Source organism: Pristis pectinata, chromosome 2 (genome assembly GCF_009764475.1).
Source record: "Pristis pectinata isolate sPriPec2 chromosome 2, sPriPec2.1.pri, whole genome shotgun sequence".
NCBI classification, from domain to species: Eukaryota; Metazoa; Chordata; class Chondrichthyes; order Rhinopristiformes; family Pristidae; genus Pristis; species Pristis pectinata.
The window spans coordinates 136345102-136466997 of NC_067406.1; the positions used below are offsets into that span (position 1 = coordinate 136345102).

General features: G+C 43.2%; 1 protein-coding gene across 1 annotated transcript; it reads right to left on the reverse strand.

Annotated features, from left to right (window-relative positions):
• Positions 1-52678: 52678 nt before the first annotated feature.
• LOC127583618 (alpha-synuclein-like) lies at positions 52679-119246 on the reverse strand. Its single transcript, XM_052039781.1, has 5 exons — positions 118856-119246; positions 117792-117833; positions 104171-104316; positions 57343-57435; positions 52679-53518 (listed from the first exon to the last, which is right to left on the reverse strand). The coding sequence occupies exons 1-5, from the start codon at positions 118974-118976 to the stop codon at positions 53486-53488; spliced, it is 435 nt and encodes a 144-aa protein (XP_051895741.1). The 5' UTR covers positions 118977-119246; the 3' UTR covers positions 52679-53485.
• Between the last annotated feature and the right edge of the window lie 2650 nt (positions 119247-121896).

Sequence of the window (121896 nt, forward strand, 5' to 3'; positions counted from 1 at the left end):
ACTATGCTCAAAATTTCTATGTAACTATCTTTCACTCACTGGACTTTTTCTGGAAAAATTACCCTGCTTTTGCTGGGAGAGTTTGCCCTGATTTGTTTCCTTACCTCCTTAAATTGTCTTTTATTGCTGAGTAAATTGACATTGTTTGCTGTACAGTTGGCTGTTTGCTCTCCAACAGCCAGTTCATTGGATGACACAACGTTGGCAATTAATAACCCATGCCCTTTAATATTCCCAATAACCTACAAGAAATTGGAAACCATTCAGAGCACCAATGCATCACCAATTATTACACCACTTGGACACCGTGACTTCAATTTCTGATGTATGATGATTTCCTCCCGTCCTTGGACTCTGTCCTTACCTCTCGCTGCCTTGGTGAAGCAGCCAGCATAATCAAAGACCCCACCCACCTCTTCCATCAGGTAGAAGATACAGGAGCCTGAGGGCACGTACCACCAGACTTAAGGACAGCTTCTATCCCACTGTGATAAGACTATTGAAAGGTTCCCTTATACAGTGAGATGGACTCTGACCTCATGATCTATCTTGTTGTGACCTTGCACCTTATTGCACTGCACTTTCTCTGTAGCTGTGACACTTTACTCTGTACTGTTATTGTTTTTACCTGTACTACATCAATGCACTCTGTACTAACCCAATGTAACTGCACTGTGTAGTGAATTGATCTGTATGATCAGTATGCAAGACAAGTTTTTCGCTGTACCTCGGTACAAGTGACAATAATAAACCAATACCAATACCAATACCAATTTTCATGGATTAAGACTTAAACATCCTTGGTGTTTACCAGTCAGTTTACACCTTGATAGAAGGGCATAGGGAATTTTCACCTAATTCATTGTTGTTAATTTCGAAACAAAATAGGATGCCAATTAGAGCACTAAATTCACCACTGAGAAAGATGAGGGAAGATCTGACTGAAACCTACCAGATACTGAAAGGCCTGGACAGAGTGGATGTGGAGAGGATGTTTCCATCAGTGGGAGAGTCCAGGATTCGAGGGCACAGCCTCAGAATAAAGGGATGTCCCTTCAGGACTGAGCTGAGGAGGAATTTCTTAAGCCAGAGGGTGGTGAATCTGTGGAATTTGTTGCCACAGAGGACTGTGGAGGCCAAGTCATTGGACGTATTTAACGCAGAGATTGACAGGTTCTTCACTGGTAAGGAGGTTAAGGGTTATGGGGAGAAGCGGGAGAATGGGGTTAAAAAAATCAGCCATGATTGAATGGTGGAGCAGACATGATGGGCCGAATGGCCTAATTCTGCTCCTATTTCTAGTGGTCCTGAGGTCTTATATGCAAGTTAAAACCGCTGAATCATTTGGCACTGAAACAGGCCTTTTGCCCACAATGTCAATGTTGACTATCACGTTCCTATTCATGCTGATCCCACTTCCCAGCGTTTGACCATTCGGCTCTGCCTCTACCTGCTCTTCCATCCCTGCCCCACACTCCCTGTTGTGTGGTACTCTCCCATGCAACCACAGGGGGTGCCACACTTGTCTTTTCACCATCCAGGGACTCAAACAGTCCTTCCAAGTGAAGCAGCGATTCATTTCCAATTGAGTTAACTGCATTCTGTGCTCACAATGTGGTCTCCTCGACAATGGAGGTACCAACCACAGATTGGGTGATCACTTTGCAGAGTACCTATGCTCAATCCACTGGAGTGACTCTGAGCTTCCAGTTGGGTGCCACTTTAATTCACCATCCCATTCCCACGTGGATCTCTATGTCTGTGGCCTCCTGTGCTGTTATAATGAGGAAGAACATCTTAAATCTTCTGCCTGGGTGTGTGCTGCCTGCAAGACTCAGTATCAAAATCTCCAACCTCAGATTACTCACTCTTCCCCTTTGTATGAGGACTGGCCATTTTTTGCCTGTCATTATTTTGGTTCAGGTTTCCCTCCATTGGACCAGCGACCCAGGTTCAATTCTGGCTACTGTCTGTAAGGAGTTTGTACGTTCTCCCCGTGTCTGCGTGGGTTTCCTCCAAGTGCTCTGGTTTCCTCCCACATTCCAAAGACGTATGGGTTAGGAAGTTGTGGGCGCGCTATGTTGGCGCCGGAAGCGTGGCGACACTTGCAGGCTGCCCCTAGAACACTCTATGTTAAAGATGTATTTCACTGTGTGTTTCGACGTACATGTGATTAATAAAAAATATCTTATCTTATCTTTTCTTTTTAGCTTTTTCCTCATTTTGTATACTGATCTTCTGGGCAGGTTTGCACAGCCTAAGCATTAAGAACACATTACACACACAAGGAAGCTTCACCTGACCTTAACTGCCCACTAACTTCCACATTCAGTCACCCAGTATCAACCTGTCAGAGAAATTCCCTTTGTTCCTCCCATCCCTCTCCCCAACATTTTCTGCTCCCTATTCAAACTCTTGCTTTCTCTCTTTTCCAGTTCTGAAGAAGTCCTGGACCTGAAATGTTGGCAGTTTCTCCATCCACAGATGCTGCCTGATCTGCTGAGTGTTTCCAACATTTTCTGTTTTCATTTCAGATTTCTGTGTGTTTTTTTTTTAATTTTCACCCTGTCCAATGAGATTGTGGCTGATCTACTCATCCTTCACTTTCTCACCCGATCCTTTTGCTTACTTTAGTGCACTAAAAAACTACTTAGTCAGCATCAAATGCGCCATGAACCAGTGCTTTACGGGAGGGTTATCAACCAAGTTCTGTTAGCAAAAAATTAAATTGGTAAATTGGTTTATTATTGTCACATGTACCAAGATACAGTGTAAAATTTTGTTTTGCATGCCATCCATACAGATCATTTAAGATGTCTTTATCTTGATTAGTCACATGTACATCGAAACACACAGCGAAATGCATCTTGGCGTAGAGTGTTCTGGGGGCAGCCCGCAAGTGTCGCCATGCTTCTGGTGCCAACATAGCATGCCCACAACTTCCTAACCCGTACGTCTTTGGAATGTGGGAGGAAACTGGAGCACCCGGAGGAAACCCACGCAGACATGGGGAGAACGTACAAACTCCTTACAGACAGCGGTCGGAATTGAACCCAGGTCACTGGCATTGTAATAGTGTCACGCCAACCGCTACACTACCGTGCCTGCCCATTGAAACAGTACATCACATCATTTCATCACATCAGTACATCGAGGTAGTACAAGGGAAAACAATAACAGAATGCAGAGACAGCTCTTTAGCAAGCGACCCAAATCCTGATCGAAGAGGTGGGTTTCAAGGATCTCTTTGAAGAAGGAACGAGTTGGAGGCTTAGGGGTGGGGTAATGGAGTTCAGGCCCTGGGCAGCTGAAGCCATGGTCACCAATGAAGGTAGTGATAAAGGGCAGGAATGTGTACGGGGCAGAATTGGAGCACAGATCTCAGAAAAGTACTGCAGACTTGGAGGAGATCACAGAGAAGGTAAGAGATGAGGCCTTGAAGGGATCTGAAGAGGAAGATGAAATATTAATACATGAAAACTATGTCTGAAGGCTGACTCACTCAAGGGTGGTGTCCCAGGGTGACTAACACTCATCAAGACTGAAGAACTTATATCCCAGCCTTAGCCACAATCCAAAATATTAAAATTTCATTAGTGAACTTGATAATGACAATCATTCCACTGCAGACTTGATCAGATCCACTATTGCTTGTGAAATCCATAGTATTCATTAGATATTCATTAATAATTAAAATGGGTTGTTTAAAAAAAAGACCCTTCAGTCACTTTATCTTCCTTGAGCACATGATAATTGGAAATTTCTTGAGGCTTCAAACTGAAGGCATTAATGTTTCCACACTAACAAAGAGCTGTCTGCTGCGTATTCCTTGCAGCTTGGATCACTGCACAAAAAAATCAGCATGTTTAAGAAGTATGAAGTTTCAGAACTGGAGGAACTGCACCTTATTGATTGAAATTGTGTCATGTTGATAAATGTTGTTTACATTAGCAGTGCATCATTTTAAATTAAACACCTTAAGCATGTTGTATTGTAGATGGACTTCTGCCTCCATAGCAACCATTGAATTCTCTTTCAATCTGTTTAAGACGCAATTGTAAAAATTGGGCAGGAAAGCAAACATAATAGTAACTGAAAGCAGAGCCTGCTGCAACTGCTCAGTAGGTCAGGCGGAATCTGCTCAGAGAGAAACAAGTTAACACTTCAGGCTGACATCGGAAATGGGAAACGGAGATAAAATGGGTTTAAGCACAGACGGAAAGGAGAGAGGGGAGGAGAGCGGGGAGGCGAGAGGGGAGGCAAGAAGAGAAAGAGAAGGTGGCAGGCAGGAGAGATGAAAGGGGCCGAAATGGGACAAGTAAACATTCAAAAGGTGTGGTTTTAGAGGAGATATAAATGGAACAGCGAAGTGTGCTCTCAAGTTGCTGAACTCACTGGCGATTGCAAGGTTTTGAGGGAGTCATTACATGGGGCTTCAATGAAAGCTGCAGGAATCTCAGGAATGGGAGGTCAGAGTGGGAGTGGGATGGAGAGAGATATAATAAAATATTTAGCAATGCTGTTTCTTTGTATGCACACCGTTCAATGTATTCGAACAGGAAGTAAAAACAACACCACCATTCAACAGCTCAACATGCAGAACTGTGCAAGAAGCCATTTTTTATTTTACTCACTCATCCACTAGACGGTGTTTATAACAATGGGATCGTGGCACCAGGTATCCCCACTGGTCACGATATGTACCCTCAGAGTATCACATCCCTTCCCCACCAACCTGGACCAAAAATAACATAAAATAATACAAATATAAAGATAACATTTTCAATATTGACCACAAAACTAACTAACATTTCCCCATTTACCAAATTCAATCTATCTATGTTACCGGGACTGGAGGGTTTGAGCAATAATGAGAGACTGGACAGGCTGGGACCTCTCTCCCTGGAGTGTAGGAGGCTGAGGGGTGACCTTACAGAGATTTATAAAATAATGAGGGGCATCGATAAGGTGAATAACCAGTCTTTTCCCCAGGGCAGGGGAGTCCAAAGTAAAGGGCATCGGCTTAAAGTGAGAGGGGAAAGATCTAAAAGGGAACTGACTGGGGAACAGTCGATGTTTCAAGTCGAGACCCTTTGGACCTCAGTCCAGATGAAGGGTCTCAACTCGAGACATCGACAGTCCATTTCCCTCCATAAGTGCTGCCTGACTTGCTGAGTTGCTCCGATGCTTCTTGTGCTGCTCTTCAGTTTTAGGCACCCCTACAATGGGAAACAGACTCTGACTATCTACACGATCTAGGCACCTCATAATTTTATATACCTCTAACATGTCTCCTCTCAGTCTCCTTTCCTCCAGAGAAAACAGCCCCAGCCTATCCAATCTCTCCTTATAGCTCAAGCCCTCCAATCCTGGCAACAACCTTGTGAATCTTTTCTGTACTCTCTCTAGCTTAATCAATGTATACTGACTTATGAAAAGGCTCAGTAGCCTTTGCAATTAGCAAGCACAGTCTACATTTAGATCAGCACCTTCACTTAGTTCATGTGTATGATGCCCAAGTGATGAACTGCCCCGGGCTTCACACTGGCTTCACACTGCTTTGTGGCTTGACTTTACTGTGGTCTTGCTTTGCTTTCAAGCAGAATGTTGACAGATGCTTCCTCATACCAAAATTATGGCAAGCAAACTCTTTGACCTAGAACATGGATCCACTTGCACTCATTTTTCATTCAGAAAATTACAAATAAAGCTGATAGGTTGCATTAGCAATCATTTCTGAGTAACATCACACCCATCAGGGAATTGGTCTGGACATTCTGATACATGATTTACCTTGGCTTGTTTGATGTTTTCCCTGTATCAATCACAAAATACTGATGTTGTACATCATGCAGTGAACAGTTCCTTCACTCTAGCATAAATTGGAACTTTTTGGTGCAACCTATGACCTCTGTTGATCGCTCACAAAATAACAGGAAGCATATTGCACAGAAACTGAGAAGATATCGAGTAAATGGTCTGCACTGTGACGTTGACACACAAGAGATGACCGATGCTGGAATGTGGAGCAAAAAACAAAGTGCTGGAGGAACTCAGCGGGTCAGGCAGCATCGATGGACGGTCAACGTTTCAAGCCGAGATCCTTCATCTGGAGCGCTCTTGACCTGAAATGTCGACTGTCCATTTCCCTCTGCAGATGCTGCCTGACCTGCTGAGTTCCTCCAGTATTTTGTTTTTCACTTGCCGTCTTCCACACAAAGTCTGATAGTTTCAATATTCAATGCTCAGGATATTGGGAACAGTACCTCTGGATATCCATTGTTTGCTGACCTTTTATACAAATCCGATCTGAATCCTTGATCAGCCCACTGCTCAGCAGTGTGGGGCCATTCACTGGATCAGGGAAAGCCAATGTTTGGGTGATGCAGAGATACACAAGGAGACTCCCCACCCCACCCCACCCCACCCCCCCAACATCCCACCCACAGGGTTTCCCTCATCTCCACGACAGCCATTGTACTGCAGTTTTGTGACTGCCGTAGGGAGAGAATGTTAAGGTCTGACAGTTGTGTGCAGTTCCAGCCGCCTCATTACAGGAAGGATGTGGAGGCTTTGGAAAGGGTGCAGAAGAGGTTTGCCAGAATGCTGCCTGGATTTGAGGGTATGAGCTATAAGAAGAGGTTGGACAAACTTGGGTTGTTTTCTCTGGAACGTCGGAGGCTGAGGGGAGACCTGATAGAGGTTTATAAGATGGTGAGAGGCAGACAGTCAGAATCTTTATCCCAGGGTGGAAATGTCAAATACCAGAGGACATGCATTTAAGGTGAGGTGGGGAGGGAGGTTTGGAGGAAATGTGCGGGGCAAGTCTTTTGCACAGAGAGTGGGAGTTTTCTGGAACGGGCTGCCAGGGGTACTGGTGGAGGCAGATATGCTAGCAGAGTTTAAGAGGCTGTTTGACACATAGATATGCAGGGAATGGAGGGATATGAATCAGGTGTAGGCAAAAGAGATATGGTTTAATTTGGCATTGTGTTTGGCACTGACATCAAGGGCTGAAGGACTGTACTGTTCCATGTTCTATAACAGTTCTGCCAGTGACAATGACATTGCAGCTATGGGCTTCTCCCAATGTATGGTGCTCTTCCTGTTTACAATCCTGCATGCAAACTAGCATGGTCCACCTCTTAAGATTTTCAGTTCATTTTCACAAACTTGATCTAATTGTATGTCCAGTGTCTCTGTCCTCTATTCTTCTCATAATGCCATGCACAGTATGTTGTCCTGGTGAGCTGTCAATCAAAATTAACACCTTGCATTAAATGCCGGTTCTCTCACACATCATATGCAAGGCTGCTTCTCTGTTCAGTTAATCGCCTTCCGAAGGGAATTGAATGAAACTAAGCAACAAATGCTAAGTGGAGCAAAATCTAATTTCTAGCCACTTGTGTTGAGGCATATTAGCTTGCTGTCACATGCTGCCTCAACAGTGGTGTCGCCCCTATTCTTGAAGATATCATGGAGGGTGGCCTAACCTATTCACACTCTGGGCCTTTGCTAGGTCATTTTGCAAATCCTGGGGCTTGCCTGAGCAGTCTCCATCATAAGACCATAAAACCATAAGACACAGGAACAGAATTAGGCCATTCAGCCCATTGAGTATGCTCTGCCATTCGATCATGGCTGATTTATTTTTCCCTCTCAACCCCATTCTCCTGCCTTCTCCCCGTAACCTTTGATGACCTTACTAATCAAGAACCTATCAACCTCCACTTTAAATATACCCAATGACTTGGCCTCCACAGCCGTCTATGGCAATGAATTCCTCCTCATCTCTGTTCTAAGGGACGTCCTATTCTGAGGCTGTGCCCTCTGGTCCAAGACTCTCCCACTACTGGAAACATCCTCTCCAGATCCACTCTATCCTGGCCTTTCAATATTCAGTAGGTTTCATTGAGATCCCCCCTCATCCTTCTAAACTCCAGCGAGTACAGGCCCAGAACCATCAAACACTCCTCACATTAACCCTTTCATTCCTGGGATCATTCTTGTAAACCTCCTCTGGACCATCTCCAATGCCAGCACATCCTTTCTTAGACATGGGGCCTAAAACTGCTCACAATACTCCAACTGTGGTCTGATCAACGTCTTATAAAGCCTCAGCATTACATCCTTGCTTTTATATTCCAGTTCTCTTGAAATGAATGCTAACATTGCATTTGCCTTCCTTACTACTGACTCAACCTGCAAGTTAACCTTTAGGGAATCCTGCACCAGGGCTCCCAAGTCCCTTTGCATCTCTGATTTCTGAATTTGCTCTCCATTTAGAAAATAATCTATGCCTTTATTCCTTCCACCAAAGTGCATGACCGTACACTTCCCTGCGCTGTATTCCATCTGCCACTTCTTTGCCCATTCTCCCAACCTGTCCAAGTCCTTCTTCAGACTCCCTGCTTCCTCAACACTACCTGCCCCTCCATCTATCTTTGTATCATCTGCAAACTTGGCCACAAAGCCATAAATTCTGTCATCCAGATCATTAACATATAATGTGAAAAGTAGCGGCCCCAACACCGACCCTTGCGGAACACCACTAGTCACCAGCAGCCAACCAGAAAAGGCTCCCTTTATTCCCACTCTTTGCCTTCTGCTAGTCAGCCAATCTTCTATCCATGCTTGTACCTTTCCTGTAATACCATAGGCTTCTATCTTGTTTAGCAGCTTCATGTGTGGCACCTTGTCAAAGGCCTTCTGAAAATCCAAGTAAGCAACATCCACTAACTCTCCTTTGTCTATTCTGCCTGTTACTTCCTCAAAGAATTCCAACAGATTTGTCGGGCAAGGTCTCCCCTTAAGGAAACCATGCTGACTTCGGCCTAGCTTATCATGTGCTTCCAAGTACCCCGAAACCTCATCCTTTATAATTGTCTCTAACATCTTACCAACCACTGAAGTCAGGATAACTGGCCTATTAGTTCCTGTCTTTAGCCTCCCTCCCTTCTTAAAGAGTGGAGTGACATCTGTGATTTTCCAGAACCATTCCTTAGCCTAGTGATTCTTGAAAGATCACTACTAATGCCTCCACAATCTCTTCAGCTACCTCTTTCAGAACCGTGGGGTGTAGTCCATCTGGTCCAGGTGACTTGTCTACCTTCAGACCTTTCAGCTTCCGAAGCACCTTCTCCTTAGTAATAGGGACTACACTCAATTCTGCCCCCGACTCTCTCAAATTTCTGGCATGTTGCTGGTGTCTTCCACAGTGAAGACTGACACAAAATACTTATCCAGTTCATCCGCCATTTCTTTGTTCCCCATTACTACTTCTCCAGCGTCACTTTCCAGTGGTCGATGTCCACTCTTGCCTCTCTTTTACTCTTTATATATCTGAAAAAAACTTTTGGTATCCTCTTTTATATTATTGGCTAGCTTACCTTCATATTTCATCTTTTCTCCCCTTATTGCTTTTTTATTTGCCTTCTGTTGGTTTTTAAAAGCTTCCCAATCCTCTAGAGTCCCTCTAATTTTTGCAATTTTGTGTGCCCTCCCTTTTGCTTTTATGCTCTCCTTGACTTCCCTTGTCAGCCACAGTTGCCTCACTTTCCCTTTATAATGCTTCTTCTTCTTGGGGATGAAATGATCCTGAGTCTTCCGAATTACTCCCAGAAACTCCTGCCATTGTTGCTTTACCATCATCCCTGCTAGGGTCCCCTTCCCATCATATTTGGCCAGCTCCTCTCTCATGACTCTGTAGGTACCTTAACTCAACTGTAAAACCAATACATCCAATTTTAGCTTCTCCCTGTCAAACTGCAGGGTGAATTCTATCATATTATGATCACTTCCTCCTAAGGATTCCTTTACCTCAAGCTCCCAAATCAAATCTGGTTCATTGCACAACACCAAATCCAGAATTGCCTTTTCCCTATTGGGCTCAACCACAAGCTGCTCTAAAAAGCTATCTCAAAGGCATTCTACAAATCCCTTCCCTTGGGACCCAGTGCAAACCTGATTTTCCCAATCCACTTGCATATTGAAATCCCCCTTGACCACTGTAATATTGCCCTTTTTACATGCCTTTTCTATCTCCTGTTGTAATTTGTACCCCACATCCTGGCTACAATTCAGAGGCCTGCATATAATTCCTATCAGGGTTTTTTTACCCTTGCAGTTTCTTAACTCTATCCACAAGGATTCCACATCTTCTGATCCTATGTCACTTCTTGCTGAGGATTTGATTTCACTTTTTACCAACAGAATGATCCGACCCCCTCTGCCCACCTGCCTGTCTTTTCGATACGATGTGTATCCTTGGATGTTTAGCTCCCAGCTGTGATCTTCTTTCAACTATGACTGTGATGCCCACAACGTCATACTTTCCAATTTCTGACTGCGCTATAAGCTCATCTACCCTATTCCGTACATTGCGTGCATTCAAATATAACACCTTCAGTCCTGTATTCACCACCCTTCTTCTAAAATTTGTCTCCATGTTACCCGAAGCTAAATTCTTATCCTTTTCTAAACTTTCTGTCTTATTCTTTATTCTGGAGACTTCATTAACCTCTCCTGCACTCTCCTTCCCTTTTATTTTATCCATACTTTTCCAATCTGTTGAACCCACCCCCTTACTATTTAGTTTAAAGCCCTATCCACAGTGCTAGTTATGTGATTCACCAGGACCCTGGTCCTAGCATGGTTCAGGTAGAGCCCGTCCCATTGGAACAGCTCCCTCCTTCCCCAATACTAGTGTCAATGTCCCATGAATTCAAACCCACTTCTTCAACACCAATCTTTGAGCCATGCATTTAACTCTCCGATCTCATTGACCCTGTGCCAATTTGCACATGCTCAGGTAGCCTTGGCAACATCACCTTGGCAACATCAATGCCTGCTGAAATCCTCTTTTGGGAGGAAGCACCTTGGATCCCACAAGTAAGAGTTTTGTTAGATACAATTGTGAACAATGTTCATTGCTGTGAAAGAATAACTTTCATTCAAATCTACGGCTTTAAAAGAACATTGTCGAGTTTAAAGATATTTAAAGGTAGTTGATTCTCACTGTGATGCTGTGTGTCACTCATATCTACAGTGGGAAGTGAAACAGTTTATTGAATTCCAGTTGCTTCTCACCTCTCGAATGTTCTTCAGAGAGAGAAGGATACACATTGTGACATGTGCAAATCACAGTTACCAGCAGACACAAGATTTCTATCTTACAACCATCGCCACATAATTTCATTAAATGTTGTGTAGTAAAGATGTGCTCCAGAGCATAGGGGATGTAAGTTCTGCTTAATGAAACAATTGATGATTCAGAACCTGAGAAGATGCCCACTTTTGTTCCCAACAATATCTCCCTGATTTCTTCTCTTTTGATCCACGTCCTTGGCATTTAGTTTATTGCCAAGTACTTTGAGTTAAGAAGTCTATTTCAAATTATCTTTAATAAAGTCCAAAGATCGAATGACAAAAGCCAAACAGAACGCTTCCTGAATGAGAGCAGGTTAAATGAATGTGGCTGCTTTGCCCATTTATTTTCAAGAGCTAACCGCCCGCACTTATTGCACGTAATTAGTGAGCTAAATGTGAAAGGTCTTCACTCTTCCCTTGACTATGAAAGATTGATGGTAATAAACTTCAGGATCAGATAAACACAGAAAATTCATTTCCTTTGGTGGAAAAATCAAGGTCAGATTGGCCACCATGTCAAAACCAAGTCTCAATCAATTAGCTGCAAAATCATTTGGATTTTGAAGAAGGAAGATTTAATTTTTTTTCATATAGAGTTCTTCACATCCCTTTCAGAATGTTCCAAAGTGCTTTAAGGCCAATCAACTACATTTGAAGTTGAGGAATATAATACAGGCTGAGTGCCAACCATTTGCGCACAGCAAGCTCCCACAAATAGCAATGTGATAATGACTAAATAATCTGCTTCCATGATGTTGGTTAGGGAATACATATTGGGAATGGGAATAACTCTGCAGTACCTCTTCAAATGTGGCGCAGGATCTTTCACGTTCACCTGAAAGAAAGAGGAGCCTTTTCATTTGAAAGACAGAACTGATAGAACTGTTTATCTGAGAATGAGACTGGAGTGTTGGTCTTTGAGTTCCATCCACAAACCTCAGAATTCTCTCTTGTCACACAAAGAGCTGTGAAATTGGGAATCCCCTCTCCCAAAATTTTGTGAATGGAAGGGTGATTGGATCTTTAAAGAGTGAGATTGGTTAATCTTTTGTTGGAAAAGTGAATCAAGGGATTCGATGGAAAGCTAGAAAAATAGCACAGATCATCCATTAACAAACAGAAGAGCAAGGCAGGCTTGAGAGAGGTTAGCTGGTCCACACCTGTTTCTAATGTTACAGTGTGACTTTGAAGCATGGCTGATAGGCTTGTATCATAAACTAGTATTGTATTTCCCACAATCCCAGTCCTTATTCCCAATTTATCCCATGATCTACATCAATTACTATCAATTACACAGGCACATCACAGGCAGAGCTTTCAGTTCCCACTTCCATTATAACCAACAATGTTAACAAAGCAACAAACAATCTGCTGGAGGAACTCAGCAGGTCGAGCAGCATCTGTGGGGGGGGAAAGGAATTGTCGACGTTTCAGGTTGAAACCCTGCATCAGGACTGAGGGTGGACGGGGGTGATGGCTGGTATGAAGAGGAGAGGGGGTGTGGTGTTATGGAAGTCCAAGGTGATTGGTTGACTGAGAAGGGGTGTAAGGTGACAGGCAGGTTGTCTCAGGTAGGGGAGGGGAGCGGGGGTGGAGTTGGGAGACAGGGGCAGGTGAGTGATAGATCGAGGCAGGCAAAGAGAAAGAGGAAAAAGGAAAAAATAAATAGAGCAAGGTGGGGATTCCATAGTAAGGGGGGCAGACAGGAGATTCTGTGGACGTGAAAGAGACTCCCAGATGGTATGTTGCCTCCCTGGTGCCAGGGTCAGGGACATCTCGGATTGGGTCCATGGCGTTCTGAAGCAGGAGGGTGAACAGCCAGAGGTCGTGGTACATATTGGTATCAATGACATAGGTAGGAAAAGAGATGAGCTCCTGAAAAAGGAATATAGGGAGTTAGGTAGGAAGCTGAAAAGCAGGGCCTCAGAGTAGTAATCTCTGGATTGCTGCCTGTGCCACACGCCTGTGAGAGTAAGAATAGGTTGATTTGGCAGATGAATGCGTGGCTGAGGAGTTGGTGCAGAGGGCAGGTTTCAGATTTGTTGATCATTGGGATCTCTTCTGGGGAAGGTATGACCTGTACAAAAGGGATGGGTTACACCTGAACTGGAGGGGGACCAATATTCTTACAGGCGGGTTTACTGGAGCTGTTGGGGAGCATTTAAACTTGTTTGGAAAGGGGATGGGATGGGAACCTAAGCAACAGGTCAGAGGTTGGTACATTTAGTGTACAAGTAGATGCAGCATGTAGAAAGACTGTGAGGAAGGATAGGCAGTTGAAAGGGCAAATTTGCAGTCAGTTGGATGGGCTGAAGTGTGTCTACTTTAATGCAAGAAGTATCAGGAACAAGGGTAATGAACATAGAGCATGGGTAAGTACATGGAACTGTGACGTGGTGGCCATGACAGAGACTTGGCTGTCATAAGGGCAGGAATGGCTGCTGGATATTCTGTGGTTTAGATGTTTCAAGAGGGACAGGGACGGAGGTAAAAGAGGTGGGGGAGTGGCTTTGCTGATCAGGGACAATATCACAGATTTAGAAAGGGAGGATGTCCTGGAGGGATTGTCTACTGAGTCAGTGTGGGTGGAAGTCAGAAACAGGAAGGGAGTGATCACTCTATTGGGGGTATTCTACAGACCACCCAATAGCAGCAGAGACACTGAGGAGCAGATCAGGAGGCAGATTTTGGAAAAGTGCAAAAATAACAGGGTTGTTGCCATGGGTGACTTCAACTTCCCCAATATTGATTGGCACCTCCATAGTGTAAAGGGGACAGATGGGACGGAGTTTGTGCGGTGTGTACAGGAAAGATTTCCGACACAGTATGCAGACAGGCCGACAAGAGGAGAGGCCGTACTGGACCTGGTACTAGGCAATGAGCCTGATCAGGTTTCAGATCTCTCAGCGGGAGAGCATTTTGGAGACAGTGACTATAACTCCTTGACCTTTACCATAGCCTTGGAGAGGGATAGGAGGAGATGATATGGGAAAATATTTAATTGGGGGAGGGGGAGTTTTGACGCTATTAGGCAGGAACTTGGGAGCATAAATTGGGAACAGATGCTCTTGGGGAAGTGCACAGCCGAAATGTGGAGGTTGTTTAGGAAATACTTACATGGTGTTCTGGATAGGTTTGTCCCAATGAGGCAGGGTAAGGATGGCAGAGTGAAGGAACCGTGGTTGACAAGAGACATAGAATATCTTGTCATGAGGAAGAAAGAAATTTACTTAAGGTAAAGAAAGCATGGCTCAGACTCTGTAGAGAGTTTCAAGGTAGCCGGGAGGGATCTTAAGAATGGACTTAGGAGAGCTTGAAGGGGGCATGAGAAAGCCTTGGCGAGTAGGATTAAGGAAAACCCCAAGGCATTCTAAATGTATGTGAAGAATAGGAGGATGACTAGAGTGAGGGTAGAAAAGAGGAAACATATGCCTGGAGTTGGAAGGGGTAAGGGAGGTCCTTAATGAATACTTTTCGTCAGTATTCCCCAGTGAGACAGAACTTGACGTATGTGAGGATGGAGTACGACAAGCTGATACGCCAGGGCATGTTGACGTGAGGAAGGAGGCTGTGCTGGAACTTTTGAGAAACATTAGGACAGATAAGTCTAGCCGGGGCCAGACTGGATACATCCAAGGTTATTATAGGAAGTGAGGGAAGTGATTGCTGTGCCTTTACCAATAACCTTTGCATCCTCACTGGCCACAGGAGTAGTGCCATATGATTGGAGGGTGGCAAATGTTGTTCCTTTGTTCAAGAAAGGGAGTAGGGATAACCCTGGGAATTACAGACCAACGAGTCTTACTTCAGTGGTGGGCAAATTACTGGAGAAGATTCTAAGAGACAGGATTTATGGGCATTTGGAGAAGTATAGGCTGATTAGGGGCAGTCAGCATGGCTTTGTGAGGGGCAGGTCATGCCTCACGAGCCTGATTGAATTCTTTGAGGATGTGACAAAACACATTGATGAAGGTAGAGCAGTGGATGTGGTGTACATGGATTTTAGTAAGGTGTTTGATAAGGTTCCTCATGGAAGGCTCATTCAGAAAGTCAGGAGGCATGGGATCCAGGGAAACCTGGCTGTGTGGATTCAGAATTGGCTTGCCCATAGAAGGCAGAGTGTGGTTGTAGGTGGAGCGTATTCTGCCTGGAGGTCAGTGACCAGTGGTGTTCTGCAGTTCTGGGACCCCTGCTCTTTGAGATTTTTATAAATGACTTGGATGAGGATGTGTAAGGGTGGGTTAGTAAGTTTGCAGATGACACGAAGATTGGTGGTGTTGTGGATAGAGTAGAAGGTTGCTGCAGGTTACAACAGGACATTGATAGGATGCAGAGCTGAGCTGAGAAGTGGCAGATGGAGTTCAACCCGGAAAAGTGTGAAGTGATACACTTTGGAAGATCGAATTTGAAGGCAGAATACAAGGCTAATGTCAGGACTCTTTGCAGTGTGGAACAGAGGGATCTTGGGGTCCACGCCCATAGATCCCTCAAGGTTGCTGCGCAGGTTGATAGGGTTGTTAAAAAGGCGTGTAGTGTGCTGTCCTTCACTAGTTGTGGTACTGAGTTCAAGATCCGCGAGGTAATGTTGCAGCTCTATAGAACTATGGTTAGACCACACTTGGAGTATTGTGTTCAGTTCTGGTCGCCTCATTATAGGAAGGACGTGGAAGCTTTAGAGAGGGTGCAGAGGAGATTTACCAGGATGCTGCCTGGATTGGAGAGCATGTCTTATGAGGATAGGTTGTGTGAGCCAGAGCTTCTCTCTTTGGAGAGGAGGACAAGAGGTGACTTGATCAAAGTGTACAAGATGATAAGAGGCATAGATCGATTGGACAGTCAGAGACTTTTTCCCAGGGTGACAATGGCTAACACGAGGGGGCATAATTTGATTGGAGGAAGGTATAAGGGGGATGTCAGGGGTAAGTTTTTTTACACAGAGAGTGGCGGGTGCATGGAACGCACTGCCGGCTGAGGTTGTGGGGGCAGATACATTAGGGACATTTAAGAGACTCTTAGATAGACACATGAATGACAGAAAGATAGGGGGCTATGTGGGAGGGCAGGGTTAGATAGATCTTAGAGCAGGATAAAATGGTTGGCACAACATCGTGGGCTGAAGGGCCTGTACTGTGCTATAATGAAAGAAAGAAAGAATCCCTTGATGACTATAAAAAGATTAAGAATACTCTTAAGAGGGTAATCAGGAGAGGAATGAGAGGCTATGAGATGGATCTGGCAGGTAAGGTTAAAGAAAATCTCAAGAGGTTCTATAGCTATATAAAGAGTGAAAGGATGGCTCGGGAGAGAGTAGGTCCCCTTAGAGATCAACAGGGCCACCTATGTCTCGAGCCGCAGGATATGGGGGGGGGGGATTTTTAATGAATATTTCTCCTCGGTGTTTACTGAGGAGAAAATTATTGTTGCTCAAGACATAAGAGAAATTATTGAGATGTCTTGGAGGAAATTCAGGGAGGAGGTATTTGCAGCCTTACAGCACATTAAGGTGGATAAATCCCCAGGGCCTGACCAACTGCATCCTTGGACTTAGTGGGAAGCTACAGAAGAAATTGTGGAGGCCCTTGCAGAGATATTTTCATCATTGTTAGCCACTGGTGAAGTTCCTGAAGACTGGAAGGTAGCTCATGTTGTTCTGTTGTTTAAGAAGGGTAGCAAGGACAAGCCAGGGAACAACAGGCCTGTCAGCCTGACATCAGTCGTGGGGAAGTTACTGGAAGGAATTCTGAGGGACAGGATCTCCCAACACTTGGATAGACAGATTCTGATTGGGAAGAGTTGGCATGGCTTTGTGTGTGGAAAGTCGTGCTTGATGAATCTTTTTTGAAGTATTTTGAAGAGGTGACCAAAAGGGAACATTAAGCTAGGGCAGTGGATGTTGTCTATATTGACTTTTGCAAAGCCTTAGACAAGGTCCCCCACAGTAAGCTGGTCTGGAGGGTTAGGTCCCATGGAATCCAGGGAGAGCTGATTAGGTGGATTCAAAATTGGCTTGGAGGTAGGAAGCAGAGGGTGGTGGTTGAAGGTTGTGTCCTGGAATAGAGGCCGGTGACTAGTGGTGTGCCACAGGGGTCAGTGTTGGGACCCTTGTTATTTGCTATTTATATAAATGATTTGGATGCAAATGCACAAGGCTTGATCAGTAAGTTTGTGGATGACACGAAATTAGGAGGTGTTGTTGGTAGTGAAGAAGGTCGTCGTAGATCACAGGGGGATCTTGATTCATTAGGGAAGTGGGCTGAGGAGTGGTAAATGGATTTCAATACAGACAAGTGTTAGATGATGCATTTTGGAAAGTCAAACCAGCGTGGGATTTAGACTGTGAATGGTAGGGCACTAGGGAGTGTAATGGAACAGAGGGACCTTGCAGTACAGGTGCATAGTTCGCTGAAAGTGATGTCACAGGTAGACTGGGTCATGAAAAAGGCGTTTAGCATGCTGGCCTTCATCAGTTAGATCATTGAGTACATTATGTTACAGTTGTATGAGTCATTGGTGAGGTCACACAGAGTACTGTGTACAGTTTTGGTCACCTTGTTATAGGAAAGACGGTTAAACTGGAAAGGGTGCAAAAAAGATTTTCGTGGATGTTGCCAGGACTATAGGTCCTGGGGCCTGAGTTACAGGGAGAAGTTGGCCAGGCTGGGTCTTTATTCCTTGGAACATAGGAGAATGTTGAAAATTATGAGAGGCATAGATAAGGTGGACGGTAACAGTCTTTTCCCCGGGGTAGAGGAGTCCAAAACTTGGGGGCATAGTTTTTGGGTGAGAGGGGAAAGATTCAAAAGGGACCTGAGGGGCAACTTTTTCATACAGAGAGTGGTGGAACGAGCTGCCAGAGGAAGTGGTTGAGGCAGGTACAACAGTATCATTTAAGAAGCACTTGGATAGGTACCTGAAGGGGCGGGCCTCAGAGGGATATTGGCCGAACACAGGAAATTGGGACTAGCTGGTGGGCAACGTTGTCGGCATGGACTGGTTGAGCCAAAAGGCCTGTATCCATGCTGTATTGCTCTATGAATCTATGACTCTATAACTGTGTGTGTGTGCAGTGAGAGGATGGAACTAGCAGGGGGAGGGGATGAAGATGGGTGAAGGGGGGGCTGGAGGGGTATGAGGGAAAATTGACAAAAATGGGCGGACTGGAGGAGGATTGGAAGAAGAGGTGGGAGAAGGGAGTAAATGGGGAGGAGGCAACCCACCCAAGGGGAGTGTTACCTAAAATCAAAATCAGGTTTATTATCACTAACATATGTCATGAAATTTGTTGTCTTGTGGCAGCAGTGCTGTGCAAGATATAAAAGTTACCATAAGTTACCAAAAGGAAATAAATAGTGCAAAAGATGAATAATGAGGCAGCGTTCATACTGTATGTTCATGGACCGTTTAGAAATCTGACTGCGGAGGGGAAGAAGCTGTTCCTGAAACACTGAGTGTGGGTCTTCAGGCTCCTGTACCTCCTCCCCAATGGGAGTAATAAGGAGAGAGCATGTCCTGGGTGGTGAGGGTCCTTAATGATGGATTCTGCCTCTTGAAGATGTCCTCGATAGCGGGGAAAGTTGTGTCCGTGATGGAGCTGGCTGAGTCTACAACCCTCTGCAGCCTCTTTTGATCCTGCACATTGGAACCTCCATAGCAGGCAGTGATGCAACCAGTCAGAATGCTCTCCACAGTACATCTGTGGAGATTTGCAAGAGTCTTTGGTGACATACCAATTCTCCTCAAACTCCTAATGAAGTAGAGCCGCTGGCATGCCTCCTTCGTAATTGCATCAATGTGTTGGGCCCAGGAGAGATCCTCTGAGATGTCAATGTTCAGGAACTTGAAGCTGCTCACCCTTTCCACCGCTGACCCCTCAGTGAGGACTGGTGTGTGTTCTCCCGACTTCCCCTTCCTGAAGTCCACAATCAATTTCTTGGTCTTGCTGACATTGAGTCAAAAACAAGGATGTTAACAAAGGACAGTTTCTCATGAGCTAGTGTTGCTTCCCTGGATCTCTGTTATTCTTGGAAGAAATTTAAGCTTACTGTGGATGCTTTGGTGGAAGCTTGGCTCACTGACTGAAGTTTGTTTCATTTTGCTTCTGAATATAACAATGGAGCTTTTGATTTAAAAAGCAGATAAAGGCAAACGAAGGCCAAGGGAAGGTGAGAGAAGGAGTGGATTGAATCAATAGTTGGTCCCAGGACAGAGGATGGCACTGAACAAAGCATTGCAATACAAACTCATCAGACAGCCACTGCTAAAAATAAAAGTGGAAGTAGAAAACTTATATAATTGTCACACAGCTAATTGAGACTGAGAGTTAACCCCAATCAAACAGCTTCACAAGGTCTGTGGTGAAAGATAATTGACCCCTCCAATTTATTTGACTGTATTGGAATATTTTTAATAATGCAACATCTTTGCACTAAAAAGCTTATTGGCCAAGGTGCCACTTACACCTTGTGTGTGATCGAAAGTCCTCTGAAGCTGGGAATTCAATAATATTTGTAGAAGATGATGGAAAGTTTCCTGAATACCAACCAAGAGCAACACACACAAAGTGCTGGAGGAACTCATCAGGTCAGGCAGCATCTCAGGAGGGAAATGAACAGTCGAGGTTTCATCAGGATGAGGGGTCTCGGCCTGAAACATCAACTTTTCATTTCCCTCCATAGATGCTGTCTGACCTGCTGAGTTCCTCCAGCATTTTGTGTGTGTTGTTCCAGATCTCCAGAATCTGCAGTCTCTCATGTCTCTGACTAGCAACCATCCATGACCTTGAAAACCTTTCCTTAAATTTGAAATGAATATGTTTCTTTATTTATCAGTCAGTGTACAGGAGTAAGACAGGACACCTGGTTGAGTGGTGCTGCAATAACAACCTCATGCTCAATGTCAACGAAACTAAGGAGATGATCATTGACTTCAGAAAGGGGAAGTCAGGAGATCACGAGTCAGTTCTTATTGATGGGTCAGAGGTGGAGAGAGGTAACAGCTTCAAACTCCCGGAATTTAACATCTTGGATGACCTGTCCTGGGCCCAGCACATTGATGCAATCACGAAGAAGGCACACAGCCCTCCCCACCATTGAAAGCATCTACAGGAGGCACTGCCTCAAGAAGATTCTAAATTAGAGGAGGGCCAATTTTGATGGCATCAGAAAGGATCTGGCAGGCGTGGATTGGGATAGGTTGTTTTCCAGCAAAGAGATGCTTGGTAAGTGGGAGGCTTTCAAGAGTGAAATATTGACAGAACAGAATCTGTATGTTCCTGTTAGAATAGAAGGCAAGGCTAACAGGTTTCGAGAACCTTGGCTATCAAGGGATATTGAGGCCCTGGTAAAGAAAAAGGTGTATATCAGGTATAAGCAGTTAGGATCAAATGAGACACTTGAGTGTAAGAAATGCAAGATAATATTTAAGAGAGGAATCAGGAGGGCAGAACGAGGACATGAGGTTGCTCTGGCAGACAGGGTGAAAGAGAATCCCAAGGGTTTCTGCAGCTGTATTAAGAGCAAAAGGATAGCAAGGGACAAAATTGGTCCTCTTGAAGATCAGCGTGGTCATCAATGCGTGGAGCCGAAAAAGATGGGGGAGATCTTAAATTAATTTTTTGCATCTGTATTTACTCTGGAGACAGACACAAAGACTATAGAACTGGGGAAAAAGAGTAGTGAGGTCATAGACTGTATCCAGATTACGGAAGAGGAGGTGCTGGCTGTCTTGAGGTGAATTAAGGTGGATAAATCCCCAGGCCTGACAAGGTGTCCCGTCAGACCTTGTGGGAGGCTAGTGCAGAAACTGCAGGGGCCCTGGCAGAAATATTTAAAATGTCCTTAGCCACGGGTAAGGTGCCAGAGGACTGGAGGATAGCTAATGTTGTTCCGTTGTTTAAGTAAGGCTCAAAGAATAAGCAGGGAAACTATAGACCGGTGAGCCTGACGTTAGTCATGGGTAAATTATTGGAAGGTATTCTAAGGGACAGGATATATAAGTATCTGGATGGACAGGGCCTGATTCGGGATAGTCAACATGGTTTTGTGCGTAGTAGGTCATATCTAACCAATCTTATAATTTTTTGAGGAGGTTTCCAAGAAGGTTGATGCAGTGGACGTTGTCTACATGGACTTTAGCAAGACTTTGACAAAGTCCTGCATGGAAGGCTGCTCTAGAAAGTTAAGTCGCTTGGCATTCAGGATGAAGTAGTCAATTGGATTGAACATTGGCTTAGCGGGAGAAGCCAGAGAGTGGTAGTAGGTGATTGTCTCTCTGACTGGAGGGCTGTAACTGGTGGTGTGCTGCAGGGCTTGGTGCTGGGTCCGTTGTTGTTTACCATCTATTTTAATGATTTCGATGATAATATGGTAAACTGGATCAGCAAATTTGCAGATGACACAAAGATTGACGGTGTAGTGGACGGCGAGGAAGGCTATCAAAGCTTGCAGTGTGATCTTGACCAGCTGGGAAAATGGGCTGAAAAATGGCAGATGGAATTTAATGCAGCCAAGTGTGAGGTGATGCACTTTGGGAGGACAAACCAGGGTAAGACTTACACAGTGAACGGTAGGGCACTGAGGTGTGCGGTAGAACAAAGGGACCTGAGAATACAGATCCATGATTCCTTGAAAGTGTCATCGCATGTGGATAGGGTCGCAGAGAGAGCTTTTTGGCACATTGGCCTTCATAAATCAGGGCATTGAGTACAGGAGTTGGGATGTTATGTTGATGTTGTATAAGATGTTGGTGAGGATGAAATTGGGGTATCGTGTCCAGTTCTGGTCACCTATCTACAGGAAAGATATCAATAAGCTTGAAAGAATGCAGAGAAAATTGACAAGAATGTTGGCAGGACTTGAGGACTTGAGTTACAGGGAAAAGTTGAAAAGGATGAGGAGAATTATGAAAGGGATCGATAAGATAGAGGCAGGAAAGTTGTTTCCACTGGTAAGTGAGACTAGAACTAGGGGACATGGCCTCAAGATTTGGGAGAGTAGATTTAGGATGGAGATGAGGAGGAACTGCTTTTTCCAGTGAGTAGTGAATCTGTGGAATTCTCTGCCCAGGGAAGCAGAAGAGGCTTCCTCATTAAATATATTTAAGACACAGTTAGATAGATTTTTGCATAGTAGGGGTCTTAAGGGTTATGGGGAAAAGGCAGGTAGTTGGAGCTGAGTCCACGGCCAGATCAGCCATGATCTTATTGAATGGCGGAGCAGGCTCGACAGGCCAGACGGCCTCCTCCTGCTCCTATTTTTTATGTTCTTGTGAGAGGTGGGGGCAAAGGTAGTACAATGGAGGTGGAAGTGGTCGGGTTTAGTGACAGTGCATGAAACTAGCATTTCAAAAGCTTTCTGCATACACTTTCACTGATGTACATTTGGGACACCTAAATTACCCATCCTCAAAATAGTTGGTAAAAGATTTGTCTTTCTGTAAAATCAATATTCAACATTCACCCTCAGTGAACAGCCAATGAAAAATGCTGAAGAGAAAAGGAAAGATTATATTGCAACTCCCATGACCTTGGCATGTCCCAAAATGCTTTATAATGAAAGAAATACTTCTTGAAGTGTAGTGCCTGTCCTAATGATTTAGCCTTTTACCCCATTTTCCCACAAACATACAGATGCATATGTGACATAATACAACTCCACATGTCAGAATGACCTTTGTTGACAGGTGTCAAGAAATAAATACTGCCTTGGTATGCTATTCTCATGTGTAGCAATTAGTTGCACTGAGCACTTTAATTTAAGCACTTTGTTGGCAATCACAGACAAACTGACTCATCGCACAAGTTGACATTTCATTGTTTAATTAACTACAGCATGTTGACAAGGTCACACACTTCCCAAGACACGGATGAGGCCAACGTGTGGAGAAAAATGTATCCCTCTGTGGCTAAAAGTGGATATTAACAAATGAAGAGACATTTTGTCAAATAACCGTGGCAGAATCTGGATTGGATATAAATATATTTGAAGGCAAAGGCAGGGTTTGAAGTTACAAGAAGCAATGGTGACACAACATGAACCTGAATATAAAAATTACGCTGTTTATTTCAGATTCCTTCTTTAATTTGAGCAATCTGGCACAATTGAGGCCAACTTTACAGAATGAGATGACAGTTGCAATGTTTAATTCTGCGACTAACACAAAACTGGTCCTGTCAGTAAATAACATCAATTTTATTTGATAGTCGTAAGGAGCATGATCAGAGAAAGGTTTGCCAGATCAAAATAGCATTTTTAGCCTTTTCTGTTCCTATATTGTGATAGTGACATCTCCTTGGGTTCAGTGGCGTTTAAAGCGGTGCAGAATGATCTTAGAATGGAACAGTGAAAATCCAGTGTAAATGCGACAAGATTTCATTGTCCTATTTTACGTGTCCATTTTCAATTACCCCTGAAGCCAGATCAAGTTGCCATGTTTGAATCCTAAGGTTGGGTAGGATTTACAGCAGAGAAACAGGACACTTGACACAACTGATCGATGTTAAGTTCCACAAGGGTCTCTTCTTACTTTTCTTAATCCAATCCAACCTTCCATTCCTCTCTGCCTCTATGTGCTTCTTCTTACATGCATCCATGCTAATTGGCTCAAGCACCCTATGTGGAAGTGAGTCCAAGTTCCTACCATTAGCTAAGTAATGAAGTCTCCTCTAAATTACTTCTTGATTTTTTGTTGACAATCTCATACTTACTGGATTTTCCTCCTGATGTGGCAACGGCTATAATTCAGTGACTCTTTGGCTGAAGTTAAGCCTTGGGTTCCAAGTCCCTTTTCAGTAATGAACACAAACTTGCATTGACATTCCAGTACAGCATTGAGGAGATGCTGACTATTGGAGGTGCCATCTTTTGATTGCGACCCTAACCAGAGACCATGTCTGCTCTCTCAATTAAACCTAAGAGGTCATCTGACATTATTCAAAGAGGAACAGAGGAGTCTGGTGACTTGGCCAATATTAGTCCCACAACTAATGTTCTAAAACAGATCATTTGGTTATTCTCTCATTGCTGTTAGTGGAAACACTGATTGCTACATTGCAAAGTGAACACATTCTGAATATTCCTGAATAAAATTTAGGTCTTTTTTTCTGTCTATTCATATCTAATCCTTTCTTAATTTTAAAGAACAACATAAAGTTTGCCTCAACCTTCATTTTTCTCTTCTTATGCATTTATTGCCCACTCCCAAATGCTCTTTAACTGAGAGACTTGCTGAGCAATTCCAGAATGCGTTTAAGAATGAATCAAATTGCTATGGGCTTGGACTCACATACAAAGGTCACAGATAAGGATGCTTGTTTTTCTTCCTTAAAGAATAGTGAAACAGTTAGGCTTTTGATGACATTATAATTATTACTGCCATTAACTTTGCATTGCAGATTTATCTAATCAACTAATTTTAAACTCCCTGGTTGATTCATTAATCCAGATCTTTGGATTACCAGTTCAGTTATGCACCCATTATCATACCCACTTTTCCAAGTTGTCTTCAGTTCCAAAGAACTTTCTGTAATTCAATCATTCAACTCTTCATTCAGGTAATGGTATATTATTAAAAAACAGGTCAATTTGAGATTATAGAAAGTGTAAAAACATGGCCTGATTAAACAGGCAAATCCACCATCAGTAAGATAAGTTAAAATAAGATTTCTTTATTAATCAAATGTACATCAAAACACACAGTGAAATGCATCTTTTTGCATAGAGTGTTCGGGGGGCAGCCGCAAGTGTCGCCACTGGAATCTAAGCGGAAACTAGAGCACCCACGCAGACACGGGGAGAATGTACAAGCTCCTTACTGACAGCAGCGGGAATTGAACCCGGGTCGCTGGCACTGTAATAGCGTTATGCTAACTGCTACATTACCGTCTCATTACAGTCATATACATTGCAATGTAAATTAACTAGGAGAATGCACTGTTATGCCATGCCTCTCTCACCTTACCATGGGATTAGTATTGTATTGAAACCAAATGTCTTCTTGTCCAATGTGAATTTGGACTTCTGGCAAGGAGGTTAAATGTTCACATGAGCAAGGTCCTCAGGAATATTTGGGGATGGGCAGTAAGTCATGGGCTGGGCAGTGTGTGGAGAACAAATAATTTAGAAATATCCAGTGCAATGCCACAATCCAAAATGAGGAAGTTAAGGAGTCACAAGATCACAAGACAAGGGAGCAGAAGTAGGCCATTCAGCCCATCAAGTCTGCTCCAAAGAAAAGGGGAAAAAGAAAAAAGAAATGAGAAATTGGGGGGGGGGGGGGAGTCTGCTCCATGAGCGAAAAAAACTATCCTAACCCCAATTTCCGGCCTTATCCCCATATCCTTTGATACCTTAACTAATTAGATATCTATCTATCTCCTCCTTAAACGCCTCCAACGATCTGGCCTCCACTGCTGTACGTGGCAAAGACTTCCATAAATTCACTACCCTCTGGCTAAAGAAATTTCTCCTCATCTCTGTTTTAAACCTGTGCCCTCTAATTCTAAGATTGTGCTCTCTGGTCCAAGGGAAACAGCTTGGCCACATCTACTCTGTCCAGTCCTTTCAACATTTTAAATGTTTCTATGAGGTCCCCTCTCATTCTTCTGTACTCCAGTGAGTACAGTCCAAGAGCCGACAAACGCTCATCATATATAAGCCCTTTCACTCCGGGAATCATCCTTGTAAATCTCCTCTGAACCCTCTCCAACATCAGCACATCCTTCCTAAGATATGGGGCCCAAAACTGTACACAGTATTCCAAATGAGGCCTCACAAGTGCCCCGTAGAGCATCATCAACACTTCCTTACTTCTATACACTATACCTCTTGAAATGAATGCCACATAGCATTCGCTTTCTTTACCACCGATCCGACCTGGTGGTTAACCCTTAGGTTATCCTGCACAAGTACCCCCAAGTCCCTTTGTACTTCTGTACTTTGAATTTTCTCCCCTTCTAGATAATAATCTGCCCATTTATTTCTGTTTCCAAAGTGTACAACTGCACATTTCTCAACATTGAATCTCATCTGCCATTTCCTTGCCCATTCTCCTAAACTATCTAGGTCTCTCTGCAACCTTCCTATCTCCTCAATACTCCCTACTCCTCCACCTATCTTGGTGTCATCCGCAAACTTAGCCACAAAACCACTTACTCCATCATCCAAATTGTTAATGTACAGGGTAAAAAGAAGCGGCCCCAACACCGACCCCTGTGGAACACCACTAGTAACAGGTAGCCAACCAGAACAGGATCCTTCTATTCCCACCCTTTGCTTTCTGCAAACCAGCCAATGCTCCACCCATTCTTTTATCCTACCTGTAATTCCATGACCTCTCATCTTATTAATCAGTCTCTTGTCGAAGGCCTTTTGAAAGTCTAAATACACAACATCTACCACCTCTCCCTTATCCATCCTGCCTGAGATTTCCTCAAAAAACTCCAATAGGTTGGTCAGGCAGGATCTTCCCTTCACGAAACCATGTTGGCTTGGACCTATCTTGCCTTGCATCTCTAGGTATTCCATAACCTCATCCTTGAGGATCGATTCTAATAACTTTCCCACCACCGATGTCAGACTAATAGGTCTGTAATTTCCTTTATGCTGCCTCCCACCTTTCTTATACAGCGGAACTACATTTGCGACCTTCCAGTTCTCCAGAACCATGCTGGAGTCTATCGATTCCTGGAAAATTATCACCAGTGCCTCCGCAATCTCTAAAGCCACCTCCTTCAGAAGCCGGTAATGCACCTCATCCGGTCCGGGAGACTTAAAAGTCTTTAGTCCATTTAGCTTTCCTAGCACCTTCTCTCTAGTAATCTTAACTGAACTCAGTTCCATTCCTTGAGACCCCTGACTATCTGGTATATTGCTGATGTCCTCCACAGTGAAGACTGATGCAAAATACTCATTTAGTTCCTCTGCCATCTCTTTATCATCCATTATAATCTCTCCCGCACAGTTATCGAATGGTCCTATATCATCCCGTGTCTCTCTTTTACTCTTTATATACTTTAAAAAAACTCTTAGTATCCTTTCGAATGTTATCTGCAAACTTTCTTTCATAATTTATCTTTTCTTTCCTAATGACCTTCTTAGTTTCTTTCTGCAGGTTTTTAAAAGTTTCCCAATCTTCTGTTTTCCCACTAATTTTTGCTTCCTTGTATGCCCTCCCTTTTGCTTTTATTTTAGCCTTCACCTCTCTCGTTATCCACATTTGTGCCATTCTTCCATTCAAAACCTTCTTTTTTCTTAGAATATACCTATCCTGCATTTTCCTTATTTCTTGTAGAAATTCCATCCATATCTGCTCTGCCGTCCCTCCAGCTAGCTTACTCTTCCAATCAATATGGGCCAGCTCCTCTCTCATGCCACTGTAATTTCCTTTGTTCCACTGATATATCAATACACCAGTTATCAGCTTCTCCTTCTCAAATTTGAAACTGAATTCAATCATATCGTGATCACTAGTTCCTAACGGTTCCTTTACCTTTAGTTCCCTAATCACCTCTGGTTCATTACACAGCACCCAATCCAAAACAGCCGATCCCCTGGTGGGCTCATCAACAAGTTGCTCCAAAAAGCCATCCCATAGACCTTCCACAAACTCACTCTCCTGAGATCTACCACCTTGCTGGATTTCCCAGTCCACCTTCATGTTAAAACCCCCCATAATTATCTTAACGTTGTTCTTCTGACACGCTTTTTCTATTTGTAACTGCAACGTATAGTCCACATGCTGACTGCTATCAGGGGGCCTATATATAACTGCTACTATTGTCTTTTTACACTTGCTATTTCTTAGCTCCACCCATAAGGATTCCACCTCCTCTGACTCAATGTCCTTCCTTTCTATTGATTTTGTATCATTACTAACCATCATGGCCACACCTCCCCCTCTGCCTACCCGCCTATCCTTCCTATACATTGTGTACCCCTGGACATTTAGTTCCCAATCACATCCGTCATAAAGCCATGACTCAGTGATTGCCACAATGTCGTATTTATTAATCTGTAGTTGTGCCACTAGGTCATCTACTTTATTCCTAATGCTACATTTAGTCCAGTATCTGCTACTGATTTTGTTGTACTTCTATTGTTCAGCAAATTATCCTGACTTTTCACCTGCCTGTCCTTCTTGCCATCCTCACCGCACACTGTCTTGGACTTGTTTCTATAAACCTCTCCCCTTACCCTAACATCTTGTATCCAAACATCCTGGTTCCCATCCCTCTGCTGGATTAGTTTAAACCCTCCCCAACAGCTAAATTAAACATTCTCGCCAGGATATTGGACCCTTTGGAGTTCAGGTGTAACCCATCCTTTGTGAATAGGTCATGCCTCCCCCAAAAAGGACCCAATGTTCCAGAAACCTGAAGCCCTGCCCCCTGCACCAGTCACTCAGCCACACATTCATCTGCCAGATCTTTCTATTCTTACTTCCGTTAGCACGTGGCACAGGTAGTAATCCTGAAATTACCACCTTAGAGGTCCTACTTCTCAACTTTCTTCCTAACTCCTTGTATTCCTCCTTCAGGACTTCTTCTCCAAGTCAAAGTCAAAACATAGTACTGGAGCCCTTGGATAAATAAAAACATTGGAGTTCTTGTAGAAATGCTTGAAATACACAATAGAGTGGGAGAGGTTGTTCACTGGGTTTCTGCTGAAGGGTTTGTACCCCAAACCACCCATCAAATAAATTACAAAGCATAATTGGAAACGTTTGTGGAAATGCTTCAGAATGGAGGCCATGGAGGTTGAAAGCATAACTTCCAGTAATTGAGTTAGGGGATCTGCTAGAGGCCAGATTCAGAGGGACACAGGATTCTTGGAGCTGAAGAAAGATGGTGAGGTATGGGCTGAGAGGCGTGGGGGGCAGAGCAGTGTTGGGTAAAACGATGAAAAGAAGAATAAGAATTTTATAATTGAAGTCTTACTTAACTGGGAGCCAATGTAGGTCAGCAAGTCTAGGGTGAGAGATGAAGGGACAGGATTAATAGACAAGTTTCATGGGTAGGAAACTCTGGAGAACTATTTCATATTGAACAAACAGATTGGGGTCTGGATTGGATAATTAAGATATCTTTATTAGTTACATGTACATCGAAACACACAGTGAAATGCATCTTTCGCATTGAGTGTTCTGGGGGCAGCCCTCAAGTGTCACCACGCTTCCGGTGCCAACATAGCATGACCACAACTTCCTAACGTGTATGTCTTTGGAATGTGAGAGGAAACCGGAGCACCCAAGGAAACCCATGCAGACACGGGGAGAACATACAAGATCCTTACAGACGGTGGCCAGAATTGAAGCCGGGTCACTGGCGCTGTAATAGCGTTATGCTAACCGTAGTGTAGCGGTTAGAAACATAGTAAAAGTTAACATAAAATCTAAGCCTCAGAACTTAAAAATAAATTGGTTCACCTTCTATTCAATGAACAGAAGAATAGAATTTTGCGTGGATGTTCGATTTCAGGGTCAGAATTTCCTTTCTCGCGGCACAATATTGTAATGGACTGTTGTGACTGCAAACTGTGATACGCTCACTTACAGTTCTTTTCTCTTTCTTGAAAATATACTTAATTTTAGAATTAAGTAAGAAGTCCCTGGTGTCCAGAATGCAAGGCCGCAAATATGCCATATTACAGTCACCACCCATGTCAGCGTATGAGCATAATAGGCTCTCCTTTGCCAAGGTGGTGGACATGCCAGAAAATAATTGGCCCACACTCATTCTCCAAAATTCGGTGAGTGTACTTATAACAGAGTTTGGAAAAGAACTTCAGCAGGCTAGTTATAGCCAGTTTAATGCTGGATGAGGAAGATTCTTAACTCTGCTTGTTTGCAGTTGTGCCAAAGAGCAACTAACTTACATTTATACAATGGCTTTCCTGACCACAGCTCTATAGCCTGTGAGGTAATTATGAATTGCAGTTGCAGCTGTAGTGCAAGGAAGGCCACAGCAAATTATTAATACTTCTGTATATTGCATTATTATTAATATGCATTAATACTCTCTCCAATGATGAGTGAGACATAAACAAACTTGCCACTTACGATTGAGAAGGAATGTAAGAAGACATCCATATTAAATTACCTGAATGTTAACAACACCCTGGGCTTGAGGGATCAAAGATAGTTGGGAGGAGGAGTTAAGGGATATGGGGGAGGGAAGTTGTAGAGGGAGAAACAACCAAACAAAGGTGTGCCAAGTGGATGCTTGATGGTCGGCACAGACTCGGTGGGCCGAAGGGCCTGTTTTTGTGCTGTGTGACTTGAAATGTTGCCAATGGGAATTGCTTTGAGTTACCCTCTGTGACATGGAGTTATAGGGAGATACAGCACAGGAACAGGCCCTTCTGCCCAACAAGAGTGCTGACCATCAAGCACCCATTGACACTAAACCCATATTTATTCTCTCCACATTCCCATCAACTCCCCCTTAATTCTACCACTCATCTACACACCAGGGACCATTTACAGTGGCCGATTAATCTACCCCGTCTTTGGAATGTGGGAGAAAACTGGAGCACCCCCGGGGGAAGCCCATGCAGTCACAGGGAGAATGTGCAAACTCCACAGGCAGCACCCAAGGTCAGGATTGAACCCGGGTCTCTGGTGCTGTGAGGCAGCAGCTCTACCCGCCGCCCCACTGCGCCACCCATCAAAACCCCTACTCAAATACTTCTCCAACACCAAAGCACATAGGCAGTTAACACAGGAATGTGTCCGACCAGAGATTGTGAAAAGGCAATCTCTCTGTTGCTAATAAGGGAAGAACACTTTTTTAATTAACATTCTCGACTCTGATAAACTTCTCCTCAGTCAGAATGGGTGAAGACAACGTTTGGTAAATTCAGATCTTTTTTGGCTTTCTTGGGAGTAACTCACACTGCTGATGAGCAGAAACACAATGTAACTGTGAGGAAGTAGAGGTGCGATAATTGAATGCAATTTGGTAGCAGTAACTGCTCTGCGCTGCTGAAGTCCCGGCCATCTGTGAACACGACACTCGGGTTAATCTTTGCTCAGGTGAAAGAATGCAGCTCACTTGCTCTTCCTCTTGTTAGCTGTTCTCTGAGGACAAAAAAACAACTGTAGCAATGATTCCTGGGGCTTTTCATGTCTCAGGTTGCTAAACCTCTGGGATTTTCTGGGTATCTCTAGGAATGGAACATTAAATGCCTTCAGAAGAAAAATGACAAACCATTCTCCTCAATTTCTTGTAATTTTTCAATTTTTCAGTGACTTGAAAGGAAGGTATCTAATAGGTTTTCTGATTGAACTATTGTTAGCTAAGGAGTACCTCTTATCTCAGGTATAAAAGGTGTTGGTTTCTGTTAATCTCTCTCTTATATCCTAACTTCAGGGTTGGAAAGATTAGCTCAAATATTTGGCATGAACCAGTTTACTGGTTGATATTTTAAAAGTAATATTCAATTTTCAGCATCTCAGTGTTGGTGACAATCTCAGCATTTATTGCCCATCCCTATAGCCCTTGTGAAGGTGGTGGTGAACCGTCATCTCGAACTGCTGCTGTCCTTGTCGTGAAGATATCCCTTCCCTGTGTTGCTGGGGAGGGATTTCCAGGATTTAGACCCAACAACGATGAAGGAAGGGCAATGTATTTTCAATTTATAATTGTATTTAGAGGGGAACTTGTTGGTTAGTGACTGAGGTTTGGGAGGTGTTGTAGAGTTTGAGGTGATCAGGGCATGAGCTGGAAGCCCATAAAAGGCATTTTCTCCAAACTGTATCCACAACCAATGTTAGTGTGGGGTGTGGGGATTACCTCTGGAGTTCAGGGAGATCCCACGCATTTCCAAATCTGTGGCAGTTTAGCTGATCAAAGGTAGGGCAGCACTGCACCAATACTTTCAGATTGGGGCAACTTGATATCCCATTTGTAAATAAGTAAACACTGCAGCAGTGTAGGACCGTCTGGAGATTGGGCTATTGGAACCTGCCTGTATGAATCATGCCACATGAACTTTTGGAACACTTAAAAAGTAACCTGGATCATCTTCTTCACCCCACACCCACTCAAAACACTCCATGCATTGACTTAAACAAATCACAGATCAACAGCTAATACACAGCAGACTTAAATGAGTCAGAGAATCCTAGAATTGTACAGCACAGAAACATCTCCTTCATCCCACTGTGTCCATGACACTCATTTTGCCCACCTGCACTAATCCCATTTGCTCACATTAGGCCCGTGTCCTTCTATACCTTGCCTATTTAAGTGTCTGTCTAAATGCTTCTTAAATGTAATAATTGTATCTGATTTCATAGAACATAGAACACTACAGCACAGTACAGGCCCTTGGCCCACAATGTTGCGCCGACATTTTATCCTGCTCTAAGATCTATCGAACCCTTCCCTCCCACATAGCCCCCCATTTCTCTATCATTCATGTGGCTATCTAAGAGTCTCTTAAATATCCCTAATGTATCTGCCCCCACAACCTCTGCTGGCAGTGCGTTCCACGCCCACCATTCTCTGTTTAAAGAACCTACCCCTGACATCCCCCTTATATCTTCCTCCAATCACCTTAAAATTATGTCCCCTTGTGTTAGCCATTGTCACCCTGGGAAAAAGTCTATGACTGTCCACTTGATCTATGCCTCTTATCATCTTGTACACCTCTATCAAGTCACCTCTCGACCTCCTTCTCTCCAAAGAGAAAAGCCCTAGTTCGCTCAACCTATCCTCATAAGGCAAAGAAGCATTTCAATGATAAATGCTTCATACTTAATCATTGGAGCTAATCTTACAGGGTAATTGAAGTTGCCTGTTGAGATAGCTTGACGGGGAAAGATGTGCATTGAGGATACCACAATGGTTGAAGAGAGTGTGACTGTGGGTGTGGTAGCTCACCAAGAAGTGCCTAATTTACTTAAGCTTTAAGGCTGTAGAATTAGAGAGAGTATTGAGGGAGGGAGTTGTGCCATGTTGACTTCCTGGGTGACGATGTTAGATTAGGAGATCTAAATATGTATATTTTTAATACAAAGATTTGCATTTTTACAGTATCTTTCCCATCCCTTTCAGAACATGGGAAACAAGGGTGCACTGAGGGAAAACTTACACAGCCACAGGGAGAACATGCAAACTCTTCACAGAGAACACCAGAGGTCAGCATTGAACCCAGGTTGCTTGGGCTGTGAGGTAGTGGCTCTACTACCTGTGCCACTGTGCAAATGTGTGTGTGTGGCAATGGTAGGATCACATTTATTCTTCCTCATCAGTTGCATTAAAACAATGGTGACATGTCATTTTCTTGAATAGTTGGAGTTTAATGTCTCTTGAAAAAGCAGTTTAGAGGCATCCTTGACTGAAACTGGAGTCACACATAGGTTAGACCAGGGTAGGTTAGCTGATTTTATTTCTCTAAAGAGTACTGGTCTAGTGACACAAGCAAAGACTGTGTGATCTATTTTGGCCTTAACTCAGTTGGAATGAAGAACAGGTAGACTGAGGATCACAGCTCCCATTGAAGGAACAAAAGGGGGAAGTATACTTTCTCTGTAGCTGTGACACTTTACTCTGCATTCTATATTGTTTTACCCTGTACTACCTCAATGAACTGTGTAATGAGTTGATCTGTATGAACGGTATGCAACAAGTTTTTCACTGTACCTCGGTACAAGTGACAATAATAAACCAATTCCAATCATTGACAATAATGGAGAAAAGCAAGAAATCCTGCGATTAACATTGCAAACAAGGTGAGCTTTTCTCCTATGATGTCCAACATATAGGAGGGATGTGCCAGAAAGGTCCCCCAACCACCAACAGCAAGTTGGAAGCAATTTAAGGAAGGAAGAATTGTTCAGCTCCAGTGTTTGTTTGCTGAATGGATAATCTCAACATCCTGGTTCAAGGCTCAGTTAAGAGTCATCCTTGACTGAAACTGGAGTCACAAATAGGTTAGACCAGGGTAGGTTAGCTGATTTTATTTCTCTAAAGAGCACTGGTCTAGTGACACAAGCAAGGACTGTGTGATCTATTTTGGCCTTAACTCAGTTAGAATAATGTCTAATTCTGAAAACTTCTTCAACTAATAATTGGGGATGTTTCTTAAATTTCTCATTCCACAAAAGAGGTCCTTTTGGTTGTTTAAAAATAATGTGGTTTCTGGTTCAATTTTCCTACAATTTCCCTATCTGATGCTTACAAACTGGTGGTGGCGTGTGGGTTGGGGAGTTCTTTTGTGACTGAAGTCATAGCAACTACACACTGATGTGTGTTTGTTGGAGGACAGATATCTCAGCCCCAGGAGGCCACAATGGGAGTTTTTCAATGCCATGTTATATGTACAGCCACCTTCTGCTGCTTTATCACTGACTTCCTCTCCATCACAATTGTTTTTTTTAATCTTTGGATGAATCATGAATCCACAATTATACTAGCAGTCCATCTGCAGTCGTTTTGAGTTGTTTGGTTTGTTGTTACCAACCAGTAACTGCCAGAGTTGCTGTCTGGCAGTTCCATCAGCTGGCTCTCCTGGGCCATCTTCCTGGTATGTTAGAGCTAGCAGGCAAGAATTGATCGATCCATTTTGCATCCACAATTACTTCCATTATCCCAGTGCACCACTGTAGGAATCTGTGTTTAATAAAGTTGCTTGCAATTCAGTGCCTTGATTGAAGTTATATTTGTTAACATGCAGTTTGCCAAGCTCACTGATTATTATTTGACCAGGATATTGCTTTTGAAGTCATTCCCAAGCAAGATGGATACATTTGGATTGAGATTTTATGTACAAGAAATAATAATAATTTTGCACAAAACACCAGCCCCAACACCGCAAATCCTCAAATTCACACATTTGAGGTATGGACCAGAGGGCGGAACAGTGGTGCAGCAGGTAATGCCATTGCTTCACTCACGAACTCACAGTGACTCACGTCCAGTCCCGTTTGTGTGGCGTCTACATGTTCTTTCTGTGACTGGGTGGGTTTCCTCCAGGTGCTCTGGTTTCCTCCCATGTCTCAAAGACATGCTGATTATGGGTTAATTGGCAACAGTTGTAAGACAACCATAGTGGAGCTGACGGACATGTGAGAGAGAAAATGGGCTACAAGTTCAAGTTCATTGTCATAGGCATACATATACAGGGTATAAATGCCATGACAATTAGCTTTTTGCGGCAGCAGCACAGTACGTTACAAACATGACAAACATAAATTACATAAATTTAAATTAACATAATTTATACATAACTTACATGTGCACAAAAATAAACATAACAACACTGGTGCAAGTGAGAGAGAGTCTAAGGTAGTGTTAGGGTTTTTCAGCTGGGTTCAAGAACCTGACAGCAGTGGGGAAGAAGCTGTTGTTGAACCTTGAGGTGTGGGTCTTCAGGCTCCTGTACCTCCTGCCTGATGGCAGCATCAAGAAGAGGGCAGGGGAATACATGGGGGACAGGGACTGATGGTATTGCTCTGAGACCCAGGATAGACTTAGTGGGCTGAATGGCCTCCTTATATGTCCAACGAGAAATGAACTTCTCTAGGATAGCACAAGGGATGAGAAATTCTGTGCATGTGGAGTCTTCAGATCCTGGAACTGTTTCCACGGAAGTAGAGAAAGAAACAAAAAGATTTAATCATTTATTTTAAGTTATGAAGGGATTCAATCGAATCAGTATGAAAAAAGTTACACTCTCTGTGTGGGAAAATGCTGTAATTAGGCTGTCAATTTAAAACAATTTAAGAAGGGAATGCTTTTACACAGTAGTTTTGGTATGGACTGTGTTGGTGTTACGGACTCAGTGAAAGTCCCTTTAAGATAGAGAGTGTGTGTGTATGTGTGTGTGGGGCGTGCTTACGTCAATAGAAGATAAAGGACGTAATGACGTTGTTGAAGAAGTCAGAAGAAGAAGGAGAGAGAGAGAGAAGGGAGAGAGACACCAGCCTGCTTGTTTTCTCTATCGATGGATGAGAAACAATAACTGTGTTTGCCATAGAAATCCATGTATGGAAGTTGGAAGTAATCCGGTGGAGTTCACTTTGTTGCTGACCTGTAGAAGGAAACAGGTATTTGTGTGTGGACGACCACGGTTCGGATGCTTTTCGGGGTGAGGAAGTCACTACCGAGTAAACACTGGAGTGTCGTTTGGGTTCCATCGTGGAACATTTGGATTTCGTATTTACTCTCTCTATGTTTTTCTACATCTACGTCTTATCTTCTGACAACGGTGGTTGTTGAAGAAGCCCTTGCTCATGTTTCACCTTATGGCTTGCGGAACTGAACTTTAAGAACCATTCCGGAACTTGGAGTTTGGGACTTTGTCACACACACACACAAAGAGTTTAGTTTTGGGGTTAACGTTCGAGGTTTAACATTTTTGAATTCTAACATACTAACATTTTCACTTTTATTTTACGTATTATCATAAGTAGTAATTAATAAAATAGTTTTTAACACTGAATCATGCTCAGTGTGTCTCTTTTGTTGCTGGTTCGTGACAGTTGGGGATAAAAAGGCAGCACTGATCTCTGTTGTAACTAAAAAGAAAATAGCTCAGGAATATTTCTTCACCTTGAATCCAAATCCAAGGTAATACATTCAAGGAATTTGCTTCCCTCGCTCTTGTTTCTTCTTGAACACAACAAACAATAATTCCCCAGCCGCATGCAGTTCAATGTAGAGAACTCATTAATTTCTGGATGTCTGTGGTTTCTTGCAGTGTATCCAGCTTCACTTCTAATGTGTGCCTGAACTCTGCCCAGTCTAAGTGGCTTCAAGCTGATCCTGTTGGAGTAAGTTGGAAAAAAACTCCTTCAGTCTTCAGCAATGCCATCCCTCACTTTGATGTACGTGGAGTTTAATTTCTCTCTCACCACAAAATCACAAGAACACAAGAAAGTAGGAACAGGAGTAGGCCACCAGATCCCTCAAGCCTGCCCTGCCGTTCAATATGATCAAGGCTGATCCACTTCAGGTCTCAGCTCCTTCTCTGTGCGAGATCACCATAACCCTCAATTCCCTGATCTTTCAAAAATTTATATGTCTCCACTTTAAATATTTCTAATAAGCTCGCCTCCACAACTCTCTGAGGCAGGGAATTCCAGAGAAGTAAAAGAAGTAATTTCTAAGTACCTCGGTTTTAAATGACCAGCCCAAAACTTGAAACAATGTCCTCTCATATGAGATTGAAAACATTTCAACATCTACCCTGTCAAGCTCCCTTAGGATCTTACATTTTTCAGTAAGATCACTTCTCATTCTTCTAAACTCTAAGAACACAGACAAAATCTGTTCAGCCTCTCTTGATGGGACAATTCTCTCATCCCAGTCATTAGTCTGGTGAATCTCCTTTGGACTGTCTCCAATGCAGCTGTATCCTTCCTCAGGTGAGGGGACCAAAACTGTGTGCACTACTCTAGGTGTGGCCTCACCTGGAATAGTACAACGGTAACAAAACATCTCTATTTCTCAGCTCCAAATTAAAGGCTGGTATGCCATTTGCTCTCTTAACTACTTGCTGCACTTGCCTGCTAACCTTTTGTGATTCATGCACAAGAACACTTCGATCCGTCTGTGCTTCACTAATTTGTGATCTCTTTCCATTTAGATAATAATCTGCCCTTTGATTCCTCTTGCTAAAGTGCATGACCTCACACTTCCCCACATTAAACTCCATTTGCAAGGTTTTTTCCAAATCGCTCAATCTATCTGGACTCTGTTGCAGAGTCACAATATCTTCACCACAATTTGCCCTTCCATGTATTTTTGCGTCAAACAACACAAAAATGAGATAGGAGAAAAAGATACAATCAAAACATAAATGGTCAATGTTCAAAAACCAAAAATTATTGCAGATGCAGGAAATCTAAAATAAAAAACAGAACATTTCGGAAATACTCAGCAGGTCAGGCAGCATCTGTGGAGAGAGAACAGATCTTACGTTTCATCAGAAAAGTCATTGACTTGAAACATTGTCTCTGTTTTGGTCTCCACGGATGCTGACTGAACTTCTGAGTATCACTGGCCTTTTCTGTTTCAGGTTTAGAGGGATATGGGATCAGCTTAGATAGGCATCTTGGTCAGTGTGGATGAATTAGGCCAAAGGGCCTGTTTCCATGCTGTATAACTTCATGACTCTAAGATTTTGTTGGCACTTATACAGCTCAGTTCAATAAATGCTCAGGGAATCCAGAATAGAGAATGAAGTAACATGGATGACAATGGAATTACACAGTCTCAAGGCTGTATAATGGCAGTTTTTATATCTGGAGCACAACAATGATGCAGTCAAGTCAGTGCAGAAGTACGGTGAGGTACAGGTACAATGAAAAGCTTGCTTACAGCAGCATACAGGCACATAGATTCAGACAACAGACAGAACGATAATTTAGACATGAATTATACAAGACAGTGAAGAAAAAGATTGTGCAAAATAAAACATTAGTGCAAAAAGAAAATACAATCAGAGACAAGTCCATGGTCAGAGGTGGTTCGTAGTGTTCTGTTGCTGAGGTAGGGTTAGAGTTGTGCAGGTCAGTTCAAAAATCTCATGGATGTAGGAAAGTAGCTGTTCCTGAACCTGGTGGTGTGGGACTTCAGGCTTCTGTACCTCCTGCTGAATGTAAGCTGTAAGAAGAGGGCATGACCTGGATGGTGGGGATCCTTGATGATAGATGCCACTTTCTTGAGGCAGCATCTCATATAGGTGCTGTCAATGGTGTGCCCGTGATGGACTGGGCTGTGTTCACTACTGTTTGCAGCCTCCTGTGTTCCTGTGTGTAGCATAGCAACTCAAGGGACTTCACAAGAGTGCTACCAAACAAAACCAGGTGATGAGGCACATGACAAGGCATCTGGATAGATGACCAAAGACTTGGTCAAGGAGCATCACACAAAATGCTGGAGGAACTCAGCGGGTCAGGCAGCATCTATGGAGGGAAAAGGAAAGTCAATGTTTCGGGAGGAGACCCTTCATCAGGACTGGCTTTACTTGGTCAAGGATATCTTATAGGAGGTGAAAGAGGTAGAAAGGCTGGCTTAGGATGCGAACTCCAGGAGAGGGACTTGCTAACTGAAGCAACAACCACTAATGGTGGAGCAATTAAACCTCAGAATGCTCAATTCTGGAGGCCTGCAGATAGATAGATAGATAGAGAGAGAGAGAGAGAGAGAGAAAGAGAGAGAAAGAAAGAGAGCGAGAGAGAGATGGGTAAAGTGATGGAGTGATTTGGAAACAGGGGGACTTGAAAATTGAGGTTTTACTTAACTGGGCGCCAGTAGTTATGGTGTTTGAATGAAATAATAGAATTCACTGTAGGACAGTCCATTTTTGGTTTCTTATTGTCAGTATATTCTTCTGGATTTGCTGTATAATGTCCCATTTCCTAGGATCTGGAGCGTTGCTTTATCGGGCAATTATCTTGGTAATTTGTAACCAGGGTTGACCTATATTTTGACTTGGGCCACTATTTGCCTTTACTTGAACTTTGACAGCCTCAGGAGATGGGTGGGATATAGTCTTCACTTAACCATGAATCAGTCTTCTCACTGCCAAGGTTTCAGTAACAAGTGAACAGTCAGAAAGAGAGAGAGAATTGACCCCCTAAGGAACATTATTCACTTCTTGAGATTGATTGACACAACTCACAGAATCACTCAATGACAGACTAGTAACAACTAAACACAACAAATTAGTAAACAAATTGACACTGGTTGCCAGAAGAGCAATGATAAAAATTGAATTACAAAGTTACAGATGATTGAAGGAATGAGCTCGGATGGGAATTGTGCTGTTTGGTTTGATGTCTAATTTGTTGCGATTTTACTACCTTTGCAAATGGTCCACCCATCAAATAAAAGTAATGAAAATGAAAAGCCCTTATGTCAATATTGTTTCCATTGTACATTGAATTCTCTTTCCAGTTATAAATTTTTTTCAGACAGTATATTAGCATTTAGTTCTTGTGATTATTTTGTTGAATCATCCAAATTAGTTACTTAGTTGATTATTTTATTGTTGCCGAACAGTCTTGGCCTATTTGTAGATTAGTTTTTTGTTGATCATATCTCATTTGGAAGAGGTTTGTGAGCCAGTCTTGTAGACTTAGTAAGTACTATCTGTAATAATCTTGAGGAGACACCAAAAGCTTCAGAATATGTGCATACACTTTATTGCAGACGAATAACAACTGCTACATGCGCTTACGTCAATGTATGATATTGTCATTATGTCACACTTAATTTCATATTTACATTCAAATACACACTGCTTTCTCTCTCTGGAAGAGTATTTCATCCATTATACCGATTGGATTCAGTGTGTTAATTGGCTTTTTCAGATACTTTGTGTTTGGATTTCTGCTGAAGTAGTTAGTTCTTGGACTGATGTACATGTGATACACTGATTTATCTTGTTTGAGCTGAGTCCTCTCTTATATTCAATTCTAGAATAAATTCATCATCACAGACTTCCTCTGATCTGTTTCTTATTAAAATCATTGGTCAGCTTCAAGACTTCTGACTTCTCCAATTCAAACAAGTTATCAGATCCCATCATCTGCAGCACTTTGTTGCCTCCACCCATCACCTCCCAGCCTCCGTCGCTATTTCCACTCTCCCCTCCACCTGCCTAACATCCCTCCTCACCTGGATCCACCTATCGCCTGCCAGCTCTTGCTCCACCCCTTCCCCTCCCCTCTTTTTCTAGCTATCTCCCCTCCACTTTTCAGTCTCGATGAAGGGTCTCCACCTGAGATGTCGACTGACCATTTCCCTCCACAGATGCTGCCTGACTCGCTGAGTTTCTCCAGCAGCTCGTTATTTTGCTCCAGATTCCAGCATCTGCAGTCTCTTGTGTCTCTATTGTTTAGCACTTGTATTTTCTCACAATATTCCATCTCCACATTGACATTTACCACTCTCACTTTCTCCTGTTGGCTGAATTGCATCTCTTTGCCTCTTCCCAACGAGTTGTTAGGATGTAAATCATGATTTTGCTTTTGTTTTAATTACTGTCCCTTCATTTTCTGTGCTCAAGTTCATTTGAAGTTTGCACTGCATCATCTGCTCTGCTGGAGTGAATCGTGTTCTGTGGTATATTACTTGAACGAACTTCGACTAACCAATAATTCATGATTACACTTGAACTCATCTCTTCAAAGCTTTCTTGAGACAACATACAGACCCTTTGGCTGCACCAGATGGTGTGGGGAAATCAAAGAATGCTTGATGGACTTGCACCTCATAAAGAGGACATGCAAATAAGTTGTGAATTGAGGTCATCTATCAGACAGAAACTCAGAGGATCTATCCTGGGCCCAACACATTGATGCAATCATGAAGAAGGCACATCGGTGACTCTTCTTCATTTGGAGTTTGAGGAGATTCGGTATGCCACCAGAGACCCTTACAAATTTCTATAGATGTACAGTGGAGAGCATTCTGACTGGTTTCATCACAGCCTGGTCTGGAGACTCCAATGCACAGGATCGCAAGAGGCTGCAGAGGGTTAAAGGTTCAGCCAGCTCTATCATGGGCACAACCCTCCCCGCCATCAAGGACATCTTCAAGAGGCGGTGCCTCAGGAAAGTGGCATCCATCACTAAGGACGCTCACCATCCGGGACATGCCCTCTTCTTGTTACTACCTTTGGGGATGAGGTACAGGAGCCTGAAGACCACACTCAATGATTCAGGAACAGCTTCTTCCCCTTTGCCATCAGATTTCTGAACATTCCATGAACCCATGAACACTACCTTTTTATTCCTTTTCTTGCACTATTTATTTTTGTAATCTATAGCAATTTTTATGTCTTTGCACTGTACTGCTGCCGCAAAACAACAAATTTCACATCATCTAAGTCAGTGATAATAAATCTGATTCTGATATACTTATTAGACAAAAATCAGCCTTGGCTCCTCAATTTTACATTCTACTGTTGCATACGATCCCACATGTCGAACTTCAATCCACTAGAATTAGCATCAAGAAGGACGAGGAAGTTGTTGTTGCCTTTCTGTCAAGAATCAACAGGTACCAATGCACTGCCTGTATGGGGTATCTTTGTTAGTTTTGTTTTGCACTCATGACTGTGTATGCTGACACTAAATTAGCAACACCTTGCTATAGCCTCCATATTAACAACAAGTTTAGTTCATCTAACGTGTCTTTACCCTGAAGGATCTCGTCCATTGTTGACTGGGAGATTTTCAGTGAAGGTGTCACTCCATTTGACACTTAGTAAGATTAGAGCTCATGTATACATACTTATGTTGAGGTAATAATGACTTGCTTCTTCTATATTTAACTGAGTGTATGCATGCAAAAAAGTTAACTTTGTGAAGAGCTTGGCTCCTGCCAACTTTTCGTAAAGATCTTGAGATGTTGGGAATGGATTTTGCAGTTCATTGACCACCTGGTTGAATCGCATAACGTAACAGTCTTATTAGCTTTGAGTACCGTGATGAATGAGGTTGCCCAATCACTTTGAGTTGACTTTACCACATCTCCATTTGTCTCTGGCTTGCTCAGCTTTTCTTCCAGCTGAGTCTTTAGTGAGCATGGTTGGGTTACAAAGGACTGGACTGGAATCAGGTTTGAAGCTTGTCACCGAATCATAGAGTCACAGAGTAACACAGCCCAGAAACAGACACTTCGGCCCAACTTGTCCATGCTGATGTTTTTTTGCAATTCTAGCAGCTGGAGCAGCAGGGGGGAGGAGCCAGCAGCTTTTCTAAAAGTTGTTTTTCAGTTGGGACTTGTTTCTTTTCAGTGGGAGGCCTTCAAGAGTGAAATATTGAGAGTACAGAATCTGTATGTTCCTGTTAGGATAAAAGGCAAGGCTAACAGGGTTAGGGAACCTCGGTTATCAAGGAATATTGAGGTCATGGTAAAGGCAAAGAAGGAGGTGCATATCAGGTACAGACACTTAGGATCAAATGAGGTGCTTGAGGAGTATAAGAAATGCAAGAGAAAACTTAAGAGAGAAATCAAGAGGGCTAAAAGAGAACATGAGGTTGCTCTGGCAGACAAGGTGAAAAAGAATCGCAAGGATTTCTATAGCTATATTAAGAGCAAAAGGATAGCAAGGGACAAAATTGGTCCTCTTGAAGATTAGCGTGGTCATCTGTGCATGGAGCCAAAAGAGATGGGGGAGATCTTAAATTAATTTTTTGCATCTGTGTTTACTCGGAAGACAGACACAGAGTCTATAGAACTGAGGAAAGAGAGTAGTAAGGTGATGGACCGTACTTGGATTACTGAAGAGGAGGTGCTGGCTGTCTTGAGGCAAATTAAGGTGGATAAATCCCCAGGAGCTGATGAGGTATCCCCTTGGACCTTGTGGGAGGGTAGTGCAGAAATTGCAGGGGCCCTGGAAGAAATATTTAAAGCGTCCTTAGCCACAGGTGAGGTGCCAGAGGACTAGAGGATAGCTAATATTGTTCCATTGTTTAAGAAAGGCTCTAAGAATAAACCGGGAAATGATAGACTGGTGAGCCTGACGTCAGTCATGGGTAAATTATTGAAAGGTATTCTGAGGGACAGGATATATAAGTATTTGGATAGACAGGGCCTGATTAGGGATAGTCAACATGGCTTTGTGCGTGGTAGGTCATGTCTAACCAATCTAATAGAGATTTTCAAGGAGGTTACCAGGAAGATTGATGAAGGGAAGGCTGTGAACATTGTCTACATGGACTTTAGCAAGGCCTTTGACAAAGTCCTACATGGAAGGCTGCTCCAGAAGGTTAAGTCGCTTGGCATCCAGGATGAAGTCAATTGGATTCAGCGTTGGCTTAGCAGGAGAAGCCAGAGAGTGGTAGTAGATGGTTGTCTCTCTGACTGGAGGGCTGTAACTAGTGGTGTGCCGCAGGGATTGGTGCTGGTTCTGTTGTTGTTTATCATCTATATTAATGATTTAGGTGATAATGTAGTTAACTGGATCAGCAAATTTGCAGATGATATTGAGATTGGGGGCGTAGTGGACAGCAAGGAAGGCTTTCAAAGCTTGCAAAGTTATGTGGACCAGCTGGGAAAACGGGCTGAAAAATGGCAGATGGAATTTAATGCAGCCAAGTGTGAGGTGATACACTTTGGGAGGACAAACCAGGGTAAGACTTACACAGTGAATGGTAGGACACTGAGGTGTGCAGTAGAACAAAGGGACCTGGGAATACAGATCCATAATTCCCTGAAAGTGGCTTTGCAGGTAGATAGGGTCATAAAGAGAGCTTTTGTCACTTTGGCCTTCATAAATCAGGGCATCGAGTACAGGAGTTGGGATGTTATGTTGAAGTTGTATAAGATGTTGGTGAGGCTAGATTTAGAGCATTGTGTGCAGTTCTGGTCGCCTACCTACAGGAAAGATATCAATAACCTTGAAAGAGTGCAGAGAAAATTTACAAGGATGTTGCCGGGACTTGAGCACCTGAGTTACAGGGAAAGGTTGAATAGGTTAGGACAATGTTCTCTGGAGCGCAGGAAAATGAGAGGACATCTTATATACAAAATTGTGAGGGGGATAGATAGGGTGAATGCATGCAGGCTTTTTCCCCTCAGGTTGGGTGAGACTAGAACTAGAGGGTGAAAGGTGGAATATTTAAGGGGGAACTACTTCACTCAGAGGGTGGTGCGAGTGTGGAACGAGCTGCCAGTGGAAGTGGTGGATGTGGGTTCAATTCAAACATTTAAGAGAAGTTTGGATAGGTACATGGATGAGAGAGGTATAGAGGGCTATGGTCTGGGTGCAGGTAGATGGGACTAGGCAGAAAACCCAGCCGGTATGGACTGGATGGGCTGAAGGACCTCTTTCTGTGCTGTAGTGCTCTATGACTGTATGAACCTGGTGCCCACCAAGCTAGCCTTATTTGCATAAAACCCTTGTGTATGCCTTGTAACCAGTATGAGCATCCTTCATACCTTTTCACTTGATCCTCAGTTTTCTTTGTCAATTCTTATCTTCTAGAAGGTGGATATGATAAAAGTGCTCATCATAATCTTTGCAGTTGGGACTGACTGGAATTACCAGTAAGAGAAGGGAAGGTTTACAAATGGTGTGAAGGAATCTGAAAATTTACAGATTGATTGATATGAAATGTAACTAAATCTCATGGTTCTTAAGCTAAAAAGAAACACTTAAAATAACCTAGGGGAGTCTATTAAGGTTTAAGATGTACAAAAGTAACCACAATGAGATATCATTGTTTTGGGAATGATGCTGAAGTGGATCCATTAGAGTAATTCAGAAAATAAGAAATGGTAAGATCCAGGAATCAGATTGGGAATGCTGGCGTATTATGTCACAAAGTTTCTAAATGTGTTGGAACTCTGGAACTTATAAACCACAGGAAAAATAGGCAATGTTAGTAATTTGACTTTACTGCTGACCTATTCATGTGGACTAACTTATGTTGCAGCATGGTTACAATCCCAGTGCGGAAGGTCAGATCCATTCTTAGCTGACCAGGGGTTTACTCAGATAACATGCTATTTAAGACATTTTAAACAAGCGACCAAGACATTTGAGGAGAGACTGTGGAATTTTTGCCCCGACTAAAAAGATGGATAAACTAGGTAAAAAGCACAAAGCAAAAGGTACAAAATAAAAAAAGCGTTCTGATGAAGGGTCCCGGTCCTGGAAGCTTAACTGCTCCCCTTTCCACAGATGCTGCCTGACCTGTTGAGTGTTTCCAGCATTTTCTGTTTTTATTCCAAATTTCCAGCATCTGCTGATTTTGATTTTCAAAGTAAAAAAATGCAGCTGTGGAAAAGTACTAGATCACAGTTTGATTGTTCTGTTTTATGTTAGGGACACTGAAGAACAATCGGCAACTCAAGGGAACAGTGGACTGCTAAACCTTGCATCAAGGGCAAACTCTTCACATCAAAAACTAATAGCTCAGGACGCCTTGACAAGGTAACAGATGGCCAATCAGTAAGGAGTGCTTGGTCAACGTAGCCAATCAGGATCTGAAAATGCGGCTGATCAGAGGACCACACCAATAGACAGAGGACAGAGGGCAGATTTGAACATTGGTCATTCTCTCTTCTCCCCTCTTGTCGGACTGAAGATACAAAAGCCTGAAAGCATGTACCACCAGACTCTGCACTGCACTTTCTCTGTAACTGTAACACTATATTCTGCATTCTATTTTCCTTGTAACTGTCTTGACGTACTTCTGTATGGCATGATCTGTCTGGATGACACGCAGTTTTTCACTGTACCTCGCCATACGTGACAATAAGTATAATCCAATCAGTATTGAAGTCAGGAGAATTCAGCTAGTCAGCTGAACTATATTCAGAGGAACCCAACCTGCTCAGTCAAGCTGCAGTTGGAATAAAGAGTGGTGGAAAGATCAGAGTGAGAGTGGTAGAGCAATTGAAAGCTCTGGCACTATTGTGGATTGTTCTAGGATCCTGTTGTGTTCAAATTGGCTACTGGCTTTACTACTTTACAACAGTGACTGCAATTCATTGGCTGTCCAGCACTTTTGACCTGTTAAAGTTGTGAAAAGCAGTGTAGAAGTTCAAGTAATTCCACTTTTGTATTGATTGTATGTATCACCTGTTGAAGTAGATCGAACAGGCGCTGTTGCAATGCTAAGCTCTTTCTCTGCCTCAATCAGCCGCTGAGCTCATCCTTCCAATTTAACTTGACACTCACAAAAAAAGTGTGAAGCATCTCTCCTGAATAATAACTGATATTTCCACTCTTCTTGCTTTGAATAACCCAAATTGGATGCAGTCACAAAATTATCAATGATTTATTAGAATGTAAAGACACCATCAAGTGTACCCACAACTTATATTTTACAATGTTAACAAGGCTTTGACAGTTCTGTTAAAAATTGGACTGTTTGGAACTTTATTGCAATGTACAACTTATTTTTTATATGAAAGGAAGAGGCTTTCAAAATGGTTTTGTGATTGATTCTGCCATGACATGATAATTGGGAAGTTTGCGCACTGAATGCTGATGTCATTGAGCAGTTAAAAGCAAAGCACCATGATTAGTTGATTAGTATGGTCTCTCTCTCTCTCTCTCTCCACAGGGACTATAGAGAGAAGTGGACTCAGCCAGTTCTGTCATGGGTACAGGTCTCCCACCATCGAGGCCATCTACAAGGGGTGATGGCTCAGGAAGGCGACATCCATTGTAGGGGCCCCACCATCTGGACCATGCCCTCTCCTCAATGCTGCCATCAGGCAGGGGGTACAGGAGCCTTAAGAGCCACACCTTAAGGTTCAACAACACCTTCTTCTCCACTGCCATCAGTGAATTGACCTGAAAAACCCAACACTACCTCGGACTATATTTCGTTTTCTCTCTCTCAACTTGCACTGGTGCTATTACGTTTATTTTTGTGCATGTGTAAGCTACGTATAATTTATGTTAATTTAAATTTATAATGTTTGTAATGTACTGTGCTGCTACTGCAGAAAAGCTAATTTTCATGGCATTTATACCCTGTGTATATATGCCTAAGACAACAATAAACTTGAACGTGTATGTTCACAGGCTGAACTGGAGGGATGGATTATCCTCCGATGATTCTTGTAGAACTGTATTGCCGGTCAGCACTGAACTATAATTGCTCTTTTTAGTTGGGTTTTCAGATTGCTCTGGGGGCAAACCCCTCATCAGCCAAATATGAAGGGCAAATTAACTGCAAATTATTCTCGCATTCAACTACATGACAAAATGAGGAAACAAGCTCTGGAGTCAGGGAGAATAGGTTATGATGGGATTGGTCTGAGAGCCAGCATGGAATCGATGAGCCAAATGGCCTCTTTCTACATCATGAAGTAAAGAAATAGGCATGGTAATGGAAAGAGAGAAACAGAGGGAATAAATTTTGAGTTGTGTTCTTAACATAGTGCTGGGAAACTTTGACACTTAATTAAATGATAATCCAACTGCAATCTCTTTTGAAAGAGCTTGTGTGTGACAATCCCATTATGTTCATTTTGTGACACTGTTAGGTTATATCATTGCACCTGGGGGAGTACGATGACACGGGCACAGAGCCAACTTAGAATCTAGACAGAAGCCACAAACCATGGTACAATTATATAGCATTCATAATAGAACATAGAACAGCACAGTACAGGCCCTTCGGTCCACAATGTTGTGCCAACATTTTATCCTGCTCTAAGATCTATCTAACCCTTCCCTCCAACATAGCCCTCCATTTCTCTATCATTCATGTACCTATCTAAGAGTCTCTTAAATGTCCCAAATGTATCTGCCCCCACAACCTCTGCCGGCAGAGTGTTCCACACACCCACCACACTCTGTGTAAAAAACTTATTCCTGACATCCCCCCTATATATTCCTCCAATCATCTTAAAATTACGTCCCCTCATGTTAGCCATTGTCACCTTGGGAAAAAGTTTCTGACTGTCCACTCGATCTATGCCTCAAATAAGATGGAGTTATTTTTTATGAAAGTGCTTATAATTTTCATTTCCAGATTCATTGACTAGTTGATATGGCAAGCTATCTATCAAACAGCAGCAGGAACAGAACAGCTATGGATGTTCACCACTGTTGTGCTGAGCAGTATTTGGTTGTTAAAGTGTAACTTCCATTGTCCACCAAAATGCAAGACACACACTTTCCCTTCACAGAATGCCAGCATATTGAGAATTGTAAGGCTGTCCACCAAGTCCCACACTTTGTATAACAAGCCTCAAAGAATGGAACCTCCTGGTTTGCTCTGGCAGGGAGCTAGTACAGGCCTCCGTGCAGGTAGTCCCAATCTGAAATGGTCTCCTAACTCAATTCCCAATGGTTCTTAACCCAGCCCCAGCTCTTTCCCTTATGAAACACCACCCGCCCCCCCCCACAAAAGACACTCGCCAATTTTTTTAAAGATTGCCAGGATGTGGGTGTGGTTGGCTAGACAGAAACCTGTTGTCCACCTCTAGTTTCCAACTAAGTGGCATGGGTTCTCCAATAATCTTCTCATGGGCTCCCAGGCTCCATTCTTCAGACACATGAACTTATCAGGCACAGTAGTAGGCAGGCACGGTAGTGTAGTGGTTAGCATAACACTGTTACGATGTCAGAGATACGGGTTCAATTCCGGCCGCTGTCTGTAAGGATTTTGTACGTTCTCCCCGTGTCTGTGTGGGTTTCCTCCAGGTGCTCCGGTTTCCTCCCACATTCCAAAGACGTTGTGGGCATGCTATGTTGGCGCCGGAAGCGTGGCGACACTTGCGGGCTGCCCCCAGAACACTCTACGTAAAAGGTGCATTTCACTGTGTGTTTTGATGTACACGTGACGAAGAAAGATATCTATCTAGAGCTCTGCTGCTTATTATTTTGTCCTAGGCTAAATGCTGCTTCTGCATCACCCCATTCCTTGCCAACTTCCACTGGCTCCCCGTACAGGAGAAAAATTCTGACGCACAAACAAAACGCTGGAGGTACTCAGTGGGTCAGGCAGCATCTATGGGGGCAAAATGGACAGTTGACATTTTGGATTGAGACCCTTCATCAGGACTGAGAGATAGAGGGGAGGTAGCCAGTATAATGAGGTGGAGGGAAGGGGTGGAGCAGGAGCTGGCAGGTGATAGGTGGATCCAGGTGAGGGAGGTGATAGGTAGATGAGGGAGGGGAGAGTAAGAATGGTGTCAGAAGCTGGGAGGTGATAGGTGGAAGTGACAAAGGGCTGAGGACGATGGAATCTGATAGGAGAGGATGGTGGAGCACGGAATAAAGGGAGGTAACCAGTGTGAGGAGTGTGTGGGTGATGGGCAGATGGGGAGGGTGGCAGAGGGGAAAGAGATATGGTGATGGGGGTCAGGTGCATCAGGAGGAGAAAGAAAAAAGGCACAGAGGGGGAGCGGTTACCGGAAGTTGGAGAACTCAATGTTCGTGCCGCGAGTTTGCAGACCACCCAGGCGGAATATGAGGCGCTGTTCCTCCAACTTCCATTTAGCTTCCATTTAGGGGAGGTCGAGGACAGACATGTCGGTGTGGGAATGGGAAGAGGAATTAAAATGGCTGGCCGCCGGGAGATCCCCGCGGCCACGGCAACCAGAGCAAAGGTGCTCGGCGAAGTGGTCACCAAATTTGCTCCTGGTCTCACCGATGTAGAGGAGGCTGCAACAGGAGCACCAGATGCAGTAAATAATGGCGGGAGATTCGCTTGTGAAAGACTGCTTCTGAATTTTGACAATTCCTCCAACCCTGCGTCCTGTGACTCTGGCCTTGTCTGCATCTCGAACACCCGGGGGAAACCCGTGCGGTCACAGGGAAAACATGCAACCTCCACACTGACAGCACTCGAGGTCAGGATACGTACATGGACTAGGCTGCTCTGTAATGTACCATGCTGAACTGTGTTAACCATACTTTTTCTCCGCCTGCAGTACTCAGTACAGGAGGCATGTGCCATGTGCCTGGGATGGGTTTCCCTGCACAATATCATTTACGGTCATGGTTCAGTGTGGAAAATATTCCACAGGTTGCACTGGCTGTGGTGGGTTAGGTTTTAAGTTCATACCCCAGCAGACCTCTAGCTATGACTACACACTTCCAGCTTTGGACCAAGGGCAGCTGAGCACACAGGTCAAAACAGAAACAAAGCCAATGAAGTTTGAGTCAACAAGAAGGAAATTTTATTTGGTCAGATGCATTGATGCAAATTGCTGAACTCCAATGAATGTGTGGAGGTTGGTTGGCAAATGTCAATGATTACCAGATTTACCAGGATGCTGCCTGGATTGGAGAGCATGTCTTATAAGGATAGCTTGAGTGAGCCAGGGCTTTTCTCTTTGGAGAGGAGGAGGATGAGAGGTGACTTGATAGAGGTGTACAAGATGATAAGAGGTATAGATCGAGTGGACAGTCAGAGACTTTTTTTCCAGGGTGACAATGGATAACACAAGGGGACATAATTTTAAGGTGATTAGAGGAAGTCATAAGGGGGACATCAGGGGAAGTTTTTTACGCAGAGAGTGACAGGTGCGTGGAACGCACTGCCAGCAGAGGTTGTGGGGGCAGATACATTAGGGACATTTAAGAGACCCTTAGGTAGACACGTGAATGATAGAAAAATAGGGGGCTATATGGGAGGGGTGGGTTGGATAGATCTTAGAGCAGGATAAAATGTCGGCACAACATTGTGGGCTGAAGGGCCTGTACTGTGCTTTAATGTTCTATGTTCTATGATTACAACACAAAAGAGCATCATTCAGCTCATCATCATAATGAACCAATTTGTCCCACTTTATTTCCAGCCCTGCAGACTTTCCCTTTTAAGTGCATTTACACAAACCCATCTGAAAGTTACATCACTTGCTCAAGCAAAGTGCTCTCCTTATCTCCCTCCTGCTTCTTTTACCAAATTAAATCTCTTGCCTTCAAGCCATTGGGTCCTTTAAAGACTTTGATGGACCTGAATGTACAGGCACTGGGAGTCATTGCTCTTGCACAAGTTGGCATCAGTGACCAAAGTCCAATTCCCCTCATTTGCCGGAGTAGCTAGCTTCAGAGTGGAGTTGCCAGAAACGTGGGAGTGTGTTCATCGGTTGCACAGAAGGAAGACTTATGGCACATGGAAACCAAAGACAAACCATGGAAGTGGTTTGCAAATGCCCCTTCCCCATTTTGCAACCTTTCATAACTATGCAAATGTGTTGCAGGCTGAGCCCAGGCTGCTGAGAGTGGTTCATACTTTATCACAAAACAGACAGCAGTAAACAAAGCACAGGGTTTAGTTGCCACCCTCACAGACTTTTGCTTTTAAAACGATATGTTTGCAAAATGTTCCTATCCAAGAGCTGGATTGCAAAACAGAAGCCAATTTTAATGGTGAAGCTTCAAGCGAAAGGTTGAAGGGAACGTTTCGTGGTAGTCATCCAACTTGGCTCAGAGCTTGAGGGAAGGTCGAATTTATAAGCCTCTCCTCTTCCTCTCAGACATTCACATGTGACTGAGGAACATCACTCTGAAGCCAGCCACTCCATAAAATGAGGCAAAGAGTTGGTACCTGGTCACTGATACCAAACCAGTGCAAGAGTATTAGCTACTAGTGTGTAAAGGGAGGAAAATGTTATCACAATCCGCATCCCCACACAATACCCAGTGAGGCAGACGCACACACAGTTCCTTTCCACATATTGTGGCCCAGGAACGTTGATTGCTTCTGTCTCTACAGGTTCTGCCTGACCTGCTGAGTTTTTCCAGCGTTTAGGGTTTTTGTTCCTGTTCACACACACATCACCCACTGAGACAATCACAGGTACAATCTCTTTCCCCACCACTGTGCAGATATAATCGGCTGTCATTCGGGGAGGTGCTCAGTGCTGGCAATTAAACGTGAATTTAGCTCCCACGGTCACCCTCCTTGACTCTTTAGGAGCATCTGGTATCTCTGGCTTCTTCCTGATGGCGACGTAGCTGAGAAACGAACTTCAGCGCATCAAGCTTGTACACAACACAATGGACTGGGATATGCATGCACCATGCTGCTAGCTGGAGTGAATTGTAGACTTATCACACAGAGGTCTGCGACATTGAAACTGACTCAACAGTAGTAAGAGTTTTGTACATTCCGTTTAATTGGTTTCACAGAAACACCAGATATTTATATACACTCATCAAAACACCAGCACAAACTGATTTTCAGTCTCACAGTTGATACTTAAGTGCATAGCTCCATGCTGGCTATTGCAAACATCGTACACAAGACAACGTCCTCAGCAAACAGAGCCATCTTACATGGAAAACACAGCAATAAATAGGTTACACAAAGTTACACACACAGACACAAAGACGCACGCACACGTGCATACAAACACGCACACGGACATACACACACATGCACTCACACATACACACGCACACACACAAGGTCTTTATAGATTGGAAAGCAATAGACAACTTCATAATGTTGAACCTCAAAAATAGTGGGGTATAAATTCATCCTCAATTGTGTGCTCGAAATGCAGAGGTACAGTCGTACAGGTACTCGGTGTTCCACATCCAAAATCCTGTTCCATTGACTTCAGTAGAACCAAAATTTGGAAGCAAAGCGTGCAGCTGTTAAATGACAGCATGTTTAATGCAAGTGACTGAGGATGGATTTTCAACCCAATATCTACAGAATAAGGAGGCTCCCGTTCCCAGATCCTCATTACAGTGGGAGGGAGCTCTGGGACAGGGCCTGGTCAAAGCCACAACAATCTGGAGTACAGCAGATGAAAGACTTCAAAGTACACCGTGAACAAAATCACACTTGGAGAAAAGAATCTTACAACTAGTCACATCTGAATTGAAGAACTTTCACATGGAAAAAGAGTAAAGGGAAAAAAGTTCTTGGAGTGTGCCCATTCTGCTGATACTCACGCTTCAGGTTCATACTCTTGATATTCGTCCTATAGAGAGAGAGATAGGAAATTGAGAAAAATATCAGTGCATTCGACAAAACCCGGGTAGAAGATCATCAGGTGGAAGATACAGGAGCCTGAGGGCACATACCACCAGGCTTAAGGACAACTTCTATCCCACTGTGATACAACTATTACGATGAGATGGACTCTGACCTCACAATCTACCTTACTGTCTACCTGCACTGCAATTTCTCTGTAGCTGTGACACTTTATTCTGTACTGTTATTGTTTTTACCTTTACTACCTCAATACACTCTGTACTAACTCAATGTAACTGCACTGTGTAATGAATTGACTCGTACGATCGGTATGCAAGACAAGTTTTTCACTGTACCTCAGTACAAGTGACAATAATAAACCAATACCAACGCTAATACTATCAGCGGGGTTCTTGAAAGGGAGGGTAAATAAAGGAACCTACTAAGAGGGGTTACCAGTCCTGGGTTGGTGCATTAGCACTCTGGTTGTTCTGAGAGGGCCAATAACAGATGTATCATGAGAATGTCACCTAGTTTCCCTGACAACGCTCCAAACTTGCATTGCAATGTGAGTGAGGTCATTCCGTGAGACTGGTGTGGGAGGTCAGAACATCAGCATGCGAGTGATTCGTGAGTGGGGATTCCAGGACAAATTTTCCAAGTGGCATATTTGAAGCCGGAATTTGTAGAAATCCCAGCCCATTCCAGAAAAAGCCAACTTCCACAAGCAAAATGTTGCAAAACACAGAGCTGCACTCTTGGATTTCTTGGCCATTTTTGTTTTGTCACAGTGGTTTACTACAATGGAGTGGCCATTTCAAAGGACAGTTAAGAAACCCAACACTATGGCTCTGTCGTCACATTTGAATAATGAGGACTTGGTGTAATGGCCAGACTGGGTAAAGGTGTTAGACTTCTTTCCTTGAAGGCTATCAGTGAACCAGGTAGGTTTTTATGACAATTCAGTGGTTACCATTACCGATAACAAAACAAATTTATTTATTTACTTAAATTTTAAATTTGCTATCAAAGGATTTGAAATACTGTTTAATGTTCATTGGATCTTTAGTTGAGGTCCTGCAATATTAGATCAATATATAAATATTAAACCTCACTCTATAGTTCCCATGAGGCATAGTCTGTTTTGTGATGGAGTCCTCTGTGCTTACCTGGATGAATGCAGCTCCAACAGCACTAACCACCATGCAAACATCGCAATTTGCAAGACTGGCCCCTGTCCAATGTTCATCCCTACACCTGCGTGTGCATGGGAAACACACCACCTCAGAGATCGCTCCAAGTAGGATACCACCATGCCTTGGAAACATCTCTCTTTCACTTCATTTCCCCTCAATCTAAATCCTGAAACCCCCTTTTCAACGACTCGGTGTGAGTATCTTTAGCTCAATGGCCCGGCAGCCCAATGCAGCGATTGGCCACTATCTTCTCAACGGTGATTATGGATGGGCTTACTAGCACTGCTCAGCTCCCATGAATAGAAAGCACATCCATCAAACTCTCCATCTCTGAAACTAAACGATCAGGGCAGACAGACGGATGGGAGGGCCATTGGTAGTGATTGTCCCTTCTTCTTGCCTGGAGGACCAGCCCAATGGTGCTTAACTGATTGGCCAATCTGCAGCCATGAGCTCACACAGTGGTGGCTGATCTCACTTGGCATTCGGACAGGTCATTTCCTAGCACTGGATAGTGACCAACACTCCCTGGTTGATTTGCATTCACCAGTTTCCAGGCGGCTTATCAAAAACAGGTGCTGCTTGTCTGAGCTCAGCTGTAATGAACCTGCAGCCATCTGGTTTGCACAACCTCCATGGATTACAGGCTCTCTGGAGAGAGTTACACTCTTCTCCGTCCTCTCTATGTTAATTATGTCTTCCTAACCTGCCGTCCTGTCTCCTGCTTCCTCTTATGTAACCCATCTGCTGATCTGTTGGAAGTGTATAAAATTATGAAGGGCATGTAAAAAGGGTGGACAAGCAATATCTTTTTCCCATTATTGAGCGATCCAATACCAGAGGGCATGCACTTAAGGTGAGAGGGAGTAGATTCAGAAGAGACGTGCGGGGTAAGTTTTTCACTCAGAGAGTGGTGGATGCCTGGAATGTGTTGCCTGATGGGGTGGTGGAGGCAAATTCATTGGGGGTTTTTAAAGAGGGGCTTGGATGGGCACATGAATGAGAGGAAAATGGAGGGATATGGGCATTCTGGAGGTAGAAGGGGCACAATATTGTGGGCTGAAGGGCCTGTTCTGTGCTGTATTGTTCTATGTTCTTATCCAGCTTTCCCTTAAATGCACCAATGCCAAGTGTTTCAACCACCATGTGACAGTAGGTGCTCACATTCTTACCGCAGTTCTATGAACAGATTTTCTTCCTGAATTCTTTAACTGACCTGTAAGTGGCCAACCTATATTTATGCTTCCTTGTTCTGGACTCCCACACAGTTGGGAACAGTTTCTCCACATTCAATCTACTAAGTAACCACCCATTTTTCAAGGCCATGGTCCATGTTGTGGGGATCTCTCTGTCGATGCAGCCATGGCTTTAAGAGAGGACAGAGAAAAAGTAACTGCAGAATTTTTAAAAAGTTGAAGTCATTGCACAGGATTTCTCTGTTTTTGCTCTCCACTCTCAACACTGCAATTATACTTTGGTGAGATCACACTTAGAGTCTTGTGTGCAGTTCTGATGTCCTTCCCTAAGAAAGGACTCACTTGCCATAAGAGAGAGTTCAACAAAGATTCACAAAATTGACTTAGAGCCATACAGTCATAGAGTAATACAACACGGAAACAGGCCCTTCGTTCCAACTCGTCCATGCCGACCAAGATGCCCACTTAAGCTAATCCCGATTGGCTGTGTTTGACCCATATCCTTCCAAACATTTCCTATCCATGTACCTGTCCAAATATGCTGTTATCGTACCTGCCTCAACCACTTCCTCTGGCAGCTCGTTCCATATACTGACCCACCCTCTGTGTGAAGAAGTTGCCCCTCAGGTCCCTTTTAAATCTTTCCCCTCTCACCTTAAACCTATGTCCTCTAGTTTTTGATTCCCTTCCCCTAGGAAAAAAGACTGTGTGCATTCTGGGACTTCTGGGATGTGTGACTTTCATACAAGGAGCAATTGGGTTGACTAGGCCTATATTCATTAGAGTTTAGAAGAATAAAAGGAGATTTCATTGAAATATACAAAATTCTAAAGGGCTCGACAGGTTGGATGTAAGGAGGATGCTTCCCTCAGCAGGGATGTCATGAACCAGGGTTTAAAACTTAGGATACAGGGTAAGACATTTAAGACTGATATGAGGAGAAATTTCTTCATTAGAAAATGGTGAACTTCTGGAACTGTTCACTATACAAAGCTGTGGAAACTGAGTGACTATATATTTAAGCAGAAGGTAGGTAGATTTCAGGACACAAGAGGAATTACAGTGTACAAGGAGATAGAGCAGAAATATGGTATTGAGACAGAAGATCAGCCATGATTGTATTGAATTATATTGAAAGGTGGAGGAGGGGCTTGATGGGCTGAATAGCCTATTCCTGCTCCTATTTTTCTGTTTCTATTACTACTCCACCAATTGTTGTGGGAACAGGGAGTGTGGTATCTCAGTTACTCCGCCTTCATCCATCATGCCTTGTCCACTCACCATTCATTCCTGTATGGTAACCATGCAATAACCTTGTTATCAGACTCCTGATTCTGAACTCAGAAGCCCATCCAACAGCTCGCCTGCGCTGAACTCCTCAAGCCACCCACGTTAGCACCTCCAGTCTGCTAGGCAAAATCAGAACAGATTCCTCTTACCCCAGGGACTGCACCATAGGCCTCAGCATCAGGGTCTGTCTGCAGTGCTTCTGTGTTGTCCATCACACCCTCCTGCGGGAAGAAGTCTTCATCCTGTCAACAAAGTAAGTCACCGTCAATACTGTCGGATTCAATCCTGCTTCCAACTTTACAGCTGTTTGTTAAAATGCACGGCGTCTCCACTGTGAGAGTACAATGAATACCCACAGACAATGTCCATTTATCACAAAGAACAAACTCAATTTAGCTCTCAGAGAACCATTCCAAATATTTCACCAGGTAGTGGTAGATCAGTTCGTTTCACTCTCGATGAGTTTGGAGGTTGTGGGTTCAAGTCCTGCAACAGGGCACAAAAATCCTGGCATGCACAACAGGGGGAGTGCTGCATTGGATGAAACAATAGGCTAAGACACTGTATGCCCACACTGAGGGATTGAAAATATCCCATCATTCCATTTGGAAAAACGCAATGGAAGAGCAATGAGGAGGCTTACAGGAGTGAGATTGATCAGCTGGCCGAGTGGTGTTGCAACAACAACCTCGCACTCAACGTCAGCAAGACCAAGGAACTGATTGTGGACTTCAGGAAGGGGAAGTCGAGAGAACGCACTCCAGTTCTCATTGAGGGGTCGGTGGTGGAAAGGGTGAGCAGCTTCAAGTTCCTGGGCATCAACATCTCATAGGATCTATCTTGGGCCCAGCATATTGATGCAATCACGAAGAAGACACTCCAGCAGTTCTACCTTGTTAGGAGTTTGAGGAGATTCGATATGTCACCAAAGACTCTTATAAATTTCTACAGATGTACGGTGGAGAGCATTCTGACTGGTTGCATCACCGCCTGGTATGGAGGCTCCAATGCACAGGATCACAAGAGGCTGCAGAGGGTTGTAGACTCAGCCAGCTCCATTACTGGCACAACCCTCCCCACCATCGAGGACATCTTCAAGAGGTGGTGCCTTAAGAAGGCGGTATCTATCATTAAAGACCCTCACTATCTGGGACATGCCCTCTTCTTGTTACTATCGGGGAGGAGGTACAGGAGCCCGAAGACCCACACTCAACAATTCAGGAACAGCTTCTTCCCCTCTGCCATCAGATTTCTGAACGGTCCATGAACCCATGAACACTACCTCATTATTCCTTTTTTTTGCACTACTTATTTATTTTTGTAATTTATGGATTTTAATGTCTTTGCACTGTACTGCTGCCGCAAAACAATAAATTTCACATTATATGTTAGTGATAATAGATCTGATGCTGATTTTGAAGCTCTGCTTATCCTCACCGATACTCATCCTCCATCACAAAACAGATTCCATCATTTTCAGTCCTTTGTCCCCTCCACTTATCACCTCCCAGCTTCTGTCGCTATATCCACTCTCTCCTCCTCTATCTGCCTATCACCCCCACCCACCCATCCCCTCCTCTGCCAGCTCTTGCTCCACCCCTTCCCCTCACCTTTTCATACTGACCATTTCCCCTCTACCTTTCGGCTCAGATGAAGGGTCTTGACCCAAAACATTGACTGCCCATTTCCCTCCATAGATGCTGCCTGACCCGCTGACTTCCTCCAGCGTCTTGCGTGTTGCTCCAGATTCCAGCATCGGCAGTCTCTCGTGTCTCACGAAACAGATTGTCCACTCATTATCATACAGCAGTCTCTGGGAGCTTGATGAGTTCAAACAGGCGGCCATATTTCCTGCATATAAAGCGACTGCATTTCAAAGGAAAACAAATCCTTTGGCTGTAAAGTTGTCGCATTTCCTGGAGTCTCAAAAGATGCTGCAGAAAAGAAAGTTATTTCATTTGAGGCTTGTCATTGAAGTTAAGTACTCCTCAGGCACACAATCCATTGTGTGGAGGTCAGTTTGGAGAAAACTTGCATTGAGATAAATACTGCTACCAAGTGTTATAACATTAAAACTAAGGAAACAGATTTCCTTTTCTGACTTTCCTCTTCCTGGTTCAGCTTTTCCGCCTTGTAACCCCCATCTGTGCTCATCTCTTTCTCACACAAGGTCATATTAAGTGTTAAGACTATTGGTCATGGGGATATAGAGTAGTACAGCACAGAAACAGGCCCTTCAGCCCACCATATCCATGCTGACCATCAATACCTGGTCTGGAATGCACCAATACTTAACCGGAGAAGATCTCCACTCTGAATGCCCACAGTCTAAAAACACCTGAAATCCAAACTTCATGAGGCAAGTGACTCTTTAAGAAATATTTTGCAAATGTTAAATAATCCAATAAATAAATATTTTCATTAAAATTTTATACAGTGTTGCAGCATTTATTTACACCAGTTTAAAATTAGAGTAGCTACACAAAAACACTGCTGATCTATAACCTGAATTTAACAAGTTAATCCAAATACTGTTTGGTCCCAAGGAATTTGGACTGGAGATCTTTCATGGTTTAAACAATGAATGGCATCAAAGTGCTACAGGGCTTTGTAGACATGATATGTTCCACAAATGAATCTCTTTTTTTGCATGAGATCCAGATGACAGATCACTAAACTGTATTTATATGGCTTAACATTGCAAAGTCAGTTCTGTTGAAAGAAGCCGTGCAATCTGTTCCGGTTACTGGTGTTCTGGGCACTGTGGCACAGAGCTGCCACCTCACAGTTCCACAATCTGGGTTTAATCCTGACCTCCAGTGCTGTCTTTGTGGAGTTCACACACTTTCCTTGTGACCAAGTGGGTTTGCTCCAGGGATTAGTGTAGGATTAGTCTGAATGATAGTGGACTTAGTGGGAAGAAGGGCCTGCTTCCATGCTGCATGACTTCATGACTCGATGGCAACCCCTCCCACATCAGTTTAAACCGCAGAGCAGATTTGACAATAGGCCAGTTTAAATCCATGCAACAAGGGGCCTTGTCGTGTTTCGAAGGGAGTTTTGATTGCACAGGAAGCTGGACTGGTAACCACAATGACAACAACAACTTGTATTGACGTAGTGAAAAATCCCACTGTGTTTTACCAATGTGACCGACAAAATCTGATATCCAGTAACATCAGGAACTTCTGAGACAGAAGAGCAAAATATTAATGAAAGTGCAAAGTTTTAAGGAATGTCTTAAAAGGAGGAAAGAGAGATATAGAGAGTTTGGAAAGGAAATTCCAGAGTTTGGTGGATTACCAGCTGAAGGTATGGCTGTCGTTGGTGGGGAGGTTGAATTCGGGGACATTCTGGAGACCAGAACTGGAGGAATGCAGATATCCCAGAGGATGCATGGCAGGATGAGGTTTCAGGAATAGTGAGGGATGATGCCACGGAGGGTATTGAAAATTACAATGGGAATTTTAAATCCGAAGCATTGTTTAGCTGGGAGATGAAGTGACACACTGATGCAGGGATGGTGCTGTGAATTAGATCAAGGGCAGCAAAGACTGGGATGACCTTAAGTGAGCTGTTGATTGTTGTCGTAGAGTCATAGAGTTTTACAGGACGGAAACAGGCCCAACTCATCCATGCCAACCAAATTGTCTACCTGAGCTAGTCCCATTTGCCTGCATTTGGCCCATATCTCTCTGAACCTTTCCTATCCTTGTACATCTCCAAATATCTACTAAACATCGCAATTGTAGCCGCCTCTACCACTTGCTCTGGAGCTCGTTCCACGCACCCAACTCCCTCTGTTTCCCCTCAGGTCCCCTTCAAATCTTTCCCCTCTCACCTTATGCCCTCCAGTTTTCGACTCCCCTACCCTGGGAAAAAGACTGTGACCATTTACCTTATCTACGCCTCTCATGATTTCATAAACCTCTGTAAGGTCACCCCTCAGCCTCCTTTGCTCCAGGGTAAAAAAGCCCCAGCCTATTGTAACTCATTATTTGACTAGTTAGAACTCCCGTTGTTGTTGATAATGAGGAATATTCTAAGAAGGCAAACAAAAATGATTCTGAAATGTACTAGGTGTCTCAAACTGATTTGATTTGATCGTTGACCTCTTAGAATACTCCAGGCCAATGGAGCATAATTATTATTTCAGGTGGCTTTTGTGTCATGATGTTAAAGTGGGTCAAATTTAACCTAATGTAATATCAAGATAAACTAACTTCAGTTGAGTGCTGGGATGACTCATGCCTTTATTTTAGCTCCGTCATAAATTCTGTACTCTCACTACCTCATCTAACTATTGCCTCAATCCCTGTAATTTTAGCTTTAGATGAATGAATTGCATCACCATATTCAAACCATTGCAAAGAATGACTACTTCCATATTGGTAGACATCATCACCTCTGTTCCTGTCTCATCCTTTGTACTGTCTGGGACCCTCATACATCCCTTAGACCCAATTTTTCCAGTGTTCCCTTGCTTGGCCTCCCATTCTTGACTCTCTATCAACATCAGCTCATCCAACAAGTCTGCTGCACCGGCACATGGCACTTTTTCGAAGAAGGAAGGGACTTTTTCCTGATGTTGTACCGATAACAGATTGTCTGGTCAGTCCTGAATGTGGGATCTTGCTCTGTGCAAATTATCTGCTCCATTCCCTACGTTCAAAAACAAATGTTCTTCTTTGGCTCTAGATGCTTTGGCATGCCATGAAATTGTGAAATATACTGTGTGAATGCATCTTCCTTTTCACCAAGCAATCAGATATCCTCACCACTGCAAGAATTGGCTCATTATTTATAACTGATTACATTGACGTGACATGCTTTAGATGTAAATCACTGTGTACATACATATCATTAACGACTAATTGGCTAAAAATTTAGAAATGTAACATTTATTCTCTCATTAGTATAACTTGTATTCTAGAGAGCAAAATGGACAAAACCATTAGTCACTGCTCCATCCTACACAAAAGGAGAAAACTTACAAAGTGAGAAATTATCTCAGAATCTGACCTGATTATTAACCAGTCAGTTTTAGATTTAAGATAAGCAAACTTGTATTTTGATGTTAATTTGAACATTTCTCCAGCGCTTAGTAAAATGATCACTGTAATAACAATTGCTTCAGGATAAAAGTTTTAATAAAAGACATGGCTTGGGCCCCAGGGTAAACACATGATTGTGCAAATATTGAGCACAGACAAATATATGCTAATAGCGGCATAAATATAAAGTGGGAAACATGAAATAAGGAAAGAGATCATGAGAGGCATTGAGAGGGTAAATGGAAGCAGAAGAGTCTAAAACTAGAGGGCATAGATTTAGGGTAAGAACTTTAGAGGGGATCTGAGGAAGAGGGTGGTTGGGATCTGGAATGTATTTCCTGAGTCTGTGGTGAAGGAAGAGACTCACAACATTTAATAAATATCTAGACAAGCACTTAAATCACCAATGTGTAGGAGACAATGGACCAAGTGCTGCTGAATGGGATTAGTATGGCCAAGTTCTTGTTGGTTCACATGAGCGCAGTGGGCTAACAGGCCTGTTTCCGTGCCGACTGACTCTTTGATTCTACATCAATACAGAGCCTTCTAAATAGATTGGATACAAACAAAAATAAAGTAACCGTCATACATAGCAAAATTGTCCTTCCAGATTGTTATGGGGAGTTAAAGGGAGAAGGGTCATGTTGATAATTCTGTTGCTGTGGTATATTAACTCTTTTTCTATCTTTTGCTCCGATTTGACCTGTATTCTGTGAACACCCACCTTTATAGTTCATTGCATTACAGGACTCAATTTAATATAATCTGCAATGTTGGTTTATTGTAAAGCCTGACAAATTATTACTGGTGGTGTAGGTGTGTCCAAGAAAACCACAATAAAGTATCTGTCAACCTTCAGCTGTGGTTCCACTAGTACTGGCAGAAATCGGGAGCTCTCTCCCAGAAAGCTGCCAGGGTGAAGCCAATTATAACGTCCAACACTGATGTTGATATATTTTCACCTGGAAAGGATAATGAGCCAGCAGGTATAGAGAGCACAGGCCAGGAATGATCTAATTGAAAGATGTTACATTACCGATGGGCTGAATGGCCTATTTTCTCACTGTGGCTGTAAACCATATATTTCTGACCACCTGTATAATCATGGAAAGCAAGCAAACTGACACCTCAGGAGCTGGGTTGTCCAGTAAATGTCAGGAATCTGCTTAAGAATGGTAAATGATAAGATGCAGTAAGAAAGACAAAGAACAGTTGGCAAGATACCAACCAATTGTAACTTGTTAATGACTAAGCCTCTTAGTTGGCATGGTGCCTAGTGTTGGCAACAGGCTGCACAGTACAATGAATAGAGTAGGAATTATCTGCTGGTGAGACATCATCCCTGCTGCATAATTTATGATTATATCTCCTTTGCCCTAATAAAGAACACAATAGTGTTCACCCAAGTGGTCTTTCTTGCATTAACTACACCGTGGTTGGCAGCCCCATGGATGGCTTTACAATCAAACTTGATCCTGTCATTAAATAAAGCCCACAGTGAAACTTGTTTTTTTTTACATTTAACGTTCTCCTGTATTCATGGTCACCAGCTCTCCCTGTAGACAAATCTTACATACTCAGTGATCTTGTGGGCACGTTATTCTGCCCAATATTAAGATAAACAATAACCACAAGAATCACTTTGGAGATCAGACCAGGAGTCATAGAGTCATACAGCACAGAAACAAGCTATTCACCCTCACTTGTCCATGCTGACAGAGGTGCCTATCTACGCTAATCCCATTTTCATGCATTTGGCCCATATCCCTCTATTCCTTTCCTATCCATGGAAGATAAGATAAAATAAGATATCTTTATTAGTCACACGTTCATCGAAACACACAATGAAATGCATCTTTTGCGTAGAGTGTTCTGGGGGCAGCCCGCAAGTGTCGTCACATTTCTGGCGCCAACATAGCATGCCCACAACTTCCTAACCCGTACATCTTTGGAATGTGGGAGAAAACCGGAGCACCCCGGAGGAAACCCATGCAGACACGGGGAGAACGTACAAACCCCTACAGACAGCGGCCAGAATTGAACCCGGGTCGCTGGCACTGTAATAGCGTCGTGCTAACCGCTACACTACCGTGCCTCTCCAAAGGCTTTTTAAACACAGTAATTGTACCTCCTCTACCACCTCCTTTGGCAGCTTGTACCATATGCCCACGACTCTCTGTGTGAAAAGCTTGCTCCTCACCTCTCCATTAAATATTTCCCCTCTCACCTTAAAGCTGTGCCCTCTCGTTTTAGACAGCCCTATCCTTGGAAAAAATATGGCAACTACTCACCCTCTTCATGCACCCTGTAATTTTATAAGCCTCCATAAAGTCATTCCTCAGCCTCCTGCACTTCAGTGAGAACAATCCCAGTCTGTTCAATCTCTCCTTGTAATTAAAGCCCTCCATTCCAGGCACCACCCTGGTAAGTCTCTTCTGCACTATTTCTAATGCTACCACATCCTTTCTATAGTATGATGACCAGAAATGCACACAATATTCCAAATATCTTAACCATTGCCAAACCATTGCCTTGTTCAGCTGCAACATGATATCCCAACTGTGAAACTCAATACCTTTACCTATGAGGGCAAGCAAGCGAAATACCTTCTTCACCACCCAATCCACCTGTGTCACCATTGCCAGGAAGCTATGAACTTGCACCCCAAGCTCCCTTTGTACATCAACTCTTCTAAGATTCTTGCTGCTTACTGCATATATTTGGCCAATATTACATAACCCAAAATGTATTGTCTGGGTTAAAGTCCATCTGCCACTGTTCCACCCAACTTTCCAGTTGATCTATGTCCCTCTGTATCCACCCTTAGGCAACCACCCTTGATCTCTACAACTCCACCAATCTTCATGTCATCAGCAAACTTACTTATCAGACCACAGACATACTCATGCAAGTCATTCATATATATGACACACATTTGGGGCAGCATGGTTAGCATGATGCTATTACAGCGCCAGCAATCGGGGTTCAATTCCTGTCGCTGTCTGTAAGGAGTTTGTACGTTCTCCCCGTGTGTCTGCGTGAGTTCCCTCCAGGTGCTCGTTTCCTCCCACATTCCAAAGACATGCAGGTAGGTTAACATGGGTTTAAATGGGCGGCGTGGACTCATTGGGCTGGAAGGGCCTGTTACCATGCCGTAAATAAAGATTTAGAGTTTTTTTTAAGTTTTAACATAGGTTCTAGCACCAATCGCTGCGATACACCACTGCTTACAGACTTCCAGTCAGGAAACCAGCCCTTCACCATTACCCTCTGCCCCCTATCACCAGCCCGATTTTGGACCCAATTTGCCAGCACAGAACTTAATCAGCTAGAATTGTGACCAGGTGGTCATTCAAGGGTTTTTCTAGATATTTAAAAAACTTGCTAAAAGTGGAAAATTTCAAGTCTCTGTAATATTCACACCTCACTCATTTGGTCCCACTGAAGTGAATGAAGCCAACTGGGTAGAAATGAGTACAACTAGTCACCGATATTCTTGGAGACAAATATCTGTCCCTCAGTTCTCAGGGATGATACTCATCCAATTACATCCATGAGTAACTGGTTCAGTGTTTCCAGTTTTTCATTTACAGGCATGGCCTGAGGTAAATTACAATGGAGCAGAGAGACACAATCTCCTCCTCACAGTCTCGACCACTGTGAAAAAGAGGAGAGTCATAATACAAAGTCACTTGAAATGTTAATGCAGAACATACTGCTGGGAAAGTTAAAAACAGAATCCGAGCGCTCCCTTCATTAGCAGAAATTGCAAGTGGTCTCCCAAGGATATTATTAATGACCTGTAAATGTAGAGTAATCTCAGCAGTACTGAAATGATCCTGATATCCGCAGGTTGCTGAATTAACATTTCAGAAGGTGAATGCTTTTAAGTCAGTGTTTCTTCATTCCTGACTGCAGTTGCATTTAACTATTGCATACTTTAAAATTACATTTTCATCTCAGTAAACCAAATTCATCAAAATTTTCATGAACTACACAATAGAACCAATTGTTTAATTTGAAAGATACATGTTATAAATAAAATTAAATGCCTGAGACAATGAGAAAGGAACAGTTAAGTTGACTTATTTGGGGCATTATCTGAATCAACCAATTTAGATAAATCCCTTCGAGATCATCATATTTTCTGTATTAACAGTCTCCTCTTTAAGTGAACCTCACGTCCACAATATCTGGCAAACTCCTCTTCACTGACAGTTATCAACTGTTAACACCTGGGGATCACAACCAAAGTATACTGCATTGTATCATTACAATGAATTGTACACACACAAAGTTTGACAAAGAGCATCCCAAACTATTAGGAAAAATTTGAGAAATCGGAACTCTTCAGTCTAAGAAGATGGTTAAGGGGAAACCTCACTGATATGCAGTGAGTGTTAAATAATCTTGAAACATAAGTTTCAAATCAGGACAAAATATTACATGTAATATTAGTGCAAAGCAAATTTAGAACAGATATTAGAAAAAAAGGCAAGATGGTAGATTGAAAAACTTTTAAAGCAGGGTTTAATGATACATGTACTGAGGATGCTGAGCTGGATAAAGAAAGCTAGTTCTCTCTTGAATCTTTCTTAGATTCTCTTAAAGAAAATGAGCAGTTTTCAGTCATTATGTAGTCAAGAAATGGATCAACTCTTGCATCCTGTCTGAAATTCCGTTTTGAACAAGTCGAGGCTCATTTCAACCAATCTCCCCAATGAACCAGGTTTAAGTACCACAAACTGGAATTTATAACAGGTCAATAGGATGAAATGTCATTGGGAAAACTTCAAAAATATCTTGAGGATTCAATATTCTAATGTGCTAGTATTCACATACTGATTAAAAGTAGTCCACTTTTGAGCCTATATTGAACAGGATTATGTCAAATATATCACAGTGTGAACTATTTTAAAACTGATGAAGTAGATTACACCAGAAGTAACTGGGTTGGACACTGTAACAATCAGCTTTGCTTATTTGTAGGCCAGGCAGCATCCGTGGAGAAAAGCAGGCAGTCAATGTTTCGGGACAGGACCCTTCGTCAGGACTGAAGATAGGAAAAGGGGAAGCACAATACATAGGAGGGAAAAGCAAAGCAGTGATAGGTGGACAAAAGAGGGGAGGCGGGGTGGGCACAGGGTGGTGATAGGTAGATGCAGGTAAGAGATTGTGATGGGCAGGTGCGGGGGAGGAAGGGAGAGCAGATCCACCAGGGGATGGGTCAAATGTAACGAGAGAAAGGAAAACAAAAGGGTAGAAAAAAAGAGAGGCTAGGAGAGGGAAGAAGAGAAGAAGCATGGTGGGGGGTTGTGGGGAAGGGGGTTGGGGATTACTTAAAGCGGGAGAATTCAATGTTCGTGCTGTTAGGCTGCAAGGTTCCAAGATGGAAAATGAGGTGCTGTTCCTCCAGTTTGCACTTGGAATCCTCCTGGTAGTGAAGGAGGCTGAGTTCCTCCAGCATCATAGTGTTTTTCATCTAGATTCCAGCATCTGCAGTCCTTTGTTTCTCTTTCTTACTTGTACGTGGAATGCAGACATTGCTAGTAATGCCAGCATTTAACAATAATTCAGAGGCAGTTAGGAGTCAACCACATTAGTGGATCTGAATTCACATACTCATCAGACTGGAGAAGGACAGTTGGCCCCCTACCTCTTGGGAATTAGTCAATCAGGTGGTTTTTTTGATATATCTGATCATTTGTGGTTACTGTTACTGAGACGAGCGTTTATCTTTAAATTCCAAATTTATTTGATTATATTAATTACATTTCACAGTGACTGTGGAGGGACTCACCTAGAATTGTTTTAACATATCTCTGGATCAATAGACCATACCCTTGACTCCTCATTAAGTAACAACAAGTACACCAATGGACCACCAACCCAGTTTTGATTCCGAGACAAACCTGAGGAAGCTAATTCGAGCCAATTGTCAGGAATTTAATTACAATGTCCCTCAATGGACTTGGAAGATTGGATATCAAAAGATTGGTGCTAGGGCCTATAATAAATCGAGCAGATTGAAGAACCATCAGAAATAGGTCTAGTATACGGCAGCCATTTATAATTCTGCTTTATCACTGATACACTCAAATCTTCATCAATATTCTCTTCAGTCTTATCTTCTGTTTGACTCAGTGACAAAGAAACATGGCATACAGGGTATCCTTGAATGCATTTAAGTTATAAGAAGCTGGGGCGGCACAGTAGCTTAGCGGTTAGCGCAATGCTATTACAGCGCCAGCGATCAGGGTTCGATTCCCTGTTTCTGTCTGTAAGGCGTTTGTACGTTCTCCCGTGTTTGCCTGGGTTTCCTCCGAGTGCTCTGGTTTCCTCCCACATTCTAAAGGCATACGGGTAGGTTAATTTGGGGGTTTAAAATGGGTGGCGTGGACTCGTTGGGCCAGAAGGGCCTGTTACCACGCTGTAAGTAAAATTTAAAATTTAATTTAATTTAATTTAATTTAATGATGGTGATCAACCAACATTAAGAGGCAAGAAACATTGGACTTATTCTGTTGACATTTTAATTCAAAAATCGTTTAACTTTCCAGAATGGTATTTCAATACAGTACTGAGGAAATGTTGCAGAATCAAATATACTTTCTCCAATGTTAAGCCAAAATGGTGGATATAAAAGATATTGTGGTGTTATTCAAATGGAGTGGTGTTGGTAGTGACTGGGTGAGGGAGGTGTGAGTGACTGAGGGTAGTTCTTGTGGTCTTCTTATGGTGTACCTACTGACGTTCACTCCTCAACCCTCAGTGCCACACAACACAGAGTACCCGATCTTCCAACATCGCTATTTGTGGGATTCTGCTGTGCATAAATAAGTTGGTCCATTTGCTTCTGAAACAATAGTGAGTGGACTTCAAAAATACTTTGTGGGTTTTGAAAGAAAATCAGAAAATGCTGGAAATGTTGGGCAAGCCCAACAGAATTCCGCTTCACTTTCCAAAAGTAAAGGTTTCAGGCAGCATACCTATGGAAAGAATTTGATATGAGATAAGACAAGTTAGTTTGAAGCTGCAGAAAAGGTGGGATTGACAAGAGAAAGGGAATATCCTTGATGGGGTGAGGCCAAGGTTGCTTTGGGGATAAGCTGTAGAGGTCATCAGTTGATGGGTTAATGGGGGATGATAGTGAGTCAGAACTGTGTAAAAGGCTGTGAAATGCAAGGCTGCAGGACATGCTCAGCAGGAAAGACTGTCCTAACAGAGAGGGGAAAACTGAGCAAATATCACAGAGGGATGATTTATAGCAGAAACAACCAGTTCTAACACTGACAAGGAAAGCAAGTTACTTAAAGTTGAAGAATTCAATATTGAGCCTTGCAGGCTGCAAAGTGCCCAGATGGGAAGATGAGGTGTCTTTCCACAAGCATATATGAGAAATCATTCTCACAGTGCAGAAAGCCACAGGCAGAGAGGACAGAGTGCGAGGGTGGTGAATTAAAATGGCAGACAACAGGAGACTCTAGGTCACTTCTGTGGACTGAACACAGGTTCTCTGCAAGGTGACCACCCATTCTGTGCTTGACTTCTCCAATATAAAGACAAGATTGTGACTACTGAATGCAGTTTACCAGACTGGAGGACGTGCGAGTGAATTGCTGTTTCACTTGGAAAGACCGTTTGGGTCCCTGGATTGTGGAACGGGAAGGGGTGAAAGAACAGAGGTTGCATCTCCTGTGGTTGCATGGGGAAGTGCCCTGACACAGGGAGTGGCTACTGGGAGCAGAAGATGGACGAGGGAGTCATGAAGGGAATGGTCCCTTTGAAAGGTTGAAAGGGGAGGATGTGTCTGGTGGTGGAATCTTGTTGAAGTTGGCAGAAATAGTAAAGGATATTCCTTTGAATGCAGAGGCTGATGTGGTGGAAGACGATGATCAGGGAAACTCTATCCTTGCTCTGTCCAGGAGAGGGAGTGAGAGCAGAGGTTCTGGAAGTAGATGAGATATGGTCAGGGGTTCTGTCAATTATAACAGAGAAGGAAGAAGGAAGACGTCTTAGAGGCATCTCTGTGAAAAGTCTGACCACTGGAGGAACTGGGAGAATGGAATGGAGTCCTTACAGGAGACAGAGCATGTACAGTTGAGATAGTTGCAGAAGTCTGTAGACTTGAAATGAACGTTTATCGACAGCCTATGCCCTAAGACAGAGAGGTCCAGGGAAAGACAGTAACAGTCAGAGATGGATACGTCTCAGTGAAAACAGGGTGGAAATTGGCAGCAAAAGTTATGACATTGTTGACTTCTGTCCTCTACATTGGAGAAACCACTTTGCAGAGCACCTGCATTTAGTCTGCAGAGGCGCCCCTGATGTTCTGGTTGCCTGCCACTTTAATTCTCCGTTCCTCTCCCACTTTATGCTTGTGGCCTCCCCAACTGTTAAAACGAGGCCCAATGTAAGGTGAAGTAATCGCACTCATTTTCTATCTGGCCACGTTGTAGTCTTCAAGACTCGACCAGAACTGTGAGTCATTTATCTGTGATATCAACTCAGTGTTTCTCTCTCCATTAGCACAATCTGACCTGCTGGGCATGTCCAATAAGTCTGCATTTCACAACCTTGTACACTCCTTTGTTCATACTCTCACTCTCTAACTCCACACCATTAGCACATCAACCTCTATAACTTATCACCATTGCAACCACTGCTTCATCCTATCACAGATATTCCCTTTCTCCTATCCACCTCTTCCCCACCCTCTCTATGACTTAGAACTAACTTTCGTTCCTTCCACATTCTGATGAAGTATCTTCAACCTGAAACATTACCTCTGTTTCTCTATCCACAGATGTGGCCTGATTTGCTGAGTGCTTCTAGCATTTTCTGTTTTTATTTCAGATTTCCAACATCTGCAGCTTTTTTTTGAATTTTCATATGTGGGCTTTGGAGTGGTTTGATTCATCCTGAGGGGAGGAATGTGCAACACAAGGACAAGCCAACTTTTATAAATCAAATGTTACTGATGAGACAAATATACTGCTCCAATTATTGACTTTGTGGTGTTCTGAAGTAAAGCTATTAATGTAATTGAACCTCAAATATGACAAATCTACTAACGTATGTCCCTTGGGGAGCTGCAATGCACAAAGCCCGCTGCTGTCAGGACCACTGACTGAGAACTAATGGGGAAACTTTTTAATTAAATGTGTATTGAATTCAAGTATTGCACTTGACAATTAAAATACAAGAGTGGGAGATTGCAGACGAGCATCCTCATTAAACTTCCAAGTATCAGAAATAATAAAGTTTATGAAAATAAACTTTACAGCCCACTTATTCAAATGCTATCATTGCTCAGAATTATAAAGCAATTTAACGCTGCAGTGCAATGACATTGTTTAAATATTAACAGCTTGACTTTTTTTTTGTCTAGACAGTTTCCAGAAATCAATGAATCACTAAGAGGCTTAAATCATCCATTGATTTTGAGGAGTTGAGGAGGTTTGTGTCCTTGACATTGACAAAAGATCAAATAAATAGGTAGTAGCGGGAGTGGAAGGGTCAGTAAATGGGTGACATGGACTTACAATGATTTGCAAAAGAACAAAATGACGAGATTAGGAAAAATATCTTGGAGTGGCAAGTTCTGGGATGCAGTAACTGAAAGGGTGTTGGAAACAGGTTCATTTAGATATATACCTGAAAAGGAAACAGATGCATGAAAGAGCAGGGGAGCTGGACCAACTGAATAACTCAAAGTGCCAACGTAGTCACAATGGGCTGAATGGTCTTTAGCTTTGCTTAAGAGTTCTAACCTTGAAGCACTCCAGTATTACATTCAGTCAGGTGTCATCTACTTATTTTAGTTGAATGAAGCCTACCCTTCATGGGTCAATATATAATATGGGTTTAACACTACAGTTGTACCCCTAAAGACCTCCTGCAGACTATACCCATCTTCCCAGATGGAAGGGATCACCAAATAAAAGGAGTGAGGAGATGACAGTTTACAAAGCCACAAGCATGAGTATACGAGTAAGAATGAGTTTGAAATGTGTATGTGCAAAGACAAGTGGAGACTTCTATATTTAGTCAGAAGTACAACAGCCCCTGAGGTACAGAGGCCATGATCATGTCAAGTGAAAGAATTCAGCTAATCAAGCACTGACTGCTGCCAAATCTTTGCTTCTAGTTGTGGAACAGGGAACGACAGTTTAATAATGTTCTTTTGAAGTTGGAACAGATTGAAGAAACAGCAACTGAAGGAATGCTGTTACTTTCTTTTATCCTTTTTTTCAGACGTGCATGGGCAGAGCTGAGTCCCTACCACACCTCAGGCATAGAGAGGTCAATGCAGGAGCTGCTGCACTATAGCTGAACCCAGAACATCAGGGCCCTGAAATGGAGAAATAGGTCTCTGAAAATGTGAGTGGGGAAAGTTCCTGTGCCCAATTTGTGAGGCGTAAGGTGTCTGTATCCAATTTTGCACCTTGAGAGCTCATCATTGGGCCAACAAGCTGTGGATGTCTGCTTGGCAGCTCCAGGCAACCTGACAGTGAACGAGAGTGCAATATTGGAGGCAATCAGGGTTAGAACCATAGAAAACTACAGCACAGAAAACAAGCCATTTGGCCCTTCTAGTCTGTGCCGAAACATTATTCTGCTAGTCCCATTTACCTGCCCCCAGCCCATATCCCTCCAGACCTCTCTCGTCCATGTGTCTATCCAATTTACTCTTAAAAGTTAAGAGCGAGCCCGCATTTACCACATCAGATGGCAGCCCATTCCACACTCCCACCACTCTTTGAGTGAAGAAGTTCCCTCTAATGTTCCCCCTAAACCTTTCCCCTTTCACCCTAAAGCCATGTCCTCTTGTACTTATCTCTCTTAATCTAGGTGGAAAGAGCCTACTTGCATTAACTCTGTCTATGCCCCTCATCATTTTGTAAACCTCTGTCATATCTCCCCTCATTCTTCTCCGCTCCAAGGAATAAAGACCTAACATGCTCAATCTTTCCCTGTAACTCAACTCCTGAAGACCCAGCAACATTCTTATAAATCTCCTCTGCACTCTTTCAATCTTACTGACGTCCTTCCTGTGTAGCTGGTCTTGCCACTCATGTCCGTATCCTGAGAATCAGCAATAAACCAAACTCCTGCTGCTTCATAGAGAAATTTTCATTAGTAATGCAAGATATTAAATATTCAGCAGACCAATCCAATTACAAAGCAACATATAAATGACTGGTGATTTTCCTTTGTATAAAGTGTATATTGTCATTGAAAAGATAATTGGGAAGGTCTCCCTCTGGTGCCCAGCAGAGACAGCTGGCTGAAGATTGCAGTTGAGGCACACACCGCACGGGCACCTTTCAGAACCTCAAGATTCTGGGTGAGAGAGATGTCTCTGGCTTTACTAACTTGGCACTTCTATCCATTTGCAACTTCACATTAGTACTGCCTTTCTTCACATTCTGTCAACTCCCATCCACATTAACACAACTGCTCAAGATATCCAATTCCAGCTCACGATCCCTGCGAAATAGCCCCCTTGGCAATCCAAAATCAGAATACTGCAGATGCAAGAAACCTGAAGTGAAAATGGAGAATGCTGGGGACATACAGCAGCAGGTCAGGCAGCACATGCAGAGAGATAAAAATTGTATTTCAGGTCAAAGACCTTTCATCAAAACTCTTTTGGAAGCGTTTGGATTTTTTGCATGGACATGCATTGTATTGTCCCCAATGTTGCAGCAAGCAACAATTCATCACGCTTGTTGTAATCTTTTGGGTTACACAGCCAATGCACTCTGAGTCAATCAGCGCTACATTAGGTTTGTAATACAACAGTCCCATTCTGACAATAGTCAAACTTGCTCCAAACATCTGCTAAATCCTGCTCAGTACAGACAGAAAATCTCACATCTTCATTAACCCCTCTCCTCCAAATTAATTATTCAATGACATTTAAGAAAAAATACACCCGAGGTGGTATAGATTTCTCCAACAGTCATGCAGCCCATTGCCTTCTCTATTAAAATGTCCAAGGCCCTATCACCATTCAGAAAGCTCACACTGCATCTCCTGTTACCGCTAATTACCTGATCCACCTTAAAAATTTGGAAATGGACTTTGGGAGACAAAATACATGCGCTGTGTGATAAGACTGATGTCTGGAACGCGCTGCCAGAGGAATCAGTTACAATCACTACGCTTAAAAAGCACTTAGATAGACACTGGAATAGGCAAGGCATGGAAGAATATTGTCCGAATGTGGGCAAATGGGATTAATGTAGATGGACGAACAGATTGGCGTGGACATGGTAGGGCAAAGGGCTCATTTCTGCGCTGTACAAACCTATGAGTGTTTATCCGAATAACCGATTTGTCAATTTCACTCACAATGCTGCCCTATTTGAATTCCTGGCTTAATTATTTTGGAGGAATTTGACACCCAGATTGAGCTACATCTATGACACAGAGCTGGGTGAAACAATCCTACAACCTCTCTCAACTGGGCCACAACAGCTGCAGTGTGCACCATACACAACACCAACTCGCCTGGGCTATTTCTGCCAGCACTTCCCAAACCTGCAACCTCAACCACTAAGCAGAACAATGCCAGCAGCTACAAGGTAAGACCTCCACCACCACTAAGATCCCCTCCAAGTCACATTCCATCCTGGCTTGGAAATATATTGCCAAAAGGATAGGTTGAGTAAGCTGGGGCTTTTCTCTTTGGAGAGAAGGAGGATAAGAAGTATAGAAGATGATAAGAGGCATAGATCAAGTGGACAGTCCGAGACTTTTTCCCAGTGTGAAAATGGCTAACACGAGGGGGCATAATTTTAAGGTGACTGGGGGAAGGTATAGGGGGGATGTCAGTTTTTTACACAGAGAGTGGTGGGTGCATGGAACGCACTGCCGGCGGAGGTGGTGGAGGCAGATACATTAGGGACATTTAAGAGACTCTTAGATAGACATGTGAATGACAGAAAAATGGAAGGCTATGTGGGAGGGAAGGGTTAGATAGATCTTAGAGCAGGATAATATGTTGGCACAACATCATGGGCCGAAGGGCCTGTACTGTGCTGTAATGTTCTATGTTCTTCAATGCCCTCCCCAATCCTCTCCATCTTTGCACCTATCTTTACTTTACTCTTCAAAGACACTGCTCCATACTACCCCATGACCCAGTTGTTGGTCATCTGCCCTCACATGTCTTTAGTGCTCAGTATCAAATGTTGTTTTGTAACGTGACTTGGGGTATTTTGCCATGTTATAGACATGACATGAATGAACAAAGAACAGTACAGCACAGGAACAGGCCCTTCAGCCCATGATGTCTGTGCTGAACATGATGCCGTATCAAACTAACCTCTTCTGCTTGCACATGGTCCCTATCCTTCCACTCCCTGCATATTCATGTATCTATCGAAAAGGTTCTTGAACACCACTGTTGCATCTGCTTCCACTACCAACCATGGTAGTGCATTTTAGGCACCTATTCCTCTCTTTGTGTAAAAGATTTGTCCTGCACATCCCCTTTAAACTTGCAACCCCCCCCCCCCTCACCTTTGAAGTTATGCCTTCCAGTATTCGACATTTCCACCCTGGGAAAAAGATTCTGGCCGTCTACCCTATTTAAGCCTCTCGTAATTTCATAAACCTCTATCAGGTCTCCCCTCAACTGCTGACGCTCGAGAGAAAACAATCCAAGTTTGTCCAACCTCTCCTTCAAGCTAATACCCTCTAATCCAGGCAGCATCCTGGTGAATCTCTTCTGTACCCTCTCCACATCCTTCCTGTAATGGGGCAACCAGAGCTGCACACAATACTCCAAATGTGGCCTCACCAAAGCTTTGAAGTGTATCATGATTTCCTGACTCTTATATTCTTTGCCCCTAGCTATGAAGACAAGCATGTCATACACCTTCTTTACCACTCTATCTACCTGCGTTGCCACTTTCAGGGAAGTATTTCACGGAATGGAAGCAGCTTTTGTAGTTGTGTGCATCCTAGTGGTTGGCCAGAGTACAACGTTTGCACAGTTTGCAAACATCAGTGAGGCGTGAGTGGGGTTCGTAGACTCAGGATTGGTGGCCACCATGTATCTAAGACAACAGGTCATGGGTATCAAGCCCGACGCACAAAGTCATACTTGGCTTTCAGGTGGATATTAAACAACCCACTCCAACATTCTGAGAGTTCTGGTCAACATTTCCCCTCAACCAACACCTCAAAGGGACAGATTTTTGAGTCATCATCTCAATGCTATTTGTGGGAGCTTGCTGTGCCCAATCTGCTTATTAGATTTTAAGCATTACCACTGTGACACAAAAAACACTAAATACTGGGCACTTATCACAAACAAATCTCACTATCTCAGGATCGACTAGTTCAAGAAGCACACTTCTATTGGATGTGAGGAAATCCTCCAATTCATCCAGTGTTGCTCTTTCCACCCCTTTGTTCTTGAGGTCTGTTGCTGAGTCCATGAAATCAAAGTGTTGTAAAGTGTTTTGGGACAGTCTAAAGTTATGGAAGTTTCTCTAGATATAGAAATGCATGTATATTTCCTGAATTAGTTTAAAAAAAGGATTTTGTGACAGAATATTTCTTCCTCCATCCATTCTATACTCATGGTGGGGAGGCTTTGTACATCCTCTTTACCTGATGTGGAATCGCCACAATAAGATGCTTATCCTAGCTCCTGTGTAACTGAGTCAGCAGTGTATGTCCTATAATATTTAATGGTTGAAAACTTACATTTTCCCCATGGCTCTGCCAGAAGAATAACACCTATTAAGGGTTAAGGGTTAAATAAATCTCTGAAGAGTCAGGTTTGTGGATGTGGCATGTCAGAGCCGGAAGTGCAAAGCAAATTAGTACAGGCTGGAAGCAAAGCGGAGGTTAGTCTGATTGGGATGTGATAAATAGCAGAGGTGTCATTATCTCTTCTGAGAGGCAGATGGTAGTGACTTGCTGGGGATTGTTAATCACTCTGTGTAATAATATCTCCTCACTGTGGAGGTACGTCGGGTGGGAGGAGGGGTGGGGACCCTAATAAGCAGCTTCAAAAGTCAAACAAGGGTTGAGGGATCAAAACCTGAGACATGAATATCCCTGTAATTAGGCAAAGGGGTTTGGTTCCCAGCCAGTGACCGGCTTATGTGAAGTAAGAAATGAAAACAGGGAAGGCTGCAAATAGTTAGCAGATCAGGAAGCATCGGTGGAGAAAGAAACAGAATTAATGCTTGAATCTTTCACAGGATTGGGAAGAATTAGATATAAGCTTGGCACAGATGCTGCCTGGCTGTTGAGTATTTTCAGCATTACCATATTACCTTATTTCCTTAGGACAAAGAAGTAGACTATTTGGCCTATTGAGTCAATGTTGGCTCGCAGAGCAATCCCATTCCCCACTAATTTTCCCTGTAATCTATTCTCCCCGCATTTCCATCAACTTCCACCCCCTCAGATTCTACCACCCACCCATAATTCGGGGCGATTTACAGGGACCAGTTAACCTTCCAACCCATATGTCTTTGAGATGTGGGAGGAAACTGGAGTACTCCGGGAGACCAACACAGTCACAGGGAGAACATCCAAACTCCACACAAACAGTGCCGGAGGTTAGGATCAAACCGGGGTCGCTGGAGCTGTGGGGCAGTGGTTCTACTGGCTGTACTGCTCTGCTGCCCGATTTCTATTTTTATTTCAGATTTCCAGCTTCTGCAGCACTTTGTTCTGAGTAAAATGAAGTGTAAATGGCCCGTCTAGTGTGGGTGTTATGTGAGTGACTCTCGGTCTTATTCCTGTATGTGGGCAAGCTACGTAACAATTTGATTGAAGAATCCACATTTTGGGGAGGTAAAGGAGATAAAGGCTTTGTGTTAATGTCTTGGACATCACCAGAGCAGCCATCTGTTGCCAATTCACTGGCAATATCAAGTGTATCTTGGGTTTCATCTGGCAGGGATCAGAAAGATGGTCAACCTGCACTGAGTGCATAAGTGGCAGGCACAGTAGTGTAGCAGTTAGCATAACGCTATTATAGCACCAGGAACCCAGGTTCAATTCCCGTCGCTGTCTGTAAGGAGTTTGTACGTTCTTCCCATGTGTCTGCGTGGGTTTCCTCCAGATGCTCCGGTTTCCTCCTACATTCCAAAGACGTACAGGTTAGGAAGTTGTGGGCATGCTATGTTGGTGCCAGAAGTGTGGCGACACTTATGGGCTGCCCCAGAACACCCTACACAAAAGATGCATTTCACTGTGTGTTTCGATGTACATGTGACTAATAAAGATATCTGATCTTATCTAAAGTGCAAATGCAAGAACCCAACACTCCACCAAACTCAAAACCAAACAAGCAAAATGTTCTCTGATTAAAACTCAAGCCTGAGCAGTTGAGATGCTTGGCTGCTTTCAAACGAAACACCATTTGTAACATTGTTCTGTTTGAAAGTGTCGTTTCCTCGGAAGTAACAGAAAGAATGGCCGCAGAACTTTACTATTAGCTGGCGCTTAATGGATTAGTTATATTGTGTGTGAAGCTGATTAGACTTAAATTGGGATGGCTCCTTAAGAGTAGTTCTGACACAAACTCTCTCAAACACTGTTCCTGTACAATTGGCATTCCCTCATTTGTAGAAATAACTAGCACACTTTACGTGTGGTTATGGGTCTTCGATGCTGACAAGAGAATCCTAATAAATTGATAGTGGCACAATGTCTCGTGGCTTATATTTTACACCCAGTAAGAACATCCATTATTATGTCCCCTGTTGATTTGATAACATGGTGCAACCACAAATAAGAACATCTATTGCAACAGCAACACGCCTCCATTTATTACCCTCTATCCTTGTGGCCCTTTTGAGCAAGGCTGTCAAAGTGGCACCAATTAGAGTACAAGCTAAGAGCAGGGTTTATGTGGCAGGCTCTTATCCACTGGGACCGAGATTGCTCTAACTACCTACTCTTCGGGACTTTAACAGACACAGGTTTTAAAACCAGATAAAATGTAAATATTCTAGCCAGTCTGCTTAAACATGGAACATTACAGCACAGTACAGGCCCTTCGGCCCACGATGTTATGCCGACATTTTATCCTGCTCTAAGATCTACCTCACCCTTCCCTCCCACATAGCCCTTCATTTTTCTATCATTCATGTGCCTACCTCAGAGTTTCTTAAATATCCCGAATGTATCTGTCCCCACAACCTCTGCCAGCAGTGCGTTCCACACACCCACCACTCTCTGTGTAAAAAACTTACCTCTGACATCCCCCTTATACCTTCCTCCAATCACCTTAAAATTATGTCCCCTTGTGTTAGCCATTGTCGCCCTGGGAAAAAGTCTCTGACTGTCCACTCGATCTATGCCTCTTATCATCTTGTACACCTCTATCAAGTCACCTCTCATCCTCCACCTCTCCAAAGACAAAAGCCCTAGCTCACTCAACCTATCCTCATAAGACACTTATCCTCATAAGATTAAAGATGTGGCTGATTCGTTTCCAGAAACGTTTCAACTTTCAGGTATAAAACGAGAGGGCATCAGTTTAAGGTGAGAGGGGAATGATTTAAAGGGGATTTGAGGAACAAGATTTTCACACAGAGGGTGGTGATCATATGGAATGAGCTGCCAGAAGAAGGGGTAGAGGCAGGTATAATTACAAAAGGACACTTGGAAAGGTACATGGATGGGAAAGATTTAGCGGGATATGGGCCAAATGTACGTTGGTCGGCATGGATGAGTTGCGTCAAGGAGCCTGTTTCCATGCTGTATAACTCCATGACTCTACTTGCCAATACCAGCTTGACAACAACAACTTTCATTTATATAAAGAAAACAACAAGAAAAGGGAGATGGGCAGAGAGAGACCTTTGAAAGGATGAAGGGACAAAAAGGTTTGTCATAGTGAAGATGTTTCCACTTGTGGGAGGAGTGTTTAAGGGAGAACCAAAGTCACCCATGGTGAGGAATTCAGAAGAAACATCTTCAGCCTGGGAATGTTCATGATGTTTGAATTCTCTGCCGCATGGATTGGCTGAGGGGAAGATTCAACAGGAAGTTGAGTGAGAATGAGGAAGGAAGAAAATGAAGAGTATATTGACAGGATCCCATCAGGTTGAATTGGAGGAGTCGTGGGTGACAAGATCATCCACAGAGACCTGCTGGCTGAGGGTGCAAATTCATGAGATAATCATGGAAACACCAGAGGGTCTCTTTGTAATGACAAAGTAAAGCGAATGATGCTAGTTCAATTGTCTACATATATTAACTCCCATTTTCAGAAATTCTTGAAAGAAATTTATAATGACTGACTGAATCTACAATGAATCCCAAAATCAAAATTATACCACTTTGAATTCTAAAGCATTGCACAAGGTCAATCCACTGATCACGTCTGTGTTGGTTCTTTGAATGAGCGATCCTATTGGTCCCACTCTTCCGCTGTCCATTCATATTTGCAAGTGTTTCATTTGCAAGTATTGATCCAACATCCTTTAGAAAGTTACTAACAAGTTAGTTTCCAACCCTTTCCAGTTATGCATTCTAGATTGTAACTGTGTGAAAGAAAATTCTCTTCATCTTCCCTCTGGTTTAAACCTCAATTATGAAATAGATTAACACTCTTCTTGAGTAGCGAATTAACGGAAGTTGCACAAATCTGTTCAGTAGATTTTTGGGTTAACGTTTTCATTGGAAGTTAGCAAACCCTGATCACCAAGAACATTGCTTTCTTTTGCCACTTCTCTACAGTAAGGAGGCAATTTACAGTAACCAAATAATCTACCAGCATTTGTGGGAGGAAACCAGAGCACCTGGGGAAATCCATGCAGGCACAGAACACAGAACATTACAGCACAGTACAGGCCCTTTCGCTCACAATGTGGTGCCGACATTTTATCCTGCTCTAAGATCGATCTAATCCTTCCCTCCCACGTAGCCCTTCATTTCTCTGTCATTCATGTGGCTTTCTAAGAGTCTGTTAAATGTCCCTAATGTATCTGTCCCCACCACCTCTGCCGGCAGTGCGTTCCATGCACCCACCACTCTCTGTGTAAACCCCCTCTGACAACCCCCTTATACCTTCCTCCAATCACCTTAAAATTATGTCCCCTCATGTTAGCCATTTTCACCCTGGGAAAAAGTCTCTGACTGTCCACTCGATCTATGCCTCTTATCATCTTGTACAATCTATAAAATCACCTCTCATCCTCCTTCTCTCCAAAGAGAAAAGCCCTAACTCACTCAACCTATCCTCATAAGACACGTTCTCCAATCCAGGCAACATCCTGGTAAATCTCCTCTGAAGCTTGATCCTCCTAATAATGAGGTGACCAGAACCGAATACAATACTCCAAATGTGGTCTAACCAGATTTCTATAGAGCTGCAACATCACCTCATGGCTCTTGAACTCAATACCCTGACTAATGAAGATCAACACACCATATGCCTTCTTAACAACCCTATCAACCTGTGCTGCAACTTTGAGGGATCTATGGATGTGGACCCCAAGGTCCCTCTGTTCCTCCACACTGCTAAGAGTCCTGCCATTAACCTTGTATTCTGCCTTCAAATTTGATCTTCTGAAGTGTATCACTTCACACTTTTCTGGGTTGAACTCCATCTGCCACTTCTCAGCCCAGCTCTGCAACCTATCAATGTCCTGTTGTAATCTACAGCAACCTTCTATACTACCCACAACACCACCAACCTTCGTGCCATCAGCAAACTTACAAACCCACCCTTCCACATCCTCATCCAAGCCATTTATAAAAATCACAAACAGCAGGGGGCCCTGCGGAACACCACTGTTCACCAACCTCCAGGCAGAATATGCTCCATCTACCACCACCCTCTGTCTTCTATGGGTGAGCCAATTCTGAATCCACACAGCCAAATTTCCCTGGATCCCATGCAAACTCCACACAGACAGTTGTTTGGGGATTGCAAGAGCAAGGAAAGTGACTTAAATTGTGAAGGTTTCAACAAACAGTGAATTTTTTTAAATTTACTATGATCAACACTCACAGTGCAAGCTGAACACTTGTCTCAATACGCATACAATAAACCAGCATCGACAGTCTGTGTGTGTGTGAAACGGCGCTGTATGCAGACAGCTCCGATCAAAAATATGAGCAGATTAATAAAAACCATCACATCAGCCAGTCATTCCTGATGACGACTGTGATTCAACTGGTTCGTAAGCAGAATCCTATAGCTTCATGGGCCACTCCTGAGACCGAAGGGGTAGACATATAGGTAGCATCAGATATTTTCCAATGGTGGCAGTGATTAATAGTTAATTCCAATGAAGTCACAGAAGAGGTAGGGCTTCAGATACTGCCTGATATGTGTCATTACCTGAGATGAATACATCTTGAATCCTGAAATCTAGACCATCATTTCAGCATTGTAATCTACCATTTTCCAAGATGCTGTCTCATGGAAGAAACAATAAACTGAGACCTCATCTCATGACCCCATCACTGTTTCAAACCCTGCACCATTCTCAGTGTCCTGGCTACAACATCAACATCTCACTGACAAAATATCCAGTGATTATCAAACTCTCCCCGATTCCCAGTGCTATCAAAAAATTGTCCCTCCACACAACCACAACATGGAGGGTTGTGTGAACTGTCCATAACTCATGTCTATCAATCTAGCAGGACCTCTCTAACCCCTAACCCAAGCATGGTTTGAAGATAGAGGCTAGCTCAGGTATAAAATTAAAACTCCATCCATCCACAGCAAAACCAAATCCAACCAAGTCCAAGGTAGAAGGAATAAAGGCATAGACTATTTTCTAAATGGGGAGAGAATTTGGAAATTCAAGGTGCAAAGGGACTTGGGAGTCCTAGTGCAGGATTCCCTAAAGGTTAACTTGCAGGTTGAGTCAGAAACAAGGAAGGCAAATGCAATGTTAGCATTCACTTTGAGAGGACTAGAATATAAAGGCAAAGCTGTAATGCTGAAGCTTTACAAAGCATTGGTCAGACCACATTTGGAGTATTGTGAGCAGTTTTGGGCCCCATATCCAAGGAAGGATGTGCTGGCTTGGAGAGGGTCCAGAGGTTTACAAGAATGATCCTGGAAATGAAAGGGTTAATGTGTGAGGCGCGTTTGATGGCTCTGGTCTTGTATTCACTGGAGTTTAGAAGGATGAGGGGGGATCTCATTGAAACCTACCGAATATTGAAAGGCCTGGATAGAATGGATGTAGAGAGGATGTTTCCAGTAGTGGGAGAGTCTAGGACCAGAGGGCACAGCCTCAGAATAAAAGAACAGAGATGCAGAGGAATTCCTTCAGCTAGAGAATGGTGAATCTGTGGAATTCATTGCCAGAGATGACTGTGGAGGCCAAGTCACTGGGTGTATTTAAAGCAGAGGTTGATGGGTTCTTGATTTGTGAGGGTGTCAAAGGTTACAGGGAGAAGGCAGGAGAATGGGGTTGAGAGGGAATTATAAATCAGCCATGATCGAATAACAGAGCAGACTTGATGGGCCAATTGGCTTAATTCTGCTCCTATGTCTTATGGGTGTTTGGTAACCATCCAGACCCTGATATATTTTGTAGGGTTCTGTTGGGCTCTGGTCAGCGTCAGGATCTACAATGGTGCTGTGCATTGCTGCTTCCTGCTCTCTGCTGGCTACCAGGGGCAGACAGTGCTCTTTCTTTGCACATTATTGAGAGTACATTTATTTATAAAGAGCCAGTCTGCCTGACCAGACTCAAGGCCAAGGACTTCACTTTGCTTTCAATACCTGATTGAACCTGAACCTGATGCACCCAGGACCCTCTCCATTAACACAACCCGATCTCACGCCACTTAATAGATACTCCACTGTTCGGTTGTGTGCACCAATGGTTGACTTCAAATTTTTCCAGATTATTTTCCAAATGCCATATTCTCGCCCACTCACTCAGCTTGTCCACACCCCTTGAAGCCTCTTTTCATCCTCCGGCATACCCTTAGTTACACTGAAGTGATCATCAGCGATCTACGAAATATCACATTTGGTCCGCTCTTCATCAATATAGATCGTGAACAGCAGAGGCCTGAGAACCAACCTCTGCAGTGCCACACCAGTTACAGTCAGCCAGTCAAGGAAGGATCTGTTTACTCCCATTCTTGGCTTTCTGTCCAACAACCAGTTCTCAATCCATGTCAGCACATTACCCCCAGTTCCGTGTGCTCTAGCCTTGTTAACCAAGCTCTTGGGCGGGATCTTACCAAAAGCTTTGCAGAAATCCAAATACACATCCATTGATTCCTCCTTATATATTGTGAGTCACAACCTCAAAGAACTCCAACAGATCAGTCAAACGTGACTTTCCATTCCGAAATCCATGCTGACTGTATTCAGTCCTGTTATTCTCAAAGTCATAAAGTCAAGTTTATTGTCAAATGCACAAGAGCATGTATGCACAGGTGCAGTGAAAAACTTCCTTGCAGCAGCATCACAGGCACATAGCATCAGAAAAGCAGCTTTCACAGAAAGATATAAATTAAATAGAAATTATACACAATTTTTACAAGAAAGAACACAATTAGAAAAAAAAACAGTCTATTTTAGTGCAATTTTAGATCTTTAGTGCATTTTTGACTTGACCTCACAGCCTACCTTGTTATGACCTTGCACCTTATTGTCTACCTGCACTGCACTTCCCTGTAGTTGTGACATTTTACTCTGTATTCTGTTATTGTTTTTACCCTGTACTACCTCAATGCACCGTGTAATGAATTGATCTGTACAAACGGTATGCAAGACAAGTTTTTCACTGTACCTCAGTACAAGTGACAGTAATAAACCAATACCAATACCAAAGTGATCAAAGTGGTCACAGCGTTGCTAAATTGTGGTAATTCGGGTTGTGCCGGTTGGTTCAAGAACCGAATGGTTGAAGGGAAGCAGCTGTTCTTGAACCAATCAGCACAACCCTATGGACTTCAGGCTTCTGTACCTCCTGCCCAATGGTAGCTGCAGGAAGATGGCATGGCCTGGATGGTGGGGATCTTTGATGATGGATATTGCCTTCTTGAGGCAGCGTCTCCTATAGATACTCCCGACGGTGGGGAGGTGTTCCAAGGTGTTCTGTTATTACATCTTTCACTATAGATTCCAGCATTTCCCCAACCACTGACATTAGTTTGGATGTTCCTGGTTTTCTCCTTTGTTTTAGATAGTGAATTCACATTGCTACCCTCCAATACACAGGAATAATTCCAGAATCTACAGCTAGACGGGGTGGTCACTACAAAATCTGATCTGTGGCTCATGAAACTCAAAAAGAATTTATAATTTTTTCTTCATAGGCAAAAAGATGATTTAATTGTGATTTATGGCAACTTGCTGTAGCAAATTGACTGGTGTGTTTTCTATAGTGTCCACAGATTTCACTTCATGCATACTTTGCTGATTTCTAGGGCATTCTGAGGGACAGACATTAATTAAGTTTCTCCTTCTTTAAAGCTGATCCACAGCTGAGATGCACTGGAGGGAATGTACATCCATATTAAATGCATCATTGGCAAGTATGATAAAGCTTGTGGAAATCTTTCTCGCCAACATCTCAAGGTGTTCTGTTGACTAATTATTATGTTGACCTTCATTTAATGATGTACTAACCCCAGAGCTGGGGAGAAAGATTTATGTAATTGTGTAAAGCTAATGCCTTGATGGTCTATACTGCCCTTCAAAGATTTACAAGCTCAGTAAGAATCAGAGAAACAACTCATTACCAACAATTATCAAACAGCTTTTAGGAATGAAAAGAAGAATGTGAAATAGTATTTAAAACCATCTCATTAATTCTCAAACCATCCTGTAAATCAGGAGGAATTACTTACTCTTTGAAACAAGACCAAATTCATTCCGATAAATGGGAATTGAGCTAAGTACTGAAAATGATAACTACTTACCTTTATATTGCACCTTTAACAAATAAAATCACACCAAGGCACTTCACTGGATCATAATTAAACAACATTTGATAGTGACTCCACATAAGTGACATGAGATCAGGTTGCCAAAATCTTAGTGAAAGGGGAGAAGATTTAAGTTGTATCCCAAAGGGGGAGAGAGGTGTACTCGTGAACAGCAGAGGCTGAAGTGAAAACAGAAAATGCTGGAAATATTCAGCAGGCTCATCACTAAGTGAGGAGAGAGAAAAACAGAGTTAATGTTTCAGGCCAGAATAGTTCTGATGATATGTAAAAAATACTGGGAATACCCAGCAGGCCAGCATCTGTGCCTAAAAGGTTCAAAGATGTAGCCTGATCTACTATTCCCATCATTTTCTGGTTTTATTCTAGATTTCCAGCATCTGCAGTATTTTGCTTTTGCTCAACCGCACGACCTATCTACTCTTTCCCTTACAGAAGATTGGCCCCTCAGGAGTTCCAAAACAGTTGGTATGATAAACCGCTTCTTATCAGTAATTAGGAAGTGGGAAAGTGAAGGTCGATGCCTTCCGTGGTAGTAACACTGCAGCCCAAGCATGGTGAGGTCAAGTTCAGAGTCCTGATCTTGGGAGTTTGAGTGATCCCAGCTCGAAGGCAAACTGGAACAGAATGTGCAACCAGATGCCAATGACACAGGATGGATTTGGACCTCAATTCTCAAAGATACAGTCTCAAAGATTCATGGGAAGACCCAAGGGAAGGGCAGTGGGGGGAAATGGGTCCACATTATGCATCAGGCAAAGTTGCAAAGATTGGATCCTTTCAGAAATGCACCTTTATACTCTCTTGCATGGGAGCATATTTCACATTCTCTCCTTCCAAACCTTACCACCAAGCACCAGCCTCGGACAAGGTAGCAGTTCCTGAATTTAATACTGCATTGTGACTTGCTGGCATGTGTGTTGAACCTATCTAAATAGGTGCCCATTACGTACCCTGTATAAAGCATTATATACCCTAACAATTCTCAGAGTTACAGTATAGATGGGTCTCAGAATTCCACAAGACTCAGAATTCTACAAGGCTATAGGAGGGTTATTTGTGAAGGCCATGGAACTGGTATTGGTTTATTATTGTCACTTGTACCAAGGTACAGTGAAAAGCTTGTCTTGCATACCGTTCATATAGATCAATTCATTACACATTGCACAGGAGGGGGTAAGGGATTTTAACTGTCTCCCCCCACCAATGGTTGGATTGAATCCAATTTGCTTTTCACAGAGGTACAAAATGACCTTTGACATTTCATATCAGTACAATTATGGCAAGCACCCTTCCTGTTTGATTCTGCATTCACCACTTAACGATGCTCAACAACTTTTGCAAAATATATTTACAGCAAAACTCCGTAAACTGCATTCCAGAGACGTACAGGTTAGGAAGTTGTGGGCATGCTGTGTTGGCTCCGGAAGCATGGCGACACTTGCGGGCTGCCCCCAGAACACTCTACGCAAAAGATGTATTTCACTGTGTGTTTCGATGTATGTGTGACTGATAAATAAATATCTTGTATCTTGTACCTTGGATACGGCATTCCAAGAAGACTTCAGATTGCACTCGTAAACTTAGCACCATTTTGCTGCTTTGCACTCGTCGCTGTATTTATTGCTCTATTTATTATTTCCGTGTACACTGTTTACTCTGTGAGCTTCATAAGAGCAATGGATTTCATTGCACCCTGGTGTACATGACATTAAACTAATCTGAATCTATAATCTTGGTGTTGATAGCAGAGGGAGAAATGATGATTTTGGCATGCCGTGGAAAAGCAGAACCTGTTATTATGTAGTGAGAAAACTGTCTGAAGTATGAAATAAGGTCCTACTTACTGCTTCTGCAAGAAAATGTTCAATGTCTTTTATTGGCTTCTTAGAATTAAGCCTACAATGGCAACTATTATTGATAATAATTCCACATATACTTATGGTTATGCTTGCAATAATATGAACTGGAAAATTCACACATTTCAGCACTCTAGCTGCAGGGACCAGCTCACCAAGCCTTGACCAATTCCACAGGATTTGTTCTAACAGCTCGTTTTTCACACATTTTCTTCACACTGGCGATGTGAAGATCCGTGTGTTTCAAACGGAGACTGCCTGCTGATCTTCACATAATGAACTTCAAGGTCTCTTGTGCACTCTATCTTAACTGGGTTGTCAGTCAGCACATTCAACAACAGCAGTCACTTGCCTTGCGCAGTTGACCAACTGTTAGAGTTTATCTGTGACAGAACATCGCAAAGGTAAGTAAAGCTCGCAACTGAATGCTTATGAGCTATCACAGACCCAGATCAGCAATGTCAATGGAAGATATGAGATCCAAGCAAGGTTATGTTAAACAATTACAAAGTTATTGGTTGGACCTAATTTGATTTATTGCCTTCAATTCCTGACATGGCAGTTCGGAAAGATGACAAGATGAAAGGAGGTTTATCACAATGGTCCAAGGAATAAAGGACTTTAGTAAAGCTGATCAACTAGACGAGCTAGGATTGTTTTCCTTGAACACGGAAAATTAAGAGATCAATAAACCTGTCCATACTAAGACTGGGAAAGACAAATTTAAAGAGAATTGGAAGAAGAATCAGAAAGGAGATGGGAGATTTTTATTTTAAATATGGAAACAACCCCCTGAAAATCAAGTGGCAGCAAATTGAACAGTAATTTGGCAAAGATTATTAAATTAAGGACACACAGCAGGGTTCTGGATTATACATATGAGTATTTCAAAGAAGCAACAGAGCCATAATGAACCTTTGCAGAAAGATTTGACGGCTCCAAGGGGCTGCACTGTTTCTGTTTCCTTTGGGTTTCCTTTGTAAAAAGGATGGCCACTTTGATCACATTGCATAGGACTGCTGCAGTGGCCATATAACTAGAGCCTTTGCCCAGGGGGCAGCAGCCCCCAGAAGGGCAGCAATACTCTGATATGATGCTGGAGAAAAGGCCAAATTGTCAGCACATTGAAGTCACAATGGCAAGTGACTCATACGCTATCAGTCGAGAAAGACATGATAAGGTCACGTCAGCCCACTGCGCTCTGCCACAATAAACAATCTGCTGGAGGAACTCAGCAGGTCGAGCAGCATCTGCGGGAGGAAAGGAATTGGCAGCATTTTGGGTTGAAACCCTCCATTGTACTCTGCCTCCTTTTGTGTCAATTATCTTGCCTTATCTTTGGTACAGGTTTAAATTTTAAATCTTAAAGCGTGCTTTAACACGACGAATACCCTTCTTATAGCCCCTTCCAGATCTTATTGTACAATTTTGGTTTGATTATATTTCACTGAGGTGCCTTGGGGTGTGGAGTGGTATAATGGTTATCTTACTGGACTGGTAGCTAGAAGTCTAAAGGACTGATCTGGAAATCAAAAAAATGCAGATATTGGAAATGTAAAAGAACAAAAAGAAAATGCTGGAAATACTCAGCAGGTCAGGCAGCATCTGTGAGAAAAGAAAGGGAGTTAATGTTTCAGGTCAAAGATGCTGCATCAGAACTGGGAAGTAGATAAAATACACTCGTTCAGCCCACAGAGAGGATGGGGGAGGAGCGATGTCTCAGAGATGTTAGAGAGTGAGAACACAGACAAATGAACGTAGGAGTGTGAGACGCAGAGCAGGAAGACATACCCGACAGGTCAGGCTGAGCACCTTCTCCACTCCCAGAGGAAAAATAGAAATAAAAGCACAAACAAGCTGAGCTAATATCACAGATGGATGACTGAAATCAAGTTACCTTAAATTGTGGAGTTCAATATCGAGTTTGGAAGGCAGCAACGCGTCAAGACGGAAAATATTGTTCCTCAAGCTTGTGTTGGGCCTCATTGTAACAGTGCAGGAGCTACAGACCAATGGGCCAGAGTGGGACTGGGATGGAGGATTAAAGTGGCAGACAACAGGAAACTCGGGGTTTGGTTCTCTTGATGATAAAGGGAAATTTAAATTTAAGGGATTAAATAATCTAAATTGGTAAATTGGTTTATTATTGTCACATGTACCGAGGTACAGTGAAAAACTTGTCTTGCATACCGTTCATACAGATCAATTCATTACGCAGTGCATCGAGGTAGTACAGGGTAAAACAAAAAACAGAGTGCAGAATGAAGTGTTACAGTTACAGAGAAAGTACAGTGCAGGTAGACAATAAGGTGCACGGTCATAACGAGGTAGATTATGAGGTTAACAATCCATTGTATCGTACTAGGGAACCATTCAATAGTTTTATACCAGTGGGGTAGAAGCTTCCCTTCTATCTGGGATTAATTTGGAATTAAAAAGGGTGATCATGAAACTACCAAATTGCTGTAAAAACCCACTTTGTTCATTAATATACTTGGGGAAGAAACCTGTTGTCTTTACCTGCTCTGACTTGCATGGAACCCTCGGCACACCACCTATTAAGTAACTGCCTTAGTTCAGGGGCAATTAGCGATAAATAAACACTAACCTCATCAATTTGCATCTCATGAATGAAGTTAAATATTTTTTTCCAAATTGGAAGGTACCACAGGCTGTTTTTCCAATGCAATATTGTTGAAGCTAGTTTTAGATAATATGTGCACTATAAACTGGGCTGAATGTCTAGTTTCAGGGGTTGTAATTCAGTGCCATTCCATAGTACTAAGCACACAACAAAAGGCAGATAGGAGAGCAAGAATAAAGAGTCCATGATCAACAATAAAGAAAAGGGAACATTACAACAGTTAAGCTCTCTCTCAATTCTGGCACAGTGTCTCCATCAATATACAATTCCCACTGATTTCAATATTGAGTCATAGAACAGAATCACACTGAAAGAAGCCAAGAGGCCACTCGGCTCATCGATCACCTACCAGCTCTTTGTACAGAAATCTAATTTCTTATTGATTTCAGCATTCAGAGTCATAACTAAATAAATCACCTTTGCAATGGATCATTATGAGAGCAATGTGACAATCCATGTTGCAGAACAATTCAAAGTACATGAAGGGAAGAGATTGGAATAGCCGTGTATTCTTCTGGTCGATAGCACAACTGTTTCTGGGCTCTAAGGGATAAAAACTGGCTGAGTACCCCTCAGCCTGGGTACACCTGCAGGCGCAGAGCTTAAATCCCATCGCTCAGGTTGAACTGGAACCTGACAGCCGTAGATCTGGTTCTGCCATCCACCTGTGTCCAGGCTGCTGGGCATTCTGCTCTTGAAAGAGGCTTTCCAATTATAACCAGCTTGAATTACTGTGATTAAACGGTGGAATTCTACAGTTTAGGAGGAGGCAATGGCTCTCAGTTGTTCAACTCCAAACTGTTCCTTTACTGCACAGAAGGCCTGACTTGCTCAAAGAATGTACAGGGTTCTGGGGCAAGGACAGAGGAGTATCAGCAGCTGGATTGCTCTTACGTAGTATGGACTCAATGGGCCAAATGTTCTTCTATGTTTTGCCCATTCTGTGTTACAAATAGTTAAGTAAAGAGATGAAGCAAATTCAGGAAGGAACAATGGTCCACGAGGAGAGAAGATTGTGGAGCTGAGCTGAAGCAAATGCAGTTCAGGTAACATTGGCTCGTTCCAAAGGAGGAATGAGCAAAGAATCAGTGTGATCTGGTTAAGAATCAGTGTGATCTGGTTAAGAGGAACCGTGGGTGTTCAACAGCAAGTCAAGAACTGTGCAGTGATGGAAGATTGTACCCATGGAGGAGTGAAACCTTTAGAACAGATGGAGATCTGCAGTAGCTGCAATCAGACTGACAAGGTGAGACGTCAAGGCAGCCAGCTTCCTGGTTCTGTCGTTCAGTGTAACCCCAGCACAGTGGAGTAGGGGTATGGCAAATAATGACAGGTAGAAAGAGATGCTTTGGTTTATCTACATCATCCTCACACAATTGCAACAAAAAAATAAAACAGCAAGCCATCTTTTCTCTTTGCCTGTGTTAACCAAGCTCCGATGTGGCATCTTCCTGTGCTCCCTGGTTGCAAAGCCCTTGTCTGTTTGCTACTGCCTGGAACACTCCTCTGCTGGACTTCCCCTTTCCAAAAAACCTCAGCCCATCCAAACTATGTTACCTGTATCCCAATCCACACCATGTCCTGTTTACTCATTACCCCTGAGCACCCAAGGCTACACTGGCTCCTGATCCAGCAATACCCCTATGTTAAAATTCTCACCTACCTGTTCAAATCCCTCCATAGCTTCACCCCTTCCGATATCTATAGCCTGCTGGAGCTTTGGAGTCCTTTTGGATCTCTGTGACCCTCCATTTCTGGTCTCTTGCCCATCATCAATCTTCATCACCACCACCGGTGCTGTGTATTCAGATGCCCAGTTCTGGGACTGCCTTTCCATCTCTCCACCTCCCTCCTGTTGTTACGGCAGTCGCTTAATCCTCTCCCTTTGCCCAAGCCTTTGCTCACCTGTCCGAATCATCTTTTCATGCAACTTGCTGTCATTTTTTTTCTTCAAAAAGTCTTATCAAGTGCCTCCAGCTTATTAATAGCACTGTATAAACTCTAGAATGTGATCCCAAGTTTCTTTCAGAAAAATGCTGGCAGATATCTTTGATTCCCAGGAATTGCAGTGATCTTAGTTCAGAAGGTGGATTGTGTGTGGAACCAGGGCTAATGAAGGCAGGAGAAACTCCTCAGTGGAATAGAATGAGATTGAACTAATTGTAGCACAACTCTCGAACAAAAAACAATGGAATCAGACAACTCAGTCACAGCTAATAGCTTTTACGTAAAGAGAGAAAAGTATTTGCCAGGTGAATTTCTCAACACTTATTGACAGTTTATACTGGCATAATATAAACTTATAGGCTTTACATTTAGGGCTTTCACAGACAAATTTATCTCAGCCCTAACACAAAAACCCATAAAGGTGAAGGTGAGACTGCCAAGATTAGATTGCTATGGTATTAAGTAGAGCAGCAGTGACTTGTGTTGCACTGGGAATACTGTGAGCAGAAGCATAAACAGCAGAGAGGAGGCAACAATCAACTGTGCAGGAATGACTGAAGAGATGATCATTCTGCCTTCCAATGTCACCTTGGCTCCGTGGGTAGCAATGCTCGCTTCTGAGTCAGAGGACTGTGAATGCACGTCCCACTCCAGCAGTTAATCACATAATCTTTGTTGACGGGCTGGTGCAATGTCTAGTCAAAGCTGTTGTCTTCCTAATATATTAAATCAATGCTCCACCTGCCTATTTAGATGCCTATCTGCTTGTTGCTAACACTAAAATTAATCGGCTTGTGAAACATTTTGGGGCACATTTTCATTAAGAGCAGAAGAAAGTGAAAGCATATGTTCAGCGGAATAATAACACCAGTGGAGACCTGGAAATGATCAGCTTAAGAAACCTGCCTTCGGTATTCCATACAATGACAAAAAGCTGCCTTAATTATATAAACTTCTGGTTAACCATGAGGTTATAGTAAAAAACCTATAATGAGTTTTAGTTATTTTAATTGCTAATGGTTTGCTTTGACACAGATGTTACAATTTGGACTCTCATTCTACATATTTCCTTAGTCCCAACATGCATGCCACCTTTATTGGAGCGTGAGGTGAGAATTTGCAAAGGTCTGTGGTATAACGTGTACTGATTAAACAATATGTCTCTTTGCATTGAGCTTCAAGTGCCCTTGACCTGTTGTGATACATACAGCCCTTGATCATCTACATCCCTGAGCATAACGATTCTGAACACTTCATTCCCAACACCCACAACTTCTTTTTTCGCCAGAGGGGACAGTTCCATATTGCTAATCATTCTGCCAGTCCTTAATCATGTTAGTAGCTCTTCCAGCTCAACTTTTCTGTAATCTGGGATCTCAAACTGCACCAATACTCTGACTAGACATTGACCACTACCGCTGACAACAGGAGGATTAATTCCTCTGACCTACATTCCGTCCTCTGCATATGAAAGCGAACTTCTGAATTACTTTTCTGGAGACTGCTATTTATTTTCTTGCAATCTTGAAGCCTTTCTCTTGTATTACCCTCAGATCTCTCACCTTGGATCTCCATTCAACACAGTCCTCCAACTTTATAGCGTAAATTCAATGGACTCATTGTCCCTTTTATCCAGCTCAAGATATATTTTGGTAACACAAGGCCACCAGCATAGAGTCATACATTAATACAGCACAGAAACAGGTCCTTCAGCCCAATTTGTCCATGCTGACCACAGCATTCTCCCTGCTAGTCCCAGTTGCCTGTGTTCAGCCCATAACCTTCCAAGCTCCTCCACTCCATGTACCTATCCAAATGCCTCTTAAATGTTGCAATTGTACCCGCCTCGACCACTTCCTCTGGCAGCTCAGTCCAGGTACTCATCACCCTCTGTGCAAAGTTACCTCTCAACTCTCTTTTAAATCTCTCCCCTATTATCTTGTACCTGTACCCTCTAGTTTTGGACTCCCCAACCCTGGGGAAAAGACTATGGCCTTATCCATACCCCTCATGATTTTATAAACTTCTATGAGGTCACCCCTCATTCTCCTACGCTTCAAGGAATAAAGATCCAGTGTGGCCAACCTCTCCCCATAACTCAGGCCCTCTAGACCAGGCAGCATGCTTCTCAATCTCTTCTGCACCCTCTCCAGCTTGGCAATGCCTTTCCTATAACAGGGTGACCAAAGCTGTACACAATACTCCAAGTGCAGCCTCACCAGTGACTTATATAACTGTAACATAATGTCCCTATGCCTAAACTTGATGCCCTGACTGATGAAGGCCACGTGCTAAATGCTTTCTTCACCACCCTGTCTACTTGCGTGGCTGCTTTCAGCGAACTGTGCACTTGTACTCCCAGGTCCCTGTGATCCACAACACTTGTCAATGCCCTGCCATTCACTGTATAAGTCCTACCCTGACTTGACTGTCCAAAATGCATCACCCCACACTTATCTAAGTTGAACTCTACTTGCCTTTCCTCAGCTCATCTCCCCAACTGATCAAGATCCTTTTGCAATTCATTGTAACCCAACCTATCAACAAGACCCCCTAATTTAGTATCATCAGCAAACTTGCTAATTGTGCCACGTGCATTCATATCCAATTCATTTACATAATCATCAGCACCAACATCATAAGCTCTTATTTGGGCAGGCATGGTAGTATAGCGGTTAGCGTAACGCTGTTACAGCGCCAGCGACCTGGGTTCAATTCCAGCCGCTGTCTGTAAGGAGTTTGTACGTTCTCCCCGTGTCTGCGTGGGTCTCCTCCGGGTGCTCCAGTTTCCTCCCACATTCCAAAGATGTACGAGTTAGGAAGTTGTGGGCATGCTATGTTGGCGCCGGAAGCGTGGCGATTCTTGCGGGCTGCCCCCAGAACACTCCACGCAAAGATGCATTTCACTGTGTGTTTCAATGTACATGTGACTGATAAAGATATCTCATCCCTGCATGGGATGTGGTCAAGGCCAAAGTTTAATGGCCAGCTTTAACTGCCCCTTGAGTAGGTGATAGTGAACACAGTCAGTGTGGTGAAGGCACTCCTACAGTGCTGAGAGCAGGGAGTGTCAAGGATTCAAAGATAAAGGAATGACAATATAATTCCATGTCAGGATGGAAATGGGGTGAATCTGCAGGTGGTGGCATTTTTATGCACCTTGCCCTTGCCTCTCCAGGAGGTAGAGATTAGAGACATGGGAAGTACTGAGCACAGAGCCTTAGAAAGTACTGCAGCACAATTTGTGGATGGCACACGATACAATGACTGTGGCGGAGGAAAGTGACTTCTAGGTTAATGAAAACGGTGCAAATCAAGTGGGCTGCTTTGTCCTGGGATTGTGTCATTCTGGACAGTGTCAGGCTTCTTAAATGTGATTAGAACATCCAAGCAAGTGGAGCATACTTGCTTTGCAGGTCTTGATGTTGGAATGAATTTAGCAAGTCAGAAGGTGTGTTTTGGATTAGCAGATATTTATGGAATTTGGAGGATGGAATGCTGGCCAGCAGATCATTCGTCTCTCATGGGTACTGATGCCTCCCCTCTAAACCCCAAATTCATAAAGGAGATTAGGGTTCTTTGGCCTTAGTGGCTGACGAGATAAGTTTGCTAAGGAAATTCGGCATGTCCCCCATGACTCTTACCAATTTTCACATATGCACCATAGAAAGTATCCTATCCGGATGCATTGCAGCTTGGAATGGTGACTGCTCTGCCCGTGAAATTGCAGAGAGCTGTGGACGCAGCCTAGTCCATCACGCAAACCAACCTCGCCTCCACTGACTCCGTCTGCACTTCTCACCACCTCGGGAAAGCAGCCAACATAATCAAGGACCCCTCCCACCCCGGTCATTCTCTCTTCTCCCCTCTCCCATCAGGCAAGAGACACAAAATCCAGACAGCATGTACCGCCAGACTCAAAGACAGTTTCTATCCCACTGTTATCAGGCCCTGGAACGGAAGCCTCATACGCTAAAAGATAAACTCTTGAACTCCCAATCTACCTTGTTGTGGTCCTTACACTTTCCTTGTCTACCCGTACTGCATTTTCTCTGTAGCTGCAACACTATATTCTGCATTCTGTTTTCTTTTTACTACCTCGATGTACTTATGTAGGACATGATCTGTCTGGATGGCACGCAAAACAAAAGCTTTTCACTGTATCTCGGTACATGTGACAATAATAACCAATAAACCAATACCAATAAAACCCATGAACAAGTCAACAGGAGATCACTAAGCCGACCAGGGGAGTGATTCTAGGATCCTGGGGCACAAAGACAGCCAGTTTTTTTGTGGCTTGAAGCTCTGTTACATCAGTATTATCTGAAAAGCTGAGTTCACTGAGTGAACTGTATCATTGATTCTCCAGATAGTTGGACCATTATCACCCTTTGTCCAGTTTAGCCTAGGTCACTGAGAGGTGAAATGAAGAAATTGCAGAGACCTACAATATTGCAAATATAATATAAAATTGCCTAATAAAATTGTTTCAGCTACTTGCATTTATCTTCACAGAGACTGTGTGTTTGATATATGAAATGCATCAAAACTATTGAAAATTCCCAGAAAAGGTAGGAAAAATCTACATTATGGTGGTGGAGAAAACAAACATTCACATTGAAGACATAACTCTGGGGAATCAATAGGTAAATTATAAACATTTTAGCAGCTATTCAAGCAGATGATCTGTAATTACTAGGTACTTGTTTCCAATGTGTCTTTTCTTCCTCCATTGTGAGTCATCTCCTTTCAGAAGGATGGCTCATTACTTTTCAAGGTAACCTGCAGTTACAGGTAGAGGCAAGTGCAAGGAATGGTGCCCTTCAAACTTTCCACTGGAAAATCAAATCTGAAAAACGTGACAGGGGGAATCTTCAATTGTCAATCCTTCTTCCCATTCAGTGACTGATTTCTTCTCTTTCAGAGGAACACAACAATTCTTGCTGCATACTTTGAAGATGGGAGAGGTCACCTCTGTGCCTTGTCCAATACCTATCCCATAATCAACATCATTAAAGCTGATGATCTTGTCATTACCACATCACTGTTCATGGGAGCTTACTGTGTGCAAATTGCCAGTCACAGAAAATATTACATTGTGTTGGGGTGTCCCAAGGTTATGAAATCTCCATATGCAGTCTCTGCACCTTCTAATGGATTGCCTGGGATATCTGCACACAGGAACTCAAAGGCATGTACCTGTATCTGATTTCTTAACTCCTTTGTCTATGACTGGAACAGCAACCATGGGTAAATCAACTATATTCCCAGATGGTGTGTACATATAATGAGCGAGATGGAACAAAAAGAAAATTATTTAGTTATATGATCACCTTTCACAACCTCAGGATGTCTCAAAGCACCCTACCATGTATGACATAACCGATGAAGTACTTTGTATGAAATGTAATCTCTATTATTATGTGTAAGTTAATTGCATACAACAAGCTCCATGAAACAGTGACAGGGTCACAGAGTCATTCAGCACAGAAATGGGGCCACGTACATGCCAACCTTTTTGCCCAACTACACTACTCCCATTTGCCTGCATTAAGACTATATCCTTCTATGCCTTGCATAGTTAAGTTTTTGTCTAAATGCCTCTTAAATGTAGTAATTGTATCTGATTCCACCACCTCCTTTGGTAGAACGTTTCAGATGTTAACCACTTGCTGTGTAAAAAACTTATTCCTGAGATGCTCTTTAAACCTCCTACCTCTCACTTTAAAACTATGCCCTCTTGTTTTTGATACCCCCAGCAGGGAAAAGAGGATTTTGACTATCTGCCCTATCAATGCCTGCCATAATCTTATATATCAGGTCACCCCTCAGCCTCCTTCGCTCCATGGAAAACCAGCCCAGCCTATCCAATCTCTCCCCATAATTTAGCTCTCCAATCCACACCACATCCTAGTGAATCTCCACTGCACTCTCTCCAGCACGGTGATGTTAGTTGAGAAATATTGGCATGGTCTCCCCTGTTTTTCTTCCAAAGTGTCCCACAAATCTTTTCCGTCCATCCAAGAGAAAAAAAATGTAGCTTTCATTTGAAAGCAGCAGTCTGTCTGTGCTTCACTAAACCATCAGCTATACTCAGGGGGCACAGTTATAACAATGCTGGAACTGCAGAGACTGATTTAGCTATAAACCTGCTTGATTTAGGGATGTGGGAGGAAAGCCGAGTACCTGGAGGAAAATTATGTGACTGCAGAGAGAACGTGAAAACTCCACACAGGCAGTGCAGGAAGTCAGAATTGAACCCAGGTCACTGGAGCTGTTTGGCAGCAGCTCTACCAGCTGTACCACTGTGTCACTCCAGTGTGCAGGTAAGGGGTAGAGTCAGGGGGTAAAATTGATGAGAATGTGAGGAGAATAAAATGGGATTAGTGTAGGATCAGTGTAAATGGGTGCTTGATGGTCGGTGCAGACACGGTGGGCCGATGGGCCTGTTTCTGTAGTAAATGACCTTGTGACTCTACATTTCATGCTCCCATCTCTATGCTGGAGATTTGAACCTTCTGACTGAGGTAATAGTGCGATCAATTGAGCCACAACATGAACCAGTGCCCCATTATTTTGGAGACACAAGAGACTGCAGATGCTGCAATCTGGAGCAACAAACAGTCTGCTAGAGGAACTGGACCCGAAACGTTGACAATTCCTTTCCTCCCACAGATGCTGCTCAACCCGCCCAGTTCCTCCAGCAGAGTGTTCGTTGCTGCCATTATGTTGGTGTTTATTTGCAGCTGATCTGTCAATAACCCACCACATGGAAGTCACAGACTTGAATCACTTCAGTATAATCAGTGCATTTCAAATGGCTGCAACACTTGTCTACCTATTGACAGCCACAGATGACACAGAACCTAACTTAACCAAATTGTACCTGCAAAGGTTACTTTATGAAGCCTAAACACAGAAAATAATCGAGGCACCCTTGAGTGGTATTAAGAATCTGATCAAAGGGTGGGATTGAAGAACAATTACTCTTGTGCTTCAATAAACATTGCAACCAAATTGTGTCCGAGCAAGATCCAACAAAAAGCAAGTTGATCGTGATTAGTCTAAGTGATGCTTGCTGAGCGATAAGTATTGGCTAAGACAATGCCAGCACACCAAGACTTAATTAGAAATATTTTTTATCTGTTTAAAGCTCAGAACGATAAGAAGGAAATTGGCCAGGACACCATGGAGAATCACCCAGGGAAGCAACAAATTTTGTGCCGATTTCCTACCAGGCTCTGCACTCCACATAGACCTGGGAAAACGTATGTTTACTTCATGCATTGATTTCATGGAATTGTATTTAAATTGAGCACCAAGCAAAAGTCTGCAGGATTTGGAATATTCATCTTGCTCCCATTTCATAAGCCGTGACTGAAGGAATTCTTCAAGTTTGCAAGGTTTTAGTTTTTCAAATGTTGACACTATATTTAGAAATACAGTGATATACTTATCAACAATTTCTTCCCAATTTCTAATACTTTAATCTTCAATATGAATCATGCTAGGAAGGTGATGGAGTCTTGTCTACATTTTTTAAGATATGCTTGTTTCTGAAGTGCCTCAACTACAGTACTTACAGTTGAGAAGGTATGCCAAGAGCAATAGCAAGCACCAGACCATATGTGCAGACGTTAGTAAACCTACCAGCGAAAGACTCTCACAGCAGGTATCTAGATGAAGAGTTTTTTTTACCATCTGTGACAAGGGCAAACTTGTAACACAGTCACAGCACCATCAATGGTTGATGTCATCTTTATCCTCAAATATTAGGACTGTGGCTTGTTCCCAGTTAGTACTTCAATGCAAGCTGATATAGCAAATAGATGACTGAAATAAGCTACTCTTTCATCTCTACTCCAGGGAAAGAATGACATGGTCACCCAGAGCTCATTGCACTGGAGTGTTCCCCAAAGCAGGTGGGGACCCACTAATGGCTAGTATCCTGAACTCCCTGACATGGTACCAGTCATTGATGGGGTGGGTTGGAGGAAGGATTTTAATTGTCAGTTGCATCTGGAAACTGCATCCAACTGAGTGAGAGGTATGATGAGCTGGCAGTATGCATCAGGGCTTTGCATGGGTGACCAGTGAATGTGAAAGAGGTGACTGCCCAGTAGTGCTATCCAAATCAGAGCGATAGTAGACAGGTTTAACTTGCCCTACTCCCAACAGAATGCCACCTCCTCCTACAGCATCCCAGGTCCTGTAGAAGACAGTGGGACAGACGGCCTTCTGCCTGAATTGGTGCAATGCCAACTATGAGAAAGGATGCTTTACAAGAGCCATGCTGGATATAACCCATTGCAATTCTTTCCACATCAACACACAATGGGGATTTGATGCTGTTTTGTTCCACCATCTACTTACAGAACTTCATTCAAGCCTTTCCACTGAGTTTACCTTCATTATCGTCTGCTGTCTTTCTCTTGGTTAGGCTGAGAAAAATGTACAATAACTTTGTTCGAAGTTTCTTTGGTCTGGCATAGTTTGTGCTCTTTTTCTTTTATGTCCCCCCCAACCAGCAATGTAACACACCCCATGTGTGCTTCAAGTTCATTTCCTGAGGGAGTTTAAATCTGGTCATGTGTAGAGAGATGTTTTAATCAGATTGATGTTATACACCTGTAACTATGTGCACTTCTTCTAAATTTGTTTAATTATTGTTGGGTGTTCCTTGAACTTTTGCCACACACCATCACCCCCAATCCCTGTCACTTCTGTACAGAGGAATAAATGTTAGCCAAGACAAGAAGCATAATTGTGGTGGAGCCTCAGCCTATACTTTATACTCCTGGACTTGTATGTACAGGAATCATTAAAGAATTTAGAGTACTGGACATTGCAAACTTGGTCAATGTCGGCTCAATGTACAGGGCATTGTGAACCCATAGCCAGAGCTCTCCTCCTGGACTTAACATTGCAGCATTAGATCTAAATGTCTCTCGACTGTAGACATCATACGTGATAGTACTCTTGTCAGAGTCAGGGCTTGTGGATCTGGGCTGACATTGCTGAGGGAGTGCTGCAGTGTTGGATCCCCTGCCTTTCAGATGACGCACCTCTCATACTGATGTAAAACTTCCCATGATATTGATTGGAGGGGGGAACTGAGTAAAACTTAACCCTCACTTACATCACATATACGAAGACGGGATGGCATGCATATTGCTTGTTGGCTGTCGATGTCACTGCCTGTTTGTCAACAGTGATATCTCATGATTTAAGCCTTAGTTTGAAAACTGTGCACGAATGAGGGGCTAAGTGTGGGATCATTTTTCTTCACACTGCCCTCTCCTTGCTAATTCCATGCATCCATTCACCCCATTCAGATATTATTTACTTCTGGCAGCTGTCCAACTCTTACTCTGAGGAGGCTTGACTGGGTAGATACTATGTGGATGCTTCCCAACTATGGGAGTCTGAGAGTAGGTGAGATCATCTCAGGATAGGAGATCACTCCAGTTTCCTCCCACATTCCAAAGATGTACGGGTTAGGAAGTTGTGGGCATGCTATGTTGACGCTGGAAGTGTGGCGACACTTATGGGATGCCCCCAGAACGTGCTACGCAAAAGATGCATTTCACTGTGTGTTTCGATGTACATGTGACTAATAAAGATATCTTACCTTATCTTAAATTAGTAATCAAATGCCCATCTAATCTAATTCCTTCTGTCTACACAATGTACATATCCTTCCATTTCCCGCATATTCACGTGCTTATCTAAGAGCCTCTTGAATGCCCCTATCGTATCTGCCTCCACCACCACCACAAGCAGTGCATTCCAGGCACCCACCACGCTCTGTGTAAAAAACTTGTCCCGCACATCTCCTTTGAACACCCCCTCTCACCTTAAATACATGCCCTCTAGTATTAGACATTTCGACCCTGGGCAAAAGATACTGGCTGTCTACTCTACCTATGCCTCTCATAATCTTATAAACCTCTATCAGATCTTCTCTCAGCCTCCATCGCTCCAGAGGAAATAACCCAAGTTTGTCCAACCTCTCCTTATAGCACATGCCCTCTAATCCGGGCAGCACCCTGGTAAACCTCTTCTACACCCTCTCCAAAGCCTCCACATCTTTCCTATAATGGGGAGACCAGAGGTTATGGGATGAGGTAGGAAAGTGGAGTTGACCTAAAGGACCAGATCTACCACTTAATGGTAGAGGAGGCCTGAAGAGCCAAAGAGCTTAATCCTGCTCCTGTTTCTTATGTAATGTTACTTTACAGGGCAACATCAAAGCTGATTCTGTCAAAAAGATACTTAAACCCTTATCTATATGCAGAGGTCAACAAGAGAGCGCTGTATTCAACGGGCCCCTGTGCAGAGCAAACAACATCCAGCACGGTGTTGCAGTGGTTAGTACTCACAGCATCAGAGACCCGGGATTCAATCTTGACCTCCAGTGCTGTCTTTGTGGAGCTTGCATGTTCTCTCTGTGATGGTGTGAGCTTTCTCTGTATGCTTGGATATCCTACCACATCCCAAAGATGTGGGAGTTGTTAGGTTAATTGGTTACTGTAAAATACCCCTTGGTATACGTAGGTGGTAAGGAGAGATGGGTGGGGGGGGGGGGTTGGGGTGGAAGTTAATGGGCATGTGAGCAAAAATAGGCAACAGGGAAATAACTGAGAGAAAAGAACTGATGGCGTTGCTGTAAGAGCTGACATAGACTCAATGGGCCGAACAGCCTCCTTCTGAGTAATAAGAAAACAAAAATATGAAATGTGATCTCATGTTTGTGGCTCTGCTGTGTGGCAATCCTACTGTAGAAGCTAGAAACTAAGTTTCACAGTACTCACCCAACCTGAACCTAAACTGAGCAATGATCACAAATCAGCTTCAAGTAACAATGCAAGTTGTTTCATGTTCTGAATTCTGTGTGAGTCTCACAATTCAGGGTACATCAAGCTTTAAATTCTGTCCTGGTGCTCACATTCAAATGTTTTACCATGAACATATGCCATTTTCTGTTGTTTTGCAACTCCCTCTGTCTATAAAATAACCCTATTCTATAGCCCACATTGACCTATTTACTAAAACCCACTGATGGTGGGAACTTTCCCCTATTACAAGTCTTCAAATCCCCCTCGTCTGAAAGGCCCAATTAGACCAAATTAATTGAAAGCAAAAAACACTGCACACTAGTTAATTCCAGACCAGGGAGAGAAACGTTTTCACATAATTGAATGCATGTGCAAGTTCAACATATCTAGCCTGTTACTGCATTTTCAGCTTAATATCTTCAGCTTTTCCGAGTTCCATGTTCAAAATATTTATTTTTAAATATACAGTACCCATTCCATCTGCAGTATTCCTTGGCAGCCTATGGACTTTCGAGTCTCCACAGAGCCAGAAGATTAGATTGAGATGGTGTTGACGTCAAACACTCACTCGCAATCTGATGCAGGGAAAGGATAAATCATTTAACAATGCCCACACCACAACCAACAGAACAGAGAGGAATGAGTGTCTTGTGCATAATAATATTAAAACCCTGGGGGAGAAGTGAAATGAATTTTGAAAAGCTGACCTGCTTCACTAGCTGCTCCTTCTTCACCAGTCCGGTGGCTGCTGCTATGTTTCCAGCTCCTTCCACCGTCTTCTGAGCGACTGTGGACATTCCGGTCACCATGGCTCCTCCAACCAGAGATGCTTGTTCCTTGGTCTTCTCAGCCACTAACCAAAAACACAAACCACAGGGGACATTCTGACTGACTGCGCACTCTGAGCCTCGGGTCATCCTTTCCAATGGAACATAGAACATAGAACAGTACAGCACAGGAAGACCATGTGTGTGCTGACCACGATGCCAGTCTAAACCAATCCCACCTGACTGCACGTGGTCCTTATCCATCTATTCCCTGTCTGTTCATGTCTGTCTAAATGCCTCTTAAATGTTGTTCTTGTATCTGCTTCTACCCCTGCCCTGGCAGTGCATTCAAGGCACCCACACTCTCTGTGTAAAAAAAATTGTCTTGCATATCTCCTGTAGATGTTTCCCTTTTCACCTTAAACCTGCGCCATCTAATATTTGACATTTCCAGCTTGGGAAAAACACTCTGACTGCCTACGCTATTTACGCCTCTCATAATCTTAAATACCTCGACCAGGTTGCTCCTCAATGCTCCAGGAAAAATAATCCAAGTTTATCCAACATCTCCTCATAGCTATTTACTCCAACCAGGCAACATCCTGGTGAACCTCGTCTGCACCATCTCCAAAGCCTCCACATCCTTCCTCTAGTGTGGCAACCAGACCGAACCAAAGTTTTATACAGCTGCAACATGACTTCCCAATTGTTTTACTCAATGCTCTGACTGATGAAAGCAAGCATGCCATAGGCCCTCCTTACCATCCTATTCACTTGTGTTGTAATCTGTACAAAAAATGGCTCAGACTATTAGACACAGACCATTTGTCCAATGGATTTGCTTTTAGTAAGGGTTGCAACAGCATGAGATAGGATCCAGAGGAGTTATCAGGGTGACACAATGGTGCAGCTAGTAGAACTGGTGCCTCATAGCTCCAGCTCCCAGGTTTGTTCCTGACCACTAGTGCCGTCTGTGACGGCAGGGATTTCCTCCAGGTGCTCCAGTTTCCTCCCATATCCCAAAAACATGCAGGTTGGTAGGTCAATTGACCACTGTAATTTACCCCTAGTCTGTACGTGAGTGGTAGAATCTAGAGGGATTGTTGGGAATGTGAAGAGAATAGAAAAATGGGAATAGTGTTGGATTAATGTTAATGGATGTTTGATGGTGAGTGTAGTCTCCTTGGATTTAAGGTCCTGTTTCCATTTCACTCAGGTTAAAAGAGTCATTGTGGTACTAGACAATGGGCTCTAGAACAAGTTTCCACTACTTCATCCAAAATGCTGGCCACTCTGAATATTTGACCTGTCTTTCAGATACCATCTCAGATATTATCCTTTCACCAATTTTAAATATGAAATATCAAGAATCACCTTGTTCTGGTGTGCTGTTTCAGTCTGAAAAGTCCTCTGGGTGAACTATCCTTGTGCTCCTCAAGTTGTTATGAATAATCAGTCCCCTTTAAGGCAAGATGAATGTCGTCCGTAGATTTTCCTTGCAATCCAATTTTTTGAAGCCAGTCTCAGCCATGTGCATCTTATCTCGCATGTCGACCTGAAAATTTCCCTTGTGTCTTGGTGGCAATAACTATACTGAGTGACGTTCTACCAGATAACCAGGTGATTTTGGCCAGACAACTCATACTCAACGGAGAGAACAACATAACCAAACATATTGTATCGGCTAGTGATTTGTAGCATTACTCCCAAATGATGATTAGAAACTTTGTTTCCTGCCACTAAAATTGACAATGTTGTCTCACATTGGGACCAAAATTCATGACCTTAGTGAAGATGTGATTTGAAAAGAAATCATTCTAATTTAACTCACAATAACCTTGACACAAAAATTAGTGAAGGCAAGTGCATTGGGATAATCCATTGCCATGAGAAGCACTCAGAAATGCAAATCTGTTTTTTCAGTGATTTATTTTTGCTTCATGTTAACAATAACCTCTTCCCCATTTGCAGTCCAATATACTAATCAATATACAGAGTGTGTTTGTAAAGTACCCTAACCTCACTCAAACATAACGATTATATTCATCTCACACAGAAACCCACTTTCTTAAATTTTGGATGTGATCAACAAAATGGTTGTTGCATCTCAGGAAGCCTTCCTTTGCTCCCAGCACTGTCCATAGGCTGAAGGATGGTCAATATTTCAAGTACAAATTGAGATCATGATTCATTCATACACATATTCACAGAAGTGAACATCTGTAGATACCATAACAATCTTCTGGTGAACTACAGATATTAGCAGGAAAGAAAGAGTTGGACTTAACATGGACCCCCTCTCTTATCTACCAAAGAAGTGTAGGCAAACACAATACAAACAACGTCTAATGAACTGTCCTCGTTAGAGTGTGCATGACTTGTCAGTGATGCTAGGAAGTTGTGTCAATGCTTTGTGTGCAAGTTCCAGCAGATGATTAAAATGTGAACTTAATCAAGACATGCAGTGTTCATTTCTCCCCCCTTTCTTCATTTTGAATTCAATATTCAGTTGTAATCTTACTCCTAAACAGGTAAAACACAATAGTGATGTTGAGCTAAAAGTAACAAGATAATTCCAGTGCAATGAAGTGTAGAATTCTCTCAGCGATTTACTCTGGAATCAATTTGAGTCATGAGTTTTGGAAGAGCTGAAATCCTGTTCTGTTCAAGTTAGTCATTTTTGCCCAGAATGTTGCTGTAAGCTCTCTGACTGAATGTTCTCAGACAGACAATGCATTGACTTTCTGTAGAACATGCTCCGTTCCCTTTTTTATGCTCGGGTGCAGAGTGACATTGGTATAATTTGAGATATGTCAGCGGGCTTGCTTTCTGTGATATCTCAGGCAGTTGAGTAGAGAAGACATAATTGAAGCAATTTTTGATTCTTAAGTTCTTCAGTAATGCTACTTCTTCATAAAACTCACTGATACAAAACCCTCCAAAAAACTGGCATAATTTCTCTGACCAAAATTTGGAATGTGATATTTAAAAGGTTTTTCATTGAGGCAATCTATTTTCTTTTTAGAATCCAAGCAATGAATAATGTTGCCTCATCCTTCATTGAACATGATTCTCCTGAACCCCTTTCACTATTCTCCCCTAATCAATTTTCATGGATTGGGGGGAACATTTTACTGTGTGTTACTGAAGTAGAAGTGGTTACAGGTTATAACTTCTTATTTCCCGGGCATTGAATATAGTTGAGGAGGTATTTTTAATTAAACGAGAAAGACATACCACGTTGGGCTGCAATATTGAGTTTATTGAATGTGGAAAGAACCAGCAGAAATGCAGAGATTACACCACTTTCACAACAACTGGTCGAGCTGCTGCCTTGCAACATCAACAACCCAGCCAGGTTCAATCCTGAACTCGGGTGCTGTCTGTGTGCAGGTTGCTGTGACTGTGTAGGCATCCTCAGGTGCTCCAGTTCCCTCCCACATCCCAAAGATGTGCGGGTTGGTAGGTTAATGGGACACTGTAAATTGGCCCCAGTGTGCGTAGGTAAGTGGCAGAATCTAGGGATAGTTGCTGAGAATGGAAGGAGAATTAAAAAAAAAATGGGATTAATGTGGGATTAGTGATGGCTGATGTGGATTTGGTGGGCCAAAGGGCCTGTTTTTGTGCTATCACACTCTCTCTCTCCCTCTCTATGACAATAGGTTAAATAAATACCCTGTTGTTGAGTATAGGACTTGGGACGTTACATTGCAGTTGTATAAGATGTTGGTGAGACCACACTTGGAATATTGTGTACAGTTTTGATTGGCCTGTTACAGGAAAGACATCATTAAATTGGAAAGAGTGCAGAGATTTATGAGGATGCTGCCTGGACTTCAGGACCTGGGTGAGAGAGAGAGGTTGGGCAGGCTAGGACTTTTTTCCTTGGATTGTAGGAGATTGAATGGTGACCACATGGAGGTGTGTAAAATCATGAGGGGTATAGATGGGTGAATGCAGATAGTCTTTTTCCCAGGGAAGAGGAACTAAAAACTAGAAGGCATTAGATTAAGATGAAAGGTGAAAGATTTAAAAGGGACCCAAGGTGCAACTTCTTCACACAGAGGGTGGTGTCGATATGGAATAAGCTGCCAAACGAAGTGGTTGAGGCAGGTATAACAACATTTAAAAGACACTTGGATAAGTAAATGGATAGGAGTTGTTTAGAAGGATATGGGCCAAACATGGGCAAATGGGACTAGCTTGGTTGGCACCATGGTTGGCATGGATGAGTTGGGCTGAAGGGCCTGTTTCCATGCTGCATGACTCTTTGACTCTATTTCCTATTGAGCTATTTATACATCATAAATGTGTTTATGGACCATAGACTAGTGCAATAAAATTGTATAAGCGTTTGTTGAGTTATGAAATCATCATGTTTGTATTGAAACTTCTGGGAAACAATATTCAGTGGCCAAGCCAAAATAGGGGTCCTCATGTGGAATCAGAAGTTTTGTTGCCATATTTTAAAAGAATGTGGAGGCAACTAGAGGAGTGTCTGTAAAAGGTGACAAGGACTGATGTCTTGAACACAATTGTCTACTGCACCAGAGGTTGTCCTGATGGTGAGAGTACCAAGAGGTCTTAGTGGTGAAGGTGACATACAGTGAAGTAGCTACTTCATGCAACCATGGAGCACGCAGGACAGGAAGTGGCAAAGAATCAACTTGGCCTCATACAACCATGAAGCCTCTCAAGTAAATGAGACAGAGATGAGGTGGCGTACAGGAGTGAGATAGATCGGCTGGTTGAGTGGTGTCACAACAACAACCTCACCCTCAGCTTCAGGACCAAGGAATTGATTGTGGACTTCAGGAAGAGGAAGTTGGGAGAACACACACCAGTCGTCATTGGGCAGTCAGTGGTGGAAAGGGTGAGCAGCTTCAAGTTCCTGGATGTTGACATCTTGGAGGATCTACCTCATTGATGCAGTCATGAAGAAGGCATGCCAGTGGCTCGACTTCATTTGGAGTTTGAGGAGGTTCGGTACGTCACCAAAGACTCTTACAAATTTCTATAGACATACAGTGGAGAGCATTCTCAGAATCAGAATCAGGTTTGTTATCGCTGTCTAATATAACGTGAAATTTATTGTTTTGCGGCAGCAGTACAGTGCAGACATAAAAATTACTATAAATTAAAAATAGATAAATAGTGCAAAAAAGGAATAATAAGGTAGTGTTCATGGGTTCATGGACCATTCAGAAATCTGATGGCAGAGGGGAAGAAGCTGTTTCTGAATCATTGGCTGCGTCACAGCCTGGTATGGAGGCTCCAATGCACAGGATCGCAAGAAGCTGCAGAGGGTTGTAGACTCAGCCAGCTCCATCACAGGCACAACCCATCACTAAGAGCCTTCACCATTCAGGACAAGCCCTCTTCTCGTTACTACCATCGGGGAGGAGGTACAGGAGCCTGAAGACCCACACTCAACGATTCAGGAACAGCTTCTTCCCCTCCGCCATCAGATTTCTGAATGGTCCATGAACCCATGAACACTACCTCGTTTTTCCTTTTTACTTTGCACGATTTATTTATTTCTGTAATTTATAGTAATTTTATGTCTTTGCACTGTACTGCTGCTGCAAAACAACATGGTTCATGTCATCTAAGTCGGTGATAATAAATTTGATTCTCATTTCTTCTAATTCTGAATAGACAGAAGGTGCAGGAAGAGTGCCACTGAGGTAAGCGTCAGTAGGTATCCACTGAGGAGGAGGAATGTCTACAATGCACATTATATTTTTCACTTCATGTTTAGATGGAATGCTCAGTCACATTCAGACAAACAACAAGCTATGGGCCCATGCTTTATATTTTATTATTTATTTGTCCATGGCGCACAGACCTCACTGGCAATATGGACATCTTTTGTCCATTCCTAATTACTCTGGAATTAGAAGGCATTGATGATTCAGAAGTCACACACAGGCCAGACATGGTAAGAATGATAAATTTATTCTCCTGAAGGTTTTTATGACAATCCAATAAATTCGTGGTCACCATTATTGATACTATTTATTTAATTAATTGAGTTCAAATTCCCTGCTACTGTATTGGGATTTGAGCTCCTACCCCTGGATCAATAGTCTAGGCTTGTGGATGCTAATTTAGTAACCCAGCCTTCATGCTGCCATATCTCCCCTGTCTTGTATTCATTTTGAAGCTACTGAAATCAATTCTATGTTTAAGATAAGAAGCATCAAACAAGTGAAGATATATCATTTACAATACAACTTCTATGATTTAACCCCAAGAAAACTTTTGTTTTAAATATGCTTTAAATACTTTGTGCTTTGCTTCAGAAACAATTGTATTCAATTCCAAGTCCTGCTCCTGAGGGAGAAATCCAAGTTAGGATTGTTTAATTTTGTTACACTCAAGGTTTATACCTCTTGATCCTTTGCCAATGCTTATCATAAATTCACAATTTTCAGTCTCATTGAAAAAATAACAAGCTGTCATATGCATGTCCCACAATAATCTGTATATACGTGAGCCTTATGTTAAATTTCCACCCGAAGATATTTTGTGAGAGCCTCAAAGCTAGTCTCAAAAACATAGATAACAAAATAGGTGGATGAAGTTACCTGTTTTCTACAAGGTCAATTATCAGATCGAGACAATCTGGAAATGCTTTGCTTTCGTTGGTGTTCCTGGATGCTCACTAAGCTTGCAAATAATTGCCACATCATTAGACCATATGATATAGGAGCAGAATGAGACCATTTGGCCCATCAAGTCTGCTCTACCATTCATAGAACATCTAGAACATAGTACAGCACAGGAACAGGCCCTTTGGCCCACAATGTTGTGCCGAACCAATTACATAAGTTATAAAATGTCCAACTAAACTAATCCCTTCTGCCTACATAATGTCCATATACTATCACTTCCCTCACATTCATGGGCCTATCTAAGGGCTTCCTGAATGCCCCTATCATATTTGCCTCCACCACCACCCCAGGCAGCGCATTCCAGGCACCCACCACTCTCTGTGTAAAAGAACTTGCCCCACACATCTGCTTTGAACTTATCCCCAATCACCTCAAATGCATGCCCTCTGGTATTTGACATTTCAACCCTGGGGAAAAGACACTGGCTGTCTACTCTGTCTAGGCCTCTCATAATCTAATAAACCTTCATCAGATCTCCCCTCAGCCTTTGTCACTCCAGAGAGAATAACCCAAGTGTGTCCAACCTATCCTCATAGCACATGTCCTCTAATCCAGGCAGCATCCTGGTAAACCTCTTCAGCACCCTCTCCGAAGCCTCGACATCCTTCCTATAAAGGGGTGAACAGAATTGAATGCAATACTTCAGATGTGGCCTAACTAAAGTTTTATAAAGCTGCAGCATAGCTTCCTGACTCTTGAACTCAATGCCACAACTAATGAAGGCAAGCATGCCATATGCCTTCTTTACCACCCTATCAACCTGTGTAGCCACTTTCAGGGAGCTATGAACATGGACCCAAAGATCCCTCTGCTCATCAACACTGTTGCTATTGCCATTGACAGTGTACTGTCTCTTTACATTTGATCTCCCAAGGTGCAACACTTCACATTTGGCCTGGTTGAACTCCATCTGCCATTTCTCTGTCCATATCTGCAACTGATCTATATCCCGCTGTACCCTTTGCCAATCTTTTACGCTATCCACAACACCACCAACCTTCATATCATCTGCAAACTTACTAACCCACCCACGTACATTTTTATCCAGGTCGTTTATATACATCACAAACAGCAGAGGTCCCAGTACGGATCCCTGAGGGACACTAGTAGTCACAAACTTCTAAATGGAATAAGTCCCATCGACGACTACCCTCTGTCTTCTATGGGAAAACCAGCCAATTCACCATGGATCCAATGCGTCTTAATCTTCTGGTTGAACCTCCTGTGATGGGCCTTATCAAGCGCCTTACTAAAATCCATGTAGACAACATCCACAGCTCTATCTTCATCAATCACCCTCATCACCTCGTCAAAAAACTCAATCAAGTTAGTAAGGCCTGACTTGCCCTGCACAAAGCCATGTTGGCTGTCCCTAATTAGGCTATGGTTTTCCAAATGCTCATAAATCCTATCCCGAAGAATCCTCTCCAGTAACTTCCCTACCACTAACGTGAGACTCACCGGTCTACAGTTAACAGGATTATCCCTGTTTCCCTTCTTGAATAATGGAACAACATTAGCTACTCGCCAGTCCTCTGGGACCTCGCCTGTGGCTAGAGAGGACATGAAGATATTGGTCAAGGCCTCAGCAATCTCATCTCTTGCCTCTCTCAATAATCTGGGGTATATCCCATCAGGCCCTGGGGACTTATCCACCTTAATGCTCTTTAAGAGACCCAACACTACCTCCTCCTTTATCTCAAAATGCCCTAGCGTATTAGCACGCTCCACACTGATCTGCCTGTCCTCCACGTCCTTCTCCTTCGTAAATACTGATGCAAAGTACTTTAAGGACCTCACTCACATCCTCCACTTCTAAGCACATGTTCCCTCCTTTATCCTTGAGTGGTCCTACCCTCTCCCCCGTTATCCTCTTGCTCTTGATGTATGTATAGAATGCCTTAGGATTCTCTTCAATCCTTGCCAAGGACTTTTTTATGGCCCCTCCTGGATTTCCCAATTCCCTTCTTGAGTTCCTTTCTGGCTTCTTTATAATCCTCATGTGCTCTGTTTGATCCAGTACGGTCCCTCCTCTCGTTGGACTATTGACATATTGATTTAAGAAACCCTCCTGGATGCACCTAACAAATTCTGTCCCATCTAAACCTCTTACACTAAGGAGGTCCCAGTTTATATTAGGGAAGTTGAAGTTCTCCACAAAAACAACACTGTTAGTTTTACACCTTTCCCTAATCTGCCAGCATATCTGTTCCTATTGGCTATTGGGGGGCCTACAGTATCATCCCATCAGAGTGATTGTACCTTTCTTATTTTTGAGTTCTACCCATATAGACTCAGTGGACGAGCCCTCCATTATGTCCTTTCTGAGTGAGCTGTGATATTGTCCTTGATTAGTTATGTAATTCCCCCCCTGCCTCTTATACCTCCCTCTCTATCTTTTCTAAAACATCGACACCCTGGAACATCAAGCACCCATTCCTGTCCCTCTCTCAACCAAGCCTCTGTTATGGCCGCAACATCATAGTTCCATGTACTGATCCATGCTCTAAGTTCATCACCCTGACCCTTAACACTCCCGGCATTCAAATACACACACTTCAAACTGTCCGTCCCATCGTGTCTATTACTTTGCTCCTGCCTGTTTTTACTGGCCCTGACATCCTCTCAATCCCTCCGCTTTCTGACCTGGTGCTCTGGTTCCCATCCCCCTGACAAACCAGTTTAAATCCTCCCGAATAGCACTAGCAAACTTCCCGGCCAGGATATTGGTTCCCCTCCAGTTCAGGTGCACCCCTTCCCTCTTGTACAGGTCACCACTGCCCCAGAAGAGGTTCCAATCATCCAAGAACCTGAAACCCTGTCCCTTGCACCAGTTCCTCAGCCACTCATTCACCTGTTCTATCATCCTATTCCTGCTCTGACTAGCATGTGGCACCAGGAGCAATCCAGAGATTACTACCTTGGAGGTCCTGCTCTTCAGCCTCTTTCCTAACTCCTATACTCAATGCGCAGAACCTCTTTCCTCTTATGTCATTGGTGCCAACGTGCACCACGACCTCTGGCTGCTCACCCTCCCCCTTGAGAATATTCTGCAGCAGCTCTTGAGACGTCCTTAACCCTAGCACCTGAAAGGCAACACACCATCCTAGTGTTTCTTTCACGGCCACCGAATCTCCTGTCTGTCCCCCTAACTATCAAGTCTCCTATCGCTATTGCTCTGCCTGACTTTACCCTTCCCTGCTGAGCCACAGAGCCGGCCACAGTGCCAGCCACGGTGCCACTGACCTGGCTGCTGCTGCTGTGTCCTGATAGGTCATCCTCCCCAGCAGTGTCCAAAGGGGTATTCGATGATTTTTGGCTGATATTTTACAATCCCAATCCCCTTAACCAATCAAGAACCTATCTATCTCTGCCTTAAATACACCCAATGACTTGGCCTCCACCACCCTCCGTGGCAAAGAATTTCCACAGATTCTTCACCCTCTGGCTGAAGAAATTCCTCCTCATCTCAGTTTTAAAGGGACGCCCCTTTATTCTGAGGCTGTGCCCTCGGATCCTGGACTCTCCTACTAATGGAAACATCCTCTCCACATCCACTCTATCCAGGCCTTTCAGTATCCAATAGGTTTCAATGAGATCTCCCCGTCATCCTTCTGAACTCCATCGAGTACAGACCCAGAGACATCAAACGTTACTCATATGTTATGCATTTCATTCCCGGGGTTGTTCTTGTGAAGCTCCTCTCAACCCTCTCCAGGGCCAGCACATCCTTCCTTAAACACGGGGCCCAAAAATTGCTCACAATATTCCAAATGCGGTCTGATTAACGCCATCAGTAGCACAAGCGCAGAGTGTTGGCTCCAACCTTCACAGTTTAAACCTCCAGTCTATTTCAACTGCACCTTAGTGAAATTATAACTTCCATTCCAATTGGTGAAAGGAAAAAAGCAAAGGCACTCCTTTGATTCCTGCAAGTGCTACACATTTCACAATCACTTCATTTTATCTCTTCAAAGTGCTTGCAGATTCTTTCATCTTCCTTTCTCTGCCCAGTGCTGTACCCACCACTTAAATTCTAATTGAATCAACTGTTTGCTGAGTTTCTGTTGAACCGCTCACAAGAAGACACATAGGAAGGACTGCATAGCATCCACCACATCTGCACTCTAATTCACAGTAGGAGAGGCCAAATTAACAGGCAGAACTGGCAGGTGTTAGCTGAAGAGAAACCTTGCCTCAGGTCAATGTCTTGTTAGCTCTTAATTCTCAGATGCAGCCTGACACACCAATCCTTCTGCTCACTATTCCGCACAGCAGTTGGTCACGTGACTGATGATAAAGCAGGCATGAGGGAGGGAGACAGAGAGGAAGCATTTCCACCACACAGCACCCTACCAAAGGCCAGCTTTGATTAAAGCCAGAACCCTCCAACGTGGGAGAAGTTGGGTAAGTCAAACCAGACAGCAACCATCGACGCATTGGGCATCCGAAAATGAGTAGCAACAGAAAGTAGGGCAACAGTCAGGTTAACGTAGGAACCTATGAGTTAGGAACAGGAATAGGCCTCTCAAGACTGCTCCGCAGGACCCTCACTGCTGCCCAAACCTACATCAGGAAATTATTCTTCAAGTTCCAACTATGATTGTCATGTTGTCACTACTATTGCTAACAGAGTGTGTTTCCTTGGCTGTTGTTCCAACACAATGGCAGTCAGGAGAAATTAGATGGATTGCCAATGCTAAATGTATGGGAGATTATCAGCTACTGGTGGTTTTCACCTTCTGTACATTCTGTTTCATTGGAATCAATGAAACTGGACATGGCACTTATTTTTGGTAATCAAACAGGAATTAGTATCTTCTTAGTCCTATACCAAAGCAGTCCACTGACTGAGAGTACCAAGATATTTATTGACGACATTTAGAACTACACCACAATAGAAAATGAGAAAGGCACTTCCTAAAAATCAGAAGTGGGAAGAAGGCATGATCACACCATGAATCACACTATAAATTAGTGCAGCCCATAAGGTAATGGAGCAGAATTAGGCCATTTGGCCCATCGAGTCTGCTCCACCATTCAATCATGGCTGATTTTTTTCTCCCAACCCTATTCTCCTGCCTTCTTCCCGTAACCCTTAGCCCCCCTTACCAATCAAGAACCTATCAATCTCTGCACTCAATGACTTGGCCTCCACAGCCCTAGGTGGCAACAAATTCCACAGATTCAACGCCCTCTGGCTGAAGAAATTCCTCCTCATCCCAGCCAGTCAAACACACACTCCTCTCTACAGAGGGCCAATTATTTTCACTGCTCATGCAAACTACATGTAAAAATTGACCTGAATCATCCCAAATGCAACACATTTGCTTCACCTCTCACGCACCTGAACTCCTAACAATTTTATTAGAAAGGTCACAAAGTCAAGTACAGATGATTCGCCTTCATTCAGACTCTCTGCCTTCTTCTTTCACAGTAATCTACACCCTGTCTTGCAAAACACCATCCAATCGACTCTGGTCACCATGCGAAAAGTCAAGATCTAATAACCCAATTATTCTGTGCAATGACACCTTTGTTGAAATTGGCTCTTAGCAGTTTGTTTTTACTTTGTATTTATTTCAAGATATTAGTTCAGCCAATTAATGTATGAAATGTAAATAGTAAAGGAATTGAGGCATCACTGAGGCACTGATTTGTCACTGGTACCCTGGAGAGCTCCTCTCAGCAAACGAGCTGGCTCCACACTGTTCTCTTGTGCCTCAAGATCCAACGATGTGCTGGTCCCAATCATTTTACCTTCTACTCTCATTAATCTTAGTGGTGCCCCACTCTGCAGAGAATTATACAAAATTTTACAGCCCAGGAACTGGCCATTCAGCCCAAATCTCCTAGCCTACTATACAGGTCACAAGTCCAGCGAAAAACCAATGGGAGATATGTGGTTCTGCTGATAGTTGCAGAGGTGGGTGAGCCTTCTTTCACAGCTACAAAGTTCTACGCTATTTGTTGGGACATCCAGTTTGCTCTTTCCCACAGACTCTACAGCGAAGAAAAGCTCAAAGCAACTGTGTGGGGAAATAAAAATCTATGCTCCTCCTGGGTGCATGAGTGCATGAACTGGATTACAAGGGCACTTTGTAAAGACTGGGCTTGTATTTCCTTCAGTGCAAATGGTAGGGGTTGATTAATTAGATTGTTTTAGATGATTAAAGGAAAGTTAGACAGGTATCCACAAACAATCTGCTGGAAGAACTCAGCAGTTCGAGTAGCATCTGTTGGGGGGGGGGTTGGAATTGACATTTTTGTGTTGAGATCCTGACCCGAAACATCGACAATTGCTTTCCTCCTATAGTTGCTGCCCAACCCACTAATTTCCTCCAGCAGATTGGAGACACAAGAGAGACTACAGATGCTGGAATCTGGAGCAACACACAAAGTGCTGGAGGAACAGAATCCAGATGAAGGGTTTCGACCCGAAACGACAACTGTCCATCTCCCTCCATAGATGCTGCCTGACCCACTGAGTTCCTACAGCACATTGTTTGTTGCTCCAGATTCCAGCATCGGCAGTCTTGTGACTAGCCACCCCTCTGTCACAAGGAGGCACAATGAGGAAACTGCTCAGGGTGATCCTAGGACGCGATGAGTATAAACATGGATCCCTCTTCCTCAAAATGCTGCAGAGACTGGAGATCACTTGAAGAGTTTCAGAAAAGAGATTGATAGAGATATGCTTGGGATGTGTTCAGGAACAAAGGCAGGGTGATTGGGTAATGGTGCAGGGCAACCTATGGTGGAATAAACTAGAAGGGCCGAACAATCTTAACCTTTTCCTCCAGCCCTAACACCAAGAAACAGGCAGAGACACACGTGCACAAAGACACAGCACAGACATGGAGAAGTCTATTAGACAGTGATACCTGAGGACACTCCGTGAAATACACCTTCTTTAGTCTTCGAGCCTGAAAACAAATACATTCTTTTTAAAATAAATCAGGAAAACCCTGTTAGCAAACTCAATGTTTTGGAAAAAAAATGTTACAGATCAGAAAAGTCATCCGTCCGCCCCCCCCCCCCCCCCCCCCCCCAACCTCATCACATCCCCAAAGCAAGCAGAGGTGGTGAAGGAGAGCGAGGAGCAGAGACTAAGTAAAACCAGGCGACGCCCCGACAGATGTCCCAGCGGCAGTCTGGGGTGCGCTGGGTCACCGGGAGCAGCTGGGGTGGCTCCGTTTGGATCCACAAAGAGGCAGCAACAACCCCCCCCCCCCCCCCCCCCCCCCCCCAAGCGAGGGTTCGCACTATGCAAATCAGCAAGGGGTTAAACACGCCATTACACCACTACTCTAGGACCCCCTTCACAGAACACTTCCCTCAACGCCTGAGAGCTGGTAACCGGGGGACCTGTTAAAGCTACCAGCTCCCCAGATTCACAGCTTAATGGTCCTCTGCAAAACAATTCCATTTTACATATAAATCCAGGATTATTTTTTGCCCAAAAAGAAAATTAGATTTTATTAAATCCCTTTACGTGGGATGAAATGAACGCTGCTGGCTGGTAATTTCTGTAACTCAGTTCGAGTTTCACTTGATCTGAAAACAGGAGTCCCTGACCTTGGGATCCAAGTCTCCATTACACTCAATGCAGTCCCTCTCTACGGAGGCCAAATTCTGTATTAACACAGGGAGACAGAAAAATCCTTTCCTTACCATCACCCAACGGTTCGCATTTATAAAGCGCGAATTCTCAGCTAAATTGCTTTGGGCATCACTGCCATTCTAGACACTTGATGCTCCTTCCCAATTGCTCCCACGTTCTCCACACTACAGCTCCTCTAATTCCCCAGGCGGAGTTTCCCCCCCAGGATGGGAGAATAAATGGCACACACTTCCTCTGCCAATTCTACTTCTTTTCAACTGGAAACACCACGCCGTGCGGTTTGAAGATTTAATTGTGCTTTATTTTTTTACATGTTCAACCTACCTACATAAAGCATTCCATCCTTCGTCTTTCCTGCCGCCTCTGCCACTCCTTGCTTTGTTTTCTCTGCCGCCGCCACCACCCCATCTTTGGCTTTAGACAACCCTTTCATGAACATATCCATGGTCACCGAGTGCGAGAGGGAGAGCGAGGAGTCGTCTTCACGCTGCTGCTCACGAACAAACCATTTACCTCCCCACAGACCGTCTGTGCAACTTGACTTCTTTTTATTCTTCCCCTGCTTTATGAATTATCCGCTCTTTCAGCACATCACCGCTATATCACTGGTTTAAGAGGCAGGGATGTGCAGAGCCGAGAGCCGCTGAAGGCTGAGGAATGTTTTGCCTGAACCAGATTGCAATGACTCGGGCTCAGAGGCGTCCCCATCTCGGGAAGCAGGCGCGCATCCTGATTTGTTCATGTGAGGGACTTTCATCTCTTTGGATCCAGACCCGATTTGGGACAATCAGCAGTTCGCTCTCTTCCTCTGAACCCTCCCAACATGGATAAAAATACTTTATCCACAATTGGTACCTCCCAGGAGATGTTGGAACTGGAGGCTGTGTTTACTCATCACCAGGAGCCCCACATCTTAGATGGATGTGCTATAACTGACTAAAATTCATGAGAACATAAGAGATTGCAAATGGACAAGCCATTCACCATTGCCCCTGCTTCACCATTCAATGACCATGGCTTATTTTTAGTGCCAACCCCGCATTTCCTGATCCCGTTAATGTCCAGAAAATGAGCAATCACTGTGTTGAAGATATTCAATGACTGAGTCTCCGCGACCCTCTTGGTTAGGGAATTCTGAAGATTCCCCACCCTCTGGGTGAAGATGTTTCTCCAATCCCAGCTATTATTGTCACCAGTGCCCTGTACAGTTGCAGCAAACCAACCTTTTGCGATTCATGCACAAGCGCTCCCGAGTCCCTCTGCACAACAGGATGCTGCAATCTTTCACCATTTAAATAACGATCTGATCTTTTATTTTTCCTTCCAAAGTGGATGACCTTGCATTTACCAACATCTGCCAGATCCTTGCCCGCTCATTTAACCTATCTATATCTCTCTGTAGACTCTCCATATCCTCTGCTACATCTATTTCTTAGTATATTGCCTGTGCCACTGTAATGTTATTATTTAGTGGCCTATAGACAACCCCCACCAGTTATTTTTTCCCTTTACTATTCCTAAGGGCAGGCACGGCAGTGTAGCAGTTAGCGTAATGCTGTTACAGCGCCAGAGACCCGGGCTCAATTCCGGCCGCTGTCTGTAAGGAGTTTGTACGTTCTCCCCATGTGTCTGCGTGGGTTTCCTGTTCTTACTTCTGTCCTGAATGGACAAACCCTACTTTGAGACTGTGACCCCTGGTTCCATAAACATAGAAACATAGAACAGTACAGCACAGGAACAGGCCCTTCAGCACACAATGTCTGTGTTGACCATGAAGCCAATTTAACTAATCCCATCTGCATCAAACATAGAATAGAAACTTCATCCCTGTTTCCATCCTGTAAAATTGGAATTGGTTTATTATTGTCATTTGTACCGAGGTACAGTGAAAAACTTGCCTTGCATACCATTCATACAGATCAATTCATCACACAGTGCATTGAGGTAGTACAGGGTAAAAACAATAACAGAATGCAGAGTAAATCTTGTAAGAAGCTTCAATGAGGTCAGATCTCCTTCTAAACTAAAGAGCAAATGGGGTCAGTCTGCTTAACCCCTCCTAATACAACAAATCTGACTTCCCTGGAATCAATCTGGTGGACCTCTGTTGCACTTCCTCTGTTGTACGTATATCCTTGGGTAGAAAGACCAGACCTGCACACAATATTCAAGGTGCAATCTTTTCTAGGCCCCTTCATCTTTCTCTCATTGAAAAAGGTTCTGAGATTTTAATTTTTGGCAATGGAAAACATGCATAGAGATAGATGTTTCAAGAAGATGTGCATTAATTGCAGTTTTCTTTTGTAGGCTGTGACAAAAATAAACCCTTTTCAAGTGCTTCATGCCTGCAGCATATTCATGGCAATTTTAGGGGGTGATTTGTTTTAAGTATACTGTGCATGGTGTCACAGTGAGAAATCTCACAAAAACAGGCAAGTTTTGCCATCTGGTGAGAGTGTAAATGTTAAATAGGGCAGAAAGAGTAGTGATGAAATGGAATCCTTCTTTCTCTCTATGTGTACAAAGAAAGTCAAAGCCTCTCTAAATTCAGATGCAGACTCCACCAGGAGAGAAAAAAAAACACATGCATCCTTTATATTGCCTGTGAGACATCATATGATTTTATATTTGTTGAAGGAATTTACAGGTTTAAGAATGTATGTTCTTTGTATGTTGTAGTGTCGCCAAACTGTTAATGTGTGAGGGAACTCAAAGATAGCAGTGAAGTATTCCCTCAACAAATCTTACAAATGATTGTAGTGGAAAATCTCCGTTCCACTCAGTTAATTTACTTTTTAAGTCATCATCAAGACGAGGTTGTCATTGCTGGAAAATAGAGCACTCCTCTACTCCAGTTATAATTTTGCATAATTGAGGTCAGACGTGGTAGCATGCGTTGCACAGGGCAGTTGCCCCAACATCGTCATTTAACATCCATCTCAGAAAGACGCCCTACACTGCTCCTGAAACTTTTCATATCAATTGTCTTCATGACTACTCCACTGTTGTACAGCCAAGCTGTGCCAGGCAGGAAATGGTATTGTTCTGTTTGAAGTATCAAGGCTGATTCTATGCGAACTCAGGTGGAGCATTAAGAGTTAGCACAGAGGACTCTTTCCTGAGCAGTTAGGATTGGATTTAAGCCCAAAGCCCAGAGATAAGACCGCTGGGTTCTTAGAAAGCTGAGTAACACACAGAAGATGGTAAGGCACAGTTCCAGCATCTGTAGTCTTTCTTGTGGTTCCATTTGGCCTCTCCAATTGTTAAAGTATGATCAAGCATTTTGTGTCTGAGCAAGAAGAAAGAAACTTGGGCAATATTTTTAATACAGGAACAGGAACACGTCATTCAGACCATCAGACCTG

What these genes read in the sequence shown, in the direction of transcription:
- LOC127583618 (XM_052039781.1), bottom strand. Translation starts at nt 118,976, where the DNA reads ATGGATATGTTCATGAAAGGGTTGTCTAAAGCCAAAGATGGGGTGGTG. An exon ending in GGATGGAATGCTTTATGTAG is followed by an intron (nt 117,834 to 118,855) that starts GTAGGTTGAACA and finishes ATTTGTTTTCAG; the next exon opens with GCTCGAAGACTAAAGAAGGT. An exon ending in AGGAGCAGCTAGTGAAGCAG is followed by an intron (nt 57,436 to 104,170) that starts GTCAGCTTTTCA and finishes CTTTGTTGACAG; the next exon opens with GATGAAGACTTCTTCCCGCA.